A 144,179-nucleotide genomic window follows, 5' to 3' on the forward strand; every position below is an offset into this window, starting at 1 on the left:
GTCAAACTCAATATGGATTCAAACAAAACAAGTCTACTGCTACAGGTCTGTCAGCACCAATTGTCATAAAAATAGGAGTACTCCTGCATTTCAGCCCCAAGATTCATACAAATCAGGTCGACACCTGTACTTCAGCTCCAAGTTACGTACCTATGAAGTCTGCACCTGTGCTTGAACCCAATTAGTCAACAAAGCCAGGTCTTAATGTGTCAAAGCCTGAATACTCATAAACTGTATACCAGGTCTATCCCTGCACCTCACCTCCAGTACTCTACACCTTTGACTGAGTCCCAATACTAATATAAACCAGATCTACATCTGCATATCTCAGCCCAAATACTAAAACGAACCAGGTTTACACCTTTGACTGAGTCTCAATACTAATATAAACCAGATCTACATCTGCATATCTCATCCCAAATACTAAAACGAACCAGGTTTACACCTTTGACTGAGTCTCAATACTAATATAAACCAGATCTACATCTGCATATCTCAGCCCAAATACTAAAACGAACCAGGTTTACACCTTTGACTGAGTCTCAATACTAATATAAACCAGATCTACATCTGCATATCTCAGCCCAAATACTAAAACGAACCAGGTTTACACCTTTGACTGAGTCTCAATACTAATATAAACCAGATCTACATCTGCATATCTCAGCCCAAATACTAAAACGAACCAGGTTTACACCTTTGACTGAGTCTCAATACTAATATAAACCAGATCTACATCTGCATATCTCAGCCCAAATACTAAAACTAACCAGGTTTACACCTTTGACTGAGTCTCAATACTAATATAAACCAGATTTACATCTGCATATCTCAGCCCAAATACTAAAACGAACCAGGTTTACACCTTTGACTGAGTCTCAATACTAATATAAACCAGATCTACATCTGCATATCTCAGCCCAAATACTAAAACGAACCAGGTTTACACCTGCGCTTATGTCCAAATTCTCTGAAAAACCAAGTCTACCCGAGTGACTATTCAGCAACTCACATAAACCAGTTATACCATTGTGTAAGAGACACTAAACAAACTTTTTGACATTCAATATTTGTTAAGTTATTACACTAATTCATGGCCAATTCTCCCCTTGAAATAACAAAATTACATTTTACAATACCTCTGTTTTTAAATATATTTAAAGGCTAATGGATAATGGTAAAATCATCTGAAAGATCGTCTTGAATCAAGTATATCCATATCCCGACTAAACTTCAATCTACTGAAAAAATAAATAATCTGCTATGATTAAATATACTGTATACAATAAATTAGACTCACTGCATTTTACATTTACATTTAAGTCATTTAGCAGACGCTCTTATCCAGAGCGACTTCCCATCGGTCACAAATGTGACCACTAAGATATTTTCAAATACTACAACAGGCCTCATGGATTCATTGTATTGAAAATGAAGGCACATATATAAACTAGACCCTTTAAACATTATATTTACAAAGAAAATATTTCAACATTTCAACAATTTGTTTTTTAAGTTGTTGAATACTGGTGTCAAATCGTCTGTAAAAAGTACACCTTGGAGATGTATGCTTGTGGTCTTGACCATTTTGAGAAATCATATGAAACTTGCCTGAATCAGACACCTTAATAACAATGCAGAATATGGGACTTATTCGTTAATTATGTACAACTTTAACTTCTGTAGAGGCTGTAAAGTACAAACATTTTTCTTCTTCACTGTTGTGACCGCTGGGATGAAACAGGTTATTAATGGACTCTTTTAACTACTTTCATCAAAGGTAACATGGGTAGCTTGAATGGAACCCTTCACCATGGCAGCGAGCAGCTGGAGGGTTGGGTGGAACTGAACTGCCACATAGTTTAATGTCTCCACTCAACCATGTGCTCTACGATGGAATGTGAAAAGCAAGTATCAGCACTATCGGCTCTAGGGAAAAAAAGGCCCAAACAAAACAGTAGGCATCTCTACCCCTCAGGCTGTTCCTGGCTGGCCAATGACCTCCTGCCCCGCTAGGTTGTTGCCAGCCTTGAGAGTGAAAGGTTTAATCAGCTGAATTACTGGAAGTTATCGGTCTCAATCAATTAGGTCTTACAGGGAGAGCCGTGTGACCTCCTCCCACTGCAGCTCTGACCAATCCCAACAGCAGTAGGGAGGGAGGGGATTCCTATAAGTCACAGAGCACAGAACCTGCTCCCCTGCCTTACAGGGTAGAAGCAGTCAGGCAAACACATAGGCTATGGCCTCAGACTCTGTCAAACAGATACAACCCACTCACTCCTACTCCCACTAACACAAACAGTGCTGTGTACATACTGTAACTGGCTGCACAAACAGACTGATTGACGGGGGGGATGTACAAACACACAGGCTCCTATGACCTACACACACAGACTGATTGACGGGGGGGGTTGTACAAACATACAGGCTCCTATGACCTACACACACACACAGACTGATTGACGGGGGATGTACAAACACACAGGCTCCTATGACCTACACACACACAGAGACTGATTGACAGGGGGATGTACAAACACACAGGCTCCTACGACCTACACACACACACAGACTGATTGACGGGGGGGGATGTACAAACACACAGGCTCCTATGACCTACACACACACAGACTGATTGACGGGGGGATGTACAAACACACAGGCTCCTATGACCTACACACACACACAGACTGATTGACAGGGGGATGTACAAACACACAGGCTCCTATGACCTACACACACACACAGACTGATTGACGGGGGGGGGTGTACAAACACACAGGCTCCTATGACCTACACACACACATAGACTGATAGACGGAGGGGGGTGTACAAACACACAGGCTCCTATGACCTACACACACAGACTGATTGACGGGGGGATGTACAAACACACAGGCTCCTATGACCTACACACACACAGAGACTGATTGACGGGGGGGATGTACAAACACACAGGCTCCTATGACCTACACACACACAGACTGATTGACGGGGGGATGTACAAACACACAGGCTCCTATGACCTACACACACACACAGACTGATTGACAGGGGGATGTACAAACACACAGGCTCCTATGACCTACACACACAGACTGATTGACGGGGGGGGGTGTACAAACACACAGGCTCCTATGACCTACACACACACATAGACTGATAGACGGGGGGGGGTGTACAAACACACAGGCTCCTATGACCTACACACACACACAGACTGATTGACGGGGGGATGTACAAACACACAGGCTCCTATGACCTACACACACACAGAGACTGATTGACGGGGGGGGATGTACAAACACACAGGCTCCTATGACCTACACACACACAGAGACTGATTGGGGGGGGTGTACAAACACACAGGCTCCTATGGCCTACACACACACACAGACTGATTGACGGGGGGGGGGGTGTACAAACACACAGGCTCCTATGACCTACACACACAAACAGACTGAAAGCAAGACACGTGCCCAAGAACAACGTGCAAAAAAGAATATCCTCTGAAAATGCATATTTTCAATGCATGGGGACTGTATATTTTCAGTACATTCAGATTCTCCCTAACAGTATTGCAGACAAGTGCTATAAAATGATAGCTACGGACTTTCACCACAGATCGGAGAAGTTGGTTAAAAACACATTGACAGAGCTCATGTGGAGAAGGTCTCTGTTTGTGGCAGGGGAGAGAGAAAGGGAGAGGTTATAGATAAGGGTGTGCCCTCCCTTCTCATTCCACAGAAGTGTGTGAGGCCTTTATCAATCTGCCCTATCAGCCCCACTGTTGTCATGCAGGAAAGACACTCCGCTGAGTTGAATGTCTAGCCTCTTCAACCTTTGAAACATGCTGGCCCGTCTTTACCTCCCTCTCCGATCAAGGTGTGTGATTAATGGATCTAGCCGGGGGGAAATCTGAAGAATGTTCAGCAATTTCACGGAAGTTTGACTTGCAAAAATGCATCTATTACTATCAAGACCAACGATTGGTCACATTTCTAGTGTTTCCTACCCCACTGTACTGTACATGACCAGGTCACATGTGTTGTTGTTCTGTTTGGCCAAGTGCTTAACATGGGTTGGTTATGTAAACGCTGGAACAGAACAGAGTAAGAGGTGCATTTGTTAACTGGTGAGAATGAAGGAAAACAGCCCTACAGATTAGATTAACAGTGGACTATGACTGACACTCACACAGCAGAGCTATAGCCCCCCCCGCCTTGTGTTGTTCCTCACATGACTATCTCTCCTCTGCACACTGTACTAGCCCTCTGTCCTTGTGTTGTTCCTCACATGACTATCTCTCCTCTGCACACTGTACTAGCCCTCTGTCCTTGTGTTGTATCTCTTCCCTGCACTCTGTTTGGGCAGTCAGCATGGTGACGTACTGTGTGTGCAGGGCTGGGTGTCTCTGGGTGGCTAATTAGGCCACAAATTATCTATTTAGTCCGCCCAAAACTAAGAAGTGAGGGATTCTGAGTCGGCTTGTGAACAAAGCTGCCATACAGTGCCTACTGAAGGGCCGTCCCCTTGCTGTGTTTGACATGCGGATGTGACAGAGGCTGTGACGTTCCTTATCACATTTAATGAACTTTTTCCAGGCTCTTTAGATAAAACAGGATGGCACGTCCTCTAATTGTGTATAAGCATGACTAACTTGTGTATGTAAATCATTATGGCATTTCTTTGCTTATATACTGTTAGAGTGGACGCTTTTATGACTAAGATTGCCTTATGATATATGATCTACAGTATTGTTGTTTAACTGGCTGAACTAATGATTTTGATAATGAGTTTGACTTACTCTCATAGACATACCACTCATGAAGACTAATATAGACATAATGTACACTCCTATATACATACTGTACACTCATATATACATACTGTACACTCATATATACACACTGTATACTCATGTATACATACTGTATACTCATATAGACATACTGTACACTCATGTATACATACTGTACACTCATATAGATTTATAAAGACTCAAAGACGAGACGAAGTGTGACAATGATGCAGTCTAGTTATTCAGGCGCTACAGATCCCTCCAAAGTCATGTGTCTGGTGAGAGGTTAGGCAAGGCTGTGTGTCACATTGTCACCTGACCCAAACTCTTCTGTTTTGCTGAATGAATTACAGAACAAGATTTGTGCAGAGATGTCCAAATTTCTCTGAACTGGCTACCACGTGTGTTTCTGTTAGCAAAAAGCTAGTATGTTTGTGTGGGTGAGTGTAAAGTACGGTATAATCCACTTGTGACTATGTGCCTGTAATCAGCTGTGTGTGTGTGTGTGTATTTCATTGTGCATGTGTATTTGTGTGTGTGTCTGTTATTGCGCATGTGTTTATGTGTGTGTGTGTGTGTGTGTGTGTGTGTGTGTGTGTGTGTGTGTGTGTGTGTGTGTGTGTGTGTGTGTGTGTGTGTGTGTGTGTGTGTGTGTGTGTGTGTGTGTGTGTGTGTGTGTGTGTGTGTGTGTGGGTGTCAGTGAGCGCTCTGAGTGTTGGGGGAAGGGTAGCTAGCTAAGTGAGTGAAAATTCGGAACAGTGCTAGCTATTATGCATTTGCATGTGTAGATAGATACAGTAGGGGGTGGTTAACATAGAAGTACACGAGAATTAAACCGATAACCATGTCTTTTATAAGCCATGGAGGGATGAGAGACTGGCGCAGCCGGGTGGTACATGTTTCTCTTACACAATCCCCGAAATTTCCATTGAGTGAAGAGTGCCGTAATCAGCGCATGGAGTTCCTCCTGGGGGTCACCAGCCCCCAGAGAACAGTGTTTCTCCATCTGCAGTAACGTAACCCTTTATACACATGCCTACATAATCATAGAACTGCGGTGTATTCACCAATGGAATTAGGATAACTATGTGGTCAATTCGCCATGTAACGAGATAATGGTTGACAATGCACCCGACAGACAGGGCCAAATAAATAGTTAGGTCTCCATCCAGTTGGCGACAGATTTTCACGCGGATATTCTAAAATCTGTACCCCAGACTTCTGAACCCATCAAAACGGACTTGTTGAGGATAACATGCTGTGCGTGATGACATAGTGTACATAACTAACACATAAATAACACTGAAGTTTCCATGTACCGAATAAATAGCAGAAGTTCATTGGGTTGGGATAAATAGCAAACTTTGTCAGTCTGGTTTTGGTGCGTGCTGTCTAAACAACAGTTCGCTGATCAAGTGGACAGGGTAGGTTATACGATGAGATATGACACCCTCAATATTTATTGGAAATTTGCGTCAAACTCATCACCGTCCATCACTTAACCACCATGAAGGCCATCATAAATTATTATTTAATCGGGCCTATAAACTCTCGAAGCTTTCCAAGGTCGTAGTGGTAGTACAATTTAGCATGTCATTGAGTTTCCACCGCAATTGTGGCATAATTCATTTGTTTCCATCACACTTGTCGGGATTTTTGTTTTTATACTCGCATTAAAACTGTGGATGGAAACATAGTTAATGTCATAGAAAAATCTGTATTGTAGAGCTGGTGAAACATAGAGAGACATACTGTAGATACAGTGACATAATCCAGCAGGAAGGAATCCCACAACACTGTGGATTTCCGTGAGCACCGGCTTGTCACACTGCAGGCTTCTGAGAGAGAGGGAGAGAAGGGGAGAGGGAGAGAGAGAGACTCACATGGCCGAAAGTAAGTCACATGGGCTCACATGTGCAGCTGCTCTGTGTTGGGTGGACTGGGTCAGCTGCACTGGAGCTCAGCCTCTGGGCACCACACAACAATCCCCTGTTTGTGTCTCTCTCTCTCTCTCTCTCTCTCTCTCTCTCTCTCTCTCTCTCTCTCTCTCTCTCTCTCTCTCTCTCTCTCTCTCTCTCTCTCTCTCTCCCTCTCTGTGCCTGAGTGAGAGCCTTTGTGCTTGTGTCGTTGAATGTGTGCATGCCTGTGTGTGTCTGTGTGAGTGTGTCGTTGTGTCTGTACTTGTGTTTGCCTGTGTCTCTCTGTGCATCTGTTTATGTTCCTGTGCACCCACCAGGACCTGAGAGACTGTAGGGAGAGGGAGAGAGCAATAAAGAGACAGCGGGAAAGAGAGAGGCGGTAGGATGGGGGATGGAGACAAGGTTCAGCATCAGTGACCGTCTAATTCCTGAGCACTGCATGCTGGCTCTCCCCGTTGCTCTCGAGTGTCTGGGTACCTAATGGAGTCTGAAGAAAACAAAACCACTGGAGCACCATAAACAACAGCTGTTCCTACGGCCACACGGACAGCTCTGTGAAGGTACGCCACACAGACCGACACACTGCTGTCCCCATAGTTCTGTGAGGTATGCCACACAGACCGACACACTGCTGTCCCCATAGTTCTGTGAAGGTATGCCACACAGACCGACACACTGCTGTCCCCATAGTTCTGTGAAGGTATGCCACACAGACCGACACACTGCTGTCCCCATAGTTCTGTGAAGGCACAGACCACACTGCTGTCCCCATAGCTCAGACCAGACACACTGCTGTCCCCATAGTTCTGTGAAGGTATGCCACACAGACCGACACACTGCTGTCCCCATAGTTCTGTGAAGGTATGCCACACAGACCGACACACTGCTGTCCCCATAGTTCTGTGAAGGTACGCAGCACAGACCGACACACTGCTGTCCCCATAGCTCTGTGAAGGTATGCCACACAGACCGACACACTGCTGTCCCCATAGTTCTGTGAAGGTATGCCACACAGACCGACACACTGCTGTCCCCATAGTTCTGTGACGGTATGCCACACAGACCGACACACTGCTGTCCCCATAGTTCTGTGAAGTTATGCCTCATAGACTGACACACTGCTGTCCCCATAGTTCTGTGAAGGTACGCAGCACAGACCGACACACTGCTGTCCCCATAGCTCTGTGAAGATATGCCACACAGACCGACACACTGCTGTCCCCATAGCTCTGTGAGGTATGCCACACAGACCGACACACTGCTGTCCCCATAGCTCTGTGAGGTATGCCACACAGACAGACACACTGCTGTCCCCATAATTCTGTGAGGTATGCCACACAGACCGACACACTGCTGTCCCCATAGTTCTGTGAAGGTATGCCACACAGACCGACACACTGCTGTCCCCATAGTTCTGTGAGGTATGCCACACAGACCGACACACTGCAGTCCCCATAGTTCTGTGAAGGTACGCAGCACAGACCGACACACTGCTGTCCCCATAGTTCTGTGAGGTATGCCACACAGACCGACACACTGCTGTCCCCATAGTTCTGTGAAGGTACGCCACATGGATAGAGTGGCATGAAGGTAGACCACCCCAGCAAAGCCACCCCTATATCCCTAGCTAAACATGACACACTTACCTTCTAAACAGACAACTACCCTACAGAGGTGGAGGAGGAGGGGGGGGGGGTGTTAGAGGAGGAGGATGAGGGGTCAGTTGGGCGACAGTAGGATTAGCTAGGTACGGCATTCGATGACAAGGAGCAGGTCATGGCTTAACCTTGAGATCCTTGTTGTCTCCGCGATAACGGTAACTGGAGACCAGCCAGGTCTCCTCTCTCTCTCTCCAGTCACACAGGGCTGAGGTCACTCAGCGCCGTTGTATGGCCAGTTCTGAGTAAAGTAAAGGGAGAAATGTGTTCAAAACAAAACATTGCTGTCCTATATTTTAACAGGGTTAAGTTGGTATTGTTCTTTAGAATCCAAACATCCTATTATTCATTGTGATCATGGCAGCTACAGATGTAGGATCTTCTTTTGGATCTTAATTTGATCATTCTTTTGTTGCTGAGAATTTTTCTGCACGGCAGGAAATGCAAACGTGTAGTGTATTTGAGGTTTAAAAAGGCTTCTAAAGTTTGTAATTTCCACTTGAAAATGTCAGACTTGATTTGCCCTAATGAAAAATGTATCAACCCCTACAAAAATATTCCATTAATTATAATCCACATAATTCACATTTCCTGTTGCTGCAGGATTATTTAACTGCTGTAGCAAACCTTCTCAAATTAAGATCCTACATCTGTTGCTACTATTGTGGGGAGTAAACTGACACTGGCCTGGATATGGAGTGGGGGCTCATCAAAATCCAGCCAGCTTCAAACAGGAGCCTGGGGTGGAGGGAAGGAGGGTATGATGTGGGTATGGAAAAGTGGGGCATGATGATGCGGGGGAAATGGAGGGGTTGGATGAGTTCAGATATGGGGCATACAAGGGTTGATGTGGGCATTTGATTTGGGTAGGGTAGTGAAAGTAGTGAGAGTGAGATGGAGGGGGGGGGGTCCACTGAGGAATGTGGTAGTGTGTAGGGGGACATGGAGGCCGGGAAGGGGGCACAGAGGGATTGTGGTAGTGTGTAGGGGGACATGGAGGCCGGGAAGGGAGCACAGAGGGATGGTGTAGTGTGTGGGGGTACATGGAGGGTGGAAAGGGGGCACAGAGGGGTTGTGGTAGTGTGTAGGGGGACATGGAGGCCGGGAAGCGGGCACAGAGAGATGGTGTAGTGTGTGGGGGGAAAATGGAGGGGTTGGCATTGAAATGGGATAGGTTATGTGGTGTGTTGCAAGAGGTGCGAGGGCCCTGGCGATAACGCAGGGCAGGCTGGGCAGTGGATGGTGGAGGTGCTGGAGCACCCATTAATGGGGCTGTGCTGCCTCTCCAGCCTCTGTATGGAGCTCATTGTTCCTAATCCGGTCATGAGAGAAGCCAGATCACATGCAACAGCTACACACCCACAGATACCAACCAACACAGATCAACCGTCGCACAGATCCACAGGGTTGTTGGTTGTCACACACACACACACACACACACACACACACACACACACACACACACACACACACACACACACACACACACACACACACACACACACACACACACACACACACACACACACACACACACACACACACACACGCACACACACACACACACACACACACACACACGCACACACGCACGCACGCACGCACGCACGCACGCACACACACACACACACACACACACACACACACACACACACACACACACACACACACACACACACACACGTGGCAACACAAACAAATACATTGAGTATACCAAACATTAGGAACACCTTCCTAATATTGAGTTACACCCCACCCCTTTTGCCCTCAGAACAGCCTCAATTCGTCAGGGTATGGACTTTCCAAGGTGTCAAGCGTCCCACAGGGATGCTGGCCCATGTTGACCCCAATGCTTCCCACAGTTGTGTCAAGTTGGCTGGATGTCCTTTGAGTAGTGGACCCTTTTTGATACACACGGGAAACGGTTGAGCGTGAAAAACCCAGCAGCTAAGCAGCTCTTCAAATCAAATCAAATTGGTCACCTGCGCCGAACAGTGAAATACAGTGAAATGCTTGCTTACAAGCCCTTAACCAACAATGCAGTTTTAAGAAAATACCCCTCAAAAAGTATGAGTTAATAAGAGAGCAGCAATAAATAACAATAGCGGGGTTATATACTGGGGGTGCCGGTACAGAGTCAATGTGCGGGGCACCGATGGCGAGGTAATTCAGGTAATATGTACATGTAGGTAGAGTTATTAAAGTGACTATACATAGATAATAACAGAGAGTGGCAGCAGCGAAGAAGAGGGGGGGGGTTAATGCAAATAGTCTGGGTATCCATTTGATTAGGTGTTCAGGAGTCTTATGGCTTGGGGGTAGAAGCTGTTTAGAAGCCTTTTGGACCTCGATTTGGCGTTCCGGTACCGCTTCCCGTGTGGTAGCAAAGAGAACAGTCTATGACTAGGGTGGCTGGAGTCTTTGACAATTTTTAGGCCCTTCCTCTGACACCGCCCGGTATAGAGGTCCTGGATGGCAGGAAGCTTGGCCCTGGTGATGTACTGGGCTGTACGCACTACCCTCTGTAGTGCCTTGCAGTCGGAGGCCGAGCAGTTGCCACACCAGGCGGTGATGCAACCGGACAAGATGCTCTCGATGGTGCAGCTGTAGAACCTTTTGAGGATCTGGGGACCATTGCCAAATCTTTTCAGTCTCCTGAGGGGGAAAAGGTTTTGTCGTGTCCTCTTCACAACTGGCTTGATATGTTTGGACATGATAGTTCGGTGGTGATGTGGACAGCAAGGAACTTGAAAATCTCGACCTGCTCCACTACAGCCCCGTCGATGTGAATGGGGGACTGTTCGGCCCGCCTTTTCCTGTAGTCCATGATCAGCTCCTTAGCTTTGCTCACCTTTGTTTTGATCACGTTGAGGGAGAGATTGTTGTTCTTGCACCACACGGTCAGGTCTCTGACCTCCTCCCTATAGGCTGTCTCATCGTTGTTGATGATCAGGCCTACCACTGTTGTGTCATCGGCAAACTTAATGATGGCGTTGGAGTCATGCCTGGCTGTGCAGTCACGAGTGAACGGGAGGGGACTGAGCACACACCCCTGAGGGGCCCGAGCACACAACCCTGAGGGGCCCCAGTGTTGATGATCAGCATGGCAGATGTGTTGTTACCTACCCTTACCACCTGGGGGCGGCCCGTCAGGAAGTCCAGAATCCAGTTGCAGAGGGAGGTGTTTAGTCCTAGGGTCCTTAGCTTAGTGATGAGCTTTGAGAGTACCATGGTGTTGAACGCTGAGCTGTAGTTAATGAATAGCATTCTTACATAGGAGTTCCTTTTGTCCAGGTGTGAAAAGGCAGTGTGGAGTGCAATAGAGATTGCATCATCTGCGGATCTGTTGGGGCGGTATGCAAATTGGAGTGGGTCTAGGGTTTCTGGGATAATGGTGTTGATGGGAGCCATGACCAGCCTTTCAAAGCATTTAATGGCTACAGATGTGAGTGCTACGGGTCTGTAGTTATTAGTTAGGCAGGTTACCTTAGTGTTCTTGGGCACAGGGACTATGGTGGTCTGCTTGAAACATGTTGGTATTACAGACTCAGACAGGGAGAGGTTGAAAATGTCAGTGAAAACACTTGCCAGTTGGTCAGCGCATGCTCGGAGTACACGTCCTGGTAATCCGTCTGGCCCTGCGGCCTTGTGAACGTTGGTTGACCTGTTTAAAGGAACAGCTGATGCTCTCATGCATGTTTCATTATTACTTGCCTCGAAGCGAGCATAGAAGTAATAGTTGGCTCTTGTCACTGGGCAGCTCTTGACTGTACTTCCCTTTGTAGTCTGTAATAGTTTGCAAGAAAAATACAGGTGAAAACAATCTAGGTAGTTAGTGTGGTCTACAGCTTATCATGAGAAACTCTACCTCAGGCGAGCAAAACCTTGAGACTTCCTTAGATATCGTGCACCAGCTGTTGTTTACAAATATGCATAGGCCCCCGCCCCGTGTCTTACCAGAGGCTGCTGTTCTGTCCTGCCGATAGAGTTTATAACCCGCAAGCTGTATGTTCTTAATGTCGTAGTTCAGCCATGACTCGGTGAAACGTAAGACATTACAGTTTTTAATGTCCCGTTGGTAGGATATACATGCTTTCAGTTCATCCCATTTATTTTCTAGCGATTGAACATTAGCTAGCAGTACGGATGGCAAAGGCAGATTAGCCACTTGTCGTCTGATCCTCACAAGGCACCCCGATCGACGGGGATGAGGGCCTGTTCGGGAGCTTGGAGTATATCCTTCCCATATGAATCATTAAAGAAAAATTATTTGTCCATTTCAAGGTGAGTATTCGATGTCCAGAAGCTCTTTCCGGTCATAAGAGTCGATAGCAGCAACACTGTACACAAAATAAGTTAAACACTGTGAAAAAACGAACAAAACAGCAAGGTTGGTTAAGAGCCCATTAAATTGCAGCCATCACCTCCAGCGCCAGTTTTTTCTTAACACACTTAACTTTGACTGTTCTCATAGGAAAACCCTTTTTGGGTCCAGCTAGAAGCCTTTTTGGTTCCAGGTAGACCTCTTTTGAGGTTCATGTAGAACTCTCTGTGTAAAGGGTTCTACTTGGAGCTGAAAGGGTTCTATCTGGAACCAAAAAGGGTTCTTCAAAGTGTTTTCCTATGGGGACAGCCAAAGAACTAATTTAGGTTCTAGATAGCACCTTTTTTTCTAAGTGTACCACCATACCCTGTTCAAAGGCACTAAAATATTTTGTCTGCCCACTCACCCTCCATGTCTCAATTGTCTCAAGGCTTAAAAATCCTTATTTAACCTGTTTTTATTCTCTTTTCACCTGGATTCCCCTGGTCAGTCTGTCATTAGGTGTTCCTAATGTTTGTATACTCGGGGTATACTGTAATCACACACACTGACCAATGCGTGTGAATAAAATAGAAAGTATTCATACTTTCCTATCTAATCTTTTTTATATCCCAGTTTTTAACCTAGATTCTCTACTTGAGTACTCTTACCTTGTAAATGACTATAAAGACTCTCTCCACTCCTCCCCCACCGCCAGATGTGACCTATCACAAGCTCCATCTGTCTAACGCATCTCAGAGCACCAGCAGTGCCATTTCTATGACAGGGTCCAGGATACCTCTGACACACACACACACACACACACACACACACACACACACACACACACACACACACACACACACACACACACACACACACACACACACACACACACACACACACACACACACACACACACACACACACACACACACACACACACACACACACACACACACACACACACACACACACACACACACACAAACGGACCCACTTAAACACACTGTCACGACAAATGGATGCTGTAGGCTCTAAAGGAACTAGAGTGCTTGGCAACCATTTTAGACTATCCACTGCATGAGATGCATAGGATTTATATCATATGCTTTTTCTCCATCTCGAACGTGTCTGTGTTGCAGTCTGTCGGGTGATTTTGGGGAGCTGTTTTTGAGCCTAAATGTCGATCACTCATTGTAATACTAAAGAATCCAGTAATCATTCATCTGATTAAACCACACATATATTCTGGCATGTTGTAGAGACTAATGTTTGGTGCCTTCATGTAGATAACCCACTCACCTCGCCTTGCAAGCTGTGTTCCCAATCCTTTCCACAGCACAATATGGTGTCCCTCACTCCCACTAGCGCATGGAGATGCCTGTCTTCCCTCTGTATGAATGTGCTCTACATTGCTTCTACCCCACAGCCTTCACGTGTAGGCTGCAATGCAATCATCGCTGTTGCCATGGAGAGGGAGTACAGGCACCATTGGCGGTGGCGGTGCCTTTTGGGTATACATGGACACACGCTTGCATGACCTCGTGAGGAATAGCTTGGCGAAGGAGCAGCACACTGCCTGAGTATGATTCTGAAATGAGTCACCATGAGAAGCCGTGCACAGAACACTGCACTGCTACGCTGCTCCATCACGTTGTCATGGTAATTAGTGTTTTCTTCGTCACCCACAGAGCCATAATGCATTGTTTATGTGGCACGGCAAGGGACAGCAAGAGAGGACTCTGGGTATAGGGACGGACAGTTTTGAGCGCTTCAGTGGCATCAGTGATTTCTCTATCCGTAAATCAGCTTTACAGAGGGAACTGCACTGTAGCCTATATGCACTCAGCTAAATCTGCTGCATGTCAGGCAGCACACCACACCACAGAACCCTGCTTGCATTCAACTTTCATTTTAAGTCTGACCTTGTGCTGATGCATTGACTGAGAGAGAAAAGAAGGGAAAAAAGCTTTTTGACTGTCAGCTGAATCCAGCCCTGGGAAAAAGCCAGACTTCTTCCTGTATGGGTAATTCAGTTCTGGGCTTGATACACTACACCGGCAGGCCACGGCACCTGAAACAAAATGGCCCCGTTGTTGAGAGTGACTGTGCAGTTTCTTCTCAACAGTGTGGTCTATGAGGCGTTGCCCTGAAACCGGGCCCGTGAGGTTAACAGTGGTCAGGGTGTGAGACAGGAGCCCCACTCCATGCCAGGACAGAGGACTGGTCTGTGCCGGGCTAAGCAGCTCTGTCCAGCCTGGTCTCATACACTAAACGTAACATCCGGGACACTCAAATAGTAGTATAAAAAATAGTATAATATGTTATGTTTGGTATAGTTACATAAGACAGAAGGTTACTTCAGGCAATAATGAAATTAGGGTGCTTGGTCGAGGTTAAAGGGTGGGCGGGCTTGCGTATAACTTGAACATCTAGAAACCCAAAGGTTGTGTGTTTGAATTTCATCACGGACAACTTTAGCATTTTAGCTCATTTGCAACTACTTACAAATGATTTTCTACTTTGCAACTACTTAGCATGTTAGCTAACACTTTAACCTAATTCCTAACCCTAACCTTAACCCTAACCTTAACCCCTAGCGTAGCTAATGTTATCCACCTAGCTAACGTTAACATTAGCCACCTAACGTTTGCCACAACAAATTGGGTCATTACGTATCGTACGAATTGTAATTCATAACATATCACTCAAAATGAATGATGGACAAATTAATACATACCACACGAAATGTAACATATCATATCAATTACCTTTTATTATGTTATGTCTACCCCGGAGTCCAGGTTGCTCGGTCGGGGGCTGGAGGAGCTACTGGAACCCTTTTCAGGACAGAGCTGGAGGGTAAACATCCCCAGCTCAAGTAGCCCTTAACCTCCTCTCTACTTCTAGAAAGAGTAGAGTAACAGACTAAAGGAAAGAGAAAGAACCTGAGCATGGCACTCTATGACACACAAAATATATTTCCGGACGATAAATGACACCTGAGTGTGAGATGGGAACCTGGACCTGAATGTAACAAAGTTAATCGTTAAGAGGCTGAGGCTAGGTAACACCGTCACCACCGATAAATCCATGATAATTGAGAATTTCAATAAGCATTTCTCTACGGCTGCCCATGCTATCCTCCTGGCTACCCCAACACCGGCCAACAGTTCCGCAGCTACTTGCCCAAGCCTCCCCAGCTTCTCCTTCACCCAAATCCAGATAGCAGATGTTCTGAAAGAGCTGCAAAACCTGGACCCGTACAAATCAGCTGGGCTAGACAATCTGGACCCTCTCTTTCTTAAATGATCCGAAGCCATTTTTGCAACCCCTATTACTATTCAACCTCTCTTTCGTATTGTCCGAGATCCCTAAAGATTGGAAAGCTGCAGCGGTCATCCCCGCATCCAAAGGGGGTGACACTGTAGACCAAAACTGTTACAGACCTACATCCATCCTACCCTGCCTTTCTAAAGTCTTCGAAAGGCAAGTCAATAAACAGATCACTGACCAATTCTAATCCCACCGTACCTTCTCCGCTGTGCAATCTGGTTTCCGAGCTGGTCACGGGTGTACTTCAGCCACGCTCAAGGTACTAAACGATATCATAACCGCCATCAATAAAATACAGTACTGTACAGCCGTCTTCATCGACCTGGCCAAAGCTTTCGACTCTTTCAGTCACCGCATTCTTATCGGCAGACTCAATAGCCTTGGTTTCTCAAATGACTGCCTCGACTGGTTCACCAACTACTTCTCAGACAGACTTCAGTGTGTCAAATCGGAGGGCCTGTTGTCCGGACCTCTGGAAGTCTCTATGGGGATACCACAGGGTTCAATTCTCGGGCCGACTCTTTTCTCTGTATCTATAAACGATGTTGCTCTTGCTGCGGGTGATTCCCTGATCCACCTTTACACAGACAATACGATTCTGTATACATCTGGCCCTTCCTTGGATACTGTGTTAACAAACCTCCAAACGAGCTTCAATGCCATACAACACTCCACTCCTTGGCCTCCGACTGTTCTCAAACGCTATTAAAACTAAATGCATGCTTTTCAACCGTTTGCTGCCTGCACCCGCCCGCCCATCTAGCATCATTACTCTGGATGGTTCCGACTTAGAATAAGTGGATAACTACAAATACCTAGGTGTCTGGCTAGACTGTAAAGTTTCCTTCCAGAGTCATATTAAGCATCTCCAATCCAAAATTACATCTAGAATCGGCTTCCTATTTCACAACAAAGCCTTCCTTAACTCACGCCGTCAAACAAAGCCTTGTAAAACTGACTATCCTACAGATCCTAGACTTCAGCGATGTCATCTACAAAATAGTCTCCAACACTCTACTCTGCACACTGGATGCAGTCTATCACAGTGCCATCCGTTTTGTCACCAAAGCACCATACACCACCCACCACCATGACCTGTATGCTCTAGTTGGCTGGCCCTCGCTACATATTCTTCGCCAGACCCACTGACTCCAGGTCATCTATAAGACTTTGCTAGGTAAAGCCCCGCCTTATCTCAGCTCACTGGTCATGATAACAACACCCACCCGTAAAGCGCGCTCCAGCAGGTATATATCACTGGTCATCCCCAAAGCCAACACCTCCTTTGGCCACCTTTCCTTCCAGTTCTCTGCTGCCAATGACTGGAACAAATTGCAAAAATCGCTGAAACTGGAGACTTATATTTACCTCACTAACTTTAAACATCAGCTATCTGAGCAGCTAACTGATCGATGCAGCTGTACATAGCCCATCTGTAAATAGCCAATCCAATCTACCTACCTCATCCCCATATTGTTTTTATTTACTTTTCTGCTCTTTTCCACACCAGTATTTCTACTCTCACATCATCATCTGCACATCTATCACTCCAGTGTTAATTTGATAAATTGTAATTAAATCGCTATTATGGCCTATTTTTTGCTTACCTCCATTTGCACACACTGTATATAGACTTTCTTTTTTTCTATTGTGTTATTGACTGTACGTTTGTTTATTCCATGTGTAACTCTGTGTTGTTGTTTGTGTCGCACTGCTTTGCTTTATCTTGGCCAGGTCGCAGTTGTAAATGAGAACTTGTTCTCAACTAGCTTATCTGGTTAAATAAAGGTGAAAAGAAAATGAAAGATGGGAGTGCATTGGGTCTTGTGTTATCACCAGGGCTATGACACGTTCCTGTTGGGTGGCTGTCTGGGGCTGCTTGCTGTGGATGATTCAGGTAGAGTGGGTATCCCACCCCCACTGAGACGAGGGGTGCAGCGGCGACCGAAGTGGAGCGGAACGACGGGGTCACCGCATCTTGGGGTGCCATGGCACCCCCTACCCATAAAAGATCGGTGGCATTCAGGCAAGGGAGAAGGCTGTCTTTATAATGATGATTCCTGGCGCCAATTACAGCATCTGAATCAGACTCCTTATCTGTATCAGCTATATGGGGCGGCAGGTAACCTAGTGGCTAGAGCGTTGGGCCAGTAACCGAAAGGTTGCTAGATTGAATTCCCCAGCTGACAGAGTAAAAATCTATTGTTCTGCCCCTGAACAAGGCAGTTAACCCACTGTTCCTAGGCTGTCATTGTAAATTAGAATTTGTTCTTAACTGACTTGCCTAGTTAAATTTAAAATATATATAAATAAATATATAGTCTGGTAAATCTTAAAGAGTAAACTGAAAAAAAGAGCAAGCAGCTAACAGAGGAGTTTTCTTGTCTCTACTCCTCCTCCTCAATGCCAGTGCTGCTGAGCCAAAGAGCAGACTAGCTTTGTGATTTAATTGCACACTAGAGCAACCTCAGAGAATCCTGTAGGGTGCACTTGCCAAAACAGTTTGTGTTCTTTCTTTTTCTGCATTTGGAAAAAAAAACGTAGCTGCTCTAGAAGCGGTAGTGGTGCTTGTTCAAGGCTGAGTAGACCCGCTATGCACCAGTCCTTTTCACCCTGCTCTGGTCTGACCTTTGTGCTCTTAAACCCTTTGGCAGACCTATCCCGGGGGTGGGGGAGTATGAGGGAGGGGGGGGGGAGGCAAGTTACTAATGTGGAAGAGTAACTCCTCTCACAAGGCATGGGATGAACTAACTGGAAATCCTTGACAGAGAAACCATTGGGCCTTCAAACACCAACTTGAGCTGCAACTGTATCGTAAAATACCCTGATTGCTTATTCCGTGTCAGTCTGACTGATTTAAAAATACCGGACCATGCCATGCATTTCAATGTATTGTGGTGGTGCTGCTGGAAAGGAGAGTGGGACACTTGGAGGTGTTTAAAAAGTAGTCTTTATGTCTGTGCCGTCAGCGTGTATTGTACTGTAGGAGGAGGGGGCTGGTGGACAGAGTGTACTTTAGGAGAAGGGGGCTGGTGGACAGAGTGTACTGTAGGAGGATGGGGCTGGTAGACAGAGTGTACTGTAGGAGGAGGGGGCTGGTGGACAGAGTGTACTGTAGGAGGAGGGCTGTTGGACAGGGTGTACTATAGGAGGAGGGGGCTGGTGGACAGAGTGTACTGTAGGAGGAGGGGGCTGGTGGACAGAGTGTACTGTAGGAGGATGGGGCTGGTGGACAGAGTGCACTGTAGGAGGAGGTGGCTGGTGGACAGAGTGTACTGTAGGAGGAGGGGGCTGGTGGACATGGTGTACTGTAGGAGGAGGGGGCAGGGATTGGGAGTGTGTGTTTGTGCAGGGCCCGTTCAGCCAGGCAGGCAGCGATGTGATGTTATTTTTTTAAACGTTTATTTAACTAGGCAAGTCAGTTAAGAACAAAATCTTATTTACAATGAGAGCCTACCGGGGAACAATGAGTTAACTGCCATGTTCAGGGGCAGAACAACAGATTTTTACCTTGTCAGCTCGGGGATTCAATCCAGCAACCTTTCAGTTACTGACCAAAAGCTCTAACCACTAGGCTACCTGCCACCCCAATGTGATGTCCTAGCTGTTACATTATCCCCACTGGCAGAGTGCCTCCTGCCTCCTCGCTTCTGTGGGCAGCTGAACAAATGACCTTCCAGCAGGAATTTGATTTCAGTGCATTTGCCGGGCATTCGCTCCATGAGATAAAAAAACAACAACACTGCTCTCGACTGGTCTATAACAACTCAACCTATGGGGACAGGGACAACGACAGCTTGCGTAGCATCATCCTCCACTGCAAGTGATCCAGTACTATGCATTTTTGCTTGGAATGCAGTCTTTTTATCATACGTAAAACAACACGTTTTAACAATTCATTCTTATGTAATTGCTCTGTAATATAGTGCCCAAAGACAATACATGTATTCCCTGTACCAAGTAGGACTTTCGTCCAATACCATGCAATCCATCCTTTGCAATCCACATAAAGTGGAAATGTTTTACAGCAGCAATATAGGTACCTCTCATTTACATAAAAAGACATACATAAAAGTTGCGCCTGGGAGATGACTTACTCGTGCCATCTAGACTAGCATGCCTCTGGTATACAACGTCTATGTCTGTGTCTGTGTAGTATATGAGCTGATATCCCCTATCAAGTCAAGGTTAATTGGTCACGTGCACATACAATACAGCTTTGTCTCAGGGTGTGCTGCTGCGCTGGCCTTGCACAAGATAGCCCGGAGGAGCGCCTGGTGTGACAGTGATGTGTGCTGTCGTCCACACCTTTCAATGCTCACACACTGCAAGATGCAACACACTCGGGCTCAGCTGTTGCCATGAGCACAAGGACAGAGGACCCCTTCTCAATGCCTGGCTGAATCGAAATCAGGTAACGGAAAAATAAATACTATGCTTAACCAGGATTCCTTAGAAAATGTCTTACCTTTTCCATAAAATTATGTTTTCTTAGATTTGCTCTTAATTGTTTAAGCGATAAAATACAGTACCATAACAGATATTTATGGGGAAAAAGCTAAATAATACAAGACAAAGATTGGTCCATTCCAGAGATTGTCATCATTCAATGGACAAACGCTAATGTTTGTGTTGTTGCAATGTTTGTGGGACGGTTGTTCGATAATGTCTGTGAGTTACTGTGAAGGTTAGAGCCTGAAAGTGCTATACATTGCATAGCAATTGTTTATGTGTCAATAAAGATTTATAGACAGCGAATGGCAGAAATCAATCTAATCAGCTCCCATGTTGGCCTGTAGCAGAATGGCCTGCCAGTGACCCAGCCAGACCTGGCGAGTGGAAGCTGAAAGAACATGTTTCCCAAAAAACTGTGCCACATCCCTTCACCCCCTCCCCCAAACAGCTCTCCCATCCCCAAAAAAGGAGGAGCTCAATGAATGCAGATGAAAGAGAAGTTCAATGGAGGGTAGTAATTGATCATAGCTAGCTACACAGGTTTACACTGAATTCATAAAGGTTTAGAATGGTCTCAAAGTATTGATGACCGGTAAACGTGTGCATGTATGTCTATGGCTTCCAAGGTTAGAGGCACACATAAATAGATGCATCAAACTCATCCAAAATAGAGCAGATATATAAACCAAGACCTCGAAGCCTTTTCTCTCACACAAGTACCTATTCGCTCCATTCCTTTCCTCCAACATCATCATGTTGCGCCGTGGCGTCTCTAAGAGGACAGACAGTATGGGAGTCGATACATGCAGGGATGTCCTGTACGTAGTGTTTCTGTGAAGGTAACTGGTAATGGGAGACTAGCAGGGTGTGTTGTCCCAGGCAGGCAGCACAGGGCTGGGTCTGTCATGCGAGCCTTGGAGGGGGGTGGAGTGGTGGTGTAAATGTTTTGTGGGATTGCAGATTGCTGGTCTGATATGTTGCATCATGCCATCTGTCCCCTGCCTAGGCCTGCGTTCTGAACGGAGAGATGGAGAAAAAGAGAAAGACAAGCAGAAAGATGTAGTCATCGTCGTTCCCTTTCCCTGCCCATGAAACCGTAATATCAAGAGGTTATTAGAGTGCGTCATAAGTGATGATCAAAGGATATGCTAAATGGTTTCCTCATGGATTTTGTATGATATTGATCCCGCATGGTGGTGCAGTGTATAGGTGGGGCCGGGGACAGCTCTTTTTCATGCACAGTGCACACTGCAGGGCCTCTCCTTTGGTTCCATCGTTGTTACCTAGGCAGCAGTCCCGTTGTGCTGGGAGGCCGGGAGCATCCCAGGCAGGGCTGGGAGGAGAGTCAGAGAGAGAGAGAGATTTAAACTGATTAATAATCTATGTGTTATACTTCAATCAATGGGACCAACTATCAATCCGCCAGGTTGTGAACTCTGCAAACTGAGGTCAATAAAACATAACAGTGCCTCGGGGGCCCTGAGGGGAAATCAATCTCTTTACTAAAGCCCAGCCTCACTCTGGTCCTGATTAAAAGGTCAACAGTCCTCTTCACATCATAAAAACACTGTGGTGCTAATCATAATGTTCCCAGGAAACAGAAAATAAAACTGAACTATGACTCGAGGATCAATGCCCTTCCATTTGTATTAACTCTGTCTTCAATTATTTATTCTGTAAGCACCGGCACCCACTTTGGAATGTTGGATTGAACCATACATTAAAGCTACAGTAAACGTATGATCATGTATGACCTGGAAGGCTGAAACCCATCCTGGACTAGGTACAGATACAGTTTACCTCATGCATAGCCAAGCCAGTTGCCCAGACCCAAGTAGGCTACTGTATACTGAAAGCAGTGAAGAAAAGAATGGGGCTATGCCAAGCCCCAGGGAATCCATCTTAGTTCTCTTTTGTCTGGTGCTAAAACACAGGACGTTTATGGGGACACCAAGAAACGAACATCTGGAGCAGTAATTTCAGACAGAAGAATATGAGCTCTGGAAAGAGAGCGAGAGAGGGAGTCAAAAACATAAGTATCTTCCCTCCTCAAGGCTTTCAAGATTTGATGATGATGATGGTGTCAAGCACTCCTGGGACAAGTAGATAACAGTTTAGTGACTGGCGCAACTTTAGATTCTGTTGAAAAAGACTCAGGTTCTTTCACATGGGAAGCCACTGTATCACGAGTGGCTGACACATAGACATTACATTGTCCATGGGCTGACAGGGCATCAACTGATGAGGTTCATCTTGAAACTCCACCCGTCAGCTGAGTAGAGGTGGAACCATAAACTGTAAGCTATGTCCCCTCAAATACAGCATGGCGGAGGACTTTACATTATTGATGAGGCCCCACTATGCATCTCTGCCGGGGTGAAGGATGGCTCAGGTCGGTTCTTACTCAGCACTTCTGCTTCCAAAGCTCCATTATTTAGGCCGCGTCAGCATTACGTGAGAGAGAAGAGAGAGATACATGTAGGTGGAGAGAGGGGAGTGAGGTGAGAGAGAGGGGTGAGAGGAAAGAGAGGTCGTTCTAGGTGGATTGGTAGTGTGAGTGAGATGATGCCAAGGTAGCCATTTTGATCATTCTCCCTCGCTGTAAGCTATGTCACTAGCTCTGGCCACTGTCAGATGTTCCCTGTCAACAGGCCAAGCTCATCAACAGTGGAGAACTGCCCCAAAAGGAAAGTGGACCCAGTGCTGGTAGAGGGAGGATCTCAATTGTTACACACACACACACAGCTGGTCCATTGTAATTTATTCCTTACAGTACCCAAAGGACTAATGAAATCAGTAAGACCTTTCTGACATCCACCATCCAACATTCCTCCCTCAAACACTGATATATTCCACTGGCCAGACCTTTTTGGCTTAATTAGTATTTCATCCCTGGGGAAAAATGCACTAGGACAAAGACGCAGACAACAATATGAAAAACCCCTGGCCTGCTGTACTGGAACATAGTCCATGACTATATTCCATTCCTTTCAAACAAACTACGGCGATAAGGAATGGATTCGGTGTCAAATATAAGGAGGCAGTGTAGAAATATAGTGGAACATGCTAGTGTAAATTTAGGTTGGGCGTCTGGCACTTACATAGCAGTGGTGTTAAGCACATGTTGCTGAAAAAAACACCATGTTTATAGTATATACACGACACGTCAAACATAAATGATGCCTTTGTTGATCCTCCTGCCTTGCCCTCATGGGGACAGATGACTGCTGTGAACACAAGGCCAGGCACCCAGTAGCTTTCCCAGATTGTTTTGTTTGGTGTATGTACACGGCTTGAATATTTTATGTGGCGCAATACAATGGTATTACGCAACATAATGTGGCTTTGTTACAGTCTATTATCAGCCCTCTAGGAGAAATCGCACCATAATTATGCCTTAGGTAGGGGTGATTAATATTTTAATGGATTCAATGTTTTATTCATAGCCTCCGCGGCACTATTGCGATATATATACATGGGAAAAAACAGACACAAAACATGGCTGGATCTGCGATTGGTTTACATGCTATGGTGGACAAACAAATGCACATCCTGATAGGAAATACATTAGGTTACATAGTTTAAAAGCTATTATCATCCGCCAAGCTGCTCTCTCTTATAAATATGGATGGTATTTTCCTGGGTTGCATGAGAAGGAAGATGAGTGGGGGGGGGGGGGGTGTCTCTCTCTGAACAAGGCCAGTAGACCAGTTCTTCTATTCTTCTGTATTCTATTTGCCTACACTTCAACAGCTTCACCCCACTGTGCGAGAAAGATATGTACAGTATATCAAATGGTCCCTTCCTCTGGCTCTTCCCACTATTGTCAAGGTGAATGATAAAATATCCCGAGGACCATGTTTGCTGAATTGGAGAGAAAATGGGAAAACAACGGGTATAGGACAGAGAGCTATGGAGGTGTCTACTGTCTACATCAGAGTTTCCCAAACTCGGTCCTCAGGACCGCAAGGGGTGCCTGTTTTGATTTTTGCCCCAGCACCACACAGCTGATTCAAATAATCAACTAATCATCAAGCTTTGATAGACCAAAACGTGCACCCCTTGGAGTCCCGAGGACCAAGTTTAGGAAACACTGGTCTACATTAACTGACACTATGTAATTATTACTGTGTAAGCATTAGGCTGCTATCTGTCTCGGAACTGGAAAAACTATGGGCCATAAATGAGCATTTACTCAGTGTAAAAAAAGCTGCTCTGCCACAGTTCTGAGAACAGCAGCATCCATGGAAACAGAGTGGTTCCCTTTTACTCCTTTACAGAAATCCTGAAATGTTGGCTGAAGTGAATGAACCCCATTTAAAGGGACATGACAAATGTAATGTCATGGCAGAACGATTTGATCTTGAGCTGTTAAAAGAGATGTTCCCGAAGATTGAAAACAACCTCAGTATTTTTAACGACCTCCCGTTTTGGACTCGACGTATAAATGTATGGCTCGTACATGAAAAATGAACGATCTACAGTCTTTTTCCCAGTGGAAACAGGCCATCCTTACATTCTAACCTGCCGTCAAGACACACCGTGCTTGTTCCTGCCATGTAGTGAACGCACACTCTGAAGCAAATTTTCAAGTGGCTGCATGGCTTACCATTAGCTGTTTTGATAGCAGCAGAAATAAATTGAATAAATTTGTTATGCAGGTGAGTGAGGACCCAAAAGCGACTTAACAGAAACTGAGTTTATTAAAGTCCAAACAGAGATAACATAATCCTCAATCCTTTACAGGAAATGTCCAAACGGGGAAAACATAAATCCTCTAGTTGTTGAGGGGAATTGCAGGATAAGCGGCAACAGACTGCAGGTCCCTTCGGGTAGGCGCGGGCCGTAGCGGACAGAGACACCTGCTCACACGCAGCATCTGATGATAAGGCAAAACACGACAGGACGGAACAAGGACACAGCAAACAGCAAACAGCAAACAAGAATCCGACAAGGACAGAGGCAGAAACCGAGAGAGAAATAGAGACCTAATCAGAGGGCAAAATAGGGGACAGGTGTGAGAGAGTAAACGAGGTCGTTAGGAGAATGAGGAACAGCTGGGAGCAGGAACGGAACGATAGAGAGAGAGAGGGATAGATAGAGGGAAAGAAACCTAATAAGACCAGCAGGGGGAAACGAATAGAAGAGAAAGCACATGGACAAGACATGACAATATATGACAATACATGACAGTACCCCCCCACTCACCGAGCGCCTCCTGGCGCACTCGAGGAGGAAACCTGGCGGCAACGGAGGAAATCATCGATCAGCGAACGGTCCAGCACGTCCCGAGATGGAACCCAACTCCTCTCCTCAGGACCGTACCCCTCCCAATCCACTAAGTACTGGTGACCACGTCCCCGAGAACGCATGTCCATAATCTTCCGGACCCTGTAGATAGGTGCGCCATCGACAAGGACGGGGGGGGGGGAGACGAACGGGGGCGCGAAGAAAAGGCTTGACACAGGAGACATGGAAGACTGGGTGGACGCGACGAAGATGTCGCGGAAGAAGAAGTCGCACTGCGACAGGATTAACGACCTGAGAAATACGGAAGGGACCAATGAACCGCGGGGTCAATTTGCGAGAAGCTGTCGTAAGGGGAAGGTTACGAGTGGAGAGCCATACTCTCTGACCGCGACAATACCTAGGACTCTTAGTCCTCCGCTTATTAGCGGCTCTCACAGTCTGCGCCCTATAACGGCAAAGTGCAGACCTGACCCTCTTCCAGGTGCGCTCACAACGTTGGACAAAAGCCTGAGCGGAGGGAATGCTGGACTCGGCGAGCTGGGACGAGAACAGAGGGGGGCTGGTACCCAAGGCTACTCTGAAAAGGAGATAGCCCGGTCGCAGACGAAGGAAGCGAGTTGTGAGCGTATTCTGCCCAGGGGAGCTGTTCTGCCCAAGACGCAGGGTTTCGAAAGGAAAGACTGCGTAAGATGCGACCAATAGTCTGATTGGCCCGTTCTGCTTGACCGTTAGACTGGGGATGAAAACCGGAAGAGAGACTGACGGAAGCCCCAATCAAACGACAAAACTCCCTCCAAAACTGAGACGTGAATTGCGGACCTCTGTCCGAAACGGCGTCTGACGGAAGGCCATGAATTCTGAACACATTCTCAATGATGATTTGTGCCGTCTCTTTTGCGGAAGGAAGCTTAGCGAGGGGAATAAAATGAGCCGCCTTAGAGAACCTATCGACAACCGTTAGAATAACAGTCTTCCCCGCTGACGAAGGCAGACCGGTAATAAAGTCTAAGGCGATGTGAGGCCATGGTCGAGAGGGAATGGAAAGCGGTCTGAGACGACCGGCAGGAGGAGAGTTACCTGACTTAGTCTGCGCGCAGTCCGAACAAGCAGCCACGAAACGGCGCGTGTCACGCTCCTGAGTAGGCCACCAAAACCGCTGGCGAATAGAAGCAAGCGTACCCCGAACGCCGGGGTGGCCAGCTAACTTGGCAGAGTGAGCCCACTGAAGAACGGCCAGATGAGTAGAAACGGGAACGAAAAGAAGGTTACTAGGACAAGCAAGCGGCGACGGAGTGTGAGTGAGTGCTTGCTTTACCTGTCTCTCAATTCCCCAGACAGTCAACCCGACAACACGCCCCTCAGGGAGAATCCCCTCGGGGTCGGTAGAGGCTACAGAAGAACTGAAGAGACGGGATAAAGCATCAGGCTTGGTGTTCTTAGTGCCCAGACGATAAGAAATCACGAACTCGAAACGAGCGAAAAACAACGCCCAACGAGCCTGATGCGCATTGAGTCGTTTGGCAGAAGGGATGTACTCAAGGTTCTTATGGTCAGTCCAAATGACAAAAGGAACGGTCGCCCCCTCCAACCACTGTCGCCATTCGCCTAGGGCTAAGCGGATGGCGAGCAGTTCGCGGTTTCCCACATCATAGTTACGTTCCGACGGCGACAGGCGATGAGAAAAATACGCGCAAGGGTGGACCTTATCGTCAGAATGGGAGCGCTGGGACAGAATGGCTCCCACGCCCACCTCTGACGCGTCAACCTCGACAATGAATTGTTTAGTGACGTCAGGAATAACAAGGATAGGAGCGGATGTAAAACGCTTCTTGAGGAGATCAAAAGCTCCCTGGGCGGAAACGGACCACTTAAAGCACGTCTTGACAGAAGTAAGGGCTGTGAGAGGGGCTGCCACTTGACCGAAATTACGAATGAAACGCCGATAGAAATTTGCGAAACCGAGAAAGCGCTGCAACTCGACACGTGACTTAGGGACGGGCCAATCGCTGACAGCATGGACCTTAGCGGGATCCATCTGAATGCCTTCAGCGGAAATAACAGAACCGAGAAATGTGACGGAGGAGACATGAAAAGCGCACTTCTCAGCCTTCACATAAAGACAATTCTCTAAAAGGCGCTGGAGAACACGTCGAACGTGCTGAACATGAATCTGGAGTGACGGTGAAAAAATCAGGATATCGTCAAGGTAAACGAAAACAAATATGTTCAGCATGTCTCTCAGTACATCATTCACTAATGCCTGAAAGACAGCTGGAGCATTAGCGAGACCGAACGGCAGAACCCGGTATTCAAAATGCCCTAACGGAGTGTTAAACGCCGTTTTCCACTCGTCCCCCTCCCTGATGCGCACGAGATGGTAAGCGTTACGAAGGTCCAACTTAGTAAAGAACCTGGCTCCCTGCAGAATCTCGAAGGCTGACGACATAAGGGGAAGCGGATAACGATTCTTAACCGTTATGTCATTCAGCCCTCAATAATCCACGCAGGGGCGCAGGGTACCGTCCTTTTTCTTAACAAAAAAAAACCCCGCTCCGGCGGGAGAGGAAGAAGGCACTACGGTACAGGCGTCGAGAGCAACAGACAGATAATCTTCGAGAGCCTTACGTTCGGGAGCCGACAGAGAGTATAGTCTACCCCGGGGGGGAGTGGTCCCCGGAAGGAGATCAATACTACAATCATACGACCGGTGAGGAGGAAGGGAGGTGGCCCTGGACCGACTGAAGACCGTGCGCAGATCATGATATTCCTCCGGCACCCCTGTCAAATCACCAGGCTCCTCCTGTGAAGAGGGGGCAGAAGAAACAGGAGGGATAGCAGACATTAAACATTTCACATGACAAGAAACGTTCCAGGATAGGATAGAATTACTAGCCCAATTAATAGAAGGATTATGACACACTAGCCAGGGATGACCCAAAACAACAGGTGTAAAAGGTGAACGAAAAATCAAAAAAGAAATGGTTTCACTATGGTTACCAGAAACTGTGAGGGTTAAAAGTAGTGTTTCACATAATATACTGGGGAGAGGACTACCATCCAAGGCGAACATGGCCGTGGGCTCCCCTAACTGTCTGAGAGGAATGTCATGTTCCCGAGCCCATGCTTCGTCCATAAAACAGCCCTCAGCCCCAGAGTCTATCAAGGCACTGCAGGAAGCTGCCGAACCGGTCCAGCGTAGATGGACTGACAAGGTAGTACAGGATCTTGACGGAAAGACCTGAGTAGTAGCGCTCACCAGTAGCCCTCCGCTTACTGATGAGCTCTGGCTTTTACTGGACATGAAATGACAAAATGTCCAGCGGAACCGCAATAGAGACAGAGGCGGTTGGTGATTCTCCGTTCCCTCTCCTTAGTCGAGATGCGAATACCCCCCAGCTGCATGGGCTCAACACCTGAGCCAGTGGGGGGAGATGGTAGTGATGCGGAGAGGGGGGACACTGTTAACGCGAGCTCTCTTCCACGAGCTCGGTGACGAAGATCTACCCGTCGTTCTATGCGGATGGCGAGTTCAATCAAAGAATCCACGCTGGAAGGAACCTCCCGGGAGAGAATCTCATCCTTAACCTCAGCGTGGAGACCCTCCAGAAAACGAGCGAGCAACGCCGGCTCGTTCCAGTCACTGGAGGCAGCAAGAGTACGAAACTCTATAGAGTAATCCATTATGGATCGATCACCTTGACATAGGGAAGCCAGGGCCCTGGAAGCCTCCTTCCCAAAAACTGAACGATCAAAAACCCGTATCATCTCCTCTTTAAAGTTCTGATACTCGTTAGTACACTCAGCCCTTGCCTCCCAGATTGCCGTGCCCCACTCACGAGCCCGTCCAGTAAGGAGAGATATGACGTAGGCGATACGAGCTCTACCCCTTGAGCATGTGTTGGGCTGGAGAGAGAACACAATATCACACTGGGTGAGAAACGAGCGGTTATTAATTCTGGGTTCCAGAGACTCGGAAGCCCAGGAAGTAGCTGGTGGATCGAGACAGAGATTGTGAAACTGTCTTGAGAGGTCGGAGACCTGAGCGGCCAGGGTCTCAACGGCATGCCGAGCAGCAGACAATTCCTGCTCGTGTCTGCCGAGCATCGCTCCCTGGATCTCGACGGCTGAGTTGCGAGGATCCGTAGTCGCTGGGTCCATTCTTGGTCGGATTCTTCTGTTATGCAGGTGAGTGAGGACCCAAAAGCGACTTAACAGAAACTGAGTTTATTAAAGTCCAAACAGAGATAACATAATCCTCAATCCTTTACAGGAAATGTCCAAACGGGGAAAACATAAATCCTCTAGTTGTTGAGGGGAATTGCAGGATAAGCGGCAACAGACTGCAGGTCCCTTCAGGTAGGCGCGGGCCGTAGCGGACAGAGACACCTGCTCACACGCAGCATCTGATGATGTTTCCGCTTCCGGTTTGGAGCGAGTGGTCGCATCGGCGCTTCGCTCCCGCAGGTAGTATAACTTTTTACATTTCATTATATTTCATTATAGCACAACGGTTTGATTTGTCTAATCTTAGCAATTTCTTCTCAGCTAGCTACATAGCCGTCTTTGTATCAAAGATAATTGCGTAATTATCGTATTTCGCCGTCCTAACGTAGTCTTCACTAGCCAGCTAGCTAACGTCCACTGATTAGCTGCACTGGGAAAACTATTACACTCAACTGAACGACTTGATTAATGTAGTGTTAGCTAGCTACATAGCTGTCTTTGCTGTCTTCGTATCTTCGTTCCAAGATAATTGTGTTGTTTAGGTTTAGAGTGTGTAGTCTTAGAGTGATTATCTTAATTTACCGAGGTTAGCTAGCCAGCTATTTGTCGTCCTTAACGTAGGAGACTCTGCTAGCTAGCCAACAGCTAGCCAACGCTAGCCAACGTCTTCTGAATAGAACTCAACAACCCGGTCGCATTCACAGGTAGTATCACATTTTCATTTCATTTCATCACAGTACAACGGTTTGATTTGTTTGATCGTAGCTAGCTACATAGCTAGCTACATAGCCGTCTTTGTATCAAAGATAATTGTGTAGTCTAGAGCGATTTTCTAGGTTAGCTAGCCAGCTATTGTTGTTCTTTTAACGCAACGTAACGTAAACAACACTACTAGCTAGCCAGCTAGCCCCCGAATAGCAGCACTGTAGAAACTATTACACTCAACGGAACGACTTGATTAGTGTAGTGTCAACAACGCACCCACTGCCAGCTAGCCTACTTCAGCAGTACTGTATCATTTTAATCATTTTAGTCAATAAGATTCTTGCTACGTAGCTTAACTTTCTGAACATTCGAGACGTGTAGTCCACTTGTCATTCCAATCTCCTTTGCATTAGCGTAGCCTCTTCTGTAGCCTGTTAACTATGTGTCTGTTTATCCCTGTTCTCTCCTCTCTGCACAGACCATACAAACGCTCCACACCGCGTGGCCGCGGCCACCCTAATCTGGTGGTCCCAGCGCGCACGACCCATGTGGAGTTCCAGGTCTCCGGTAGCCTCTGGAATTGCCGATCTGCGGTCAACAAGGCAGAGTTCATCTCAGCCTATGCCTCCCTCCAGTCCCTCGACTTCTTGGCACTAACGGAAACATGGATCACCACAGACAACACTGCTACTCCTACTGCTCTCTCTTCGTCTGCCCACGTGTTCTCGCACACCCGAGAGCTTCTGGTCAGCGGGGTGGTGGCACCGGGATCCTCATCTCTCCCAAGTGGTCATTCTCTCTTTCTCCCCTTACCCATCTGTCTATCGCCTCCTTTGAATTCCATGCGGTCACAGTTACCAGCCCTTTCAAGCTTAACATCCTTATCATTTATCGCCCTCCAGGTTCCCTCGGAGAGTTCATCAATGAGCTTGATGCCTTGATAAGCTCCTTTCCTGAGGACGGCTCACCTCTCACAGTTCTGGGCGACTTTAACCTCCCCCGTCTACCTTTGACTCATTCCTCTCTGCCTCCTTCTTTCCACTCCTCTCCTCTTTTGACCTCACCCTCTCACCTTCCCCCTACTCACAAGGCAGGCAATACGCTCGACCTCATCTTTACTAGATGCTGTTCTTCCACTAACCTCATTGCAACTCCCCTCCAAGTCTCCGACCACTACCTTGTATCCTTTTCCCTCTCGCTCTCATCCAACACCTCCCACACTGCCCCTACTCGGATGGTATCGCGCCGTCCCAACCTTCGCTCTCTCTCCCCCGCTACTCTCTCCTCTTCCATCCTGTCATCTCTTCCCTCCGCTCAAACCTTCTCCAACCTATCTCCTGATTCTGCCTCCTCAACCCTCCTCTCCTCCCTCTCTGCATCCTTTGACTCTCTATGTCCCCTATCCTCCAGGCCGGCTCGGTCCTCCCCTCCCGCTCCGTGGCTCGATGACTCATTGCGAGCTCACAGAACAGGGCTCCGGGCAGCCGAGCGGAAATGGAGGAAAACTCGCCTCCCTGCGGACCTGGCATCCTTTCACTCCCTCCTCTCTACATTCTCCTCCTCTGTCTCTGCTGCTAAAGCCCCTTTCTACCACGCTAAATTCCAAGCATCTGCCTCTAACCCTAGGAAGCTCTTTGCCACCTTCTCCTCCCTCCTGAATCCTCCTCCCCCTCCCCCCCCCTCCTCCCTCTCTGCAGACGACTTCGTCAACCATTTTGAAAAGAAGGTCGACGACATCCGATCCTCGTTTGCTAAGTCAAACGACACCGCTGGTTCTGCTCACACTGCCCTACCCTGTGCTCTGACCTCTTTCTCCCCTCTCTCTCCAGATGAAATCTCGCGTCTTGTGACGGCCGGCCGCCCAACAACCTGCCCGCTTGACCCTATCCCCTCCCCTCTTCTCCAGACCATTTCCGGAGACCTTCTCCCTTACCTCACCTCGCTCATCAACTCATCACTGACCGCTGGCTACGTCCCTTCCGTCTTCAAGAGAGCGAGAGTTGCACCCCTTCTGAAAAAACCTACACTTGATCCCTCCGATGTCAACAATTACAGACCAGTATCCCTTCTTTCTTTTCTCTCCAAAACTCTTGAACGTGCCGTCCTTGGCCAGCTCTCCTGCTATCTCTCTCTGAATGACCTTCTTGATCCAAATCAGTCAGGTTTCAAGACTAGTCATTCAACTGAGACTGCTCTCCTCTGTATCACGGAGGCGCTCCGCACTGCTAAAGCTAACTCTCTCTCCTCTGCTCTCATCCTTCTAGATCTATCGGCTGCCTTCGATACTGTGAACCATCAGATCCTCCTCTCCACCCTCTCCGAGTTGGGCATCTCCGGCGCGGCCCACGCTTGGATTGCGTCCTACCTGACAGGTCGCTCCTACCAGGTGGCGTGGCGAGAATCTGTCTCCTCACCACGCGCTCTCACCACTGGTGTCCCCCAGGGCTCTGTTCTAGGCCCTCTCCTATTCTCGCTATACACCAAGTCACTTGACTCTGTCATAACCTCACATGGTCTCTCCTATCATTGCTATGCAGACGACACACAACTAATCTTCTCCTTTCCCCCTTCTGATGACCAGGTGGCGAATCGCATCTCTGCATGTCTGGCAGACATATCAGTGTGGATGACGGATCACCACCTCAAGCTGAACCTCGGCAAGACGGAGCTGCTCTTCCTCCCGGGAAGGACTGCCCGTTCCATGATCTCGCCATCACGGTTGACAACTCCATTGTGTCCTCCTCCCAGAGCGCTAAGAACCTTGGTGTGATCCTGGACAACACCCTGTCGTTCTCAACCAACATCAAGGCGGTGGCCCGTTCCTGTAGGTTCATGCTCTACAACATCCGCAGAGTACGACCCTGCCTCACACAGCAAGCGGCGCAGGTCCTAATCCAGGCACTTGTCATCTCCCGTCTGGATTACTGCAACTCGCTGTTGGCTGGGCTCCCTGCCTGTGCCATTAAACCCCTTCAACTCATCCAGAACGCCGCAGCCCGTCTGGTGTTCAACCTTCCCAAGTTCTCTCACGTCACCCCGCTCTTCCGTTCTCTCCACTGGCTTCCAGTTGAAGCTCGCATCCGCTACAAGACCATGGAGCTTGCCTACGGAGCTGTGAGGGGAACGGCACCTCAGTACCTCCAGGCTCTGATCAGGCCCTACACCCAAACAAGGGCACTGTGTTCATCCACCTCTGGCCTGCTCGCCTCCCTACCATTGAGGAAGTACAGCTCCCGCTCAGCCCAGTCAAAACTGTTCGCTGCTCTGGCCCCCCCAATGGTGGAACAAACTCCCTCACAACGCCAGGACAGCGGAGTCAATCACCACCTTCCGGAGACACCTGAAACCCCACCTCTTTAAGGAATACCTAGGATAGGATAAGTATTCCCTCCCCCCCCCCCCCTTTAAGATTTAGATGCACTATTGTAAAGTGACTGTTCCACTGGATGTCATAAGGTGAATGCACCAATTTGTAAGTCGCTCTGGACAAGAGCGTCTGCTAAATGACTTAAATGTAAATGTAAATGTATAAGGCAAAACACGACAGGACGGAACAAGGACACAGCAAACAGCAAACAGCAAACAAGAATCCGACAAGGACAGAGGCAGAAACCGAGAGAGAAATAGAGACCTAATCAGAGGGCAAAATAGGGGACAGGTGTGAGAGAGTAAACGAGGTCGTTAGGAGAATGAGGAACAGCTGGGAGCAGGAACGGAACGATAGAGAGAGAGAGGGATAGAGAGAGGGAAAGAAACCTAATAAGACCAGCAGGGGGAAACGAATAGAAGAGAAAGCACAGGGACAAGACATGACAATATATGACAATACATGACAAAATTGATCAAATCCATGCATCATAAGCTACAAAAAACATCAGAAATTAGAAGTTTGATCTATTAGACCTCAGTATTATTTTGATGCTAATTGGCTTATTGTAACATTTGTGCTTTTAGAAAACCTCAACATTGTGCTATTTATTTTGTGTACGTGTGGTATGTTGTTGTTGGGGACAGTATTATTGAAAATATAAAATAATTGAAAGAACAACCTTGTGGTAGTTTCATTTCCCTGTCAATGCATTGCTCTGCAAACCAGAAAATTCCTGGTGTGGCATCACTGCCTGGTACAGCAACTTCTCGGCCTCCGACCGCAAGGCACTGCAGAGGGTAGTGCGTACGGCCCAGTACATCACTGGGGCTAAGCTGCCTGCCATCCAGGACCTCTACACCAGGCGGTGTCAGAGGAAGGTCCTAAAAATGGTCAAAGACCCCAGCCACCCCAGTCATAGACTGTTCTCTCTACTACCGCATGGCAAGCGATACCGGAGTGCCAAGTTTAGGACAAAAAGGCTTCTCGACAGTTTTTACCCCCAAGCCATAAGACTCCTGAACAGGTAATCAAATGGCTACCTGGACTATTTGCATTGTGTGCCCCCCCCCCAACCTCTCTTTTACGCTGCTGCTACTCTCTGTTTTCATACATGCATAGTCACTTTAACTATACATTCATGTACATACTACCTCAATTAGCCAGGGCAAACCATTGCTCCCGCACATTGGCTAACCGGGCTATCTGCATTGTGTCCCACCCACTACCCGCCACCCACCACCCGCCAACCCCTCTTTTACACTACTGCTACTCTCTGTTTATCATATATACACAGTCACTTTAACCATATCTACATGTACATACTACCTCAATCAGCCCGACTAACCGGTGCCTGTGTATAGCCTCACTACTGTATAAAGCCTCGCTACTGTTATTTTTCACTGTCTTTTTACTGTTGTTTTTATTTCTTTACTTACCTATTGTTCCCCTAATTCCTTTTAGACATTTCACAGTTGGTTAGAGCTTGTAAGTGAGCATTTCACTGTAAGGTCTACACCTGTTGTATTCGGCGCACGTGACAAATAAACTTTGATTTGATTTCAGACACTATCAGCCTAGCTTTATTTTGTGTCAACCAGGCATCAAAATGAACTAATTCCATGTAATCCACCTATTGTGTTTCTAAACTTTCACACACAAATTCCACGTTATGGGGTAATCCCATGTGGGCACCACCGCAGCTGTTGATTGATTCGGCTGTCAACCGAACTTGATGTACAATGTTGATTGGCAGGTGGAAGGATGTCCAAAGAGGTTACAAGATTAAAGTGGGATCAGATCAGCAAAGTATTGTCCAATGAGGGTGCGGGGTGAGCCCAACATACACACCCCACATAGGTTGTCTTTTTGGGGGCCACATGCTATAGAGCACATATGTCAGAGTCAAGGCCCGCGGGCCACATCTGGCCCGCGAGAAGGTTTTTTACGGCCCCTGGGATGATCTTGATTTATTATTAGAACCGGCCCGCAGACCGCAGCAAGCCGGCAGCCCGCAGATCTTTTACACGCACCAATACTACATTTCCCACAATGCAACGGTGACGCACCGAGCAGTAGGCTGCTTCATTTCAATATTTATTGGCACAGCAGTTGTCAGCATCACAGTAAAATTAACTTTCAGATACCCATCAAAAATGGCAAAACGGAAGGTGGACACTGAGAACCGGGGGTTTCAAACAAGGTGGGAGTCGGAGTATTTGTTCACGGAGGTAGCTGGAAAACCTGTGTGTCTTCTGTGTGGAGAAAGTGTGGCGGTACTGAAAGAGTATAATCTGAGACGACATTATGAAACGAAACACGCGGACAAAAACAAGAATATGGACATGGAACAAAGGCTACAAAAGGCAGAGGAATTAAAACGAGGCCTCAAATCTCGACAGGCTCTGTTCAAAAAAGCCAAATCACAAGGCCAGGCTGCTGTCAAGGCCAGTTTTATTTTGGCAGAAGAGATCGCTAAATCAGCCCGGCCATTTACGGAGGGGGATTTCATCAAAAACTGCATGATTAAAGTTTGTGACGAAGTTTGCCCAGAAAAAAGGCAACTCTTTTCTGAGTCTGAGCAGAAACACCATTGCCGAGAGAGTAGACCAGTTGTCCATCAATCTAAAAGAGCAGCTTGTGAAAAAGGGAAAAGATTTCATTGCATATTCCTTGGCTGTGGATGAGAGCACCGACATTTCTGACATTGCCCAGTTGTCAATTTTCATCCGCGGAGTGGACTCCAGCCTAAGCGTGACAGAGGAGTTTTTGGCTTTACGTCCTATGCATGGCACAACTACGGGGCATGATTTGTATGAAGAGGTGTCAAGATGTGTAAATGAGATGGAGCTGCCTTGGGAAAAACTCGTGGGTTTGACAACCGACGGAGCACCTGCGATGTGTGGACACAGGAGCGGACTGGTGGCAAAGATAGGAAAAGATGCAAGAGGAAAACGCGACAGGTGAGCTGACAGCTTATCATTGTATCATACACCAGGAAGCGTTGTGCGGTAAAGCCTTGAAAATGGAGCATGTAATGAGCATCATCACGCGCACAGTTAACTTTATCAGAGCCAAAGGTTTGAATCACCGCCAGTTCAAGGCATTTCTGACGGAGTTAGAAACGGAGCATGGTGATTTGCCTTATCACACAGAGGTGCGATGGCTAAGCCAGGGAAAGGTGCTTCAAAGATGTTTCGAGCTTCGTGAGGAGATTTGTCTGTTCTTGGACAGCAAAGGGAAAGACACAACACAACTCCGAGACGAAATGTTTCTGTGTGAAATGGCTTTTCTGTGTGACATTACGAGTCATCTGAATGCAATGAACTTGCAGCTGCAGGGTCGGGATCGTGTCATCTCTGATATGTACAGTACAGTGAAGGCATTTAAAACCAAACTGACTCTGTGGGAGACGCAGATGCGGAAAGAAAATTTGAGCCACTTTCCCAGCTGCCAGACCATGAAAGAGAAGCTCTCTACCAGTGCGTTCCCGAGCGCACAGTTGGCTGATAAAATAGGTATGCTTGCCGCTGACTTTCGACGCCGATTTGCTGACTTTGAAGCACAAAAAGCAGGTTGGAACTGCTCGGTAACCCATTTGCTGTTGACGTGGAAAGCTCACCACCAAACCTCCAAATGGAGTTGATTGACCTCCAATGCAATGATGCACTGAGGGCAAAATATGCGGCAGTGGGTGCTGCGGAGTTCGCCCGTTTCCTCCCCGACACAATGCCCCAGCTGCGCATCCAGGCTGCTCAAACGTTGTCTATGTTTGGCAGCACATACCTGTGTGAACAACTGTTTTCTTTGATGAACTTGAACAAAACATCACACAGAAGTCGACTTACTGCTGAACACCTCCACTCAATTCTGAGGATTTCCTCAGCTCAGAGCCTTACCCCGAACATTGATGAACTTGTGGAAAAGATGGGACACCACCAAGTATCACCCTCAACCTCAAACAAGTGAACATTACTGTGCAATCACATATTTAGAGTTTTTACTCAGTTCAAGTTTAAAAGTTAAAGTTTAATATTTGTTTTCACTGCATGTTACTTCTCCTTAAACAAAGTGTTGTTTTTGATTAATAGATTTTTGCACTTTATTTTATTGTATTTCAATCCAATTATATTTTAAAAATATTTCAGTTGAGTGGATGATAGAAAATTGCTATTATTGTTTTTTTCTTTGAAGTAAATTTAGCCCACTTTTGCTAAAATAGAAAATATAGGCTACTGATGGTGCCTTGAATACCGGTTTCTTTCATTTAATGTTCATGTTATGGGGATTTTTATATAAAGGAAATTTGTCTTTTGTGTCTGTTGAAAATTAAAGATTACTGACAGAGCCATAAGAAAATATTGCTTTATTTATCTGATCATATTGGAATATATTTGTTAGGTTTTCAGTAGGTTCAATTAGGTTCACTAGACTATATGCGTCATTTAAAATTTTTTCAATGAACATTCGAACAGTCCGGCCCTCGGCTTGTAGCTAAATTTTTTATTTGGCCCTCCGTCCATTTGACTTTGACACCCCTGCTATAGAGGATAAAGAACAACGACGTTGTACACAATTTTCAGGGACCCGTTTTGGCTCGTGAGCGTTACATTCAAAACTACTGGCTGCAATTATACAAAGCCTTTATAACACATCTTTAAATGGCGCCTGACGCTGCATTACAAGGCGGAGTATTGGAATCCATTGCAAACAAACGCCTCATTGTATTTGAATTGCGTTGGCTTGTCAAACACAACAATGGCAGCACAGGCAGATAATAACACACACATTTGAATTCAATTCAGTCAAAGCTGTTATCAACAGGTGAAGAGACATGTCTCACTGAGTGAAGTATGAGGTTAAATAGAAATGAGACGGAACATTCTAAAATGGGCTCTCATGCTCTAGTAGCCATGGCCACCACCAGCATGCGGTGAAATCACTCTGTAGAACCCCCAGTACACCACAATCACACTTTAAAAAAATAAAATGGGACATTTATTTTTTATTTGTTTCATGAAAAGGAAAATTAGAGAATTTCAGTAAGTTGTGACCCGAGCAGCCCAGGAAAATCATCAGGCAGGAAGAGCTTGATTAGTGGGTGAGAGAATAGAAGACTAGGTAGCAGCTTGGTTTAATTAGATCTCTGTCTGTGACACAGCTGTTCAGAGTGGAGGCTCTCTCTCGGTGCTCCCTGACCCATCATTTCACAGCCCACTGGTAATGAGATTGATCCTGCATGCCCAAAAATGGAGAGGAGAGCAAGCAGGTGCCACCACCACTGCCACAGACAGCAGGCCTTTCCCTCGCTGTCACAATCTGCCCCATCACCACCAACTTGCCTTTCAAAACCACAGAGATAGGAAGAATTTCAGGAAGTTGAAGAAGATATTTGCATCCCAAGCTTCCATGCCTATGGCCTGCAGTTCAAGGGCTGCATGCTCATTTAAGGCACATCACATGATCCTGGTTGTCTGTGAGTGTTTGATGGTGAATATATCTAAGATCAGAAGAGCATGCTCTCTTTTCCATGTTGAATATTGCCCTCAGAAAAGCCTCAATTCGTCAGGGCATTGCCTTTTCTGGGTCAAGATCACTTTCCCAGTCAAAATTCAAGCCGATATCTACCGCTCAGATGTTTGTTTTTTTACACATCTTAAATGTAACAGCTCTGCAGGAATGAGTTTTGTGCTGTAGGCCTAATACATTATCACAACACATTGGCTATATGCCTGGCCTGCCAATATCGTTCTTCTCAGACCATATCTATATGTCAAAACTTGAGCTTTGATAACATAATAGATCAGTTTTTGTAGCATTTGCAAGGCACAGCTCAGGATACATTGAAATAGTTTGATAACAATTAGCTTTTTTTGTTGGTCATGGTGCTTTCAAGACAACTGGGGACTCGGGGGGGGGGGGAAACATGACATCAGTGATCTTCAGGTTGGAGATCTAGGGTGTGTTCATAAATTCAATCTGGAGTGCCATAGTGCACTCGTAAATTCAGAGCGTTTCGCTCTGGAAGCGTTCGGAGCTACTTCCAGACACATATGAGAGAACACCTCACTCTGACAATTTTACTCGCCCTAGCAGAGCTGGTTAGGCTGTTTTATTGTTATGCAGAGCGTTGGTGACTAACTGTACTACTGGCAACAATTTAATTACTATTTTTTTGACGACGTTTACTGACACCGGCCATATTCAAAGGGTGTTGAGAGTTCATAAACTCCTAAGTTATTCTGCGTTCTGACACACAGACGACAGTGCTCTAAAATCGGAGTAGATCGCTGAATTGAATTTACTAACGCACCCCTAGAAGGATGCCAGAGTTTCCGACTTGGAATTCCGAGTTGGATGACCGTTCAAAAAGATTTTTCCCAGGCAGATCTTATTTTTTCCCAGAGTTCCCAGTTGTTTTGAACACGACATTTGTCTCAGAGGGAGGGAGAGAGCAGCAGAGGGTCAGCCTCTCATGGTCCCTGCTCTCTCTTTCCTTTCTTCTGCTAAGACTGACCAGAGACCTGATGGCGAAACTCTAGTTGCACAAGCATCATGCACAAATGAATTTTGTTCCTATGACCAGAGAAAGTGAAATATTCTTCGATATTCATTCACTCATTCATTCCAACTGCAACGTGTGTGGACATAGAGAGACACGCTTTTTATATTTTGTAATAGTGATGAATAAAACAGTGTTGACAGTGTTGGATAAAAACCTAAACAACCTAAACATAAAGTAACTGATAACAGCAGCTCTTTGCTGTATTCTTTGACAGTCCCACTCTGGTCATGATTTAAAAACGATGAAATCTCAAGTAGGCTAGTATCAAACTTTGCTGTGGCAGGGGTCGTAGAAGCTGTAGGCACGGTGTTTTAAGCTGTCTGATTGGCACAGTAGGCACACTCAATTTGGCCACAGATCTCCCGGTCAGCCAGGTAGGCAGAGTTAGTCTTTTCAGACAAATTAAATGGCCCCAAAATAGGAACAATTTGCATACCCAGTGTACAGGGCTTTATCATTGGCTTTTCTACAGAAAAATGTGATGATCTATTGGGGATGCCTCCAATGCTTCCCACAGTTGTGTCAAGATGTCTGGATGTCCTTTGGGTGGTGGACCATTCTTGATACACACGGGAACCTGCTGAGCATGAAAAACCCAGCAGCGCTGCAGTTCTTGACAATCAAACCAGTGTGCCTGGCACCTACTACCATACCCTGTTCAAAAGCACTTAACTATTTTCTCTCTGAATGGCACACAGACACAATCCATGTCTCAAGGCTTCTTTAACCTGTCTCCTCCCATTCATCTACACTGATTGAAGTGGATTTAACTGTTGACATCAATAAGGGATCATCACTTTCACCTGGTCAGTGTCATGGAAAGGGCAGGTGTTCCTAATGTTTTGTACCCTGTGTATATGTATCTACCAGTAAGGTAGGACTGTCACTATATCATCATAACTACAGCCTGGTCAATGCTTTGATTCTGCTCAGGATCCATACCATTCACCTTTTTCAATCTTTCTGTAGGAGGCTCATGACATGGTTGCATAAGATACCGTGCATGGAATGCAATTTCAGCTGGATCTCATCTCTCACGATTCAACCCTACAAGGTGGAGACTTGGCGTGAAGAGAATATGCATATCACGTTTAAAGACCTTAAAAGGCGGACACATCTTTCGCATGTGCGCCTTATTTGGAAAAAATGGGTGAGGCTACTTTTTGTATGACCAATTACACGACGCTGTCTCACGAGGTGTGGGTGGTGTCAGGAATTGACGCGAGGCTCTCAGCCATTCGCGGGAGGGCTTTAAGGAGGGGGCAGAGCTCTAACCGGAAGTGTCTTGCGGATGAGAACCTTGTCATTTGGCCACGGTCGGTTCTGAGGAGAGGTAGAGCTACGGCGAAGAAACGCAGAACAAGTCAGTTGACTAGAGGGACATTTGAAATAATTTTAACAATGAAACCGACCGAATAAGCCACTACACTTAACTAGTATTGAATTAGTTGTATATATTTAATTCAATGACGTAATTATTTTTTATACAGTCAAGGTTAGCGCTCTCCAGAGAGGGTTGTGTCATTGATCAGGCAGGACACGTCAGGAGAGAGAGAGAAAAGCTGTTTAGCCATAGCTACTGTATGAGCGAAAGGCATAGAAGAACCATATCGCTTGAGTCATAAACTTTCTTTTCGTTATTTCATCAGACACATCGAGGTTGCAGGTTAACTACAGGACGGATCGAGTCATCGCTTGGATCAAAGGTAGCGCCCAAAAGGTGAAAAATGTATTTTATGATCGATGTTTGTAGCGTCGCTTTAGCCAGATTATTCAGAAGTTAGCTAGCTAGCATCTACCACTATTGACTTGATAATAACCGTTTCATATTTTGCCTAAAACAACCAGAAACTATATAAATGAAGAGATTGCTAACGCGTTAGCTAGCTACGTCACAAGTTTTATGTAATTAATAAAGGGTCTAGTCCAAATTAGCACCCACACAGGGAATAGGCTTTGACAGCTGTCACGCAAGGTCGCTTGTCTGTCATGTTTTCGTTCTAAATTTACCTAGCTAGATACATTTTCCAAATACTCTTGAATAATTCTATTGCAACTAGAAAGCTAATTGCGCCTGTTATCGACAAATGCTAGCTATTATTAACTTAGTTGGCCTTATAAATGTTGGATCAACTGTCGACTGTCCGAAATAGCAGGCTAACGTTTACTAGCTAGGTAGGCTAGCTATCCGAGTTGCTAGCAAATTGGCTAGCTGCTAGCGCGTAGCATATGCTGTCTGTGGCAACGTCATGAGCCTTTAGTTAAATATGTTGCTAGCTAGCTAAACAGCTAGCATGCAAACAAAATAGTTAACTACAGGGAACTGATGTGGCAGAGAAACATGTCTCGTTAGTAAGGTTGTTATATTGACAGCTATTCTCGACAGACGTTAGCTTGACAAGCAATAAGGGATCATCACATTAGCAGTAGAAAATGAGAACTAGAGTGCTATCAATGTCCTGTCTGATTTCTCTATCAGCCTGATTCTCATTTACAAACATTGAAATACTAACGGGTGTATTTTGTCACCCCCCCCTCCCTCTCTTTAGGACCTGAAGATCAAGGGATAGCAGATATTGTGTGTGGGAAAACAAATGGGGGATTACGGGTTTGGAGTCTTAGTGCAAAATAACACTGGCAACAAGTCTGCTTTCCCAGTTAGAATTCATCCACATCTGCAACCTCCACACCATCATCAGAATGCATCTCAAAGCCCTGGTGCTTTTATAAACAGTACCACAGCTGGCAATGGCAGTAACAATGGGTCACCTTGGCTGTTTTCAGCAACAGCTGCCCACAGCAGCATGCAAGATGAAATTCTTGGGTCAGAAAAGCCCAAAGCCCAGCAACAGGAAATGCAAGAAACGCAAGAAAAACAGCTACTATCCCCTGGCCACCCGGAGTCTGGAATCGTATCGGAGTTAGAGAAGGCGAGGTCAGAGGAGAACAAGGTGGAGGGCGGCCTCTCTGAGGGTAGCAATGGAAAAGAGAAGCTGCGCCTCGAGTCCCCAGTACTGACAGGCTTCGACTACCAAGAGACATCAGGTCTTGGGACTCCGTGCCAGTCCAGTACCTCCTCGTCCCTGACTGGCTTCAACAACTGGTCAGCTGCTATTTCCCAGACCCCCTCCACCATCATCAACGAGGATGTCAGCTTCTTTAACCCAGCTGCCTCTGCTAACAACGGGCCCCTCCTGTTCCAGAATTTCTCCCACCACGTCAGCCCAGGCTTCGGGGGAAACTTCTCTCCCCAGATTGGACCCATCTCCCAGCACCATCCCCCACACCCTCACTTTCAGCATCCCCACAACCAGCACCAACAGCACCGAAGGTCCCCGGCCAGCCCCCACCCTCCTCCCTTCCCCCATAGGAATGCTGCCTTTAGCCAGTTGCCGCATTTGTCCAATAACCTGAATAAGCCCCCGTCACCTTGGGGTAGCTACCAAAGCCCTTCTCCCTCCCCCTCCTCCACCTCCTGGAGCCCCGGTGGGGGCTATGGTGGGTGGGGAGGCTCCCAGGGGCGTGAGTACCGTCGAGGCCTCAACGGAGGCATGACTCCCCTGAACTCAATCTCCCCGCTGAAGAAGACCTTCCCCAACAACCACGTGCCGTCGCAGAAGTACTCCCGCACCAGCCCTGGCTTCAACCCCAAGTCCTGGATGGACGAGAGTGTGAGCAGGAGTGAGAACATCTTCCCCTTCCAGGTCAGTGAATAATTCCCACCGCTTTTATACCTCTTAATTTTGTGATCATACTTAGAGCCACTCAGTGAGTAGTAATTGTATTTTATGTACCCAAAGGCCCTACTCTCCATTATATGATGAATTTGTCACGATATTAATGTTAGTCCTATGCTTTAATTGCCAGAGGCCCCTTATGACTAACATAGCTTTGCCACTGCAGTGATGGGTGCCACGTATATGCGAGAGAGAAGCTATGATATAGTTTTCTTCATCCATAGAACATGCAGTAGAGAAATGGATGGAGCATCAATTACCCATCTTCCTGTGAAATAGTGATTTTAAGATTACAGGGCTAATAATAACCCAAGACTACCGGTCTACGCCGTCTTTATAATGCAGTCTCATTTTTAATGCAATTTGATAGCGCACAATTAAGATGACTTCGACAACAGTGTTATGTGCAGAGAACACTGATAGGATTGATGGAAAGGGCATGGAGGTTATTTTATTGATCAAGCACAGGGGTGTCTGTGGGGTGAAGGTGATTGTGGGGGTTGGGCTGATATAAATGTGCTGGAAGGCCTGATTGAAGGCTTTGAGGATCCCCCCCCCAGAAGTGCTTCATCAGCCATGATGCCATACCGACCATGTTACATATTGCTAATAGCTTCGCTACTATGTTACTATATCACACAGCAGTGCCGTGCCCTTGTTGGTTTAGAATCACCGTGTTGCTCAGGCTAGCTCGATTATGACACTGCCTTCTAAATGCATTGGGGGTAGAGGGTTAGATTGGGGGTTTTAGCTTCCTGACGCAGGCTGTGAATACTTAAATTTGTCTTTTCAAGAGGATGAATATTCTCACATGTTAGGTTGGCCTGATCGGCAGTTCAGAATGCAGAGCGTTGAATAGAGACTGTCAGAATGAAGTTGTGGTCTTAAAATCCATTGGAAATGAAGTTGAACCCTCTGCAACGGTCTCTATATTCAACGGTTGAGTAGAGAAAGGACAGGCTACTTTTGTGTGACTGGACTGAGGGATCTGTTTTGAATGTAAATGCAGTATAGTAGGCTAAGGTTAGCTGTTTGGAAGTGCTGTTGATTTATTCCATTTCTACTGTGCAATCATGTTTAGTCACACTAGGCTAACTCATGGTTTTGTTCTATTTTGAGTGTTTCCCCTAGGATTTTTTTCAGCAGTGGTGGCAAGGTTGGTGGGGGTGAATGCAATGCTACTAGCGTTAGCGCAATGACATGCTAGCTGTTCCCATAGACTTCCAATTATTGAGCCAACGACTATCCAATTAAAAGCGCATCTCGGTCACCGCCACTAAATTAATTTAGGGGAAACACAGATTTTTGTATTAAGGACATTACTACATAATAACTAGGTTTCCTGTTTGTCTCTGTCCCTGACCAAGCAATGTTTTCAGCTTAAAGTGGACAGCGATGGTGAACACAAGTCCATTTCCATGGATCACATGCCTTTCTCTTGTGACTGCCAGGCATTTCCAAATGGCTCCACATAGTTTCCATTTTATCACAGAGGCAACATGTGGGTGATTGCGGTGTCCTTTTGCAGTTATTTTGTCCCCTGTTTGTTCACTCCCTATTAATTTTTAACCACTTGCCTGTTTTAAAATAATAGATTGCAGCAGCATATAGGCTGTCACCAATTTCCCTTTTTAGCGTAACCTACAGCCATCAAGCTTACACCACATTTAGGCTACATTGCTCAAGTAATATTGTGTAAAAATACCTTGGTACCGTACTGTAGCAGCACATTTTCATAGAAACCCTTGGTTATGTTAATCAACACTGGATGTCTATTTGTAGCCTTAATTGTTCAGGTGTATGCCTTAGGGACTTAAAAATAGTTGCATTGATACAAGTGATGTGATGCCCATCTCTTAGTCAAAGCTTAATGGCGCTGTAGGTTTCCATATGCCTCCTGTGTCTCCACCACCTAGAATATCTCACGTTTGGTGTGAAGGCAGAGGCTGTCTGGTGGGGTAGGAGAGCACGGGTTCCATGCAAGCTGACACAGGTGAGGCGTTCATGATTAGGCTAACGAGCATCTTAGGGAGAAAATAAGAGAAGGGAGATGCTGCTCCCACTCGGGAGAACAAAAACGGCCAACAAAAGGTTTGTCAAGAGACAATGGTGCTAAAAACAAAAGGCCCCTCCTTTTTATTTAGATGTGACGTGCATCCTGTGATGGCCTTGGGTTGTGCTGCTGATCACAGATCAGTTCTGTACTGGGAGACCTAGACTACTGTGGGAAGGCTGTTTGTTTTGCTGGCGAGGCCACTGTACTCTGTTTGTTTCTGTATTAGAGTAGCTTTTGTTATTGGGTGCAAGTGCCCATGACAAATAGTCATCTGTTGCCTAGGTCCAGTGTCATCTTTCAGGGATCAGTGACTGTGCCTCCCAGAGAGGGATGTCATGATAATATTATACAACGTGGATGAACACATACACACCAGTATCATCTCAAGATATTATTTCAAAGATTGTACATAGGAGACAGTTTGTGTGAAGGGCCCTGGTCCCTACTATACTGCCTTTGGGTGTGGTACTAGAGCTGTGTTGTTAGGCCTCTCTGCACTGAGGCAAAGCAGGTTTTTCACTTTCTAAAACCCAAACTTCCTCTTAGCCTTGTGTAAGCTGCTCTACAGCCTTCCGTGACTGGGAGGAACAGGGCCTGCTGCCCCGGTAACATGCCTTTTGGATTTGGGACTGGGCAGGCACCCAAAGGGCCACATTAGCAATTTACGTGGGAAGTTGTTAGTAGAGGTAGGTTATGGTATTCTGGTTAGCTAGTTTAAATGAAGGACATACATTTGCTTGAATATATAACCGCTCCAAATCAGAATTGAGTTTATCATATACATTTTTTTATTTTATTGAACCATGCAATATACATTGATGCCCTAATATAATTATGGGGACATTGGGCTGTGCACAAGGACCTTATTGAATGGGAATTGCATTGTCCTTGTATACAAGACTGAACGTTTTGAATCTTGAATGAATTGAATATTTTCTCATTTTAAAGAGATTCATAAATCCTGATTGAATAGGTATGACTGAAATACCCGTAAGTCATTAGTTTATAGTAGACCTTGCTGCTTTGTGTTTTTACAATGTATAAGGCATTACGAACATTCAAATTAGTCTGCTGTCCATTGGGTCACAATGTGGCAGGATGTCTTGTTGTTCACATCACTGTTGTATCAGTTAAGTGTACTAATGGGAATATGTTTTTGATCGTGTGGACTGTGTGACTGACTGCTGTTCTGAGGTCAGTTCCAGTTTGAATCTTTTGTTCTACTGATGTAGTAACGAGCCTCATTCATTAATTGTCATTCAACACCTCGTTTATGGCCAGAACACTTCCAGCTATTAACATTTTGAGGACATCAGACAATTATGGAATGATCCTATGGTGTTAAATTCTGCACATATCCCTGGAATAATGAAATAACCATCAGTGAGTAGCGCATAATTGTGTTGTGTACTATTCGCCCTTCTCCTACCCTTGAATGTCGTTTTGAAACAGGAAGCATCTTGTATGTTGTAATGAGAGAGATAAAAGAAATGAGAGCGATAGAGAAAATAAATGTCAGAAGTGTCACAGGCATTTAACACCCCTTCTCTGATTAGGCTCTGTTGCTGTTCATTAATTACTTTATCACCAAAGTAGATCTGGGTCCCCCGTGGGACCAGTCTGCACCCCCTGCCTCCCTAACCAGGCTCTGAGGCTGGATTAATGGGCTTGAGGGTGTTTTAATGTGCAAGGCTTTGAAATACTCTGACCAGCAACACAAAAATCAAGTTTCAAAGCTGGGCCCCTTATACCTACCTACCTCCCTCCCTCCCCCCGTTCCATTCCCTTTTTCATTAGTATAGCTGTGACATTGTAGATTAATGTTGTAGCAGAAACACCCTTAGCATGCCATACTTAATCATTCCGCTCAGGGTGTATCATCAAGGCCTATTTTAGCAGTGTTCTTCACGTTGGATAGTTTGGCCCTAGCTTCAAGCTCCCAGACACAGGCTCTCTGCCTGGAGAGAGATATTATAATACAAATGGGTTACACTGTGTTTGGTCTCCTTCACAGTTTCCTTTGTTGTACCGGTTTGGTCTCTCCCTCACTGTTTCCCTAGATTCTTTAGTTTCTGTAAGGTGCAACTTTTTTTCCTCATAGTTGGGGTCGGGGGAATTCTTTGATTTACTTTCCTGTATATGTGCAACTCGCCTATTATGTGGACTAAAGGCGGCGTCATGCTTCAGTTTGGCTGGCGGCAAGCCGAAGTTCGTTAGGCAAACTGAAAGTGTGTGCTGGCATACTCCCTTTAAGACCTTCTTTTGGAAAAAATGGCAATAGTACTGTTTGGTTATTTTGAGATGCCGTTGCCAGTACACACTACCTCAAAATAGTCTGAATTAATCTAATCTGTCATTCATTTAAAGTTTTTGCAGAGGGGATCTTAGAATGTAAAACGGCTCGTTTTCTAAGACGTTTGCTGCAGTATTTCTCAATGAAAAAATGTGCATGAATACGAGTCGTCTCTCGTTGAATGATAACAAAAACTTTGGTCAACTGTAGGGATTGTTCAATAATCACAGACGAAGGGGTGTGGACTTCGGCTCCCGAACTTCTGCTGGCTTCGGGGAGACCATTTTGTTTGCCCAAACGGCAGAAAGAACAAACAAAAATGTCAATGTCTCCATTATATATAAAAACTCTCCTGAAACTGTTTCGCCTGGGAAGCATGCGGACGCCTGAAGCCTGCCTTTTTTATTTTATACAATTTTGTTTTCTTCTCAAGGTTATTGTTGAGCTTTTTAAGGAAGTGCCTTATCTGACCCGCGCACCTTTCTATCTGTGTACCTTGGATATTAACCAAACATCTGAGGCTGTGAGATAGACACTGAGGACCAGGCAGGTTCCACTGGCCCATGCCATGTGTGCTCTTAAGGGCTGTTTGTGTGCACCTAAGTACGTAGCCTGGGCCCTCTAAGCTTCCAGGGATGAGTGTTGCTGCCTGTTCATCAGATGGGAGGAGGTGCGTGAGAAAGGAGGGCAGAACAGATAGTTAATCACTACGGTTGCCAATCCATTCAGATGCTTAGCAACAACAGCAGCCATGTTTGTGCGTCGTGGTGGCGGAAGGGTTTTACCGGATCTTGCACAATGTCACACCTTTATGGCATCTCGTTACTTAGTACTGTACTAGAACCTAGATTTTGTGGAGAATTTCATTTGTAATGAGTATTTTTGTATTAATCTCTGGTAAACCACGGTCTACTGGAGCACCAGCCTGCTGGTAATAGTTTGGTTGTCCTTGTCAAGGCCATGGTTGTTAATGTTATCACTTTAAATGGTGGCCATGGAGCATTCAAACGTCTGCTTCAATTCCCACCACCTAGCATGATGATAGGCTGTCGCGTACGTTTTATTCAAAGCATGGATTATTTCAGTAAACGGTATTGAGATTCCTAAAATGGGGCCTGTGTAGAAATCCTGGTATATGACTCCATAACATGTGAGACGTGACCATGTCCCGAAACCACATGAGCCTTCATGCTAGTGCTTCTCCTGTCATATGACAGCCAGATCTTGTCTGGCCTGGGTTGAAGGATACTGTGAATCATTTCCAGCTCTTGCGCAACAAGCCTCACATTATCATCAGGTAGGACTTGTCTTGTGTTATTCCTGGCTGGCCTCTGGTATGCCGTTCAGTAAAGGGGTTTAACCTGCTTGCTGCTCAAGTAATTCTTAGAAATGAGTTGCGACTACCATTGTCATGGGGAAGTGTCCATTGAAAACCTTCAAGTCAAGGACAGCGAGTGAAAGGCTGCCTTGTTTTAGTAGTAGACCTCCATATTGTTTTTGTATACAAGTTGAACTGCTGGCTTAAGAGCGTCTTTGGTTTAGGTTATGAGCGCTCTATCGCACTGCCACGTCGTGCCCGACTGACTAAAAGAATTGAACATTTCCAGTTTGGTCGCGGCGTCAGCCCTTTTTCATGGTCTTGTGTTTAAAGTTCATCTCAATCATTGCTTGCCTGAGCTTCCTCTGCGTGCACAGTGAGCGTGTTTTGAGCCGACGACCTGCATTCTGTACTGAATAATACTGGCAATGAAAATGTGTAGATACAGATTTACTTCTGTAAGAGAAAGCTATAAAATTATAACTCTGCAGCAAAAAATAAACTGGCACGATTGCATTTACTTTATTCATAGTATTCTGTATTCCATGCATGAAGTGTGTGTGTGTGTGATGAAAGCATAATGGAAATTTCATGGCGTCGGACTCCGAATATAGGCCAACAAATGTAACATTTAACCAGCGGCGGCTCCATCCCTCTAAAGCAGAACTCTCATCTATCTTTTACAGGAGCGCACCAGATCCTTTGATGGCTTCAACATGCACTCCCTGGAGAACTCTCTCATTGACATCATGAGGGCCGAGCAAGATACCCTGAAAGGTAAGATGACAATCTCGCAACACCAGGATCGCATGTCCGGTCACAAAATTGCTGTTAATCTGCTGCAAGGTCATCGAGGACAGTCATGTCAAACAACTGATTTTGAGTTTTCCTTTCAGTGGCCCGAGAGTAGACTAGGAAGTAAGGTGTGGAGGCTTATGTAGGCTATTCTACTGAGATTGCAAATGGACTTATGATTGTGCAGTAGGGGTGTAATGGTACACATTCGTGTACGGGGACCTCGGTCCGGTAAGTACATAATAATTATATAAATAAATAAAACCCCTAGGCCTATAAGCTATGCCGGGTTGTATGCCATTGCCACTTGAGTAAATCTGAGCTGAAAAAACCCAACATTGTAGTCTATTCCATTTAAGCTACACCTGACCAGATTCACATAGAAATTTGAGTTGGATCTTTCATTCCTGTTGAAAGCAAGTCGAAGAAGTGTGCTATTTCTGTGCTTCCTTTTGGTTTTGTACACCAGTTTCAAACAGCTGAATATACATTATTTTGGTTTATGGAAAATATATTTCACACTGGTTTAGATGGTACAATGATTCTCTACAGAATGACTGCTTGTTTTATCACAAACTGAAATTAGGCAACCTATTAAAATATGAGCAACCAGGAAATGGTGGTGCGATTTCTGCGTCTTTAATACAACTAGAGCCAATGCGCACTTCAAAATTCTAGGCTATTCTACAGAGGGTGCAAATTAAAGTCTATTCCTGATCTGTCACTTTCAGCATTCAAATGTTTTTAAAATGGCTTTTGCAATATTAGGCTTTATTCATTGAGTGAGAGCCACTACAATTTGCTAGGTTATTTTTTATCAAATGCGCTGTTGAAAATGTTTTACTGGAATGAAAGTAGCCTAAGCTACCACCGGAGACAGACACTACTCTCATCTGGCTACAGCCCAACTTCCTCCCGTGTGACGCAGCGGTCTTAAGGCACTGCATCTCAGTGCTAGAGGCGTCACTACAGACCCTGGTTCGATTCCAGCCTGTATCACAACCGGCCGTGATTGGGAGTCCCATAGGGCGGCACACAATTGTCCCAGTGTCGTCAGGGTTTGGCCGGGGAAGGTCGTCAATTGTAAATAAGAATTTGTTCTTAACTGACTTGCCTAGTTAGATAAAAAAATAAACCTAATCGGGGCTTATTTTATTTTAATTGTCCAGGTTCACCATGAGTAATAGATTTGGTATTTTAACTTGAAACAATTAGTATGGTCATTTTTAGATAGTGTAAAATTGATACTTTATTAACGGGGACAGCAGTCACTTTTGCTATAGGAAGAGGAGCTCACTCCGAGAAGCTCTCATCACATCTGACAACTTCCAAACGATCCCCAAATTAATAAAAATGTAACCCCCCCCGAGCTGATAGTGGGGGTGGTTGTTTCTCTCACGGCTCAGCTCAGGTGCCTACTTACCCATACACATTCACACACCACACACAGATCCAGGTCAAAGAGGCTCATAAGCTCGTAAGCTCCATCAGCAGCAGATGCTAATTTACAATGGAAAACAAACGTGTTTGCATCGATTCCTTCCTCTAATTAAACCGTTATGTTGCAATGCCACGGTCCCCACGAGACCTCTCAACTTTGCATTGTATAAGGTACGAAAGTCCCATAATTTCAGGTGTGAAGTCAAATGGAACAGACATGCAGAGATAATCACTGACGACTAGGTTTTCCTTCCCAACTCTTCCTTCATAGTTGCCTGTAGTTCCCCATTTGAGGTCGTTGCAGATGGATTTTGAGCAGCTCCCCAACTTAGGTCCATTCGAGCTGTGCGGCTGCACACGTACAATGCCGTGGCGCAGCAGACTGGTGTTAGCAGCAGCTACACTGACCCATAAATGCCAGCACCTCTGGAGTGGACCTCCGCAGGTGCCTCTTTCCCTGGCCCAGCCATGGAGCACTTGTGCTGGGTGTGCTGACAGGCCCTCTCCATGATGCAAGGCTTCCTCAGGATTAGTCAGGCTGATCCAGGATGTGGAGATGTTGTGACGTGGAGGAAAGGGACTCCACCATTAATAAAACTGTCTGGATTTTGAATCGGTTTATAATGGATTTTGAATCGGTTTATAATGATGTAAAGTGAGGTGTTTTAGAGGTCGTGTTTGAGGTTAGGTGCTGGTTGTGTGGGAGGTATTTTCATAGCTGCAGCTAGTGAAGGTTTTGTTGATTTTCGCAGTTAAAAGAAAAAATATATATATTTTTATGGGGCATGTAAATTAAACGCTTGCGACGGTCTCTATAGTCTGCCCGTCTGGTTTGTGACGCAAACATTGCAAACCGGAACGTTCCTGTTGTCAGTCGGTGAGGACGATCTACTTTACACCTCGGCTACTCTTTGTTTTGTTTGGGGAAAGGACAGACTGGGTCACGGTTGGTTAGAGGGAGTAGCTTAGGCATGGGTTTCTAATGTTTATCTCTTCCGTAGCGTGTATTCATTTCTACACCTCTGTATTGAGCTGTTAAACCACACAGTGAAAGTCAACTTTGTGTCACACACAACAGCTCATCACTTCAGGCTCTTTGCCTCTCAATGTTCTCCAATCTAGTTTGTGCCTTTGCTGATTATTGGAATGACGCTCCCAGTGCTGCGTGCCAGCTACAGAAGGCAGAGAAAAACATCATTATGATGCATCATTCGCCTTGTGAGCAGCAGCAGTTCCTTGCCACTGTCTCCAGGGCAATGTGTTTCTACATTAGAAAGATCCACACAGATGCAGGCCCTACTCCGGCTGTGTCCTGACCTTACTGGGTTGCTTTGGGTGTGCTCCAAGGGTACCAAAGCAGCGCCCCGGCCCGCCTATCCTTAATTGAAAAGAATGATCTGACCGTCAAACGTGGACCTCTGTAGAACAAATTAAAAGGAAAGTGGGGAAAAAATGGACTGTAGAAGTGGCTTTGAATCGATTCCAGCATTGTCCACTGCGACTAAAAAGAGCACTCTGTTCTCTGAGAAGTTACAAAATGGTGTGTTGGCTCTGTGTCACCATTGACTGCTGAGCCTGTCCACCAGCCTGTTCTCTCTCTTTGATTGAATAGGTGGAGGGAGGGGAGGTGCTTAGAGAATTTGTGTGACGAACGGATTTCACCAATCACGGCACTCTCATCTGGTCCACACAGGAGCCATGTATACAGAGTTGGTCAAACAAACAAAGTGAAATATTGTTCCAATTCTAGACATTAAATATTCCCCATGTAATGCTTATGGGGCGTTGACATGGCTGCCATGGAATGTTGAGTGTCATGTAGATGCATCAACGCTGAAACCTCAATGGCCCAACTCTCTCTAAATACATGGCTCCGGTCCACACCAGTCACAATGGGTTTACTATTACGAGTTTTTTCCCCTCTCATTATCCCCTTCACCAAGGCATCCCAGCATGGCACAGTTCAACACTCAAGTACTTATTTGGCAGGAGGTCATGGGAGGAACAGGGTGTGCGCAAATGGCTCAGTGTAAATTGTATGAGGTGCCAGCGAGCAGGCGGCTGGGCGACGGACTACGTGGGCTAATGTGGGCTAATGTAACGGCTCAGTTTGTGTATTGCAGCGTATGCTTGTAACTGAATCTCTTAATGATTTATACTCTGTTTCCTCTCACTAGGTCGCCTAGGATTCACACATCCACGGGGAGATAGTCCTTTGCCCATAAATGATATGTAAATGCTTTTATAGCACTAGTGATCTGATGGCTTTACCCATGCTGATGGAGGGATGGATGGATGGATGAAGGGTGAAACAAGCCATATGTTAACATAGTCAGTAGTCACGTTTGTGCTTGGCGTGCTCTTGAGGCACCAGTGTGGGTTTGCTGCTCTGTGGACGATTCTTATGCCATTAGTTCTTTAAATGATTGATGTGGATTTTTTGAATAGTAATCTCTTGTGGACAGATACACGTAGAATTACTGGTGTTGTAGCATCTGTCAACAGACTATGGATTGCAACCAGGTGCGTAGATTTTTTTTAGCACTGGTAATTACAACAAATCACAATTTTGCCTATGTAAGCATTTCAATTTTGGATGGGATGGGGACATTTGGCCCATAGACTTGCCTGTAACTTCCAAAAAAAGAGGGGGTGGAGCTCCTCGTTCCCCTACCGCTCCTCATTCTAGTATCTTTTCTAACACGTCTCCCCCAGAACTGAATCTATTTTATTATTTTTTTGCTCTGGATGTCAGATTCATTGAATAGTGAATAATTTACCAAATCTACTGCAATCTTGGATCTTTTTGGTAATTAACAGATCATTTATTGTAACTTAAGTAATATTTACGAGAATAACTTAATTAAAAAATAAAAAAAAATCATAAGCCTCCTGAGTGGTGCATCAGTCTAAGGCACTGCATCGCAGTGCTTGAGGCGTCACAACAGATCCGGGTTCTATCCGCAGCCACCCGGCCTGACCTGGAGAACCATAAGGTGGCACACAATTTCCTCTCCCGAGTCCGTAACGGGAGTTGCAGCGATTGGACAAGACTGTAACTACCAATTGATATCACGAAATTGGGGCAAAAAAGAGGTAGTACAACAACAAAAATGTCATAGTATTCATTTTTTATATTCTACCACATTGTCCATGAGTTTCTAGTAGATAGATCATATGATTCAAGAGAATAGCCTAATCAATGAAATGGCATCTAATCAACAATGGCATTATTTTCTATGAACTCTGCAACTCTTCCAGCTATTGACTCTTTTTCACAACTGCCACAAGTTTTGCGCCAACACATTTACAACAAAGACATATTGACTTAGTAAAATAATAAGGGTGTTATTAAACATTAGTGATAAAGGACATTTCATGCTGAGTCCCTCATATTAAACAGCAGTGAAATTCACTAAGTTGATGGTTTATATTTAGGATAATGTTTTACAGCTTTGTCATTCTAATTTCTGCTTTTAAATCATGTTCTGAGACTCGGAGAGACTCCATGGTGGATCCCCGGGCTGTCAGTTGCACTTCGGCTTATGCATATCAAAATACAGTTGAGGAAGCTGTATGTTATATTTTTGAAATTAACATGTCACCATCCCTAGGCAAAGAACACAAATGGGGAGCTTAGTTCTTTCATTGCATAGGCAAGATATTATTTTATATATTTTACATGTGATAAGGCCACTGAGGGCCAGAGGCTATGCTATTTGCATTCAGCCAGACCTCTAATTTGCCTAGCTATGCAATGAAAGTACTAAGCTCCCCATTTGTGTTCTTACTTGAGAATGAAACCCTATTGCCTGAAGATAGTGACATGTTCATTAAAAAAATATAACATACAGCTTCCTCAACTGCATTTTGATATGCATAAGCCGACGTGCAACAGAGCCCAGTGATCCACCATGGAGTCTCTCCCTGAGTCTCATAGTGTTAGCCTATATCGCTCGGTCATATGGTCAGACAGTGATCAAACTGTACAGATGGTGGTCCTGCATAGATTCCATTTGGAGAGTACTAGTCTTAGAGGCGTTCACACCAGCTGGTAGTTACTCTGTGGAATGCACACGCGTGTATCAGAGAGCGTGTAAAACCACCCTCCACTGACTTCCTGAAGAGCTGCTCGCCATCTGACCCATGGAAGAGAGCGGGTCCTCATGACACAAGGGCATCCTCTGGCTCTGTCTGCCATGTACTGCTGGGCACTGAGGCAATACAGCACTAATTACATGTAGGATTTGACTACAAAGGAGAAGGGCATGTGTTGTGACTGAAAGAATGAGCATTTCAATGAAACTGTTGATGTTCTATGCATCCCTTTGTTCACCTGTCTCGTTTTTACATGCAGCAAGGAATTATGGGAGGAGACGAGGTAAATGAATTATTTTGGGTAATTCAAGTGGATTTATGTTTGTTTGGTTTTACCTTCAAAACTGGCATAGAAAGACCCTGTCTTTTGCATCCATGTCCAGTGTTTCTGAAGGGGTGCAGTATGTGTTTGCATGTAGATGTTGTGCGTCATTGTTGGTCTGTGGTGCTGTGGTTATCAGCATTACATTTGTTTGTGTACAGAGCGAGAAACACAGATACACACGTCAAGCAGTGACCACTAGCCGGCCCCCGCCCAGTAGCGTGCCCTGTACTTGAGTCACTGTCACTAGACTGCTACCACCCAGTTACTCTACCATGCACCTTAGAGGCTGCTGCCCTATGGAACACTGGTCACTTAAATACTGTTTACATACTGTTTTTTACATACTGTTTTACCCACTTCATATGTGTATTCTAGTCAAGGCCTATCCTATTTAACTGTTGCTTCACGTGCACATGTATTCAGGTATACTACATATTCTATCCATATAGTGTCCATATTGTCTATACAGTACCAGTCAAGTTTGGACAAACCTACTCATTCAAGGGTTTTTATTAGTGTTTTTTTTTACATTGTAGAATAATAGTGGAGACATCCAAACTATGAAATGACACCTATGGAATCTTGTAGTAACCAAAAAGAGTGTTCAAAGTAGCCACCCGTTGCCTTGACAGCTTGAACACTCTTGGCATTCTCTCAACCAGCTTCACCTGGTTGCAGCACTCCCTCACTTTCCTTGGTCAAATAGCCCTTATGCAACCTGGAGGTGTGTTGGGTCATTGTCCTGTTGAAAAACAGATGATAGTCCCACTAAGCGCAAAGCGGACGGGATGGAGTATCGCTGCAGAATGCTGTGGTAGCCAATGCTGGTTAAGTGTGCCTTGAATTCTAAATTAAACACTGAAAGTGTCATCAGCAAAGCACCCCCACGCCATCACACCTCCATGCTTCACGGTGGGAACCACACATGCAGAGATCATCCATTCACCTACTCTGCGTCTCACAAAGACACGGTTGGAACCAAAAATCTCAAATTTGGACTCATTAGACCAAAAGACCAATTTCCACTAGTCTATTGTCCATTGCTCATGTTTCTTGGCCCAAGCAAGTCTCTTCTTCTTATTGGTGTCCTTTAGTAGTGGTTTCTTTGCAGTAATTTGACCATGAAGGCCTGATTCATGCAGTCTCCTCTGAACAGTTGATGTTGAGATGTGTCTGGAACTTGAACTCTGAAGTGTTTATTTAGGCTGTATTTCTGAGGCTGGTAATGAACATGTCTAATGAACATGTCCTCTGCAGCAGAGGTAACTCTGGATCTTCCTTTCCTGTGGCAGTCCTCATGAGAGCCAGTTTCATAGCACTTGATGGTTTTTTGCAACTGCACTTGAATAAACTTTCAAAGTTCTTGAAATGTTCAGCATTGACTGACCGTCATGTCTTAAAGTAAGGATGGATTGTTTCTCTTTGCTTATTTGAGCTGTTCTTGCCATATGTACTTTTACCCTATTTGGTAAAAGTCCATCTTCTGTATACCACCCCTACCTTGTCACAACACAACTGATTGGCTCAAATGCATTAAGAAGGAATTTAACTTTTAACAAGGCACAACTGTTAATTGACATGCATTCCAGGTGACTACCTCACGAAGCCGGTTGAGAGTGCCAAGAATGTGCATTTCTGGTTACTGCATGAGCCCATATGTTATTTCATAGTTTTGATGTCTTCACTATTCTACAATGTAGAAAGTAGTTAAAATAAAGAAACTCTTGAATGAGTAAGTGTATCTGAACTTTGTATTTTTATATTACATTATTTTACTTTGTTGTGTGAATTGTTTGATACTACTTCACTGTCAGCGCTAGGAACACAAGCATTTCGCTACACCCGCAATAACATCTGCTAAATATGTGTATGTGACCAATAAAATTTGATTCGATTTTGACACAATACACACGGTGTACAGACTCTGGGCTAACTCTCTCACGTAAAGCTGCTCAGCTCTGGTTTCCGTCACTTGGTTAGGAATAAGGCTGGGGTGCCTCCAGGACACCCGGCCGGAACGATATTTTAGGCTTGCCCGGCCCCTGCTGCTGCCATGGGCTTGGCTGCAGGCGCTCATGTGAGTGTGTGGACTGTGTGTTTTGAGCTGAAATGGGGGAGGGGTGGCTGGTGTAGTTCTGTGCTGGGGACGGATGTGGAGAGCGGGAGATTGATTAGTATCCCTGCCTCAGTCCCTGTTAACGCAGATCAGCAGGGCCTTACTGTAGCATTGTTTCTGGCATTCAATGATTCATGTCAGATGAACTACTGTAAAATGGGCACGTTGTTGTAGCTAAAATTGCTAGACCATACCTAGCCATGCATTGATACCCCCTCCACTCAACTCAGGTTGATGATACACCTAGGAAATAAACCCAATGACTATTGATCTTTTTGTTGTTGTATCAGTTGTGTTTAGTCATGCCATCCTCTGTTATTGGCTGACTGCGTTGTCTGTGATCCTCTCCTCAGTCCATTCTTCCCTGTTCCCCATGGAGGATGGTTTCCCTGACGACGAGCGTGGCGAGCAGAGCCTGCCTGGCCTAGGCTCACCCCACTGCTTCCCCCACCAGAACGGGGAGCGAGTGGAGCGCTACTCACGCAAGGTCTTCGTTGGCGGTCTCCCCCCTGATATTGATGAAGGTAACCTTAAATTTGATTTTAAATTTTATAATTTCAAAAAATATAGAAACTGCTTCACTGAATACTGCTGACGAAGGTTACGTAGGTGGAGGCAATGAACTGTGAACACAAGGATGATACTGGACTGGACACCTGGTGGATGGGGTGGAGGTCTAGAATGTGCATGTCTTCATGGGCTGTAGTCTAGGGTTACACGACGGATGTTGACAATGTCTCCCTTTGTGACCAATTTCTGCCGTAAGAGCAGAGCAGCGCTGCGTAGTGAAAGCCTCTTGTCATTTTTCTCTCTGCATAACACAACATCTTGTGTTATTTTGTTCAGTTTCTGCCCGGTTCTTATTGCTTCCTGAGGGTTTTGGCTCTTAAGTAGGCACAGTTGTAGTACATTATCTGTGTATTTATTTTAGAATGAGGAGTGGAGGACATCTCATGTCAGATTGGTGTTGCTGGCACGGGACTAGAGAACAGCTGAGGCCCTGCTTGTTTTCTTGACGCTACCATCTGCTCTGCTTTATTCTCCTTGTTTACCGTTACAATCTACACCCGACGTAATAGGGACTCACATATATCCCTGTAGTCTACACCACTAAGAACAGGCATCTGATATTACACACATGCACCATATCACAGTATAACCACTGTGAAGCAATAGTTGAATGTTTTTTTCTTTTTCCCCTTTTAGATGAGATAACGGCTAGTTTCCGTCGCTTTGGACACCTCTTTGTGGACTGGCCTCACAAGGCAGAGAGCAAATCTTACTTTCCCCCGAAAGGTGAGTCGCGTTTTAAGTCAACCTACTGCTACTGCCCTTCTCGTCGGCCACATACAGCATTGCCATCAAAATGTACTATCAGAATTGACTATTGAGGCCTAAATAGTCCGAAATATTAAAACAAACTCGTGAGCAGAGCGGTCTTACCATTTGACGGTCATTTCCTGCAGCAGACTGAGAATGAAACGGTAGAAGTCCTCTAGTAATCTCTGTGACATTGTTCCGTGCAGGTGGTTTGAGTGACCTTGTCCTCTGTTTGCTCTAGGTTATGCCTTCCTGCTGTTCCAGGATGAGAGCTCTGTGCAGGCCCTGATTGAGGCCTGTATTGAAGAGGACGGCAAGCTCTACCTGTGTGTGTCCAGCCCCACCATCAAAGACAAGCCGGTGAGCGGATTGCCCCATCACCCATCTGCTATTATCTTCTCTCCCCTTCTCTCATGCTATTGTGAAAGCTATCAAGATGCGCCACGGCAGCGTTTTACTGCTTCATTTATTATTTAGTGAGCCCATTCGATTAGTGGCTGACCAAGTGAATAACCAAGCAGCCACCCTTTGTGAAATTGGCGTAACATGGTAGACATGACAAACGTTAAGACGTAACATGCTGTGATACATACGTCTCCCTGTGTATGTGTGCAACAGGTCCAGATCCGCCCCTGGAACCTGAACGACAGTGACTTTGTGATGGACGGCTCCCAGCCTCTGGACCCCAGGAAGACCATATTTGTGGGTGGGGTGCCACGCCCTCTCCGTGCAGGTAAACCTATTGACCCTAGTCCACACTCCCATTGGCACTTTAGTCCTGGGCTGTGTCCCAAATGGCACCATATAGTGCACTACTTATGAATAGGGGGCCCATAGGGTATTTGGGATGCTCCTCTATGGTATATTAAAAACCGGTTAGATGAGCATTTCATTTCATCACATCAGCATGTGTGTAATGGGGGGACTTTCATACAGCTATTTGGAATATTATGGCCAAGTTCGGAATGTCACATTGAATCTGAGGCTAGATCCTGGAACTGCTGCATTTGAACCCTTTCGTAACCCGTGTTTCCCTCCTTTCACAGTGGAGCTAGCAATGATCATGGACAGGCTGTATGGAGGGGTGTGCTACGCCGGTATCGACACAGACCCCGAGCTCAAGTACCCCAAGGGAGCAGGGCGGGTCGCCTTCTCTAATCAGCAGAGCTACATTGCTGCTATCAGCGCTCGTTTTGTCCAACTGCAGCATGGAGAAATCGATAAACGGGTTGGTGTATTATATGAAGTCTTTTTATCTTCTCTCTCAGGAAAATGCAGCATTACACACACAAGTATGCGGAAGGACAGAAATGATGTACAAAACAGATAATAGGCTCTGTCTCCTGTCTTTTAAAAGGACAAATTGTTCTTTATTGTTCTGGTTTTAAAAGATTAAAGCAAAATATTTGTTGGCATTTTGACTGGGGCGTACGAGGACAGAAAACAAATGCCTTGTACCTTTAACCAGCTGCCACCTGCAGAAGAATTTGGCTATTTCACTCGGTCACACTGGAATAATTGTTCACACATTAGTATGTGCCAAGCCAACATGTCTCTATTTCTGTAGTGACTTGAGAATTTTTGTAGATAAAACGTTTTTGTAAAAAGGATGACGTGCGTAATTGTCAGTACAAATCTTTGTGTTAAATCTTTGAAGATTCACTATATAGCAATATACAAACATATGTGGACACCCTTCAAATGAGTGGATTCGGCAATTTCAGCCACAGCCATTGCTGACAGGTGTATTAAATCGGTCTCCGTAGACAAACATTGTCAGTAGAATGGCCTTACTGAAGACCTCGGTGACTTTCAACTTTGGACTCTGGAGCAGTGGAAATGCGTTCTCTGGAGTGATGAATCACGCTTCACCATCTGGCAGTCCCAACGGACGAATCTGGATTTGGCGGATGCCAGGGGAACGCTACCTGCTCGTATGCATTGTGCCAACTGTAATGTTTGGGGAGGAGGAATAATTGTCTGGGGCTAGGCCCCTTAGTTCCAGTGAAGGGAATCTTAACGTCACTGCATACAATTTACATTCTAGTCGATTCTGTGCTACCAACTTTGGGGACAGTAAGGGGATGTCCATACAGAAATGGGTTGTGGATGAGTTGGAACTGAGAGCCAGGCCTAATCGCCCAACATCAGTGCCTGACCTCACTAATGGGTGATGTAGTGTACATTAATGTAAATGAATCCTAACTTTATTCTCTAGTGGGTGTCTGACCGATAGTTCTCTCCTCTCGATCTCTCTCTACAGGTGGAAGTGAAGCCATACGTCCTGGACGACCAGCTGTGTGATGAGTGTCAGGGAACCCGGTGTGGGGGCAAGTTTGCCCCCTTCTTCTGCGCCAATGTCACCTGTCTTCAGTATTACTGTGAATACTGCTGGGCGGCCATTCACTCACGCGCCGGCCGAGAGTTCCACAAGCCACTGGTAAAGGAAGGAGGGGACCGGCCTAGGCACATCTCCTTCCGCTGGAACTGACTGACACACAGAGTAAGAGGCAGAGGCAGAGGGGGGAGTCGGAGTCGCAAATCATTGTACAAATAAATGCACTTTTCAGTTGCTGGTTACTTTTTTAGCTCTAATTTGAAAAAAATGTTTAATTTTAAATTCATATTTATTTTAAAGATGAGAAACTGGAATTATATCCCGATATGTCAAGGAAGGAAAAGAAAATGTTTAAATCCCATTCTTTTCTTTACTTCAGTTGATTTTATATTTTATTAGTGCATATAGACATTTGAAAAAACAAAGGGCTTTCAATTGTCACTCTGCTATCCAATTTGGCGTGTCATTGACCATGAATTTTAAAGCAGTATGTTCAGTTGTAGTTCAGAGCAAATGTGAATATAAAAGGTGTCGCTAAAGAAGAGTGCACTTATTTATTTACTTTAGAGTGCAGATGATTCAGTATAAAATCCCAGTAGTTTAACCAAAGCTTAATCTCAATTGGTTGGAAAAAGAAACGACTACAGATCAAATGTTTGAAATAATGTTTAAGACCATGCTAATATTTGATGTTACTTGACAAGATCGATTTCACAACAGGCGTTTGAGTTTGATCTCCATTTTGACATGCAAAAACTAATACCTCAAGCTTAGCTGCTAATGTGCCGAATAAGTTAAAGAAAAGAAGCCGGTCTCCACCTTTCCCTTAGGACAACAATCAAAGGGAAACGGCACACTTTTCTAGACACTGCTTTGTCACTTCCTTATTTTTGTAATCCAACCAGGGTTGTAGTAAGAATGAACAGAGCATCTTATTGAGGAATGTATGGTGTTGGAGGTACCAGAGGCCCTGAGTGCTGGCCGGTGTCGGTATAATAAGTGAACCCCCCCTCTCTGTGTCTGTGGTCTTGCTAGCTTGGAGAGGAGGAGGAGGAAGGGTCTAGTTCTCATCAGGGCTGCATGTGAGCAGAAAGCCCTGTTTTTTTTCCCATTTTATTTTCTTCATTTATTATTATTAATGCAAGTGTGCAAATGTCCCAAGCCTTTATCCACAATCCTATTTTGTTTTTACCCGCCTTAAAAAGAAAAGAGAAATTAATTAGAAAAGTTGGGTTGTCACCAACACACATTTACCCCTGGAGGCATTGATATAGCTAGAACAGCAGACCTCTTTTCCTGTGCCAGCCGAGCTAACTCAGCCAGTGTTTTAAGCATAAATGAAGATACTCCATGTAATGTGCTCTACTATGTGCGTCCCACATGCAGTTCTTTCACTCAAGACTGCAATAAAGAGTTTATACCTAGACTCTTTAGGGAAGCAAAGACGGCTGTGCAATAGTGAGTAATACTAGCTCATTCTTTCTTTTTCTTTTTTTAAAGAGTTTTCATTCTCGTCTTTATATAATTTCTACCCTTTCCTTAAGAAGACCAGATGGACACCAGTAAACCAAAGATTGGCCTTTAATAGATAACAGTGCAGTCAAAATCCAGGAAAACATTAGTGAAAACAACTGGATTTATTGAGCTTACAAGCACCCAGGCCTTTTCACCAGTCAATCCGCTCATTTCCAAAGGTCAAAATGGAGAAGCTTCTTGGTAGGCAGTTGTGTAACTTGGATAGATCTGCAAAAGGTTTGGAAATGTAACACAAAAAGCTAAACAAAGACTCACAGTTGGTCTGGTTAATATAGTCATACAGTATCTGAATCTACTAGCGTTAAATATGTCAGGGAGTAAGTGCTAAAATATAACTTAATACACTAGTGAAATACGTATCCTTGTGTTGGCTTGATGGTGTGCTAATGCACCAGTTCTGCACCATGAATTTAGCTTGGGTGTGGTGGGTGAACATTTTAGAAGTTAAAAACCCTTTTTGAAGAATTTGCTGTTAATGAGAAAAAGATTATTTTATACATGGCCTGCTGATTTTTGGTACAGTGTTTTCTAGCTAAATTATTTTGTCATGCACATATAAACATTTATTATGCACTACTTTTCTAAACATTTTTTTCAACAGTCATTTTAGGCACATTTTTTCACAAATGGGAAAAGTCCTTTTTGCAATACCTCAATTTTTCACATTGTGAAAGGTAGCTTTTGTACTTTTGTTACTGAGATCTGCATATATGGAAATTTTAATTTAAAGAAAAAATTTGAGTGATTTCAATATATTATTTTCAATTATGCTTTTTATTATACATTTCAGTGCTGAGGAATCTTTACAACGAAGTGCACACTTGTGTTGATGCGACTTCAAAACTGCAGAGGAATGATGAAAGTGTATTGCTTAAGGTATTAGATCTCATACACTAAATGTTTCACAAAAATCTGATCTTAACAGCATGGTGAGAAAACGTTGTCATTTAAAATGAATGTTTAAAAAAATGGCTACCCTAGTTGGAAAATGGTAACTTCTATTGTTTTTGGTTTCCTCTCTCCATAGCTGGAATGTAACAATTATAAGGAGAATGCAAATGATGGTTCATAATTAGGCTGAATCTCGTATCACAAGAATGGATGTTTGGTGTTTAGATATTTTAACATTGGAAAATGTATATTCTTGAACTTGCCAACTAGCTCCTATTATAATCCTTAGCATGCATGATAAAAAAAGAAGTACATGAATTAGCTATTGAAATTAATTGTTGTAGTGCACCAGATGTTTCACAACTTTTAATTTATTAAGGACACCCCCACACCTCACTCCCCTCCCATGTGTTCATCTCTTTGCCTTCCCCATACTCAGACCTCTGCAGGATGCACAGAAAAATATACAAGAAAATAAGAAAAAAACTAACAAATATATTTTAGCAGTGCAAGACTTGAGCATCTTTTAGGACACTGTTGAAAAGACTTGATAACTCATCTCCACTGTCTGTTGAGGCAAATCAACCTAGTTGGAGGAAGGGGAACATTAAGACTTGAATGTGGTAAATGTTGCAAGTTAACTTCGAGTTGTTATGTGCAATACTTTTTTTGAACTTTTTTCCAGAATAAGACTTTGCAATGTAATTCTTTAATGCCGTTTTTAATTGCAGACATTTAAAGATGTTAATATGTTTTTCAGTCATTTTCTACTGTTATTGTAATCCTTTTCATGCTGGTGTTTGTAAAAAAGAAAAGAAAAAGAAATCAAACTATTTGTACTAATATAAATAATTGAAGTTATTTTTTAAAACATTTAAAGGTTTTGTGCTCATTTGCTTAATTTGTTTATTTCAAGCTACTGTGATTGGTTGCATTGTAATTATTAGGTCAATAATGTATTTAGCTGTTTATTGGTATATTTTTAATTGGAATGTATAATTTTTTATAATTTTGATCAGATTTTTGTTATATTTTTGAGGTGAAGCTTTTAATATGTTAGTGTCTAGTTTTTACTAATTGCTATATTGTGCTCCACAATATATGGTTCACATTTTCTGAAGGAAATAAATATTTAAATATTGGTCTGTTAATGATGTTACTTAATGGCAAAATGTCAATAGTTTTTAACTGTGTATGGGAAGGTTGTATTTATTAATATTTTTTTTTTACTTAAGATATCACCATAATTTTTATTGTCATTTCACTTTATAAGTTACTATTTTTGTATTTTCCTTTCAAATTAAGTTATGTAATACAAAATGTCCATATTTCTAGGAGTTGGTCTGTAAAAGTGCTAGTGAAATGAAAAAGAGATCTAATGTTATTTAATTGTTTGCAGCCAACTATTTATAACAGTATGCATAACTTTTAAATATTTGTAATGTGAAATGTTGAATGAATAAAACTTAACTGTGACAATAAGGCCCATTGTGTTTTTCTTTGTGTGGACAGTTAAGTGTATTGCGTTTTCTGTAGATGTTCATTGGTTGCTTGCTTTCATAAAGCTAGGCAGCAGCCATTGCTGGGCCCTGGCTGATAAAACCTCTGAATAAATTCAGATATCTTTACTGCATACAAGAAAATAAGGTCGCAACGAGTTATGAACGTTATGCTGTGTGTGAGCGAGAGCGGGGGTTAAAATGGCGACGACGGGCAGCTTTTGCAAATGTCAGTATCAGATGAACCATTCATATTTTATGAGCAGTTATTTTGCAACCATTATTTCCTTTTCCAGGCTAAGAAGTCAGTGTGTTTTGTATGCCAGTCGTTACTGGATCCTTTCAAAGAATGTCACTATAATGCTACTCGTTCCACGGAGGGCCGGGTGTCTGCAGGTTTTTGTTCCTCCCTTGTACTCGATTGAAGAATTCAGGTCATTGATTAGTAAGGAACGGTCCTTACCTGGTTGTCTAGGTCATAATTGACAGGAAAAAATTAAAACCAGCAGACATGAGGCCCTCCATGGAATGAGTTTGACACCCCTGCTTTATACAAACCGTAGCTGATGAAACCAGTCATTCGAAATAGATGAATCATCACACATGCCAGGGTATTGATAATCCTGCAGAAATGTCCTGAGATAAAGAATGTGATTAATGTCAGTCCACAAACATACTGTAAGTGATCATATTCATCAGACTCAGCAGCTCCACCTGCCTGCTGACTGGTACATTACCAATATAAAGCACCACTCAGAATTCACTCTAATGTACTGCAGTCTTCTAATGTGTCAAACCTGAAAGAAAACCATTAGCTCACTAACTTTGGGACCTTATGTACCGTAGGTAGCAGCACTCACATTGCCTGAGTAAGTGTAAAGCCATACAATTTTCCTTCAATGTAGGCAAAACCATGAATTACCTTGCTATCATCAAAATAGGTAATGCAAGATAAAAATTGTAGGTCCCTGGGGCTGTGTGGTGCATTTGGGAAAACCTTTCCTCATGAGGCAGCATCAAAAACAGTAGTTGGGCTCCAGTCAATATGGACCCCAACCCTGTTCTCGGATGGCATTGCATGGATATACCGCTGCAGGAAGTGTACATATACTGAACAAAAATATAAACACAACATGTAAAGTGTTGGTCACATGTTTCACGAGCTAAAATAAAAGATCCCAGAAATGTTCCATATGCACAATAAGCTTATTTCTCTCAAATTTTGGGCACACATTTGTTTATGTCCCTGCAAGCGAGCATTTCTCCTTTGCCAAAATAATCCATCCACCTGACATGTGTGGCATATCAAGAATCTGATTAAACAGCATGATCATTAACCAGGTGCACCTTGTGCTAGGAACAATAGAAGGCCAATCTGAAATGTGCAGTTTTGTCACACAACACAATGCCACAGATGTCTCAAGTTTTGTGGGAATGTGCAATTGGCATGCTGACTGCAGGACTGTACACCAGAGCTGTTGCCAGAGAATTGAATGTAATTTCTCTACCATAAGCCGCCTCCAACATCAATTTAGAGAATTTGTCAGTACGTCCAACCGGCCTCACAACCACAGACCACGGCTTCTTCACTTGCGGGATAGTCTTAGAGCAGCCACCTGGACAGCTGACAAAACTGAGAACTATTTATGTCTGTAATAAAGCCCTTTTGTGAGGAAAAACTCATTTTGATTGGCTGGGCCTGGCTCCCAAGTGGGAGGGCCTATGCCCTCCCAGGCCCACCCAAGGTTGCACCCGTGCCCAGTCGTGAAATCCATAGATTAGGGCCTAATTTTTTTTTCAATTGACTGATTTCATTATATTAACTGTTGCTCAGTCAAATCTTTGAAATTGTTGCATGTTGCATTTATATTTTTGTTCAGTATAGAATAATAGTGACAAAAAACTTGGATGTAAGATCCAGATGACATCACGCCTGTCTCTCTGACAGTGGAGACAAAGGTTCTGCTGAGCCAATCCATTCTGCGACCGGGTGCCTGCCTCTCTCTCTTTCTCTCTCTGTCTCCGTAGCAGCCAGCAACCAGGTCACAGAGACATGGACCCCTCATTAAGCAGAGCTAAGCCGTGGTGTCTGGTAAGACTCATAGCAAGGAAAAGTCTCTGCCCTGGACATATTGTCCCTTAGGTAGTACATTTATAAGAATGAGTACTCTAGGACAAGAATATGAAATCTCCTTCGATTATTGTTATTGAACACTGTTTTGGTGTGCCTTTTGGTCCTATGTGCCCTGGTCAAAAGTAGTGCACTGAACCCTTGAAACAAAGAATGTAACGTTGTGACTTTGTTTCATGAAGGAGGGAAACGAGGTACATCATACTATAGGGAGTCGCACTCTCGCGACTTCGGTTGAAGGATCCTAAATCACGCCCGACAAAGCCAATGAAATCTGTGCCTCGATGGAAGAACCGCCTTCCACAGGTGATAAGCGCGAGGCTTGGATTCATTCCTTCAATTGAATAATGCTCTTCACCAAGCCCAGGAACGGGCGGTGCGGGGCCAAACAGGTGTTGTATCCCCTTTCCCTCCTTCAGGGAACAGTAGTTATAGTCAGAACATTACGTTCCCTTTAAGTCAGTCAACTTCGGTAAAGCGTACTATGGGGAAATATAATCAGGCCCCAATGGCCCATGGCAGACAACCCAGACCTGACACCACCAGATGTGAAAGTCTGGGTATTGAGCACACGGTGGGCTGCCTAAGTGACTTTCACCTGTCCTTACCGTAAGCAAAAGTGTGTGGTGATGGCCGACTCACCGCAGCACAAATATCTCCTATAGTCAACCCTTTAAACAACACCCAAGATGCCGGTGGAGTGGGCGCTTACTCGTCTAGGTAACCCCTGCTCCTTGCTGCTATATGCCATGGGAAATATGCCACAATCATATCAAATCAAATCATATCAAAATCAAATCAAATTGTATTTGTCACATGCACCGAATACAACAGGTATTTCACCTTACAGTGAAGTGCTTACGTACCAGCCCTTAATCAACAATGCAGTTTTAAGAAAATACCTAAAAAAAGTCACAAATAAAAGTAACAAATAATTAAAGAGCAGCATTAAAATAACAATAGCGAGGCTATATACAGGGAGTACCGGTACAGAGTCAATGTGCGGGGGCACCGGTTAGTCGAGGTAATTGAGGTAATATGTAAATGTAGGTAGAGTTATTAAAGTGACTATGCATAGATAATAGAGAGTAGCAGCAGCATAAAAGAGGGGAGTGGGGCAATGCAAATAGTCTGGGTAGCCATTTGATTAGAATTTCAGGAGTTTTATGGCTTGGGGTAGAAGCTGTTTAGAAGCCTCTTGGACCTATACTTGGCACTCCGGTACTGCTTGCGGTAGCAGAGAGAACAGTCTATGACTAGGGTGGCTGGAGTCTTTGACAATTTTTAAGGCCTTCCTCTGACACTGCCTGGTATAGAGGTCCTGGATGGCAGGAAGCTTGGCCCCTGTGGTGTACTGGGCAGTACGCACTACCCTCTGTAGTGCCTTGCGGTCAGAGGCCGAGCAGTTGCCATACCAGGTAGTGATGCAACCCGTCAGTGAGAGAGACAATGCTTAGAGAACACCATGCACTGCCCGAAGTGAGAGTAAATGTGCTCTGCTCCACAGCAACAGGAAGCCAAGGTGAGGAGGGGGAGGAACCGAGTTCCCCCTGCCTGTTGATGTATGCCACCGTTGTCATGTTGTCGGATCTGATCTGGCATATCATGGCCTGGCAAACGCGGGACTAGGCGCCTAAATGCTAAGTACACAGTCAAAAGTTCCAGGTAATTCATATGCCAGGCACTCTGTGACACTGTCCATACTGCCCAAATTGAGTAACCATCGCACAGCGCGCCCCACCATTGGGGTGACGCATCTGTCATGACCACCTTGCGAGACAACACCTGGCCCATAGGAGCCCCTTGTGACAGCAGCCGGGGATCCCTCCACTGGGCCAGTACCCAAAGGAATGTCGGGGACACCGGAATCGTCCAGTTTAGTTTAGTTTAGTTTTTTTTTTTTTTTTACAGGGACAGTGCACATTAATCAACGTTTCAGTAAAAGTGCCGGTTTTAGCCAGCCGGCTAATTTTCAACAGCAGTCCCTGGGCAGGTTATTAAAAACAATTACAATATAGACAATAGCACCATAGACATAGCAACATAGCAACATCGGACAAGCAAGACATAGCATACAGACAGAGCAACATAGGACAAGCAAGACGTAGCATACAGACAGAGCAACATAGAACAAAAAGCAGCAAGACAAAATTCATAAAAGCAACAAAGTGTTTCCACACATCACAAGCTACAGACAACAGACAACATGGAGAGCGGCAACACACAGCTAGGGACCATGTTCACAAATCTGATTGACCTTTAGCCATGTCTTCAAGCATTTTGTGAAAGTGTGATATGTGGTGCAGTTATGTGTGTCTGATGGCAGTGTATTCCAGACATGGGAAGCTTTCACAGAGAATGCAGATTTACTAAAGGGGCTTTTCCTTAGGGGAACTATACAGTCACCTCTCATGGCAGACCTTGTGGATCTGCTGCCATATGTCTGGGTTTTCTGTTTAACAAAAATATTGAGTGGAGGGGGAGCCAGGCCATTAAGGATCTTGAATACAAGACATGCGTCGGTGTATTGCACAAGATTTTCCCAACTCAAGAGCTCATGTTTTCTAAGGATGTGACAATGATGATGGCTATTGGGCTTCCTATCAAGCACTTTGAGAGCCTGTTTGTAGACAGACTGAATAGGTTTTAATGTTGTACAGCAAGCTTGGGCCCAACTAGTCAAGCAGTATGTTAAGTGGGGGAGTATCATAGATTTGAAGTACAGTTTTGTTACCTCTGTAGTCAAACAATTTCGTATAAATCGGAAATTAGCTAGATTTAATTTAGTTATTTGAATTACCTTTTTCACATGCTTTTTAAAAGAGAGGTTTAGGTGGCAAGATGCATCCGACTCTCACCTCGGTCCGACTCTCACCGCCACAGTAATTGCCATGCTTTCCCCAAGCGCCAGAACGGTGCACCGGGCGGCCATAACGCGGCGGATCTCCATGAGCTCTGTGTGGGGCTCTCCTGTGGCCAAAGCCATGCCGAGCTCCTACAGCAACTCGGTCTGGTAGACCTGACGTCCACCTAAACGTCCAGCAGGTGAGCAGGCTATAACACTATGCAACAGTTTAAACAGTCTCATTTTCCAATTGTTTGTTTTAGTAGTGTGAATCGTTCCTGTTCCCCCCGAGCTGAAGAGAGGAATAATTGAAGGAATTAAACCGAGCCTCATGCTTATCACCTGTGGAAGGCAGGTTCCCAGCGTGGCATAGATTTTATTGTCCTTGTCAAGCTTGATTGCAGAACCTTCAAGCGGACTCGCGAGAGTGCTACTCCCCATAGTATGTTGTGTCGAAGTTGACTGACTGAAAGGGAACCATGCATGTGCGTTTAAAGAGAACCGTGCATGTGTGTTTAAAGGGAACCGTGCATGTGCGTTTAAAGGGAACCGTGCGTGTGTCTTTAAAGGGAACCGTGCGTGTGTGTTTAAAGGGAACCGTGCGTGTGTCTTTAAAGGGAACCGTGCGTGTGTGTTTAAAGGGAACCGTGCGTGTGTGTTTAAAGGGAACCGTGCGTGTGTGTTTAAAGGGAACCGTGCGTGTGTGTTTAAAGGGAACCGTGCGTATCCTGTTAGAGACACCCGTTCCCATTTGGGAACGCGCCCCCACCCCCCCCAGCTGGAATGTGGCGCAGGGAATGCAATAAATATTCCTAAAAATATTTAACCTCCACACATTAACAAGTAAAATAGCTCAAATGAAAGATAAACAAGTTGTTTATCTAGCCAGCAAGTCAGATTTCTAAAATGTTTTACGGCGAAAACATAGCACATATTTATGTCAAACCACCACCGCAGACATAGCTCATTAGCATAGCCAAGTAGGAAAAAATATGCAATCAACAAACGCAGGATTTAAAAAAAAATCCTTTCACTAACATTTACATTACATTTACATTTAAGTCATTTAGCAGACGCTCTTATCCAGAGCGACTTAACCTTTTGAAATCTTCATCAGATGACAGTAATATAACATGTTACACAGTACATTCATTTTTTTTTCAATAATATGCTATATATATCCATAAATCTCTGTTTACAATTATGCATCGTTCAAAAAATGCTACTAAAATGTCCTGAGAAATGAAATAGCTCCGGCAGATAACGTCAGCTAACAAGGAATACACATCATAAACTTTGACTAAATATGCATGTTTTACATATGTATAGCAAGATACACTTCTTCTAAATGCAATTGCTGTGTTACATTTAATTTTAACGTTACATTTTGCGTTCACTAGGCTATAATAGGGAGTCGGCGCTCCCACATTAGCATAATGACTCCTCTATCTTGGAGTCGACAGAAACCCAAAATTAATACATAAATATTCCCTTACCTTTGTTGTTCTTCCATCAAACGACCTGGAAGGGATTATACTTACCAAACCAGCGTTTAGTTTTCAAGTCTGCGTCTTTCGGTTCTCAAAATACCCACATTTCGGTTTAAATGTACGCAAAATTGAAGTGGGTGCGCACCAAAACGTTGAAATTATATATTATATGTCGAGTTAACTTGTCAAACTAACTTCATAATCAAGCTTTAACATGTTATAAAGGTGTACAGCAATTTTGAGAACAAACAGAAACACAGGCACCGTTCAATCGATCTTGGAAGAAAGAGAGGACTTACCACTGCACACAGAAAAGTGACAGGTGTTTTTGAGTGACTGGGAGCTTACCGCGTGCTCAAACTCTCGTGAGCGGGCGATTCTCACAATGAGAAGCCCCATTGAAAGCTGAGATCACGCTGAACACGTGGAGACTGTTCCGGGAGCTGTAACTGTTTGGGGAGGGTGTTTGCGATGACGTCAAAGGTGGCCCAACTTTTCAGATGAGAAGAGATAGTTTGGGAGAATGCATATTTTGAGAGTTCTGCTTTACATAGAGACAAAATTTAAACGGGTTTAAAAGCTTTAGAGTGTTTTCTATTCAATAATATTTTTTATTTGCATATATTCGCAACTTTTGACAAAAAATAATTATGTTTACTATGGGCACGCAATTACTCCAGCGGGGGCAGTAGACAGCACTATCCCTAAAAGGTTAAAGGGAACCGTGCGTGTGTGTTTAAAGGGAACCGTGCGTGTGTGTTTAAAGGGAACCGTGCGTGTGCGTTTAAAGGGAACCGTGCGTGTGCGTTTAAAGGGAACCGTGCGTGTGCGTTTAAAGGGAACCGTGCGTGTGCGTTTAAAGGGAACCGTGCGTGTGCGTTTAAAGGGAACCGTGCGTGTGCGTTTAAAGGGAACCGTGCGTGTGCGTTTAAAGGGAACCGTGCGTGTGCGTTTAAAGGGAACCGTGCGTGTGCGTTTAAAGGGAACCGTGCGTGTGCGTTTAAAGGGAACCGTGCGTGTGCGTTTAAAGGGAACCGTGCGTGTGCGTTTAAAGGGAACCGTGCTTGTGCGTTTATAGGGAACCGTGCATGTGCGTTTAAAGGGAAACGTGCAATGTGCGTTTAAAGGGAACCGTGCATGTGAGTTTAAAGGGAACCGTGCATGTGCGTTTAAAGGGAACCGTGCATGTGCGTTTAAAGGGAACCGTGCATGTGCGTTTATAGGGAACCGTGCATGTGCGTTTAAAGGGAAACGTGCAATGTGCGTTGAAAGGGAACCGTGCATGTGTATTTAAAGGGAACAGTGCATGTGCGTTTAAAGGGAACTGTGCATGTGCGTTTAAAGGGAACCGTGCATGTGTGTTTAAAGGGAACCGTGCATGTGCGTTTAAAGGGACCTGTGCATGTGCGTTTAAAGGGAACCGTGCATGTGCGTTTAAAGGGAACCGTGCATGTGCGTTTAAAGGGAACCGTGCATGTGCGTTTAAAGGGAACCGTGCGTGTGCGTTTAAAGGGAACCGTGCGTGTGCGTTTAAAGGGAACCGTGCGTGTGCGTTTAAAGGGAACCGTGCGTGTGCGTTTAAAGGGAACCGTGCGTGTGCGTTTAAAGGGAACCGTGCGTGTGTGTTGTTTAAAGGGAACCGTGCGTGTGCGTTTAAAGGGAACCGTGCGTGTGCGTTTAAAGGGAACCGTGCGTGTGCGTTTAAAGGGAACCGTGCGTGTGCGTTTAAAGGGAACCGTGCGTGTGCGTTTAAAGGGAACCGTGCGTGTGCGTTTAAAGGGAACCGTGCGTGTGCGTTTAAAGGGAACCGTGCATGTGCGTTTAAAGGGAACCGTGCTTGTGCGTTTAAAGGGAACCGTGCATGTGCGTTTAAAGGGAACCGTGCATGTGCGTTTAAAGGGAACCATGCATGTGCGTTTAGAAAAATTAAGACATTGTCCCCCCCCCAAAAAAATGTTTTGTTTGGGGGGGGATTTGTACACCACATCAAGTGTCATTATTAAAAGAAATCTCTCTTTCAATTCTACTTCTTTTCAAATCAAATCAAATTTTATTTGTCACATACACATGGTTAGTAGATGTTAATGCGAGTGTAGCGAAATGCTTGTGCTTCTAGTTCCGACAATGCAGTAATAACCAACAAGTAATCTAACTAACAATTCCAAAACTACTGTCTTATACACACAAGTGTAGGGGTGTCATGTTTTGTCTTATATTGTCTTGTCATTTTGCTTTCCCTTCTGTTCGTTTCCCCCTGCTGGTCTTATTAGGTTCGTTCCCTTTTTCTATCCCTCTCTCTCCCCCTCCCTCTCTCTCCTCTCTCTATCGTTCCGTTCCTGCTCCCAGCTGTTCCTATTCCCCTACTCAATCATCTAATCTTTTCACACCTGTTCCGTATCTTGCCCTCTGATTAGAGTCCCTATTTCTCCCCTTGTCTTCCGTTTCTGTCCTGTCGGATCCTTGTATATTGTTCGCCGTGCTGTGTCTTGTTTCCCTCAGATGCTGCGTGTGAGCAGGTATCTGAGTCTGCTACGGTCGGTGCCTTCCCGAGGCAACCTACAGTTTATGGTCGAGTCTCCAGTCTGTCCTCGTCACTACGAGTGGAATTAGTTTTTATGTTTTGTTTTCTGCTCTGATTTGTCTAGGAGTATTGCCTTTTTCCTTTTTCCTTTGCTGGAATAAAGACTGTTTTCGCCAAGTCGCTTTTGGGTCCTCATTCACCTGCATAACAGAAGGATCAGAAGGATCCGACCAAGAATGGACCCAGCGACTATGGATTCTCTCTACTCTACTCTCGAGTTCCAGGGAGCGATGCTCGGCAGACACGAGCAGGAATTGTCTGCTGCTCGGCATGCCGTTGAGACCCTGGCCGCTCAGGTCTCCGACCTCTCAGGACAGTATCAGAGTCTTCGTCTCGTGCCACCAGCTACTTCCGGGTCTTCCGAGCCTCCGGAACCTAGGGTTAATAACCCACCATGTTATTCTGGGCAGCCCACTGAGTGCCGCTCCTTTCTCACCCAGTGTGATATAGTGTTCTCTCTCCAACCCAACACATAGTCAAGAGAGAGAGCTCGGATTGCCTACGTCATATCACTCCTTACTGGTCGGGCTCGGCAGTGGGGCACAGCTATCTGGGAGGCAAGCGCTGAGTGTACTAACAATTATCTGAACTTTAAAGAGGAGATGATAAGGGTTTTTGATCGTTCAGTTTTTGGGAAAGAAGCTTCCTGGTCCCTGTCTTCCCTATGTCAAGGTAATCGATCCATAACGGATTACTCTATAGAGTTTCGCACTCTTGCTGCCTCCAGTAACTGGAACGAGCAGGCGTTGCTCGCTCGTTTTCTGGAGGGACTCCACGCTAAGGTTAAGGATGAGATTCTCTCTCGGGAGGTTCCATCCAGCGTGGATTCTTTGATTGAACTCGCTATTCGCATTGAACGACGGGTAGATCTTCGTCACCGAGCTCATAGAAGAGAGCTCGCGTTAACTGTGTCTCCCCTCTCTCCGACACTACCATCTTTCCCCACTGACTCAGGTGTTGAGCCCATGCAGCTGGGGGGTATTCGCATTTCGACTAAGGAGAGGGAACGGAGAATCACCAACCGCCTCTGTCTCTATTGCGGTTCCGCTGGTCATTTTGTCATTTCATGTCCAGTTAAAGGCCAGAGCTCATCAGTAAGCGGAGGGCGACTGATAAGCGCTACTAGACGGTCCTGTCCGTCAAGTACCTGTACTACCTTACCGGTCCATCTATGCTGGACCGGATCGGCAGCTTCCTGCAGTGCATTAATAGACTCTGGGGCGGAGGGCTGTTTTATGGACGAAGCCTGGGCTCGGGAACATGACATTCCTCTCAGACAGTTAGGGGAGCCCACGGTCATGTTTGCCTTGGATGGTAGTCCTCTCCCCAGTATATTATGTGAAACACTACCTTTAACCCTCACTGTATCTGGTAACCATAGTGAGACCATTTCTTTTTGATTTTTTGTTCACCTTTTACACCTGTTGTTTTGGGTCATCCCTGGCTTGTGTGTCATAATCCTTCTTTTGATTGGTCTAGTAATTCTATCCTTTCCTGGAACGTTTCTTGTCATGTGAAGTGTTTAATGTCTGCTATTTCTCCTGTTTGTTCTGCTCCCTCTTCACAGGAGGAACCTGGTGATTTGACAGGAGTGCCGGAGGAATATCATGGTCTGCGCACGGTCTTCAGTCGGTCCAGAACCAACTCCCTTCCTCCTCACCGGTCGTATGATTGTTGTTCTGATCTCCTCAAGAAGCGTTTTGCATCCGCTCCTATCCTTGTTGCACCTGACGTCACTAAACAGTTTATTGTCGAGGTTGACGCGTCGGGGTGGGCGTGGGAGCCATTCTGTCCCAGCGCTCCGATACTGACGATGGGGTCCACCCTTGCGCGTATTTTTCTCATCGCCTGTCACCGTCGGAACGTAACTATGATGTGGCTAACCGTGAACTGCTCGCCATCCGTTTAGCCCTAGGCAAATGGCGACAGTGGTTGGAGGGGCGACCGTTCCTTTTGTCGTTTGGACTGACCAAAGGAACCTTGAGTACATCCGTTCTGCCAAACGACTGAATGCGCGTCATGCTCGTTGGGCGTTGTTTTTCGCTTCGTTTCGAGTTCGTTATTTCTTATTGCCCGGGTACTAAGAACACCAAGCCTCATGCTTTATCCCGTCTCTTTAGTTCTTCTGTGGCTTCTACTGTTCCCGAGGGGATCCTTCCTGTGGCGTGTTGTCGGGTTGACTGTCTGGGGAATTGAGAGACAGGTTAAGCAAGCACTCACGCACACTGCGTCGCCGCGCGCTTGTCCTAGTAACCTTCTTTTCGTTCCTGTTTCTACTCGTCTGGCTGTTCTTCAGTGGGCTCACTCTGCCAAGTTAGCTGGCCATCCCGGCGTTCGAGGTACTCTTGCTTCTATTCGCCAGCGCTTTTGGTGGCCTACTCAGGAGCGTGACACGCGCCGTTTCGTGGCTGCGTGTTCGGACTGCGCGCAGAATAAGTCTGGTAATTTTTTCTGCTTCTGCTCCTGGTCTTGCTGGGTCTCAGTCTGTTCCCTGCCACCGCATCTCTCCTGTTCTTGTTCCTGCCCTTGCTGTGTCTCAGTCTGTCCCTAGTTGTTACTCTCTTGGCCTGTTTGGTCCTGTTTGCTCTAAAGCTTTCAGTTCTCTACCCGTGTCTCATTTTTTTTTAGAGTAGTACCCTAGTTTCCTTTTTTTTCGTTTTCCGTTACGGTCCTGAGGAGAGGAGTTGGGTTCTTTTTCGGGACGTGCTGGACCGTTTTGTGATCTATGATTTCCTCCGTTGCCGCCAGTGTTCCTCCTCGAGAGCGCCAGGAGGCGCTCGGTGAGTGGGGGGGTACTGTCATGTTTTGTCTTATATTGTCTTGTCATTTTGCTTTCCCTTCTGTTCGTTTCCCCCTGCTGGTCTTATTAGGTTCGTTCCCTTTTTCTATCCCTTCTCTCTCCCCCTCCCTCTCTCTCCTCTCTCTATCGTTCCGTTCCTGCTCCCAGCTGTTCCTATTCCCCTACTCAATCATCTAATCTTTTCACACCTGTTCCGTATCTTGCCCTCTGATTAGAGTCCCTATTTCTCCCCTTGTCTTCCGTTTCTGTCCTGTCGGATCCTTGTATATTGTTCGCCGTGCTGTGTCTTGTTTCCCTCAGATGCTGCGTGTGAGCAGGTATCTGAGTCTGCTACGGTCGGTGCCTTCCCGAGGCAACCTACAGTTTATGGTCGAGTCTCCAGTCTGTCCTCGTCACTACGAGTGGAATTAGTTTTTATGTTTTGTTTTCTGCTCTGATTTGTCTAGGAGTATTGCCTTTTTCCTTTGCTGGAATAAAGACTCTGTTTTCGCCAAGTCGCTTTTGGGTTCTCATTCACCTGCATAACAAGGGGGATAAAGAATATGTACATAAAGATATATGAATGAGTGATGGTACAGAGCGGCATAGGCAAGATACAATAGATGGTATCGAGTACAGTATATACATATGAGATGAGTATGTAAACAAAGTGGCATAGTTAAAGTGGCTAGTGATACATGTATTACCTAAGGATGCAGTAGATCAAATCAAATCAAATCAAATGTATTTATATAGCCCTTCGTACATCAGCTGATATCTCAAATTGCTGTACAGAAACCCAGCGTAAAACCCCAAACAGCAAGCAATGCAGGTGTAGAAGCACGGTGGCTAGGAAAAACTCCCTAGAAAGGCCAAAACCTAGGAAGAAACCTAGAGAGGAACCAGGCTATGTGGGGTGGCCAGTCCTCTTCTGGCTGTGCCGGGTGGAGATTATAACAGAACATGGCCAAGATGTTCAAATGTTCATAAATGACCAGCACGGTCGAATAATAACAAGGCAGAACAGTTGAAACTGGAGCAGCAGCACAGTCAGGTGGACTGGGGACAGCAAGGAGTCATCATGTCAGGTCGTCCTGGGGCACGGTCCTTGGGCTCAGGTCCTCAGAGAGAGAGAAAGAAAGAGAGAATTAGAGAGAGCATATGTGGGGTGGCCAGTCCTCTTCTGGCTGTGCCGGGTGGAGATTATAACAGAACATGGCCAAGATGTTCAAATGTTCATAAATGACCAGCATGGTCAAATAATAGTAAGGCAGAACAGTTGAAACTGGAGCAGCAGCATGGCCAGGTGGACTGGGGACAGCAAGGAGTCATCATGTCAGGTAGTCCTGGGGCATGGTCCTAGGGCTCAGGTCAGATGAAACTGGAGCAGCAGCATGGCCAGGTGGACTGGGGACAGCAAGGAGTCATCATGTCAGGTAGTCCTGGGGCATGGTCCTAGGGCTCAGGTCCTCCGAGAGAGAGAAAGAAAGAAGGAGAGAATTAGAGAACGCACACTTAGATTCACACAGGACACCGAATAGGACAGGAGAAGTACTCCAGATATAACAAACTGACCCTAGCCCCCCGACACAAACTACTGCAGCATAAATACTGGAGGCTGAGACAGGAGGGGTCAGGAGACACTGTGGCCCCATCCGAGGACACCCCCGGACAGGGCCAAACAGGAAGGATATATAGTAAATAGTAGATGATATAGAGTACAGTATATACGTATACATATGAGATGAATAATGTAGGGTATGTAAACATTATATTAGGTAGCATTGTTTAAAGTGGCTAGTGATATATTTTACATCATTTGCCATCAATTCCCATTATTAAAGTGGCTGGAGTTGAGTCAGTGTGTTGGCAGCAGCCACTCAATGTTAGTGGTGGCTGTTTAACAGTCTGATTGTACTTTACTTATATTTTCTATACTTTTTATAATGATTCGTGAAGTCTATTTGATTATTTTCAAAAGGCACATTTATGGTTCTTGGATGCATCCACTATTCTCCACTATTTTTATCTACAGTACAACAAGTACACTGAGTGTACAAAACATTGAGAACACCTGCTCTTTCCATGACATAAACTGACTAGATTAATCCAGATGAAAGCTATAATCCCTTATTGATGTCACTTGAAAAATCCACTTCAATCAGAGCAGATGAAGGGGAGGAGACAGGTCAAATAAGGCTTTTTAAGCCTTGAGACAATTGAGACATGGATTGTGTATGTGTGCCATTCAGAGGGTGAACGGGAAAGTCAAAAGATTTATATAAGTGCCTTTGAACGGGGTATGGTAGTAGGAGCCAGGTGTACCGGTTTGTGTCAAGAACTGCAACGCTGCTGGGTTTTTCACGCTCTACAGTTTCCTGAATGTATCACGAATGGTCCACCACCCAAAGAACATCCAGGCAACTTCACACAACTGTGGGAAGTATTGGAGTCAACATGGGCCAGCGTCCTGTGGAATGCTTTGGACACCTTGTGGAGTCCATGCCCTGACGAATTGATGCTATTCTGAGGGCAGAAGTTTGTTTCTCGAGGTAAGGGACAAATGGAGCTAGGGTTAGGGTTGTTTGAGGTTAGCGTTAAAGCTGTAATAATAACAGCAAGCCCGAACCCCAAAAGGGTATTGCAATGGCCCTACAGCTGTAATGCTAAGCACAAACCTAACACTAACCCTAACTCTAACCCTAACCCGCCCATATGCCCCCCCCCAGCTCCCAATTCCACATGCTTTACTTGTTCATACAGTAGATTGATGGGATGGATGCATGTTTTCATGTATATTTGCGCCCTCTTGTGGTTTTTAGTGAAACAGATTTTGGTATTGATGGCCAGATTAAACAGCTGGACAATACAGCCCTTTACTATAACGTACATACAGACAGATACAACATAGGCTAACACTTTCAATGCACTAGATTTATATTTGATGATGGACAGATCATTGCCTTTCTCATCTGATTATCTTGTCCATTAATTGTGGCATAGGGGCTGGATATACAAAACAGATGGCTTGGGATGTGGACCTTTCTTGACATTAAATCACTTTTGATGTCTCAAAACATCTGTCAAATTTGAACTTTGAAGTGCAATAATGCCCCTTTTTACGGTCTTGCACTTTAGTCCTTCTTTACCAAGCCTATATAGCCTCCAGTAGATTATTATGCAGAGGGAGATATACAGACACGGCACAGTTCTAACTTTGTCTCTAGGTGGCGATAAAGACTAAAAAAACCACAACTAAATGCGGGTTGTGGTCTTTTTCAAGTCAGGCATAACAAATGTGCGATTTCATTCAAAAATCCCCCTAGCGGCGCCAGATGCAAGCATAAAGTGAGGAGGCAGTGTTTGGAATTGGGTTCTGGGTTGCCTACGGAGCCCGCTAGTCTCTGCAGCGATCGGGCTGTCTAGTTCCCTGCATCAGCATCGCTGAGCTTCGATTGCAACTCCGCCCGGTCTGCCTGCATGCATCTGCTCCTTGCATCCTTGTCTTTGATATAACAAAATAGTAGACGAAGAAACGAAAAGGACTTATACAAGTGCGTCTATCGTAAGTAGATGTTTTAGTTTGAGCTCTTTTGTTTTTGGACGAAAAGAATGGCGAAGTAGTCTAGGCTAGGCTACTGCAGGTGCATCCCTATGCAGTTAGCCTATGAACGGATATAGGATTTATTTTGACGCCTGCTCTATGGCGCTGGAAAATAGGATTTTTTTTTACCACCAATATTTAATTTATCCAATATTTAGAAAATTAAAACGAGCGTTTTATTAGACTGTAAAAAAAAGTATAATTATAAAGTTAAAGTTCAAATCCGATGTATGTAATTTAATGTTCAAAGAAAAAACATTGATTTGCGTGCTCAGTAGATGTTTATTGTTTGATAAATTAGACATGTACAATTAACTAACAGTGTCTGTCATATTTACAGCATCTGCTTGAGAAGTGCACTATCTTTCTATTGGTAAAGATGGTTAAACTGGGGAGTAATCTACAAGACAAAGGCGCTAAACCGGTCAGTGTGGAGGATGGCTTCCAAAACGTGCCGCTCATCACCCCTCTGGATGTCGGTAATCTCCAGTATGGAGCCCCAGACAAGGTAAAATGGACTGTCTGTCTGCTGAGATTTCCTCTGATTCACACACACTCCTTGATTTATGGCCAAAGCCATTACATAATAAAACAGCAAACCCATCTCTTTGTCATCTCAATTGCCCTGTTGCCTCCTTTGTTTAAAGCGCAGATTAAAGAAGCTCTTTTTGTTTATAACAGGGATGCACATCATCCATTCTAGGAAACCAGCAAACATGTCATCCCTAATTTACTTTGACAAGGGGTTTTATTTTTGAACCAGACTGCTGCATCTTATTACACAGGATGATTCATGAATTGACTCAAGCCATATAACAGTTTCGATTATTTCATTTCCAGTGCTGCCTCACTGAACTGAATATGTTAATATGATGGATATGAGTGATGATATTTCTAATTGTTTAATAATGCACAAAATTTAAGTTTTACTTTGAAGTGATTTTCAATCAAAACAGCTCCATATGATCAAAGTAGTTGAGAATGATTATTTTTTTCCATAGGAGTGAAGGACAAATCCTTTGTTGTGTTATCACAAGGCCTACAGTACCTGCTGAAGTCATTTCATGCATGTTTGACTTCAGGAGTGAATGCTGATATGCTGAAATGATGCTCCTCTGTCATTTATTTGTCAGCTCCCAGCTTATCATAAGGCTTGTGTCTGGCTTATTTGATCAGCAGCACAGAAGAACCCATGGCCCCATGCAGGCTGAACCCTCTGTAGTAAACATTAGGGGAAGAGCCCTGGCACCTTTGCAGAGTGGTGCTTCAGCCCTCGTCTTGGATTCTGCTGTCTTAACCATGCCCGCCCGAGGAGGAATTGGAGCACCATTCAGGATTTTCAATGGGTTGATAAATGCCTCTAAATGTTTGTTTTTTTAAAGATTTACCATGCAGAGGGTCTGCTAAGTACATATTTTGTGGTTTGGACATGGAGTTGTTGAAGTGGACTAGGTGCCATGCCAGTAGATTTCCCCAAGGTGGTTGGAGAAAGAAAACATGTAAAGACTATTGGGCATACAGCCTTGGAAAATATCAAAGATTGAGTTTTTTATGCGGAATTATTGACATTTGAAACAGTAGAGTTAAGGCTCATTTCATGACGTGTTTACAGTGGTCCTGTGTTTGCTGAACAGGGCAAATTACATGGCTCAAGAAACACACGGAAATCAGATGGTTTCAATAGGCTACTTGGTTTGTGGTCTTTGAATATATGAAGAGTAGAACTCACTAGCTCCTTTTCAACCCGGTTCTAACATGCAACCTTTGTCCTGATCTCGTCCACATTCTGATTGTGCCCACATTTTTAGACAAGTGTAGACAATCAAAAGATACATTGTGATCTGATTGTGATCAGATCTTCCTGCCCACCTCCGGAGGTAGTCAGGCAGGCATTGTGTCTGGATATTTTACAAGTGTAGATGGATCTGGACAGTAAAAACATTTTAATCATCGTTATTCCACCCTCTAAAATCATTGACTTATGGCATCAATATGTGTCAAAATAAATATTACGAAAGAATGTCAAATAACTTGCATATAGGGAGGGATGCGGACACAGTGGAGCAGATAAGAAAATGTGGCCACAATCATAATGTGAACAAGATCAGGGCACATTAGAACCGGGTCTAAATGAGGCTACAGTCTCCAGATTCCACTCAAAGAACGGTCATTCTTGTATCCAGTTCATCCCTGTCAGAGATTGAGAGGTGGTCCATGCAGGTTCTCAGAGCTCTGGGGGCAGTGGTGTGAGTAGAGTGGGCACAGGGTGGGTTCGTTGGGCTATACACATAAGCCACAGCAGTGGGAACAGTTCACATTCTGCTTTACGCAGATTCTATTTTCACCCTCATGTGAAAAGCCTCCCAAGCCTGAGGTGATGCTACAGTACCATGTTTTCTCAGAGTTTCTTGGCTGTGTGAAAATAATGTCCCTGTTATTACCTTTAAACGTTTCTCAGATGGATGTATAAAAAACATGATGTTTGAAATAGACGAAAAGGAAAGTCAACCATTACTCCCCCTCCGAATAATATACACATTGTACCTTCAAAAAGAACACTGTGGGTTTAAGTCCATTCTGTCATCCTGTGTGGGAGGAGTTGTCAGTGAGCTACAGATGTTTTTATCGTTCTAACCACTGCTGGCTGTGGGACCAGGGCTCCACAGGGCTACTGGGCAGCAGTGAGACAAACGTGCCTGTTAAACACAATCCTCAGTAGGCCAGTGCTGAGGGAATGGGGAGGAATTAGCCTTGATCCCATCTGGACGGCCGGGGATGCGCCTAAAGGGGAACCAATGTCTTGATTGGATGGACAGTGATTTCAGGGAAACTAGCAGAGCTTGACTAGAAATGGTTGACCTGCGGAGTGTAGTGGAGAGTGGTACATGCAGCACTTTGAATAAATCATTTTCTTAAGAATTGAGGCTCCAGGCCGGGCCTTTTTATTGCACTTCTTTCAAGAACAAGCTGCTGTTTGCCAAAGTGAACTGGATGACTTATCACTTGGCCCAGAGATCTGAGAGCCTGTTGGATGAGGGATGCCATGTTGTTACTCTGTACAGTAGAAATGAGTCAATATATAACTGCAGTGCTTTTTAGTAAAGTGAACACATCAAAACATCAAAAAGAATATAGCATATGTAAAGAGCATATTTGGGTGCTTTGTATCTTGGTATTCTTCCTTTGGAGTTTCCGTTTCACCTGATTACTCCTGGTAGCAGTGATGTAGTGATTCATGTGCATTATTCAGACAGGAAGTCATAGGATACATCCCAAATGGCAGCCTATTCCTTATTTGGTGCACTACTTTTGACCAAGCCCTATCCCTAAAAGTATTGCACCATTGAGAGCATCTTGACTGGCTGCATCACCGCCTGGTACGGCAACTGCTTGGCATCTGACAGAGGGTAGTGCATACGGCCCAGTACATCACTAGGGCCGAGCTCCCTGCCATCCAGAACCTCTATACCAGGCGTTATCAGGGGATGACCCAGCCACCCAAGTCATAGACTGTTCTCTCTGCTACTGCATGGCAAGCGGTACCGTTGCACCAGGTCTGGAACCAACAGGTCCCTGAACAGCTTCCACCCCCAAGCCATAAGACTGCTAAATAGTTTGTTACATAGTCCGGGCAGCTATTGGTTAACTATCTGCATTGACCTTTTTTTCACTAACGTTTTTGACTCATCATCTCAATGGGTTGATACACGCCTCTAAATGTAAAAAAAAAGATATACCATGTAGAGGGTCAGATGAGTACATATTTTGTGGTTGTTTGGAGATGGAGTTGTAACAGTGGACTAGGTGCCATGCCAGTAGATTTCCCCAAGGTGGTTGGATAAATAGAAAAAAATCTTATCAAAAATCAAATTTATTTGTCACATATACATGGTTAGCAGATGTTAATGCGAGTGTAGCCAAATGCTTGTGCTTCTAGTTCCGACCATGCAGTAATATCTAACAAGTAATATAACCTAACAATTTCACAACAACTAACTTATACACACAAGTGTAAAGGAATGAATACAAATATGTACAGTGGGGAGAACAAGTATTTGATAACCTGCAAAATTGGCAGTGTTTCCTACTTACAAAGCATGTAGAGGTCTGTAATTTTTATCATAGGTACACTTCAACGGTGAGAGACGGAATCTAAAACAAAATTCCAGAAAATCACATTGTATGATTTTTAAGTAATTAATTAGCATTTTATTGCATGACATAAGTATTTGATACATCAGAAAAACAGAACTTAATATTTGGTACAGAAACCTTTGTTTGCAATTACAGAGATCATACATTTCCTGTAGTTCTTGACCAGGTTTGCACACACTGCAGCAGGGATTTCAACCCACTCCTCCATACAGGCCTTCTCCAGATCCTTCAGGTTTCGGGGCTGTCACTGGGCAATACGGACTTTCAGCACACTCCAAAGATTTTCTATTGAGTTCAGGTCTAGAGACTGGCTAGGCCCCTCCAGGACCCTGAGATGCTTCTTACGGAGCCACTCCTTAGTTGCCCTGGCTGTGTGTTTCGGGTCGTTGTCATGCTGGAAGACCCAGCCACGACCCATCTTCAATGCTCTTACTGAGAGAAGGAGGTTGTTGGCCAAGATCTTGCGATACATGGCCCAATCCATCCTCCCCTCAATACGGTGCAGTCGTCCTGTCCCCTTTGCAGAAAAGCATCCCCAAAGAATGATGTTTCCACCTCCATGCTTCACGGTTGGGATGGTGTTCTTGGGGTTGTACTCATCCTTCTTCTTCCTCCAAACACGGCAAGTGGAGTTTAGACCAAAAAGCTCTATTTTTGTCTCATCAGACCACATGACCTTCTCTCATTTCTCCTCTGGATCATCCAGATGGTCATTGGCAAACTTCAGACGGGCCTGGACATGCGCTGGCTTGAGCAGGGGGACCTTGCGTGCGCTGCAGGATTTTAATCCTTGACGGCGTAGTGTGTTACTAATGGTTTTCTTTGAGACTGTGGTCCCAGCTCTCTTCAGGTCATTGACCCGGTCCTGCCGTGTAGTTCTGGGCTGATCTCTCACCTTCCTCATGATCATTGATGCCCCACGAGGTGAGTTCTTGCATGGAGCCCCAGACCGAGGGTGATTGACCGTCATCTTGAATTCTTCCATTTTCTAATAATTGCGCCAACAGTTGTTGCCTTCTCACCAAGCTGCTTGCCTATTGTCCTGTAGCCCATCCCAGCCTTGTGCAGGTCTACAATTTTATCCCTGATGTCCTTACACAGCTCTTTGGTCTTGGCCATTGTGGAGAGGTTGGAGTCTGTTTGATTGAGTGTGTGGACAGGTGTCTTTTATACAGGTAACAAGTTCAAACAGGTGCAGTTAATACAGGTAATGAGTGGAGAACATGAGGAATTGAGAGCCGGAATTCTTACTGGTTGGTAGATGATCAAATATTTATGTCATGCAATAAAATGCAAATTAATTACTTAAAAATCATACAATGTGATTTTCTGGATTTTTGTTTAAATTCTGTCTCTCACAGTTGAAGTGTACCTATGATAAAAATCACAGACCTCTACATGCTTTGTAAGTAGGAAAACCTGCAAAATCGACAGTGTATCAAATACTTGTTCTCCCCACTGTACATACAAATATATGAATGAGTGATGCCCGAACGGCATAGGCAAGATGCAGTAGATGGTACAGAGTACAGTATATACATATGAGAAGAGTAATGTAGGGTATGATAAAGACTATTGGGCATACAGCCTTGGAAAATACCAAAGATTTTGTTTTTTAATGCGGAATTATTGACATTTGAAACAGTAGAGTTAAGGCTCATTTCATGACGTGTTTACAGTGGTCCTGTGTTTGCTGAACATAGCAAATTACATGGCTCAAGAAACACAAGGAAATAAGATGGTTTGAATAGGCTACTTGGTTTGTCGTCTTTGAATATCTGAAGAGTAGAACTCACTAGCTACTTTTAAACCGGATTCTAACATGCAACCTTTGTCCTGATCTTGTCCACATTCTGATTGTGCCAACATTTTTAGACAAGTGTAGACAATCAAAAGATTCATTGTGATCTGATTGTGATCAGATCTTCCTGCCCACATCCGGAGGTAGTCAGGCAGGCATTGTGCCTGGATATCACAGGGGCCAAGCTCCCTGCCATCCAGGACCTCTATACCAGGCGGTATCAGAGGATGACCCAGCCACCCAAGTCATAGACTATTCTCTCTGCTACCGCATGGCAAGCGGTACCGTTGCACCAAGTCTGGAACCAATTGGACCCTGAACAGCTTCTACCCCCAAGCCATAAGACTTCTAAATAGTTTGTTACATAGTCCGGGCAGCTATTGGTTAACTATCTGCATTGACCTTTTTTGCACTAACTTTTTTGACACGTCACATACGCATCTGCTACTGTTTATTATCTATCCCGTTACTTAGTCACTTTATCCCTACCTACAGTGTCTTCTGGAAGTAATCAAACCCCTTGACGTTTTCCACATTTTGCTAGGTTACAGCCTTATTCTAAAATTGATTAAGTTGTTTCCCCCCCCCCCCCATCAATCTACACACAATATCCCATTATGGCAAAGCAAAAATAGTTTTTTAAGACATTTTTTCTAATGTATTAAAAATTTAAAAAACAGAAAATAAATGTACTTAAGTATTCAGACCCTTTATTCAGTTCTTTGTTGAAGCACTTTTGGCATCGATTACAGCCTCGAGTCCTCTTGGGTATGACGCCACTGTACAAGCTTGGCACACCTGCATTTCTAATGTGTCCTGAACTTGTCCACATTATGATTGTAGCCACATTTTCAGACATGCGTCTTCTCCACAGATCCTCTCAAGCTCTGTCAGGTTGGATGGGGAACATTGCTGCACAGCTATTTTCTGGTCTCTCCAGAGATGTTCGATCGGGTTCAAGTCCGGGGTCTGGCTGGGCCACTCAAGGACATTCAGAGACTTGACCCGAAGCCACTCCTGTGTTCTCTTGGCTGTGTGCTTTGGGTCGTTGTCCTGTTGGAAAGTGAACCTTCACCCCAGTCTGAGGTCCTGAGCGCTCTGAAGCAGGTTTTCATCAAGGATCTCTCTGTGCTTCGCTCTGTTAGTCTTTGCCTCGATCCTGACTAATCTACCAGTCCCTCCATCTGAAAAACATCCACACAGCATGATGCTGCCATCACCATGCTTCACCGTAGGGATGGTGCCAGGTTTTGCCATAACGTGAATCTTGGAATTCAGGCCAAAGAGTTCAATCATGGTTTCTCATGGTCTGAGAGTCTTTAGGTGCCTTTTGGCAAACTCCAAGCGGGCTGTCATGTGCCTTTTACTGAGGAGTGGCTTCTGTCTGGCCACTCTACCATAAAGGCCTGATTGGTGGCACCATAGATAAAGGACAATTATGTGGATATATTGAAGCAACATCTCAAAACATCAGTCAGGAAGTTAAAGCTTGGTCGCAAATGGGTCTTCCAAATTGACAATGACCCCAAGCATACTTCCAAAGTTGTGGCAAAATTGGCTTAAGGACAACAAAATCAAGGTATTGGAGTGGCCATCACAAAGCCATGACCTCAATCCTATAGACAATTTGTGGGCAGAACTGAAAAAGTGTGTGTGAGCAAGGAGGCCTGAAAGAAATGAAAGAAATAAAAGCTGAAATAAATCATTCTCTCTACTATTATTCTGACATTTCACATTCTTAAAATAAAGTGGTGATCCTAATTGATCTACGACAGGGATTTTTTTACCAGGATTAAATGTCAGGAATTGTGAAAAAACTGAGTTTAAATGAGGTGTATGTCAACTTCTGACTTCAACTGTATATACTTGTTTTACATTGTTTGCAAACTGATATGTGACATACATTAATGCCAAAATAACATGCAAAACAGGCCCCCCCCAAAAAATATTTATACCCTACTGGTCAAAAGTTTTAGGACACCTACTCACACAGGGGTTTTTCTTTATTTTTACTATTTTATACATTGTACAATAGCATCAGCATCAACTTCCGGTAGACAGGCGAAGTGCTAGTACGCTCAACTGAAAGGGATACCGTTCGTTTACAGTATGCTAAAATGAACTAATAGTATATAGAAGGTAGTATATATTCATTATGTATGTAGTATACAATTTGTTAGTCTGGGTATTCGAACACAGCTCTTGTCTTTTTATGGGGCCCACGTCATAAGAACTATATTCAAAAGTTTGTTGTTTTATTGTGTGTAGCAATGTCACATAACATTTTATTTAATTGAGACAATAAAGCCTTTTCATTGTTAAAATAGGTCTATGATTTTTTTCTCTTCAAATAATGAATACTCTCGCAATTATTCAAATACTAACGTACATTTGGATATTTGAATAACCGTGCCCATCCTTTATTGTTAGCCATTTTGATCCATGTAAATCATAATGCAAATACAGTCCCTTTTGGATTCTATGACTCAGGAGAAGCTCCTAGTACTTCCATTGACTAGAATTACCTACCTGGGAAACTGCAGGTCCTCACCCAAGGGTAGCCTAACCATTGCTTTTATCTATGAATGAGAAATGAAATGACAGTGGTAATGATAACAGGGTCTCTCAAATAATAAAGGGGAGCATGGAGAGAAAAATGGGTGCAGACAGCCTGGTAATTTGGGGGGGAAAATTAAATGTCAAAGTGATCGGGAGGGAGTCGGAGAGGCTGTAATTGCAGTAGCCGAGTCTCCTCTTGGAGACTTCAGGATAATATAATGCCATTCATTCCAGATTGTGAGTTGGAGAGTGGAGGTACCAGGGGTTTGTGGAAGGCATAATTATTTTGGAAATATATTCCTTGATCCATCATTACTGGAAGTGCTTTTGTCAAGTTAGAGAGGTTCAGGTGAATAGTGTCTAATAGCTGAGAGAAACAGTACAGTGGCCTGTAGAAGTGATAAGGAACCAGCAGTACAAACTGCTGAATTCATCAGTCATTTACTGCATAGTACTTTCTGCCGACACCTCAGGTGTAACATTCATACAAGCAGCCAAATGAGGCTCACACTTACACATTTGTATCTCTCTCTCTCCCCCTCTGTATTTTGACTGCAATTCTGAGCCAATTTCAGTGAAGAATAGCAGAGTGACATTACTAGGACAGACCCCTGCTTACCCATTCTCTGTTCTTCTACATCATGTTAAAAGAGAGTTGATTGGTTCCGATTGGCGGGCATCATACGGGACAGTGCCTAAAATAGCCACCCCCTGACAGTTGCTTGGCAGAGGTTTTCGTTTTTCTCTCTGCCTTTGCCCTTTTGTAGATATAACACAGGGATGACGTAACAGTAAAGACTTTGTGGTATGATGGCTTATGGCTGTGTCTAACTGAAGTCCAGCCAACCCATTAGTGATAATGTGCTGTGTCACTGTAACCGACTGACTGTGTATTGTTTTCCTCTCCCTGCAGGTGGTGGTGAAGACACGGACTGAGTACCAAACGGACCAGAAGAAAACCAAGCTGAAGGTGCCCAGGGTGGAGGAGTTCACCATCAGCTTCACTGATGGAGTATCAGAGAGAATCAAGGTACTAGGAAAGTTTATTTCTTCATTCACTGAGACGTACCAACTATTCCCTCGGTGCTAAGATGTGCTAAACAGCTACGTTGCTGCCGGAGGAAGCTGGTGGGAGGAGCTATAGGAGGATGGGCTCACTGTAATGTCTGGGATGGAATTCATGGAACGGCATCCAACACAACAACCATATGGAAACCACGTTTGACTCAGTTCCATGAATTCCATTCCAGCCATTACAATGAGCCCATCCTCCTATAGCTCCTCCCACCAGCCCCCCCTGGCTGCGGCTGGCGTTTTCAGTATTATAATTCTGGTCCTAAGCACATAACCATTGTTCCTGATGAGGAGTTATCTTTGGGAAAGCATCAACTTCATTGGATCCGGATGGCAGTTTAATTTCTTAGGTGCTCTATGGGAAACAAAATGGTAATTTGGTTGTCATGGTAGCCAGGAGTCATGCATAAACTCATGAGAGTCTCTAATACTTGAGCTAGCAAGCTTGTACTGAATGCCTGTATGAATATTACAGTGTGCGATCCACAGTACCTGAGTAAATTCTGTCTGTATCATCTGAATTTATCACATTATTTACATACAAATTAGATTTCCAGGATGATATTCAAACCAAGATGCACTACTATCTTACCCAGAGCAGCTCTGTCTCGAACAGTGAGTGGAGACCCAGAGCACAGAGTGAAATGGATTGACCTCATCCATAATTAACACACCCTCTGCTTGATGAATGTCAATAGCAGTGGTCATTGTTCCCCTCCACACCTCAAATCAAAGAGCTACAATTCCTTATACAGTCGATGAGAGTGAGGCTATAACCATTTGGTACTGTTATATTCTGATGGAAGAGAGAGTTCTGCAGAGTGTTTGACTATAATTAATGTGAGATGGAGAAAGGAGAGCAGAGAGAGGGGAAGTTTGGCTTTGCCGTTAAGGTCATTTGAGGAGCCAGCAGAGAAGAAAGAGATTTAGATATTCAACACAAACAGAGGCTGTGAAGCTTGTCTGAGTGGGGTGGTGACTGACTGAGAGGCGGATATCTTCTGCCTTGCTCCCTCCGTGGCAGAGTGGAGAGGCTTGATCGACCATGCCTGGCCTTCCCTCCCACACTGGAGGATGAAACGGAGACATATGACCCGGAAACAAGGAGGGCCCTCCCTTGCAGACTGCAAGGCGCAGTGAGCTATCGACTTCTGTTGGGTGGAAGGGAATTCAAATGAGACTTTTTTTTACTCAGCCTGATTTGTGTGCTGTAGGGACTTTTGGGGTGGGCTGCCTGCCTTGCGTGACTGATGAACCTGGCCCAGCGCTGACTGAGGAGAGAGAGACGGATCTGTGCCGAGAGCTCGCACATCCCCTCTCCAAAGCTGTGCAGATTGTGTTGATGGATGAAGTTCTCCGCGCGATTGCTCCCTGATGAGCGCAGCCAAATTCCCCCTAGTTACTTTATCCGGGAAACAGGGGAGGAACGTTCTCCCTCATTAAACACACAAAACAAAAGAAGACGGAGGTCTCTTGGTATCTGATGCAGCAAAGCGGAACATATTAACATATCATGTCGAAATAAAAGGGGGAATTAGAAGGACTCAATTAAAGTGGGGAGGCGGATTGAGGGATGGATGGATGAGTGGGTGGATGGATAGGTGGACGGGGTTTAAGCAGGCGGCTGGGGCTCGGAGTGCAGGTTATTGCTCTCTCTTTTCTTTCCAGGCAGGGAGGCAGGATGTTTGACACACACGACCTGCCAAGTAGAGCACACAGCAGCAGCCACGTCCAGAGTCCTGCCCACACCACACAACCAGAGAGACTCATCCAAAGCAATTATCCTAGAATTATCTTCTGAGGAAATCTAAATCTGAAGATAAAAAGGCCTGTCGCAAGTAATGCTCCACTCCACCGAAGTGTTCGTGTTCTAACAGGTTGGAGGTCACGGATGTTCTACAAACAGCATGTGACCTACACAGTCGTTTCAGTTGGATGAGTAATGCTGCCATACAGAATGTTCCGTGTGTGATTATTTTGTCATTTTTCGTTAGGCACGCACACATGCGCGCACACAGGACAATTGGTTCATCTGCAACACTAGCTAGGCTCTCCCCATGTGCACATGAGGAGAGAGAAAATGACGTGAAAGTGCAGAGATCTGAGCTGAGATGCCTCTCTCTCTCTGTCAAGGGACTCGTCCTCTAGAGAAGCCGGCAGGCTGCAGAATGAGAATGAAGGACAGGCGCTGGCTGGGTGTCTCGGCTTGCAGAGAAATTTCCACATATTCAACAATACTGGTAGTTTAGACCCCGATGCTGTTTTGTCTGCCATTTTATCAGTGGACACCGAGAGAGATGGAGTAGAGAGTCGGGATACAATGCGAAGCAGCACAATTTATAAAAACTTTTTGTGCAGGTGTGGGTGTTCTCTTTATTAAGAGACAACGTACACTCACCGGTCAGTTTATTGGGTACACTCATCTAGTACCGGCTCGTACACTCCTTTGCCTCCAGAACAGCCTGAATTCTTTGGCACGTGTTCTACAAGGGGTTGGAAACGTTCGTTGCTCAATTGGTATCAAGGGACCTAATGTGTGCCAGGAAAACATTCCCCACACCATTACACCACCAGCCTGTACCGTTTTGACACCAGGCAGGATGGGTCCATGGACTCATGATGGACATGCCAAATCCTGACTCTCCCATCAGCATGACGCAACAGGAACCGGCATTCGTCGGACCGGGCAATGTTTTTCCACTCCTCAATTGTCCAGTGTTGGTGATCGCATGTCCACTGGAGCTGCTTCTTCTTGTTTTTGGTTGATAGGAGTGGAACCCGGTGTGGTCGTCTGCTGCAATAACCCAATCATGAAGAGGATTGGCGAGTTGTGCGTTCCCGAGATGCCGTTCTGCACACCACTGTTGTACTGCTCTGTTATTTGTCTGTTTGTGGGCCGCCTGTTAGCTTGCACTATTCTTCTCCATTCTCCTTCGACCTCTCTCATCAACAAGTTGTTTCCGCCCACAGGACTGCTGCTGACTGGATGTTTCTTGTTTGTCGCACCATTCTTGGTAAACCCTAGACACTGATGTGTGTGAAAAACCCTGAGTCACTGGACCCGGCACGCCTGACACTGACGATCATACCACGCTCAAGGTCGCTTAGGTCACTTGTTTTGCTAATTCTAACGTTCAATCGAACAGTAACTGAATGCCTTGATGCTTGTCTGCCTGCTTTATATAGCAAGTCACGGCCACCGTAACTCAACGTGGTGGTGGACCTAATTAACTGACCAGTGAGTGTATGTTTTGGATTGCGAGGCATCACATTGATTTACATGGATTCTCTGTGGAACTCTAAATATGTTACAAAGAAACATATCATTTCCATGTATAGAGGCTGTTACGTTCCCCCCTCTAAGAGGCGTACGTAACACCCTGCTACAACTCAACTCCCTGGGGAGTGAAAAAAAGTATGTGATTGTAGGTGTGGGTAAGGATGACAGAGAATATTACAGTTTACAGGGAATTTATTCTTCCTTCACACGGTAAGGTGGGGAAAAGGGGCTGGATGGAACCAAAGAAGTAAAAAATAAAGTTCCTCTCCTACCTACCCACTGGTTACCTATTCTTAGCACAACCTGGCATGCTAACCAAAATACAGGGGGTGGTCCACCCAGGTCTTACCTAGTGTGCATAGACATAGTAAATACTACAGGTATATGTATGCTAGCAGTCCTCTTGCCTGAACACTCCCAAGGTGCCTTCCCCGAGAATAAATGTAACAAAATAATTCACCAAACTTAGTGAACAATTTGAATAAACCAAAAACACTATGGTATACCTCTACAGGAGCGGCTACAAAACACAGGACATACAAAAGAAGCTCTCTCTCGAAACAAAGGAACACTCGCTTTTCAAGCTGCGGAAGGAGTCAGTAATTGCAGACAGCTGTATCCCCTGACGAGAGGGTGGGGTCAGAGCTCCAATTAGTGATGGGCCGACCAATCAGCTGCTTTGGAATCCAGGAAGCCATTTCCTGAAATACGCACACATATACATATACACAAACTCACAACAACACAGACACTGGGGAACGTAACAGAGGCTATTCTCCCTGTATTCAGACAGCCCTTCAGACTGACAATAAGTAATGCACTAGCTCACAGCGTCCCCAACGTGCATATTTGACTAACATGCTTTCCTCAGCTCTGCCACACAACTGAGGCATGTCAATGGCCAGTGTGAATCAGCCTTTGATACAGTCAGTCCTCCAGTCAGTAGCTATGTTATGGCCTCTGGCCAGCAGCAACCACCAGTCCTCTACAATTTTGTCAGTCTGTCACTCGCGCCGTAGGAGTGCTGCAGACCAGCGAGTAAATACAAACACTCACCCTCTGACCCACTCACCCTGGAGCCATGGAAACACTGCCAGGTCCTAGTGGTAGCCAATTAGAGACACCTTCATGGTGAATGCTGGCCATTGATTGGATCAACATGGCATTGCATGGGGAGGTTAAACTTTTAATGGTTATGGCATGAGTAGATAGGAGGCATTGTTTGATAGCTAAGATTGAGCATGTGGAGAAAGTGTTACAATGAATTGCTTTCCCCATTATTGCCACTCACGCATATACAAACAGGCTACAGATGGGAAATACGATATGCTAATTTATGACTCCTATTCACTGTTCCATTGGACCAAAAATAACAACAAAAGACGGTTAGTAGTGTGTGCGCCAAAGGGGCAATTTCTTTTTGTGATTTGTCATTTCAAAAAGGACAGCGTATTTGAGGTGCCATGGGGGACAAGGGCTTTTGTGTGAACAATGCCTGAGATGATTTATAGAGCCAGATGGCTTTTTCTCTGTTCTAACGCTGATTAATCCCACCTCTCAGCTGCCTCCAACACCTCACAATCATTACATCTGAATATAGAGCTAATATTAAATCCAATGAACTTTGTCCCTAATGATTACACATTCTGTATAAAGTTTCAGGACGAGTTCAATTTTCCGTCAACTCTACCAGGTTGACATTCTGTCATCTGTTTTTCACTCCCTGCAGAAGTGATTGGAACATTTGATCTACCATGATGTGGGAATAGAACGATGCTCACATTGAGGAGGTAGCATATAGGTATCTTATTTGTGATCCAAGCAGTCCATGTCAGGGATGCTGTGGTTTGTTTCTGGTTAGTGTGACACTTTCCATAAGCACTGTGCATGTTGTGAGACCATGACGAAAACAGTGGGACTCTCATTGACTGCTGTGCTCTGTCAGAGCTCTCTCCTCCATCAGACTACGGCATTTGGGGCCCCGGGGCACCTACCTTCAGGGGGCCTCCGTTCCTGGCCTGGCAAGGTGAGCTTGGGGATCAATTAGTGGCTCCAGATACAGAACAGGTTTTGTTTTTCTCTCTCTCTCGCCTCCCCAATTCTCTCTGTGTGTTATTACAGTATGATACTCGCTGGGCTCTCTATCTCTCTAGATTTATATCTGTTCGTCTTTCTCCTCTACTCTCTATCTCTTCTCTTTCTCTCTGTACTGTACATCATTACATTTCGGCCAACTGGTCTGGGGATCCCTTCGCACCGTGGCGGGGGAGCCACTGCCCAGGAGCACCAGCCTTGTTGTTGTGCCGCCGATGATGCTCTCAGACAGTGACTCAGTGGAGTAGGCATTAGGTACAATTAACTAAGCACTTGGTAGCACACAGCCAGGCAGGCAGGGTCCACATAGGGCCATGTGGAACTCACTTCATCTCCTCATCAAGCTGCTCCTCCTTTCCCTACATCTCGCACATACGGGGTGTGTGTGTGTGTGTGAGACGCTGGAGACTGAGTGTGACCCGGAGATATTCATGTCTAAGGGATGTTAAAAGAGGAGGTTTGAGGACTGTTTAGTTGTTCTTTACCAAGCCTATGGGGTGTTGTCGGGTAGATTTCCCGAGCCACGAACACATCAGCATCAATATCTCCTCTTTCTCCTCAGCAACGTTATGTCTCTGACATGCTTGCTTATTAGCAAATCAAATTCGTTTTGTTTGCATACCTTCTGAACCTCGTTAGTGGTGTGTTTACTCAGAACAGGTAGATGGCCAGGATTCCACTCATTTAATCGCAACAAAGAAAATAAGAAAAAATGCCATCACTCACTTTGAATGAGTGCCATGCTGCCAGGAAGAAGATGAGGCTCAGCTCCGGTCTCTGAGGTTTACTCCACGTCCTCTTCTCTGTGCATGCGTATATTCATAGAACGCCACCACAGTAAGTCTTCCGAGTGTTATTCCTAATAAAAATCGAGATCGTGTCCCTAAGTTCATAATCTTGAGCCAGGGACTGTCCTTATTAGACATGGCAGTGTGTTCTTTCACACCCGTGAAGTTCTATCTCCTGAGAGACCTGTCCTAATTGGGAAACATTAACATAATGAGAAGTTAACTCATACTGAACATGCCACTACTTCCCTTCTCTAATGGATAAGTGCCATTCTATTGTCGTTTGTGTGTACGTGTAATTGTGTGTTGATCATTATACACATACAGTGAGGTCCATAATTATTGGCACCCTTGATAAAGATGACCAAAAAAGACTGTAATAAAATAAATAACACAAAATACTGAGCTATATTGTATGCTAGGAAAATTGGGAAATTATATGATTTTATATCTTAGAATATAGAGAACGAGATTTAGTTTAACAAGTAATACAAAAAAAATCAAAAAAAGATTGGGGACAATGTTATTGTCACCCGTTTTCAATACTCTAGCATCCTCCCCTAAGCGAGGATAACGACACTGAGCCTTTTTCTAAGAATGTTTTATGACATTGGAGAACAGGACCTGTAGATGCAAGTCATGAGGTACTTTTCTGTATATTCTTCTCTTTTTCAATACCAAACCCACCACTGGTGTGCATTTTCATCTGATCAATGCACAGTACACTGTGGCCTGAGCCAGTCATCACTTTGTTTTCTATTCTTTTTAAAAACGTTTTTTGCCTTTGGATTGGAAGTGGTGCTGTGGTCAGATGACATGACCTTGTTAAGGTCAATGGCATCATGAACTTTACCAAGTACTCGAGCATTTTAGCCCAAAACCTGGTTGCCTCTGCCAGGAGGCGAACACTTGACCGCAAGTGGATCTTCCAGCAAGACAATAACCGCAAGCACTAATCCAATCTACAAAATTATTATTTTGCAATGACCATCTCAGTCTCCGGAGTTGAACCCCATAGAAAACCTCTGGTTTGAATTGAAGAGGGCAGTCTATAAGAGCAGATGAAGTATATCGAGGATCTGGAAAGTTTCTGTATGGAGCAATGGTCTAAGATCCCTCCCAATGTGTTCTCCAACTCATAAAACAATTTAGAAAAGGCTCAGTGTCGTTATCCTCGCAAGGGGTGCTACAGTATTTAGATTTGTTTACTTGTTAAACAAAATCTCTTTCTCTGAGCAATTAGTATAAAATAATAATTTCCACATTTCTTGGAGCATACATTGTAGCTCAGTGTTTGTATATTTTTTTGTATACAGCCTTTTTTGCTCATCTTTATCAAGGGTGCCAATAATTATGGACCTGACTGTCGGTATCATAATTGTCATACAGATTGTACTGTACAGAAATCTGATTTTGTTGCATTGAAGATGTACGCGTTGCTGTTTGGAGCTGACCCGAGAGGCAGATGACATCTCAACAAGAGAGAATATGTTTGTACTTTGTGGTTGTTCTAGACATTGTTACCTCCACAGGATAATCAACCCGCATGGGACATCCATTCTCCCCTGGCACGTCTCCTGTGCGACACTCCTCCTCTTCCCTTCCTCAGCTACTAACAGTACCATGCCCTAGTGGGCATTCCCCTGCAGGTTGCCATGTTGCTCACTCCTCTGAAACCATTTCATAAGAGCATTGGCAGGAAATCTAAGATGATTACATCCAAGAAAAAAGAAAAAAAGACAGTTGTAAAGTTGCCTCAGTCTTACAAAGCTCCCTCCATTTTACGAAGTCTTAAGACTCGGAGATGCAGTTATCTGGTCACTGTCGTGAAAATGGCAGACGAAGATGATTTTCTTCGTGTTATTTATCTTACAATAGAAGAACATGGTTTATTTTCTGTGCCTGGCTCATAATAAGAGTATGACGCACAGACAATGGGCCTTTATTCCTCAATCAGGGACCTATTGATTTACTTAGGACTTATCTTATCTTCCCATTGTTCTGTCAGCACCAACCTGGTGCTAGAGGAAGAAGAACAGATTCTCTCTAGCTTTCTCTCTGCCTCTCACTATCCCCCCCCCCCCCCTGGAGCGACTGTAAGAGTTTTCGCTCTAACATATGGCTGGGAAAGTGGTCTTGCTGTGAGGGTGGCATTCTAACAGCATACGGGATGGAGACTGGAATTACAAGGCTGGGCGAGCGTTAGGAAGGAAAGGGTAGATAAAACTGACACTTGTATAGCAAAACCATATGTCTGACGGTGACAGAAATGGTGCTGAAGAAACATAACAGACATATGCTGACATTTCCCCCCCTGCATTCGGAACCTACAATAAATCAAGATTTGAACAGCAACCTATTACACAAAGAGCCACAGGTGATTCAGTGAACTGCTGAACAACATGCGGGGGAGAGGAGATTAGGGGTGATCGACAGAAGGGAGTGAGAAAATTAAAACAAGCAGTTGTTGTGGGCGGTTAACGGGAGTCATTGAGATGTCCAGCCATCCACAGTATGGACATCTGCAGTGGGGCTCAGCTCAGGGAGAGCGACACAATCTGTTTGGATTGTCTTTTGTTTCCTCAACGTGGCCAGTTGAAGAACACACCCTCTCTGTACTGTACCACTCTGACAGTATTGTTACTGTAGCACCGTACCACATTCACCCTGCTGCACTCCAGGGATGTTTAGCCAGTGAATAAATCCCACTGCTGCTGGGGGATTATGAGCCTCCGTCTATATGGATTATACTGACGTCAGATGATGACGCCGACAACAACAACAGCAGTAGAAACATCAACCTTGAGCCTCAGCAGCAGGGCAGAGTAATAAACTAACATCCAGGAGGAGAAACAGTGCTGGCATAGGAGAGGCGAGCAGATGGTCTAGTGTCTCGCCTATGTCTGTCTGCACTAACTAGACTAGAGCTGCAATGTTCGGGGCAAATTTGACCTCATTTGATGACGTCCCTCCCTGAGCTCATTGAAGAGTTAAGTGCTAAGGGAATGTTCATGTAGGCCCACAATTGGCACAAGGACAAATACACTTTGGCATTGCCACTAGCCGGAAAAGGCTTTCGAAAATGAAACCGTGTTTATTTAATCAAAATACAAATCAAAACAAACGGTGTCATGGCGGTACAGATACCAGACCCCTGACTATCCCAGTGAAATAATACCAGCACTTCAAATGGGCCAATTTGATGGCACAGGGTCATCTGTCACTGCACACCAATGTAATCCCCATTACAGTCCAAGCAAGTCCAGGCAAAATAGAGGTCATCCTATTCTCAACTAACCCAGTGTCAGCGTGGAGCACACATCTGCCAATAACCACACGAAAAAATACTACAGTTTACTGAAGAATACTACAGTACTTCCTACAGAATTCTGTAGAATAATTAAGTGATAATGCCCGAGAAGCTGGTGTTTGGAGGATATATTGGCACGGGTGTTGTTAGGCCCGAGACCAAGTCAACCTTTTTATACAACAGGTTACCAACATATTCAAATAATGATTGACATATTTTCATATTTCATATTAATTTATTCATACTTTTTCGTCCTTCCACAAGATATAGTCCTGACACAAATCTAGGGTTGCTACCCAACCCGGCTGGTCGTTCGTTATACCGGTTCGGTTGCCAGAGAAGCGACCCAGTCGTTCAGTATTGTTCTGTATCTAGGGATGCGGCCCAGTCTTTCGTTCTAAATGTTCCAGTGCCATACTGGCTGGCAACGTTCTTATCCCTTGCTTGCTAGCTAGCCAACTACGGCTAATTTACAGTCACATCAAACATTGCAGCCAGATTAACAGCAAAGTAGCTGCATTTGCGTTTGTTTAATCCATCCATAACAATGAGCTAATGATGTGGGATTTCGCCTGGCGCAGAAAATGTGCTCATTTGTCAGGACACTGTTGTTCAGAGGAGCTAACCAACAACACAGCTAACACAATCACTTCAAACTGAAGCTGGACACTGTTGTTCAGAGGAGCTAACAACAACACAGCTAACACAATCACTTCAAACTGAAGCTGGACACTGTTGTTCAGAGGAGCTAACAACAACACAGCTAACACAATCACTTCAAACTGAAGCTGGACACTGTTGTTCAGAGGAGATAGCCAACAACACAGCTAACACAATCACTTCATACTGAAGCTGGACACTGTTGTTCAGAGGAGCCAGCCAACAACACAGCTAACACAATCACTTCAAACTGAAGCTGGACACTGTTGTTCAGAGGAGCCAGCCAACAACACAGCTAACACAATCACTTCAAACTGAAGCTGGAAAGACTTCAAACTAGCTGCACTTTGTTTCGTTTACATGTTTTCTATTGATAGTTCTTTGTATATATCCATAAAAATGATGCTGATTCATAATTTTGACTGGCTGAGAAAAGCTGCTTGCTTATCGGTCTCATACCAACTCCTGACTCCTGACACATTCGTTACTATGGGACAGCTGGTGATCGAATTTGAATATTGAAACAATGTTGCAAATTTCGGAGAGACATACAGCAAGGTTTATACAAATCTCCACTGTTGAAAACTAAATGTTAGTCTAAAAGAAATGTGAGATAATGTAAAGATATTTTTTTTATAGTTCATAAATTGCCTGGCTGGGCTGATGAGACAGTGGATTGCGCAGTCAGATGGAACATAGTAAATAAGCATTTCGGCTAAATCTATGACGTTGGTGCTAATTTTTGGAAAACAAACTGACTGGAATGCGGTTTTAACCCATCAGCATTCAGGATTAGACCCTCCCCTTGTATAGTATACTACACACTGTAGTATCCCTTGATCATGTGTAGTACTTACTATAGAATGTTGTAGTGTACTCTAGAACAGTGATTCTCAACTGGGGGGTCAGTGATTTGAAGGGGTCGCAAGACTTGTGCAAGAATATATATATATATAAAACATTTATTTTATTTTGAACGGTAACCGCCGCACCTCAACATTTATTTTGAAAGGATACCGCCGTACAGCTTATTGTTGCTGACTTTACAGAACGTTACAGCGCTGTGTGCGCTGTACGGCTTATTGTTGCTGACTTTGCACGTGCAGAGCGTCCACAGTGATGAAATGGCTAGCTGCGTTCTAACTCAGAGGGTTTGCGCGTTGCACATACTCACTGACCAAAACAATAACGTTCTCGCCCCACACATACCCACTTCAAGCGGAGATTGTTATGTTTCTTTCGGAAAACATGTCACCTCGGGCTGAACATTTCAATTGAGAAGAGTAGTTCACGAAGGTTGACTACCTGGCAGATTTTTTTAATAATCTGAATTCGCTCAATGTGTCAAAGCAAGGGACGGGGGCACAGTCCATTTGAACAGAGGGACAACGTGGATGCCTTCAAGATTAAGTTTACCATTTCTAACGGGAGAATTGACATGTTTCCCCAATGCTGATTTCAAGATTGAGAATCTGATCAACAAAGTGCACAGAGGCACACTGAAAACAACTGTTAAACAGCATCTTGTCAAGCTGAAGGGAAAGTTTTGTGAATACTTCCCGGATGAGAACAGAAGACGACTGTATACAGGACCCCTTACGAGTGGAGATGGGAATCATCACGTTGCCAAGCAAGACGATCAGCTGGTGGAGCTGTCATTTGAACGTGGACTGAGCATGCGCTTCCCGGAAATGACACTGCAATCAGAATCATGTTACCGTTTAGCACTACCTATCTCTGAAAGTAGCTTCTCTGCTATGGCCGTGCTGAAAACGAAAAGCAGAAACAAACTGGACAGCCAGCATGACCTCCGAGTTGCCCTGTCAACCATCACCCCAGACATCAATAAACTTATCAAACTGAAGAAACACCCCCAGGATTCCCACTGATAGGCCACACACACACACAATAACTAAACAGATACATTAGTTATTGTTCAGTATGTTAATTGTTATTGTTAATTAATTCTGACATTCATATTACATTTTATTGAACTAGTTAAAAATATACACCTTTTCAAGGTTGTGAAGCTATTCATATGGTAATTATGATGACCAAATCCTAATGATTGTTTTTCTTTCTTAAACACTGGTATGTGTTACTGTTCATTAACATTATTGGACTGGTATCGATGTCATGTTCTGAATCTGATCATTAATTACACCCACTCCTGAACTGGTCGCCTAATTAAATGGCTTATTCTCCTGAATTGATAATAAATGTTTTCTCTGTTAATATGGCTGTGTAATGACTTTCTTTATAATACCATAATAGTAGCCCATTGACATGCTGACCACACCACTCGATTCGCAAAACATATTTAAACATGTACGTTACTCAATTATTGCACCCACACTGCTCGCGAGCGTCTGCGTTGCCACGGGCTAAAATAGAAGTCGGTTCTATTTGTGATGCTGATTGCGGTGCAAATTCTGCCTCTCCCATCTCCTCATTGGTTTATAGAAGCAGGTACCCATGTGCCATCTCCTCATTGGTTATACCCACGTGGGTGATTGGAAGATGAACTGAGTTTGGTCGGTCGTCATGGTAACTTGAGATGACAATCGCCATATAAAGTGCAAAGAAGAAAAAGCCCGGAAGGAGGAGTGATAACTAGAAACGATTCGGTTGACCGTTTTATAGGTGGATTAATTGTCGGCGTAGAGGACCTTGTGCATTTCAGATAAAATAGCAACTCAATTTTTATATCCTAGGACAAATTAATTAGGAACTGCAAGCTAGCTAGCTAAAATGCCATAAATGTTTAATGCTTTTTGACCTGTCCCCAAATTAATATAATTGGTTCAGAGTTTGTTTTGAAATTTAACCTGCGTGTCTTGAATGCGTTTTGTGTGGGGGGACAAAATAAATTTGCGCACAATGGCACACGCACACCGCTGGTTTGGGTACGTTGTGGGACAGAGTCTGCGGTCCAGAAGATGGCGCCGAAGAGCATGGCAGATGTTTTACATTCTCCCAACCAATTGTGCTGTTTTGTTCGTTTTTTGGGGTTTTGTGTAACTTATTTCTTTACTTATTGTGTACACTTCTGGACATCATAACAGTGATTACTTACCGCGGACTGGAAGAAACTTTTTCCTTTAACGAGTCCGTCAAGAAGGATATCCTGCTTTCACCGGAACAGGCCCAGATTCCCACCTTTTGCGTGAAGAAAAAAACGAACATCTTATGTTATACCGAGACATAGCTGAATGAAGATACGGACAATATAGAGCTAGCAGAATTTTCCATGCACTGGCAGAACAGAGTGTGTTTATTTGTCAACAGCTGTTGCTCAATGTCTAATATTAAAGAAGTCTCGTGGTATTGCTTGCCTGAGGTAGAGTACCTTATGATAAACTGTAGACTACACTATCTACCAAGAGAGTTCTCATTTATATAGTTCCTAGCTGTCAATTTAACACCACAGAATGAAGTTGGCACTAAAACTTCTCTCAACCAACTCTATTTAAATATATATATTTCACCTTTATTTAACCAGGTAGGATCGTTGAGAACAAGTTCTAATTTACAACTGCAACCCGGCCAAGATAAAGAAAAGCAGTTTGACACATACAACAACACAGAGTTACACATGGAATAAACAAACATACAGTCAATAATACAGTAGGGAAAAAAAGTCTATGTCATGCAGGTGAAAGAGGACCCAAAAGCGACTTAACAGAAACAGAGTTTATTCAAGTCCAAACAGGGAATAACAGAAATCCTCTAGTCTGTAGAGGGGAATAACAGGAGAAGCGGCCACAGACTGCAGGTCGCTTCGGGTAGGCGCAGGCCGTAGTTGACAGGGACACCTGCTCACACGCAGCATCTGATGAAGGCAAAAAACACGACAGGACAGGGCGATACACAATCACAGCAAAAACACGACAGGACAGGGCGATACACAATCACAGCACGGTGAATTCTAAACAAGGAACCGACGGGACAGGAACGGAACACAAAGGAATAAATAGGGACTCCAATCAGGGGAAAGGATCGGGAACAGGTGTGGGAAGACTAAATGATGATTAGGGGAATAGGAACAGCTGGGAGCAGGAACGGAACGATAGAGAGAAGAGAGAGCGAGAGAGTGAGAGAGGGAGGGGGAGAGAGAGGGATAGAAAGAGGGAAAGAACCTAATAAGACCAGCAGAGGGAAACGAATAGAATGGGGAGCACAGGGACGAGACATGATAATAAATGACAAACATGACAGTACCCCCACTCACCGAGCGCCTCCTGGCGCACTCGAGGAGGAATCCTGGCGGCAACGGAGGAAATCATCGATGAGTGAACGGTCCAGCACGTCCCGAGACGGAACCCAACTCCTCTCCTCAGGACCGTAACCCTCCCAATCCACTAAGTATTGGTGACCCCGTCCCCGAGAACGCATGTCCATGATCTTATGTACCTTGTAAATAGGTGCGCTCTCGACAAGGACGGGAGGGGGGAGGGAAGACGAACGGGGGTGCGAAGAAAGGGCTTAACACAGGAGACATGGAAGACAGGATGGACGCGACGAAGATGTCGCGGAAGGTAGTCGCACAGCGACAGGATTGACGACCTGGGAGACACGGAACGGACCAATGAACCGCGGAGTCAACTTACGAGAAGCTGTCGTAAGAGGAAGGTTGCGAGTGGAAAGCCACACTCTCTGGCCGCAACAATACCTTGGACTCTTAATCCTGCGTTTATTGGCGGCTCTCACAGTCTTCCCCGCAGACAAAGGCAGACCGGTAATGAAGCCTAAGGCGATGTGAGACCATGGTCGAGAAGGAATGGGGAGCGGTCTGAGACGACCGGCAGGAGGAGAGTTACCCGACTTAGTCTGCGCGCAGTCCGAACAAGCAGCCACGAAACGGCGCGTGTCACGCTCCTGAGTCGGCCACCAAAAGCGCTGGCGAATAGACGCAAGAGTGCCTCGAACACCGGGATGACCAGCTAACTTGGCAGAGTGAGCCCACTGAAGAACAGCCAGACGAGTGGAAACAGGAACGAAAAGGAGGTTACTAGGACAAGCGCGCGGCGACGCAGTGTGCGTGAGTGCTTGCTTAACCTGTCTTTCAATTCCCCAGACTGTTAACCCGACAACACGCCCATAAGGAAGAATCCCCTCGGGATCAGTAGAAGCCACAGAAGAACTAAACAGACGGGATAAGGCATCAGGCTTGGTGTTCTTGCTACCCGGACGGTAAGAAATCACAAACTCGAAACGAGCGAAAAACAACGCCCAACGAGCTTGACGGGCATTAAGTCGTTTGGCAGAACGGATGTACTCAAGGTTCTTATGGTCTGTCCAAACGACAAAAGGAACGGTCGCCCCTCCAACCACTGTCGCCATTCGCCTAGGGCTAAGCGGATGGCGAGCAGTTCACGGTTACCCACATCATAGTTGCGCTCAGATGGCGACAGGCGATGAGAAAAATAAGCGCAAGGATGAACCTTATCGTCAGACTGGAAGCGCTGGGATAGAATGGCTCCCACGCCTACCTCTGAAGCGTCAACCTCGACAATGAATTGTCTAGTGACGTCAGGAGTAACGAGGATAGGAGCGGACGTAAAACGTTCTTTAAGAAGATCAAAAGCTCCCTGGGCGGAACCGGACCACTTAAAACACGTCTTGACAGAAGTAAGAGCTGTGAGAGGGGCAGCAACTTGACCGAAATTACGAATGAAACGCCGATAGAAATTAGCGAAACCTAAAAAGCGCTGCAACTCGACACGTGACCTTGGAACGGGCCAATCACTGACAGCTTGGACCTTAGCGGAATCCATCTGAATGCCTTCAGCGGAAATAACGGAACCGAGAAAAGTAACGGAGGAGACATGAAAAGAGCACTTCTCAGCCTTTACGTAGAGACAATTCTCTAAAAGGCGCTGTAGAACACGTCGAACGTGCTGAACATGAATCTCGAGTGACGGAGAAAAAATCAGGATATCGTCAAGATAGACAAAAACAAAGATGTTCAGCATGTCTCTCAGAACATCATTAACTAATGCCTGAAAAACAGCTGGCGCATTGGCGAGACCGAACGGCAGAACCCGGTACTCAAAATGCCCTAACGGAGTGTTAAACGCCGTTTTCCACTCGTCCCCCTCTCTGATGCGCACGAGATGGTAAGCGTTACGAAGGTCCAACTTAGTAAAGCACCTGGCTCCCTGCAGAATCTCGAAGGCTGATGACATAAGGGGAAGCGGATAACGATTCTTAACCGTTATGTCATTCAGCCTCGATAATCCACGCAGGGGCGCAGAGTACCGTCCTTCTTCTTAACAAAAAAGAACCCCGCCCGGCCGGAGAAGAAGAAGGCACTATGGTACCGGCGTCAAGAGACACAGACAAATAATCCTCGAGAGCCTTACGTTCGGGAGCCGACAGAGAGTATAGTCTACCTCGAGGAGGAGTGGTCCCCGGAAGGAGATCAATACTACAATCATACGACCGGTGAGGAGGAAGGGAGTTGGCTCGGGACCGACTGAAGACCGTGCGCAGATCATGATATTCCTCCGGCACTCCTGTCAAATCGCCAGGTTCCTCCTGAGAAGTAGGGACAGAAGAAACGGGAGGGATGGCAGACATTAAACACTTCACATGACAAGAAACGTTCCAGGATAGGATAGAATTACTAGACCAATTAATAGAAGGATTATGACATACTAGCCAGGGATGACCCAAAACAACAGGTGTAAACGGTGAACGGAAAATCAAAAAGAAATAGTCTCACTGTGGTTACCAGATACTGTGAGAGTTAAAGGTAGTGTCTCAAATTTGATACTGGGAAGATGACTACCATCTAAGGCAAACATGGGCGTAGGCTTGTCTAACGGTCTGAAAGGAATGTTATGTTTCCGAACCCATGCTTCGTCCATGAAACAACCCTCAGCCCCAGAGTCAATCAAGGCACTGCATGTAGTGTCCAGCGTAGATGGACCGACATATAGTACAAGATCTAGATGAAGGGACCTGAGTAGTAGCGCTCACCAGTAGCCCTCCGCTTACTGATGGGCTCTGGCCTCTTACTGGACATGAATTAACAAAATGTCCAGCAACTCCGCAATAGAGGCACAGGCGGTTGGTGATCCTCCGTTCCCTCTCCTTAGTCGAGATGCGAATCCCTCCCAGCTGCATGGGCTCAGTCTCAAAGCCAGAGGAGGGAGATGGTTGCGATGCGGAGCAGGGAAACACCGTTGATGCGAGCTCTCTTCCACGAGCCCGGTGACGAAGATCTACCCGTCGTTCTATGCGGATGGCGAGAGCAATCAAAGAGTCCACATCTGATGGAACCTCCCGGGAGAGAATCTCATCCTTAACCACTGCGTGGAGTCCCTCCAGAAAACGAGCGAGCAGCGCCGGCTCGTTCCACTCACTAGAGGCAGCAAGAGTGCGAAACTCAATAGAATAATCCGTTATGGACCGTTCACCTTGGCATAAGGAAGCCAGGGCCCTAGAAGCCTCCCTACCAAAAACTGAACGGTCAAAAACCCGAATCATCTCCTCTTTAAAGTTCTGGAACTTGTTAGAGCAATCAGCCCTTGCCTCCCAGATAGCTGTGCCCCATTCTCGAGCCCGGCCAGTAAGGAGTGAAATGACGTAAGCAACCCGAGCTCTCTCTCTAGAGTATGTGTTGGGTTGGAGAGAGAACACAATCTCACACTGCGTGAGAAAGGAGCGGCACTCAGTGGGCTGCCCGGAGTAGCAAGGTGGGTTATTAACCCTAGGTTCTGGAGGCTCGGCAGGCCAGGAAGTAACAGGTGGCACGAGACGTAGACTCTGGAACTGTCCAGAGAGGTCGGAAACCTGAGCGGCCAGGTTCTCCACGGCATGGCGAGCAGCAGACAATTCCTGCTCGTGTCTGCCGAGCATGGCTCCTTGGATCTCGACGGCAGTGTAACGAGCGTCTGAAGTCGCTGGGTCCATTCCTTGGTCGGTTCCTTCTGTCATGCAGGTGAAAGAGGACCCAAAAGCGACTTAACAGAAACAGAGTTTATTCAAGTCCAAACAGGGAATAACAGAAATCCTCTAGTCTGTAGAGGGGAATAACAGGAGAAGCGGCCACAGACTGCAGGTCGCCGGGTAGGCGCAGGCCGTAGTTGACAGGGACACCTGCTCACACGCAGCATCTGATGAAGGCAAAAAACACGACAGGACAGGGCGATACACAATCACAGCAAAAACACGACAGGACAGGGCGATACACAATCACAGCACGGTGAATTCTAAACAAGGAACCGACGGGACAGGAACGGAACACAAAGGAATAAATAGGGACTCCAATCAGGGGAAAGGATCGGGAACAGGTGTGGGAAGACTAAATGATGATTAGGGGAATAGGAACAGCTGGGAGCAGGAACGGAACGATAGAGAGAAGAGAGAGCGAGAGAGTGAGAGAGGGAGGGGGAGAGAGAGGGATAGAAAGAGGGAAAGAACCTAATAAGACCAGCAGAGGGAAACGAATAGAATGGGGAGCACAGGGACGAGACATGATAATAAATGACAAACATGACAGTCTATAGACAGTGTGTGCAAATGAGGTAAGATAAGGGAGGTAAGGCAATAAATAGGGCATGGTGGCGAAGTAATTACAGTATAGCAATTAAACACTGGAATGGTAGATGTGCAGAAGATGAATGTGCAAGTAGAGATACTGGGGTGCAATGGAGCAAGATAAATAAATACAGTATGGGGATGAGGTAGTTGGATGGGCTATTTATAGATGGGCTATGCACAGGTGCAGTGATCTGTGAGCTGCTCTGACAGCTGGTGCTTAAAGCTAGTGAGGGAGATATGAGTCTCCACCTTCAGTGATTATTCAAGTTTGTTCCAATCATTGGCAGCAGAGAACTGGAAGGAAAGGCGGTCAAAGGAGGATTTGCTTTGGGGGTGACCAATGAGATATACCTGCTGGAGCGAGTGCAACGGGTGGGTGCTGCTATGGTGACCAGTGAGCTGAGATAAGGCGGGGCTTTACCTAGCAAAGACTTGTAGAGGACCTGGAGCCAGTGGATTTGGCGACGAGTATGAAGCAAGGGCCAGCCAACGAGAGCGTACAGGTGGGTAGTATATGGGGCTTTGGTGACAAAACGGATGGCACTGTGATAGACTGCATCCAATTTGTTGAGTAGAGTGTTGGAGGCTATTTTGTAAATTAATTCGCCGAAGTCGAGGATCGGTAGGATGGTCAGTTATATGAGGGTATGTTTGGCAGCATGAGTGAAAGATGCTTTGTTGCGAAATAGGAAGCCGATTCTAGATTTAATTGTGGATTAGAGATGCTTAATGTGAGTCTGGAAGGAGAGTTTACAGTCTAGCCAGACACCTAGGTATCTGTAGTTGTCCACATATTCTAAGTCAGAACCGTCCAGAGTAGTGATGCTGGACGGGTGGTAGGTGCGGGCAGCAATCGGTTGAAGAGCAGTTGGAGGCCACAGAAGGAGAGTTGTGTGGCATTGAAGCTTGTCTGGAGGTTAGTTAGCCTGTTTGGGATAGGGGGCAGCATTTTCACGTTTGGATGAAAAGCGTGCCCAGAGTAAACTGCCTGCTACTCTGTCCCAGATGCTATATATGCATATTATTTGTAGTATTCGATATAAAACACTCTGAAGTTTCTAAAACTGTTTGAATTATGTCTGTGTGTATAACAGAACTCATATTGCAGGTGAAAACCTGAGACAAATCCAACCAGGAAGTGGGAAATCTGAGGTTTGTAGTTTCATTTAGGTGATTGCCTATCCAATATGCAGTGTCTATGGGGCCATGTTTCTACAAACTGTAATGCAACTCTTTTGACTTTTTGTCTGGATTTTGCGCTTGCGCATTGTGCCTTTGAAATAGTGAACTAAACGAGCGAACAAAACGGAGGTATTTGGACATAAATATGGACGTAATCGAACAAAACAAACATTTCTTGTGGGAGTCCTGGGAGTGCATTCCGACGAAGATCAGCAAAGGTAAGTGAAGATTTATAATGCTATTTATGACTTTTGTTGACTCCAGAACTTGGCGGGTAACTGTATGGCTTGCTTTTGTGGCTGAACGCTGTTCTCAGATGATTGAATATTGTGCTTTTGCCGTAAAGCTTTTTTGAAATCTGACACAGCGGTTGCATTAAGAAGAAGTTTATCTTTAATTCTATGTAAAACATGTATCTTTCATCAAAGTTTATGATGAATATTTATGTTATTTGATGTGGCTCTCTGCAATTTCTCCAGATGTTTTTGGAGGCATTTCTGAACATGGCACCAATGTAAACTGAGGTTTTTGGATATAAATATGAACCTGATCGAACAAGTCCACAGATGATCCTATCTCTATTACACTCCACACTGCCCTTTCACACATGGACAAAATGAACACTTATGTAAGAATGCTGTTCATTGACTACAGCTCAGCGTTCAACACCATAGTGCCCTCAAAGCTCATCACTAACCTAAGGACCCTGGTACTAAACACTTCCCTCTGCAACTGGCTCCTGGACTTCCTGAAGGGCCGCCCCCAAGTGGTAAGAATAGGCAACAACATGTCTGCCAATCTGACCCTTAACACTGGGGCCCTTCAGGGGGTGTGTACTTAGTCCCCTCCTGTACTCCCTGTTCACCCACAACTGCATGGCCAAGCACGACTCCAACACCATCATTAAGTTTGCTGACGACACAACAGTGGTAGGCCTGATCACTGACAACGATGAGACGGCCTATAGGGAGGAGGTCAGAGAACTGGCAGTGTTGTGCCCGGACAACATCCTCTCCCTCAATGTGAGCAAAGCTAAGGAGCTGATCATGGACTAAAGGAAAAGGCGGGCCGAACAGTCCCCCATTCACATCGACGGGGCTGTAGTGGAGCAGGTCGAGATTTTCAAGTTCCTTGCTGTCCACATCACCACCGAACTATCATGTCCAAACATATCAAGCCAGTCGTGAAGAGGAAACGACAAAACCTTTTCCCCCTCAGGAGACTGAAAAGATTTGGCAATGGTCCCCAGATCCTCAAAAGGTTCTACAGCTGCATCATCGAGAGCATCCTGTCCGGTTGCATCACCGCCTGGTGTGGCAACTGCTCGGCATCTGACCGCAAGGCACTACAAAGGGTAGTGCGAAAGGCCCAGTACATCACTGGGGCCAAGCTTCCTGCCATCCAGGACCTATATAATAGGCGGTGTCAGAGGAAAGCCCATAAAATTGTCAGAGACTCCAGTCACCCAAGTTATAGACTGTTTTCTCTGCTACCGCACGGCAAGAGGTACCGGAGCACCATGTCTAGGACCAAGAGGCTTCTCAACAGTTTCTACCCCCAAGCCATAAGACTGCTGAACAATTAATAGAATCGCCACCAGACAATTTACATTGACCCCCCCTCCTTTTTGTACACTGCTGCTACTCGCTGTTTATTATCTATACATAGTCACTTCACCCCCACCTACCTGTACAAATTATATCAACTAACCTGTACCCCCGCACTCTGACTTGGTACCGGTGCCCCCTGTATATAACCTCATTATTGTTATTCTTATTGTGTTACTTTTTTATTTTAGTCTACTTGGTAAATATTTTTTAAACTCTTCTTGAACTGCACAGTTGGTTAAGGGCTTGTAAGTAAGCATTTCACGGTAAAGTCTACACTTGTTGTATTCGGCGCATGTGACAAATAAAGTTTGATTTGATTTGAAACGCTTAAAAGACACACCCTCGTCCACTTACCCTCGCCTTATGCCCTTGGAAGAATAACCGTCGCCATCTTGGAGGGTGGTCCAAATGATTAGACAAGCAAGGGAAGATTGCAACGTAAGGCCCCTCAGCCCTCGTTGTTAGTCGGCTTTGCGAGTGTACAATTATATTCACTCCGGGCCTGAAACTCCCCATTAACTCAATTCGCGACATTTGTACATCCGCTGAGAAATGTCTGAGACCTTAAAAACAACATCATTGCAGAAGTCAACATACACGTGTAAGTAAAAACAAATGCAAATAAGTTGTGCTACTTATGCACATGACGGCACAAGCATGTCCCATAAAAAGTACATTTTTTTGATTGGTTATCTTTTGGAAATTGTAGAAAGAACATTTTCCTTCAAAAGTTCCAGCTAGGCAGGCTAACATTAGTTCGCTAATTAATATGCTAGCTATCACACAGTAGGCGTATATTCGTATTTATATATTTAATATAAGTAGACATGCAGTCATAATTGACTGAAGCGCATATAAAGCAACCACAAGCTACCGGTGGCTGAAAACACAATCATCGCGGAATGAACAAGTGATGAATTTATGGCCAAGGGTGGTCCATTTGAAATGAATTCCTTCCTCCCTCGCCCCTTGCCCTGCAAGTGTATACTCGTCAGACATCATGTTACGTCATCAGAGTGTCCACTGAATTTGAGGGCTGAGGGGATAGCATGCATCTTTTAAGTGTTTGGACAGCAGACACGGTCTATTTAGCAATTGAAGCCTGCCCAAGAAGGCAGCTGCAATGCAACATTACAATATATATAGGTGCAATACAACAGTCCATAATATTGGGTCGCGACTCAATTGTCATTATCACTTTTAGGTCCCCAGGCAAAACCCGTTGCTCTGGAATACTATAGTAAATACTACAATATTATCCACAAGAAAACTAGTAGATCGTACAATAATGTCTACAAAAACACAACAGTCTGCAAAAACACCAAATGTTTTACCTGTAGTAAATACTACAGTATTTAATTTGCATATACCCTGTCCATAAACCCTACCCTGCATATATCCTCCATTTTTTATTTTTTTACCTTTATTTAACTAAGCAAGTCAGTTAAGAACAAATTCTTATTTTCAATGACGGCCTAGGAACAGTGGGTTAACTGCCTGTTCAGGGGCAGAAAGACAGATTTGTACCTTGTCAGCTCAGGGGTTTGAACTTGCAACCTTCCAGTTACTAGTCCAACGCTCTAACCACTAGGCTACCCTGCCGCCCCAATGTGTGCCACCCATAAGTAAGAAGCTTATATGCAAAGTATAGATCAAATATTGTCTTCCCTACAGGTTACAGAAAAGATCTGAACTATCAATTCAGACCACAGTCCTACATACATACAGGTTATGGAACTGTAATTACTATAGTATATAGTATAGTATAGTATATAGTATATAATTTTACTACAGTATTTATACAGGGGTATGTGGGTGGTGTTGTATTACTGTAGGACATTTGATGTGGTGGAAATTAGCCAACGTATCCTCACCTAGAGGAGGAATATATTAGATTGTGTGATTCAGACTTCCCTGTTCAATAGTAGGGTTCCATTCCCTCAATATACTGTAGTGTTCTGACTAGAAGGACACAGTGACAAAGCCAAACCATTGTATTGGCGATACCTGACGAGGGAGACAAACTAAATAGAAATGGATTCTAGCTGTGAGATGAGTCTTATACAGGCTTAACAAATGCTGGCCACCGGTAATGGAAATATTATGATATACAATACCAGTCAAAGGTTTGGACACACCTACTCATTCAAGGTTTTTTATTTATTTCACTATTTTCTGCATTGTAGAATAATAGTGAAGACATATGGAATCATGTAGTAACCAAAAAAGTTATATTTCATACATTTATTTCATATTTAGGATTCTTCAAAGTAGCCACTCTTTGCCTTCATGACAGCTTTGCACACTCTTGGCATTCTCTCAACCAGCTTCACCTGGAATGCTTTTCCAACAGTCTAGAAGGAGTTCCCACATATGCTGAGTACTTGTTGGCTGCTTTTCCTTCAGTCTGTGGTCCAACTCATCTCAAACCATTTCAATTGGGTTGAGATCGGGTGATTGTGGAGGCCAGGTCATCTGATGCAGCACTCCATCACTTTCCTTCTTGGTCAAATAGCCCTAACACCGCTTGGAGGTGTGTTGGGTCATTGTCCTGTTGAAAGACAAATGATAGTCCCACAAAGCGCAACCAGATGGGATGGCGTATCGCTACAGATGGCCGCTGTAGCCATGCTTGTTAAGTGTGCCTTGAATTCTAAATAAATCAAACACTGTCACCAGCAAAGCATTCCCACACCATCACACCTCCATGCTTCATGGTGGGAACCACACATGCAGAGATCATCATATGTTCACCTACTCTGCGTCTCACAAAGACGGTGGTTGGAACCAAAAATCTCAAATTTGGACTCATCAGACTAAAGGACTGATTTCCACCAGTCTTGTGTTTCTTAGCCCAAGCAAGTCTCTTCTTGTTGGTGTCCTTTAGGAGTGGTTTCTTTGCAGCAATTCGACCATGAAGGCCTGATTCATGCAGTCTCCTCTGAACAGTTGATGTTGAGATGTGTCTGTAACTTGAACTCTGTGAAGCGTCTATTTAGGCTGTATTTCTGAGGCTGGTAATTCTAATGAATGTGTCCTCTGCAGAAGAGGTAACTCTGGATCTTCCTTTCCTGTGGCGGTCCTCATGAGAGCCAGTTTCATCATGATGGTTTTTGTGACTGCACATGAAGAAACTTTCAAAGTTCTTGACATTTTCCGGATTGACTGACATTCATGTCTTAAAGTAATGATGGACTGTTGTTTCTCTTTGCTTATTTGAGCTGTTCTTGCCATAATATGGACTTGTTTTTTTACCAAATAGGGCTATATCTTCTGTATACCACCGTTACCTTGTCACAACACAACTGATTGGCTCAAACGCATTAAGAAGGAAAGACATTCCACAAATGAACTTTTAACAAAGCCCTCATGTTAATTGACATGCATTCCAGGTGACTACCTCATTAAGCTGGATGAGAGAATGCCAAGATTGTGCAAAGCTGTCATCAAGGCAAAGGATGGCTACTTTGAAGAATCTATAATCTAAAATATATTTTGATTTGTTTAACACATTTTTTGGTTACTACATGATTCCGTATATGTTATTTCATTCATTTTGATGTCTTCACTATTTTTCTGCAATGTAAAGAATAAAGAAAAACCCTTGAATGAGTAGGTGTGTCCAAACTTTTGACTGGTACTGTAGATATGGACATATAGATAGATAAAGAAAATCCAATATCTACGCATGTCAAATTAGTGTTATGGCATTAAACCAAATCCTGTGAGGTTTAGGGTTCATTGAGTTTATGAATAATGTAAAAAGTTCATCATTAATATTAATAGACCACACGCTTCTGTCAATATTATCAATACACTACAAATCTAGGTTAAAAGCTATCAATTGAATGCTTAAACACTCCCGTACTGGAATAATGTGTTTATACGTCATAAAGCCCTAATACGCTTTAAGCAGCCATTTCACATTTTCTGTGTGTGTAGTAAGCAAATGTAATTTAATGAACATTCTGACAGAACCAAACATGTGTCCTCACATTAACACCTAAGTCAATAGTCATTTAGCCTCTGTGCTCCCCTTTTTACAAATCACTCTGATCTCTGCTGATAAACACGCTACCTACATGTAAATCCCCGAGCCTAGCATCCTGCCGAGGTTGCGTGATGGGCGATATGGAGGGAGGCCATTGGAAACGGGGAAATGGTTTTATGGTGCATTATGATTCATTGTGGAAGTGAGGATGAAAATAGCCATTCGGTCCCTTGATTTGACACTGTACTAAACCAGAGTTTAACTGCACTACCACCACATATTATGGTAGAGCCTTGCCGTGTGTACACGTTCTTGCACTCCTCTCTAAAGTAATCAGATTGCAAAACCATTCTAACATCTCTCAGCTATCATTTGACCCACATTTGCATAATGTTAATTAACCAATCATAGATTCAGGAGGAACAAGGGAGAAAATCGGTCCTGTTATATGTTAATCTCCCACTATAAAATCATCTTGTCTACCAGGGAAATACACATTTGAAGCACCAAATGTCTACAACAAGTAGTTCTATAGATGTACTTATTTGGATCACTCTATTGAAAGTAATGTATTCTGACATATTGGATTGTCTTTTTTAGGAATGTGGTTATGGAGCTATTTTTTCCCAGCGTCTGTCTGCTTCAACTGCATTTTGTGACCAATTTGGCTGCTGGGTTGTGAAAAATGTAATTAGTGAAGGTGTTTATTGAATCTGTTTGTCTACACTGGGCTTAATATAGCAGGCAATGAACACGTTCTACCTCTACTCAGATGGCATTTCTGGAGACAAGTGATGATGAGTTATATCCTGCAAATTGCCTTTTTTCCTTTTACCTTGTCACCAGACAAATGATGGTAGTAGTTGTTTGTGTGCTCTTTTGAACATATACCGATATTATAGTGTCAAACTCCATCGAATCTATTAAATAACAGAACCTTGCTTTAAGATGTTTTAGATCTTCCGCCTTGACAGGAAACCTGACTTCGCCGGCAGCTATTAAATTGAATGGTGTGTAATCTCTCATTCGCAGGTCACTATCCTCATAGTCCTGGCCTTGGCCTTCCTGGCCTGCATAGTGTTCCTGGTGGTGTACAAGGCGTTTACCTACGACCACAGCTGCCCAGACGGATTCATATACAAGGTGAGTGGGCCCAAATGGCACCCTATTCCCTATATAGTGTATTCCTTTTGACTAGAGCCATATATACCCTGGTCAAAAGTAGTGCACTGCATAGGGAATAGGGTGCTATTTGGGACAGAGCGTTACAACGACACTGGTTAATTGTCTGTACAGTCGCCTTTGGAGGTTTTTGCTGTGGACTACAGGCATGGTAGCTGAAGTAGATCTAATTTAGACACAGCCACTGCACTCACCAGAGGAAAAAAATAACTCTTCACCAGAAAAAGCCCTTAGTGCTGTGCAACAGTGTGTAAATGAGGAGAGTATGATATTGAACCCTCCCCACTCTCTCCCTCTCTCCCCCCTGCAGCATAAGCGGTGCATCCCTGCATCTCTGGAGGCCTACTACACTGCTCAGGATGCCAACTCCCGAGGGCGCTTCTATACGGTGATCAGCCACTACAGCATGGCCAAGCAGACCACCTCTCGCTCCGTCTCTCCCTGGCTCCCTGCTGGCGCTGCCCCGCACGACGCCAAGCCGCCCAACACAGACGGGCACTGAGTCTGCCTGCACAACCCTCCCACCAACCCCACCTCGTCTGCCCGTCTCCATTCCAAGCTTTTAACAGGGGCTGTCTGTCTCCCCAGTGTCTTGCTCGGCTCAGAGTACTCTCACACCCGCCTTCCTGCCCGTATCTGAATCTCCCATCTCTCCCGGCTGTCTCTGTTCTCATCCCTCTATGTATTTATTATTTATCATCACTATTTTTTAAAAACTTGTTATTGCTGTTTTGTATTTGATATCAAACAACTGTTTGTACAAAGGCACGAGTCAATGTTGAAATCCACTCAGAGTCAGTTTTTCTGAGCTGCTACTAACAAGAGTCAAACTTCATTTTTCAGATGTGTGCGCCTGTTATCTGCTAGGCCTCCTGTAGTGTCATGACTGTGTGTAGTGGAAGGCATGTAATGATAAACACTAGGAACATGTTTCTGATTCAAGTCCAGGCTTATGTCACTCTGTGCATAATCATACTGGAATACATTCTTATAAAAAGGTTTTCCCAAGTGAGTATCGATTTGTACGTCTATGGAAGTTGAACATGAACACCAGTATACAATAGATTTCCTGAATTATCTGATCAAAGCTAGCTAAGTATTCTCTATCATGACGGTTTGATAACTGAACACTTTTCAAGGTACTGTACTGTATGTCATAGTTCCGTCATTGAGGCAAGCTGTATAAAGCCCAATGCATTCATGCTAGTTTCTGTGTGTGCATTGTTGTAGCTAGGTTTCATGACATTTAAATAAAATAATTCAACGGGAGAGAAAAAAAATGGCCTTATTGCCAGTTATGTTTTGCTTTAGAAAACAGTCCAGATACTGTACACAACCTGAATATGTGGACCTAGCTAGGGATAAATACCCAAGACGTGGAGATTATGGGGAACAGTGTGCATATTACTGTCTTTGCTAAAACTCTTGGTTCTGCAATGTTTAGATACATTTTTAGATAAGCTTCTCTGTGTAGTTTTGTTCTGTTATTTTTTTTTTTTTTATGTCGTCAAAAAACGCTTTTTGAACTATTGTGATTTTGGTAGATAATATGTAGCAATGCCTGGAGTAGTTTCTCAGTGTGCATCCCATAGGTTTGAGATGAAAAATAAAGCAAGCTGTGACCTGTACAAAAAGTATTTGTCCTGTTGTTTTCAATGTTCCCGGACTTCAAATCTCTTCATTATCCTGGTCCACATCTGTACAGTAGTGGTTGGATTCAATCTGTAGCGCCGAAGATCAGCGTTGTAGTGTGATTCAATTGAAGTCAATGTTTCACTTTTTTCCCCCTCATCAATCTACACACAATACCTCATAATGACAGCAAAAACTGTTTCTTTTTACGCATTTTTGCAAATATATAAAAAACTGAAATACCACATTTGAATAAGTATTCAGACCCTTTGCTATGAGGTGCATCCTGTTTCCATTGATCATCCTTGAGATGTTTCTACAACTTGATTGGAGTCCACCTGTGGTAAATTCAATTGATTGGAAATGATTTGGAAAGGCACATACCTGTCAATATAAGGTCCCACAGTTGACAGAGCATGTCAGAGCAAAAACCAAGCCATGAGGTCGAAGGAATAGTCCATAGAACTCAGAGACAGGATTGTGGCGAGCCATAGATCTGGGGAAGGGTATCAAAAAAGGTCCCCAAGAACACAGTGGCCTCCATCATTTTGAAATGGAAGAAGTTTGGAACCACCAAGACTCTTCCTAGAACTGGCCTCCCGGCCAAACTGAGAAATTGGGGGAGAAGGGCCTTGGTCAGGGAGGTGACCAAGAACCCTATGGTCACTGAGTTTTTAAAATCATAGCCCAAAAGTGGTTTATTAAATTCTTCCAACTTTTCATGACTTTGTCAATCAACTTGCTCTTAATAAATCCGAATAATTGTGTTGTGTTTCTGTATCGATATGGACTTCAGTTCTTTAACCCATGGTAATGTTGGAAGATTAGTGCACATAGATACATGTACAATTATAATAGGGAGAATAGGGTGTCAATTGCCTGCACTAACCATGGAACTGTGTGATGACACAGCCCAGTATGGCACCATGTGTCGTGTTTAAACTGTTACGGCTTGGTCTGCGCTCCACTCCATAACAATTTCATTAGCCTACATGTCTTTTTTTATATTATCAACTGTTGCTAATGATCCTCAGCAACAACCACAAGGTCGTGACGGTGTTAAAGAGGAAGCAAATTAAGCTAAACGAAACAATGGAATTAAACGGAATGATCATGTAGGCTATACCAACTGAAAGTAACTAACAGTAAATTGGCATTTGAATCTGTGTTGTTATTAGGCCCACTGACAGTCGATACTGACAGTGGTTCATATTTAACAAGTTAGAAATAGGATACAGAGAATGTCGGGTAGCCTATAATTAAGACATTAAGAGAGTGCCCATCCCAAGGCCGTTGATATGTTAATATGCTTCAGTTTGCTGCCATATGTCTGGTTTCACATCTGTCTCCAGGGATTATAAGGTTACATATATCTAAAGCAAATGTCATTTATATTTACAATTCCCTCATCCAAATGGATTATTCATTTACGTAGCTCGTATCAAAAGCTTTCATCAAGTTGTAAATTACAGTGCATGGAGAATGGTGTTATTTATATCTGAAAAAATGTAGTAGATGCTTTTTCCACTTGGAACCGATAGGTTCTCTAGACCAGGGTTTCCCAAACTCGGTCCTGGGGCCCCACCCTGGGTCCACATTTTGGTGTTTGCCCTAGCACCACACAGCTGGTTCAAATAACCAACTCATCATCAAGCTTTGATTATTTGAATCAGTGGTGTAGTGCTAGGGCATAAACCAAAATGTGGACCCAGGGTGGGGCCCCAGGACCGAGTTTAGGAAACTCTGCGCTAGACCTTCTTCATGGTTTCCTCCCGCGTAAAGGCGGTGGTATTAAGTCAAGGTCAGAATACAACCTATTTGTAGACACACCTCCACCACACTTTCATTTAATTGCTTAAGTTCAAGGTCAGAATAGGCATAGAGAGAAAAGTGTAGAAAAGGGGAATTACGTTCCATTTATGTGCTCTTAACTCGGGCCAAAATTGGGCCCTAAGTGTACTTAGATTTACATTTACATTTAAGTCATTTAGCAGACGCTCTTATCCAGAGCGACTTACAAATTGGTGCATTCACCTTATGACATCCAGTGGAACAGTCACTTTACAATAGTGCATCTAAAACTTAAGGGGGGTGAGAGGGATTACTTATCCTATCCTAGGTATTCCTTAAAGAGGTGGGGTTTCAGGTGTCTCCGGAAGGTGGTGATTGACTCCGCTGTCCTGGCGTCGTGAGGGAGTTTGTTCCACCATTGGGGGCCAGCGCAGCGAACAGTTTTGACTGGGCTGAGCGGGAGCTGTACTTCCTCAGTGGTAGGGAGGCGAGCAGGCCAGAGGTGGATGAACGCAGTGCCCTTGTTTGGGTGTAGGGCCTGATCAGAGCCTGTACTGAGGTGGTCACAGCTGCAAGCACCATGGTCTTGTAGCGGATGCGAGCTTCAACTGGAAGCCACGGAGGAGCGGGGTGACGTGAGAGAACTTGGGAAGGTTGAACACCAGACGGGCTGCGGCGTTCTGGATGAGTTGAAGGGGTTTAATGGCACAGGCAGGGAGCCCAGCCAACAGCGAGTTGCAGTAATCCAGACGGGAGATGACAAGTGCCTGGATTAGGACCTGCGCCGCTTCCTGTGTGAGGCAGGGTCGTACTCTGCGGATGTTGTAGAGCATGAACCTACAGGAACGGGCCACCGCCTTGATGTTGGTTGAGAACGACAGGGTGTTGTCCAGGATCACGCCAAGGTTCTTGGCGCTCTGGGAGGAGGACACAATGGAGTTGTCAACCGTGATGGCGAGATCATGGAACGGGCAGTCCTTCCCCGGGAGGAAGAGCAGCTCCGTCTTGCCGAGGTTCAGCTTGAGGTGGTGATCCGTCATCCACACTGATATGTCTGCCAGACATGCAGAGATGCGATTCGCCACCTGGTCATCAGAAGGGGGAAAGGAGAAGATTAATGGTGTGTCGTCTGCATAGCAATGATAAGAGAGACCATGTGAGGTTATGACAGAGCCAAGTGACTTGGTGTATAGCGAGAATAGGAGAGGGCCAAGAACAGAGCCCTGGGGGACACCAGTGGTGAGAGCACGTGGTGAGGAGACAGATTCTCGCCACGCCACCTGGTAGGAGCGACCTGTCAGGTAGGACGCAATCCAAGCGTGGGCCGCGCCGGAGATGCCCAACTCGGAGAGGGTGGAGAGGAGGATCTGATGGTTCACAGTATCGAAGGCAGCCGATAGATCTAGAAGGATGAGAGCAGAGGAGAGAGAGTTAGCTTTAGCAGTGCGGAGCGCCTCCGTGATACAGAGGAGAGCAGTCTCAGTTGAATGACTAGTCTTGAAACCTGACTGATTTGGATCAAGAAGGTCATTCAGAGAGAGATAGCGGGAGAGCTGGCCAAGGACGGCACGTGGCAAAGAGCTTCCTAGGGTTAGAGGCAGATGCTTGGAATTTAGCGTGGTAGAAAGTGGCTTTAGCAGCAGAGACAGAGGAGGAAAATGTAGAGAGGAGGGAGTGAAAGGATGCCAGGTCCGCAGGGAGGCGAGTTTTCCTCCATTTCCGCTCGGCTGCCCGGAGCCCTGTTCTGTGAGCTCGCAATGAGTCATCGAGCCACGGAGCGGGAGGGGAGGACCGAGCCGGCCTGGAGAATAGGGGACATAGAGAGTCAAGGGATGCAGAGAGGGAGGAGAGGACGGTTGAGGAGGCAGAATCAGGAGATAGGTGGGAGAAGGTTTGAGCGGAGGGAAGAGATGATAGGATGGAAGAGGAGAGAGTAGCGGGGGAGAGAGAGCGAAGGTTGGGACGGCGCGATACCATCCGAGTAGGGGCAGTGTGGGAGGTGTTGGATGAGAGCGAGAGGGAAAAGGATACAAGGTAGTGGTCGGAGACTTGGAGGGGAGTTGCAATGAGGTTAGTGGAAGAACAGCATCTAGTAAAGATGAGGTCGAGCGTATTGCCTGCCTTGTGAGTAGGGGGGGAAGGTGAGAGGGTGAGGTCAAAAGAGGAGAGGAGTGGAAAGAAGGAGGCAGAGAGGAAAGAGTCAAAGGTAGACGTGGGGAGGTTAAAGTCGCCCAGAACTGTGAGAGGTGAGCCGTCCTCAAGAAAGGAGCTTATCAAGGCATCAAGCTCATTGATGAACTCTCCGAGGGAACCTGGAGGGTGATAAATGATAAGGATGTTAAGCTTGAAAGGGCTAGTAACTGTGACAGCATGGAATTCAAAGGAGGCGATAGACAGATGGGTAAGGGGAGAAAGAGAGAATGACCACTTGGGAGAGATGAGGATCCCGGTGCCACCACCCCGCTGACCAGACGCTCTCGGGGTGTGCGAGAACACGTGGGCGGACGAAGAGAGAGCAGTAGGAGTAGCAGTGTTGTCTGTGGTGATCCATGTTTCCGTCAGTGCCAAGAAGTCGAGGGACTTGAGGGAGGCATAGGCTGAGATGAACTCTGCCTTGTTGACCGCAGATTGGCAGTTCCAGAGGCTACCGGAGACCTGGAACTCCACGTGGGTCGTGCGCGCTGGGACCACCAGAGTAGGGTGGCCGCGGCTACGCGGTGTGGAGCGTTTGTATGGTCTGTGCAGAGAGGAGAGAACAGGGATAGACAGACACATAGTTGACAGGCTACAGAAGAGGCTACGCTAATGCAAAGGAGATTGGAATGACAAGTGGACTACAGGTCTCGAATGTTCAGAAAGTTAAGCTACGTAGCAAGAATCTTATTGACTAAAATGATAGATATTTTGTTTGCTATACCAACATTTTTTAAGTGACTTTGAGGATTTGGCCATGCTTGCTGAATCATTCTGCCATAGGTACTACTAATCCCATTGTGTCACTAGCGGCGACTGTGGGGTATGCTGACTGTGGGGTGAGTAAATAAAGAAAACTAAGCCATATGTTTGGTCATTGTTTCTCAGGATCAATGGATGAAACACTTTTTGTCAATAAAATTACTTATATTTCAATTTTTGGTGTACCGCCCCTTTAAATTGCAGTCATATTTACTTCAAAATTCTAAAAACTAAATAATAATACAATGAAATTATGGTAAATCAGCTTTTTAGTACTAATGTGGACTGCACAGTCGTGGCCAAAAGTTTTGAGAAGTCTGCTGCCTCAGTTCGTATGATGGCAATTTGCATATACTCCAGAATGTTATGAAGAGTGATCAGATGAATTGCAATTAATTGCAAAGTCCCTCTTTGCCATTCAGCCCTGCCACAAAAGGACCAGCTGACCAGCTGTTTTAGTTCGAATAACAGACTGGAAAATTCAAAAGGAGGGTGGTGCTTGGAATCATTGTTCTTCCTCTGTCAATCATGGTTACCTGCAAGGAAACACGTGCCGTCATCCTTGCTTTGCACAAAAAGGGCTTTACTAGCAAGGATACTGGTACCAGTAAGATTGCACCTAAATCAACCGTTTATCGGATCATCAAGAACTTCAAGTAGAGCGGTTCAATTGTTGTGAAGAAGGCTTCAGGGCGCCCATGAATGTCCAGCAAGCGCCAGGACTGTCTCCTAAAGTTGATTCAGCTGCGGGATAGGGGCACCAACAGTACAGAGCTTGCTCAGGAATGGCAGCAGGCAGGTTGTGAGTGCATCTGCACGCATGGTGAGGCAAAGACTTTTAGAGGATGGCCTGGTGTCAGGAAGGGCAGCAAAGAAGCCACTTCTCTCCAGGAAAAACATCAGGGACAGACTGATATTTTGCAAAAGATACAGGGATTGGACTGCTGAGGACTGGGGTAAAGTTATTTTCTCTGATGAATCCCCTTTCCGATTGTTTGGGGCATCCGGAAAAAAGCTTGTCTGGACAAGACAAGGTGAGCGCTACCATCAGTCCTGTGTCATGCCAACAGTAAAGCATGTGGCATCTGTCAGGATGTGGCCCTGAAGTTAATTGACAGCATGCCAGGGCAGATTGCAGAGGTCTTTAAAAAGAAGGGTCAACACTGCAAATATTGACTCTTTGCATCAACTTCATGTAATTGTCAATAAACGCCTTTGACACTTATAAAATGCTTGTAATTATACTTCAGTATTCCATAGTAACACCTGACAAAAATATCTAAAGACACTGAAGCAGCAAACTTTGTGGAAATTAATATTTGTGTCATTCTCAAAACTTTTGGCCACAACTGTACTTTGGAGAAAAAAAGCTGCACATTATGTATATTATGTATATTTTCCGAAAATGCAAATGAACTGTAATCGTACTAAAATAATATTATGTACACGTCTAATTATATTTTGATAGGAATTAAGTTGATATTTTGCAATGATTATTGCTTTTTCCAATAGTTTCTTCTTGGGTCAGTTTGTAACCCATGCACAGAATGTCACGACTTCCACCGAAGTTGGCTCCCCTGCCTGTTCGGGCGGTGCTCGGCGGTGACCCGGCCTACTAGCCGCCACCGATCCCTTTTTCGTTGTCTGTTTGTTTTGTCTTATTAGTTGCCCCTGTCAATTTGTGTGCTTGATTGGCTTCCTTATTTATAGTACGTTTACCCGCCCTTGTTTCATGCGGGATTACTCATATGCTACGTGTGTATGGTTTTTTGGTGTTCGTGCTCTGGACCTGGTACCTGTTGTGATGGGTTGGTCCACATTTACGTGCTGTTTTGTTGGGCATTATTTTCTGTGTAATATTAAAAGTGCACGTCTTCCTGTGGAACTATATGCTCTCTGCACCTGATTCTTCCCTCACGCACCAAGTTACCCGTGACACAGAATGTAAAATATGTTGGTAGTCTGAGGCTTAAAGTGCATACAGAGAGCTAGTCGTACATGTGCATCACAGGGTCATATAATCACATTCTACCTGGGAATACCTGAAACAGTTCAGACCAAAACAGAACAGATATCCAGAGATATACCATCAGTGGTGTAAAGTACGTTAGTAAAAATACTTTAAAGTACTACTTAAGTCGTTTTTGGGGGTATCTGTACTTTACTTTTTGACAACTTTTACTTTTTCTCCACTACTTTCCTAAAGAAAATAATGTACTTCCAACTCCACACATTTTCCCTGACACCCAAAAGTACATTTTAAATGCTTAGCAGGACAGGAAAATTGTCTAATTCACATTTAAAGAGAAAATCCCTGGTTATCCCTACTGCATCTGCATCTGATCTGTCAGACTCACTAAACACAAATGCTTTCCTTGTAAATTATGTCTGAGTGTTGGAGTGTGCCCCTGGCTATCCGTAAATTAAAAAACAACAAAATCGTGCCTTCTGGTTTGCTTAATATAAGGAATTTGAAATTATTTATACTTTTATGTTTGACACTTAACTCTATTTTTGCAGTTACATTTATTTTGATTCTTAAGTATATTTAAAACCAAATACTTTAAAACTTTTACTCAAGAAGGACATTACTGGTTGACTTTCACTTTTACTTGAGTCATTCTCTATTAAGATACCTTTACGATTACTCAAGTATGACAACTGGGTACTTTTTCCACCACTGTATACCATGCATATCACAGGGCTGTACTATAGGTACAGATATACAGTACAGTAATACCTTACCTGTTCTTTGTTATTGCTGCCTCACAGTGAGGCAGTGTGTTTTGTCTCTGCAGAGAGTCAGTGACTGACAGGGTTATTACATCTACTGTTCTAATTAGCACTTCTTCTCTGAGCTCTCTGCTCCCCATATGCTCACAATGGGAAACCTCAGACACATCTTGAATGTCAAGATTCAGATTTCAGATCAAAACGCAACCGGGAGCTGGGAAATCACATGCAATTAGATATTCATAGGGCAGAGGCAACGTGAAACAGGAGAGATTTGTTGCACAAACATTGAACAATATCAGTAAACAGGATGATTGATTAACTCCAGGGACAATACAAGCAAGATACAGCACATTCCTTTACATCTCTTCAGATAGTATTCATACCCCTTGACTTTATCCACATTTTGTTGTGTTACAGCCTGAATTTAAAATGGATTTAAAAAAAATTGTCACTGGCCTACACACAACACCCCATAATGTCGAAAAAGTTTACAAATGAATAAACAATGAAAAGCTGAAATGTCTTGAGTAAATACATACTCAATCATTTTGTTATGGCAAGCCTAAATAATTTCAGGAGAAACAAATTTTGCTTAACAAGTCACATTAAGTTGCGTGGACTCACTGTGTGCAATAATAGTGTTTAACGTGATTTTTGAATGAATACTTCCTCTCTCTACCCCACAGATATAATTATATGCAAGGTCTCTCAATCTCTCAGTGGATTTCAAACACAGATTCAACCACAAAGAACAGGGAGGTTTTCTAATGCCTCGCAAAGAAGGTAGATGGGTAAAAAAATAAAACAAGCAGACATTGAATATCCCTTTGAGCATGGTGAAGTTATGACACTTTGAATGGTACATCAATACACCAAGTCACTATAAAGATACAGGCGTCGTTCATAACTTGTAACTGCCAATGGTGGCTTTAAAACAGTTACAGAGTTGAATGGCTGTGATAGGAGAAAACAGGATGGATAAACAACATTGTAGTTACTCCACAATACTAACCTAATTGACAGATTGACAAGAAGGAAGCCTGTACAAAAGAAAAAATATTCCAAAACATGCATCCTGTTTGCAACAAGGCACGAAAGTAATACTGCAAAAAATGTGGCCAAGCAATTAACTTTATGTCTTGATTACAAAGTGTTATAATTGAGGCAAATCCAATACAACACATTTCTGAGTGCCACTCTCCATATTTTCAAGCATAGCGTTGGCTGCATCATGTTATAGATATGCTTGTATTCGATAAGGACTGGGGGGTTTTTCAGGATACAGAATGCACGGAATGGAGCTAAGCACAGGCAAACTCCTCAAGTAAAACCTGGTTCAGTCTGCTTCCCCCAGACACAGGGAGATGAATTCACCTTTCAGCAGGACAATAACCCAAAACACAAGGTCAAATCTACACTGGAGTTGCAGAGTTCACCTGAGTGTCCAAGTGACAGTTTCTTGAAAATCGATGGCAAGACTTGAAAATGGTTATCTAGCAATGATCAACGACCAATTTAGCAGTTCTTTAAGAATTTCAAAAGGAATAATGGCCAAATATTGTACAATCGAGGTGTGCAAAACTCTTAGAGACTTACCCAGAACAACACAGCTGTAATAATTGCTAAAGGTGATTCTAACATGTATTGACTCAGGGGTGTGAATTCTTATGTGAATGAGATATTTTTGTATTTCATTTGTTAATGTTACACACATATACACACATTACCCCATAATGACGAAGAAAAAACATGTTTTCAGCAATTTTCGTTAATTTATTAAGAGAGGGTTGATTGTTAATATTGAACCAATATTTAACTCAATCAAAGATTGATTCCTAAATGGGGATTTTCATAATTGAAAATAGCCTCAATTGTTAGGCTGTCCAGGTTTATCAAACCCAATAAACCCTGCACTAGTCAAGTCACTGTTAGAGACGTGCCTTTTTGTCTTTGTGGACAGTCTTTACTATCTGTGAAGAGAGCAGGACAGGAGATAATAGAGGGCTATGCAGCCTTAGCACTGACTGACGCCCTCGTGAATTACTGTTGACACGTGGAAATGAACAGACATTTATTTTCTCACCGAAACAGCCATGTTTAAAACACCAATTTTAATACTGACGCTTTGATTGGTTGTTTTCAATGCTAGCCGATAGTACTCCCACCTTCCTCTCCCTCCTTCTGTCTTTTATTTGCTTTATCTTTAATTGAACAGACTTCATTTTCAAAGACACTCTTTCCCCGTTGCAGGATTTCTTGGTGAGTTTTTAGAGCGCATAGAGCACCATTTCCAGATTTCAATATTTCAGGCTGAATATGAAAAGTGGGTGGCGTAATCTCAACAAGGTGTATTGCCAGACTGCTTGTTTGACAGAGTGGCTCCAGACTGACATGCCAATGATTCAGGTACATTGGATGCATTGCTAGAGGAGTGTTGTGTAGGACTTACCCACTGTACGCCATCTGTGGGGCTGTGTCCCAAATGGCACCCTATTCCCTATGTAGTGCACTACTTTTGACCAGTGGGAGCTGGTCAAAAGTCGCGCCCTACATAGGGAATAGGGTGCCATTTGAGATGCAAACTGTGTGTCTACACCTTCATCTCCTCCACCTGCTGTCGTGCTGTCAGAGAAAGGCTGCAGCTCAGCTGGACACCCAGGCAGGGGGACACAAGCACCAGGGGAGACATTAAGTAAACAAGGTCAAAACAGAACACATACACATAACACGCACACACTCACACACACAAAAACACAGACACACACACGCACAACACACACACAGAGACATGCGTACCCCCCCCACCCCAGACACAGCTAATGTTTTATTAAGTTTAGACACTTTTAACAGTCCTGACCTCTGTGAGGCAGTTAAAGTTGAAGCCTCATTTGTTGAGCTGACAAATGTGTGTAAAGGTCATCAGGGATCTGTTCACCACAGGATTCTATTCTGTTCTTATTTAAGGACTGATTTGTGACAAATAAATTCATTCCATCCACTGAAAAATAGAAAACAGGGAACAGGTCTCTGAAACTGTACGAATTGAATTACCCATAGCCCTGCTGCCTGACTCTTGTTTTAGTATTTTTTACATTTATTATTACTATTTTCAAGTTTCAAATTTTGTCACAGGCACAGGCTCCAACAGGTGTAAAACAGTACAGTGAAATTCTTACGTTGAAAGCTATTTCGAAACAATTCAGTAATAACAATAATACATGGTGGATAATAATAGAAAATATAATTTTAAAAAACACACAAGAAGTACGAGACAGGTTGAAGAAACAGGAGAGTGCAGGTAAATACAGGTCAATGCCAGTACCTCATTCAATTTGAAAAGCTCACCGGCTGAACACCTGGGACGTGAGGTGGTTGGAGTGGTTGGAGTCAACAAAACATCATAACAGAAATATGATGCCAAGTTATCAAACTACCGGTCGTTTCTTTGAAAAGATATATCAAGTGATCTGTGCATTTGAACAACAGCGTAAAAACACCTATCTCACTTTTGCATTTCAAAAACCGAATGACAACTCCTGCACATGCTGCCACTGTTTTGAACAGATTACTATTTAAGAATGAGCATCCAGCTCAAGAAAGAACGAGTGCACCAGGGAGAATGCAACAAGCATGCACATGCAATAAGTGAAAACACATGATCTAACTGGGGATAGCTATCTAACATAATGTCACAAAGCCTGATGCTCTAGTCAGTTAACGTTCATTCTGAAATAACTTCAAATGTATGACATTAGATATTAGCTTAGAAAGAGTTGAAATTGGCATGGGAGCTAACTAGCTAGCAAGTTACCAGCTAGCTATAGCTAACTAGCTGTTTATCAAAGGTAGAGAGCTAACTGATTAATTTGACCAAAAAAATCAACCAAGAATGTCTCAATGTTTCTCAGGATTACTGTAGCTGGCAAATTCATTTGGTCATGCTTTGGGATACAAATCAAATCAAATCAAATGTATTTATATAGCCCTTCGTACATCAGCTGATGTCTCAAAGTGCTGTACAGAAACCCAGCCTAGAGAGGAACCAGGCTATGTGGGGTGGCCAGTCCTCTTCTGGCTGTGCCGGGTGGAGATTATAACAGAACATGGCCAAGATGTTCAAATGTTCATAAATGACCAGCATGGTCCAATAATAATAAGGCAGAACAGTTGAAACTGGAGCAGCAGCACGGCCAGGTGGACTGGGGACAGCAAGGAGTCATCATGTCAGGTCATCCTTAGGCATGGTCCTAGGGCTCAGTTCCTCCGAGAAAGAGAAAGAAAGAGAGAAAGAGAGAATTAGAGAGAGCACACTTAAATTCACACAGGGCACCGAATAGGACAGGAGAAGTACTCCAGATATAACAAACTGACCCTAGCCCCCCAACACATAAACTACTGCAGCATAAATACTGGAGGCTGAGACAGGAGGGGTCAGGAGACCCTGTGGCCCCATCCGATGACCCCCCCGCACAGGGCCAAACAGGAAGGATATAACCCCACCCACTTTGCCAAAGCACAGCCCTCACACCACTAGAGGGATCTCTTCAAGCACCAACTTACCATTGTATAGCCTAGTATAGCCCACAAAGATCTCCACCACGGCACAACCCAAGGAGGGGGGGGGGGGGCAACCCAGACAGGAAGATCACATCAGTGACTCAACCCACTCAAGAGACGCACCCCTCCTAGGGACGGTATGAAAGAGCCCCAGTAAGCCAGTGATTCAGCCCCTGTAATAGGGTTAGAGGCAGAGAATCCCAGTCGAAAGAGGGGAACCGGCCAGACAGAGACAGCAAGGGCGGTTCGTTGCTCCAGAGCGTTTCCCTTCACCTTCCCACTCCTGGGCCAGACTACACTCAATCATATGACCCACTGAAGAGATGAGTCTTCAGTAAAGACTTAAAGGTTGAGACCGAGTTTGCGTCTCTTACATGGGTAGGCAGACCATTCCATAAAAATGGAGCTCTATAGGAGAAAGCCCTGCCTCCAGCTGTTTGCTTAGAAATTCTAGGGACAATTAGGAGGCCTGCGTCTACGTGTAAGTATGTACGGCAGGACCAAATCAGAGAGATAGGTAGGAGCAAGCCCAGTAAAATCTTGAAATCAGCCCTTGCCTTGACAGGAAGCCAGTGTAGGGAGGCTAGCACTGGAGTAATATGATCCAATTTTTTGGTTCTAGTCAGGATTCTAGCAGCCGTATTTAGCACTAACTGAAGTTTATTTAGTGCTTTATCCTGGAAGCCGTAAAGTAGAGTATTGCAGTAGTCTAACCTAGAAGTGACAAAAGCATGGATTAATACACTCGGTTGTATGCTGTTTTAGTCCACACAACATGTTGCCCTTTCACCTACAATAGAACCTTACAAACAACATTGGTGGGAAACAATACAATTGGCCATGCTTTTTGCCCAACCAGATCCACAATGAAAAGGTTCTAGCCAGTATATCCCTCTGTCCCTTGACTCTTGTTGGATGTAGTTATCTGGTTTATCAGGCACAGTTTTCCATGACTGTTATGAATATTTATTTACAAGTTAATTACTTTGATTTTGGCGTTAGCTCAATCTGTACCTGATAGAGCACATATTGTCCCACGTGAGGAAGTAAGTATTTACCATATTTTATGAGCATTTAAAACAATCCATGAATTATAATTATAAAATATATATAATAGAGATTTGAAATACATACAATAGCAGTCAAAAGTCTGGACACATCTGCTCATTCAAGGGTTTTTCTTTATTTGTTACTATTTTATACATTGTAGAATAATAGGAAGACATCAAAACTATGAAATAACACATATGGAATTATGTAGTAACCAAAAAAGTATTAAACAAATAAAAAAATTGAAATATATTTTATTTTTGAGATTGAGATTCTTCCAAGTAGTCACCCTTTGCCTTGATGACAGCTTTGCACACTCTTGTCATTCTCTCAACCAGCTTCATGAGGTAGTCACCTGGAATGCATTTAATTTAAAGTTAATTTGTGGAATTTCTTTCCTTCTTTCCAATCAGTTGTATTGTGACAACGGTAGCGGTGGTTTACAGAAGATATCCCTTTTTGGTAAAAGACCAAGTCCATATTATGGCAAGAACAGCTCAAATAAGCAAAGAGAAACGACAGCCCATCATTACTTTAAGACATGAAGGTCAGTTTCTTCAAGTGCAGTTGCAAAAATCATCAAGCGCTATGATGAAACTGGCTCTCATGAAGACCGCCACAGGAATGGAAGACCCAGAGTTACCTCTGCTGCAGAGGATAAGTGCATTAGAAATTGCAGCCCAAATAAATGCTTCACAGAGTTCAAGTAACAGACACATCTCAACGTCAACTGTTCAGAGGAGACTGCTTGAAATCATGCCTTCATGGCTGAATTGCTGCAAAGAAACCACTACTAAAGGACACCAATAAGAGGAAGATACTTGCTTGGGCCAAGAAACACGAGTAATGGACATTAGACTGGTGGAATCTGTCCTTTGGTCCGATAAGTCCAAATTTGAGATTTTTGGTTCCAACCGCCATGTCTTTGTGAGATGCATAATAGGTGAATGGATGATCTCTGCATGTGTGATTCCCACCGTGAATCATGGAGGAGGAGGTGTGATGGTGTGGGGTGCTTAGCTGGTGACAATGTTGGTGATTTATTTAGAATTCAAGGAACACTTAACAAGCATGGCTAACACAGCATTCTGCAGCGATACGCCATCCCATCTGGTTTGCACTATAGGACACCTCCAGGCTGTGTAAGGGCTATTTGACCAAGAAGGAGAGTGATGGATTTCTGCATCAGATGACCTGGCCTCCACAATCACCTGACCTCAACCCAATTGAGATGGTTTGAGATGAGTTGGAACACAGAGTGAAGAAAAAGCAGCCAACAAGTGCTCAGTATATGTGGGAACTCCTTCAAGACTGTTGGAAAAGCATTCCAGGTGAAGCTGGTTGAGAGAATACCAAGAGTGTGCAAAGCTGTCAAAGGGTGGCTCTTTGAAGAATCTAAAATAAATGTTTATTTGCTCAACACTTTTTTGGTTACTACATGATTTCATATGTGTTATTTCTTAGTTTTGATGTCTTCACTATTATTCTACAATGTAGAAAATAGTAAAAATATTGAATGAGTAGGTGTGTCCAAACTTTTGACTGGTACTGTAGGTGTTAATTCAGGTCTTTTGATTGGGGAAGCAGTGAACCTTCACTGTTGGGACAATGTCAGTGATGCATTTCCTCATTAAGCTGGTGACGAAGGTGGTTGCTCGTCGATGCTATTGCCAGAGTCCCGGAACAAATTCCAGTCAGGGCTAGCAAAACTGTTCTGGAGCATGTCACGGGTACTTCCTGTTTGAGCTTCTGTTCCCCCCTTGTGGCGAAGGAGATGTGTTGATAGTAGTTGGGTATCACGTGATGCGAAATTAAAATCACCGGCAACAATATATTTTTTTCTTTTTTGTACCTTTATTTAACTAGGCAAGTCAGTTAAGAACAAATTCTCTCCTCTAGCACTGAGATGCAGTGCCTTAGAATGCTGCGCCACTTGGGAGCCCTTAAAAAGCAGCCTCCAGATGCATGGTTTTCTGCTTGTTTATAGCCTCATCCAGTTTGTTAAATCCCAGCTTGTTGTTGGTGTCCTGAGGTGGAATATATACAGCAGTTTTGATAACAGATGAAAAATCTCTCGGTAGGGGAGAAGGGTCTGCATTTGACCGTCAGATATTCCAAGATAGGTGAACAATAGGTTGAGACTTCTACTGCACTACAGTCTGCACACCATTTGTTGTTGATGAAGAGACATATTCCTGCCCCTCTGGATTTCCCTGAATACAATATCCTTCGAGTTGGATAGCCATGGTGGGTATCTTTTCCAAAAGCCTGTTTCAGAAAAACAGGGAACATTGCAGTTAAGAGAGTCCCATTGATAGCAAATCCGCGATCAGAGGTCACCCATTTTATGATAAAGTGACTAACAGTTGCCCATAGAATGGAGGGTGGTGGGGCCAGTTTTCCCTTCGCCTTAGTCTCACCAGGATGCCCGCTAAAAATTCTTCCTCACGTCGGCCTCAAGATCAATATCATCCAGTCCTCTGGGACAGCGGGGGCTTTCATGCATGGCTTGATGTTATTTTTGTCGAATAGTGCATTAAATGCATTGAGTTCGTCTTTATCCCCTTACACTGTGTATAAGACAGTAGTTTTGGAATTGTTAGTTAGATTACTTGTTGGTTATTACTGCATTGTCGGAACTAGAAGCACAAGCATTTCGCTACACTCGCATTAACATCTGCTAACCATGTGTATGTGACAAATAAAATTTGATTTGATTTGATGATTTGATGTGATTTGATTTGTTGGAAAGATCTCGGCTCGGTCTTCCCTTTTAATCTGTAATAGACTGTTGCCCGTTTATCTTATTCTCTATGTGGCCCATAGAATGGAGGGAAGTGGGGCTAGTTTTCCCTTTGCCTTAGTCTCACCAGGATGCCCGCTCTCCTGAAAATGACTGAAGATGTCTGCCTTACTCATGTCATCCTCGAGAGCAAGATCACCCAGTTCTCTGGGGTGGCGGGGACTCTCAGGCATGGCTCGGTGCTCCTGCCTCTTTTATGCTCCTGCCTCTTTTTCGCTGGCATTTCCTTTTGGGTAGCTCAAAGATTGGGTCGGAGGTACACAAAGAGCCCAGGGCAGATGAGTAGAAGTCGAAGTTGAAGCTGGAATTGAGGTTAGTAACTGCCGAACTGATGTTCAAAGGTTCTTGCCGATCATAAGAAATGGTAGCGGATACATTCCGTGCCAATGAAGTAAAGATAAACGGCAAAAGTACAGTATGCCGCCATCTTTTAGACGGTTTAATGGTGTTAGAGTAGGATATCGAACAAGAGAATGATAGTCTGTTTGTCATTGTGGACACAGGCTTTTCTGACCTGTGAGTCCTCCTTCAGTCTTCTGGTCTCTCTTAATGGAGACTTGGCTGGGTCCCCTGAGGAAGCCTAAGGGTTGTGTGTAATTTAGGTTTGGCCTAGTTTATTTTGAGACATTTAAATCAGGCTTTGTACAGTTATTCACTGGTGTGCTTTGGGGACCCCCCTTCAGTTTGGTACATGCAATATTGAAAGCATGGAGAATCATTTAATTATTTAGAAAATGTGTCTGGCGAGGACATGTAAATCCCTGTCTCGACGGCTGAAACGTACTGTACCAAGTGCAGAGCCTGAGTGTAACACAAACCTGTAATGGTGATTCCATCCATTCCCTCTAGTGTCTGCCTGCCGGCCTGCCTGCTTGTGTCTGCCTGCCAACACTTTTTGCTTCTGTCAGAAACTAAATCTAAATCACACACCTCGGTTCATTATATAGGACCTTTCTTGTAATGTATTGTTAATTGGAAGCGAGTTTTATGCAAATTCTTGTTTTCAACAGAATTTAAAGGAGCAAATGTTTCAGATAGCTATTTTCCAGTTGGTAACTAAGGCTTAAGTAATTACCAGTAATAGTCTATATTCATAGTGGTAATTCATAATTTGATCATACTGAATTACTGGCTCATTCCCCAGCTTAATTCAATTTAGCGTATGCGCACATTCAGTTAAAACAACTTCAATGTATCTCATTGCAAACAGACAGAGTAGACTAAGTGCTAACAGTGAAACTGGGTCATGGGATAATCCCCTGGTCATGTCAATCATATTAAATAACTCCAAGTATGCTGACACACTGACTGCAGTCACTGATGACACATACTGCAACATACACTAAGTGTTGCCTTCTGAATAATGAGTATCCAACACAGGATAAATCATATACAATGCTATGCTAAGCCAATAAAACATTGCAGTGGATTAAGAAACTGCATTCTGATTAATTGTATTCTTATGACAGGACACGTCAGCCGTCACAGGATAGCCATAGAATTGATGGGTAATTCCAATGGTAACAGAGTGATGCTGAGACTCAGAGTTTTTACTTTAAAATGTACTGTATCTAAAACAAAACAAAAATGATTGAAAAGTTCAACTATACAACCCTATGCACAAGGACAACTTAAAGAAATGTACAAAACACAATTTACATGAAGAAGAACAGTGCATATGCAAAGTTTGGTAACATAATGATGGTTTGTGCTGTTGGTGCCATAATTCTGTTACCAAACTTTGCATCTGCACTGGGCTCGTGTGGTGGAGGAGATCTTCGTAGGCTATACTCCGCCTTGTCTCAGGGTAGTAAGTTGGTGGACTGTTGATATCCCTCTGGTGGTGTGGGGTCTGTGCTTTGGCATAGTGGGTGGGGTTATATCCTGCCTGACAGGGACACAGTGTCCCTCGACCCCCCGTGTCTCAGTCCCCAGTATCTATGCTGCAATAGTCTATGTGCCGGGGGGGCTAGGGCCAGTCTGTCCTATCTGGTGTAATTCTCCTGCTTTAGCTGGTGTACTGTGTGATCTTAAGTATGCTCCCTCTAATTCTCTCTCTCTCTCTCTCTCTCTCTCTCTCTCTCTCTCTCTCTCTCTCTCTCTCTCTCTCTCTCTCTCTCTCTCTCTCTCTCTCTCTCTCCCCTCCCGGAGGACCTGAGCCCTTGGACCATGCCTCAGGCATACCTGTCCTGGCGACTCCTGTCTGTCCCCATCTCCAGTCCACCTGGTGGTGCCGCTGATCCAGTTTCTGTTGTTCTGCCTGCGGCTATTGAACCCTGCCTCATTCACTGGACCTGCTACCGTATTCCCAGACCTGCTGTTTCGACCCCCCCCCTCTCTCACACACACCTGCTGTCTCAACCTCTGAATGCTCAACTATGAAAAGCCAACTGACATTTAATCCTGAGGTGCTGACTTGTTGCACTCTCTATAACCACTGTGATTGTTATTTTACCCTGCTGGTCATCTATGATTGTTTGAACATCTTGAAGAACAATCTGGTGGCCTTAATGGTCATGTACTCTTATAATCTCTATCAGCACAACCAGAAGAGGACTGGCCTCCCCTCAGAGCCTGGTTCCTCTCTAGGTTTCTTCATAGGTTCTTGCCTTTCTAGGGAGCTTTTCCTAGCCACTGTGCTTCTACATCTGCATTGCTTGCTCTTTGGGGTTTTAGGCTGGGTTTCTGTATAAGCACTTTGTGACATCTGCTGATGTTAAAAGGGCTTTATAAATAAATGTGACTGAAATTTGATTGATTCTTCAAGTAAATGTGTTTTTGTAAAATTTTCTGTGGAAATTGTTAAATGTCATCCTTTTGTCAAACATTTTGAAGTGAAACATCAGAGTCTGAGCATTTCTCTGCTACCATGGAATTGCCCTTATATCACCAAGTAACAGAGAGACTAAGCAAACAGTGAAAGTTAAGCTAGTCGTAAGATTTCTGTCCCTTATCAGGGAATCTTCTTTCCAATTCCCCACACTAATGAAGCTTTAATTGGGCCCTCATTCACTGGCCCATCAGCCAGATCATGCTACTGCCTGGCTATTAAACCTCATCTGGAGAGGCAACATTAACCAGGCGAATAGCTTTGTCCTCCTGACTGGCTGAACCAATAAGAAACAGAGGCTGTTCCACTATCTTCACAGGCCTGGCCCCTCTCAGATGAACAGTAGCCATCATTTTATTTTAAAATGTAACCTTTATTTAACTAGGCAATTTATCTCACCAAAGCAGGGGATATTTTACATTCTTAGTAGATGTTCTTATCCAGAGTGACTTACAGGAGCAATTAGGGTTAAGTGCCTTGCTCAAGGGCACGTTGACAGATTGTTCACCTCATCAGCTCAGGAATCTGAACCAGCAACCTTTCTATTACTGGCCCACCGCTCTTAGTAACTCCTAGGCTATCTGCCAGATGGCAATAATATAACTTTCTGGGAAGATTAAATGGGGAAAAAGGCTCCAGGTTTATTTGAATAGCAAGAAAACCCCTGAAAGAGAAGAAGTCCTCTGACAGCAAGTTCAACGTACTGTCTCATCTGCTGACTGGTTCCTTTGAGCCTCTAGCCTAAAGGGGAGAAAAACACTACTAAAGAGTATAGGAAGTGGACGAATCTCCCAAAGGACACTGTTATATGTTCTTGAGCAAAATATCCTGCATTACTTGAGTATCCATGTAAATGCATCATTTTTATGCCTCATAAGGTAAAGTAAAAAGCTGAACTGCATATGTAAACAGGATCTATGTTTGAGAGGTTGGTGCAATTCTACAGTATATGCACTTTCTGTATGATCCAACATGTCAGATGAGTGACTGACTGGGCTGCTTTGCTCATGGATTGAGATAGTCAAGGACGGGTGACTCTCTCCCTGCTCACCATCAATGGTCCATCTGTTTCCCACACACTGCTTGACTAGACTGCTTCATCAGCCACAGGACATATACTGACAGCCACAAATATGTAGGCTAGATAGAGATAGGTAGATAGGACACAGAAACACTCACATGCAGACACATAGACACGCGCACACACACACACACACACACACACACACACACACACACACACACACACACACACACACACACACACACACACACACACACACACACACACACACACACACACACACACACACACACACACACACACACACACACACACACACATAGACACACACGCTCACACACACACACACACACACACACACACACACACACACACACACACACACACACACACACACACACACACACACACACACACACACACACACACACACACACACACACACACACACACACACACACACACACACACACACACACACACACAGTGGGGACTGGGTTGTCTGGCGTTTCATCTTGAAGCTGCGATGACTGACAGTGCGTGAGGTGGACTGGTGCATCCAAGGGGAAAGTGGTCAGCAGATAATGTGCAGACACTGTTAACACGACACCAAATGCCCAGTCTCCTCCGAATGGGACCGTGGGACTAGACCACTGTAGCAGGAAGAAATCAATACCATAAGAATTGTAATTTTAAACTCATACAATGCAGAGATGCTAGTTGTGGGTCCCAATTAGGGTTGCAAAAGCTACCGGTAATTTACCAAAGTTACCGGAATCTTCTGTAATTTTGGTAATTAACAGGTAATCTATGGCACTGTATGGTAACTTTGGTAATTTATACTTGAATAAATTGCTTACTTGAATGAAATAATATAAAGTATACATATTTTGTATATACAGTACATGTCCATAATGTCCATGTGTTTTAGTGGATAGGCCATATGGTTCAAGAGAAAATAGCAGAATTAATGAAAAAAAAGCATCTAATCAACAATGGCATTATTTTCATTTAACTCTGCAACTCTTCCAGCTATTGACTTTTTCCACCAACAAAGACATATTGACATAGTAAAATAAATTAGTGAGTGCCTGTCTCACCAGGACACCAGCCCATCTATGCCTGCAGTTTTGGTAGCCCGTGAAATAAAGGAATAGGGTCCGGTGTCAATAAGGGAACAGCTGAGTCAGAGTTGGATTTGAAGTCGAGAGGTTAGTAACTGTCGATCTGATTTCAAAAAGTGGCGGTCATATGTGATAAAAGTATGAACTTTCTGTACAAAAAAAATGGACTTAAAACAAATGAAATTTTATTGGTCATATACACATATTTAGCAGATGTTATTGCGGGTGTAGAAAAATGCTTGTGTTCCTAGCTTCAACAGCACAGAATAATCTAACAATACAAACAAAACTAAAAGTAAAATAATAAAATGGGGAAATATATAAATACAGTGGCTTGCAAAAGTATTCAGCCCCCATTTACAGTCTCTTGGGTATGTCTCTATAGGCTTGGCACATCTAGCCACTGGGATTTTTGCCGATTCTTCAATGCAAAACTGCTCCAGTTCCTTCATGTTGGATGGGTTCCGCTGGTGTACAGCAATATTTAAGTCATACCATAGTTTCTCAATTGGATTAAGGTCTGGGCTTTGACTAGGCCATTCCAAGACATTTAAATGTTTCCCCTTAAACCACTCAGGTGTTGCTTTGGGAGTATGCTTAGGGTCATTGTCCTGCTGGAACGTGACTGAGTCAGACTCGGCCGGCGTCATGTGGTCTGAGTCTGGGCCGCCTTAGGCAGTATTACTTATGGCTAGGATGCGGGGATTGAGCTCGGGCCGATTCTGGTGTGAGTTATCTGGCCCAAATATGTTACTTGGGGCTCGGGCCGATTGGGGCTACTCTCTGCCAGATAATTACATGGGCTGCTTTATATAATTACCATTTAATTAATGATTTATTTCCCTGTATTTTCTCATTGTTTCTGTGATCACAAAATACAAAATACAAAATGGGATGTCCTTGTCCCATCTCGCTGTAGCGACTACTGTGGTGGGCCAGGCCATGCACGCTGACATGGTCATTAGGTGTATGGTGTTTCCTCCGACACCATTTTTTGGGGGTGGATGGGTATAATTTGTATGCATAAAATATCAGGCCCTTCTGGGGGGATTCTGGTAAGATGCCGGCAAAGTCGACTGAAATCCAGGTAGACGGAAACGACCTGATGTACTTGGGCCGATTCTTGGCAGTCATTCATTTTGATTCCGGGCTGAGTCCAACACCTGATTCACTCAGAAGTGAGTGATAAAGGGCAATAGTCATTTAGTTCAGTTACCTTTGCATTCTTGGGTAAAGGACAAATGGTGGACATCTTGAAGCAAGTGGGGACAGCAAACAGGATAGGGAGAGTATGTCCGTAAACACTCCAGCCAGCTGTTATGCCCATGCTCTGAGGATAGGGCTAGGAATGCTGTCTAGACCAGCAGCCCTGCGAGGGTTAACACGCTTAAATGTCTTACTCACGTCGGCCACGGTGGCACTGTGTTATCCTCAACGCAGGCAAAGATGGTGTTTAGCTTGTCCGGGTGCAAGACGTCGGTGTCCGCGATGTACTTTGTACCCCTTTGTACTGACGTTTTGCCTGTTTGATTGCCTTCTGGAGGGAATAACTACTCTGTTTAAAAAAAAGTGTTATTTGGATTATTATTTATTTTTTGATGGGTAGATCAGCTTTACAGTGCAGTTAGATTGTAGATTCCATAAATGTAATTATCTGCATCATTTCCAACCCCCCATACTGTTGAAGTCAGAAGTTTACATACACTTAGGTTGGAGTCATTTACACTCGTTTTTCAACGACTCCACACATTTCTTGTTAACAAACTATAGTTTTGGCAAGTTGGTTAGGACGTCTACTTTGTGCATGACACAAGTCATTTTTCCAACAATTGTTTACAGACAGATTATTTTACTTATAATTCACTGTATCACAATTCCAGTGGGTCAGAGGTTTACATACACTAAGTTGACTGTGCCTTTAAACAGCTTGGAAAATTCCATAAAATTATGTCATGGCTTTAGAAGCTTCTGATAGGTTAATTTACATAGTTTAAGTCAATTGGAGGTGTACCTGTGGATGGATTTAAAGGCCTACCTTCAAATTCAGTGCCTCTTTGCTTGACATCATGCGAAAATGAAAAGAAATCAGCCAAGATCTCAGAAAAAAACTTGTAGACCTCCAATTTTGGTTCATCCTTGGGAGCATATTCCAAACGCCTGAAGGTACCACGTTCTTCTGTACAAACAATAGTACGCAAGTATAAACACCATGGGACCATGCAGCCTTCATACAGCTCAGGAAGGAGCTAGAGATGAACGTACTTGGGTCCAAAAAGTGAAAATCAATCCCAGAACAACAGCAAAGGACCTTGTGAAGAGGAAACTGGTACAAAAGTATCTATATCCACAGTAAAACTAGTCCTATATCGACATAACCTGAAAGGCCGCTCAGCAAGGAAGAAACCACTGCTCCAAAACCGGCATAAAAAAAGACAGACTACGGTTTGCAACTGCACATGTGGACAAAGATAATACTTTTTAGAGAAATGTCCTCTGATCTGATGAAACAAAAATAGAACTGTTTGGCCATAATGACCATCATTATGTTTGGAGGGAAAGGGGGGAGGATTGCAAGCTGAAGAACACCATTCCAACCGTGAAGCACGGGGGTGGCAGCATCATGTTGTGGGGGTGCTTTGCTGCAGGAGGGACAGGTGCACTTCACAAAATAGATGGCATCATGAGGAAAGAAAATTATGTGGATATATTGAAGCAACATCTCAAGACATCAGTCAGGAAGTTAAAACTTGGTCCCAAGCATACTTCCAAAGTTGTGGCAAAATGACTTAAGGACAACAGAGTCAAGGTATTGGAGTGGCCATCACAAAGCCCTGACCTCAATCCTATAGAAAATGTGTGGGCAGAACTGAAAAAGTTCTCTGGAGGAATGGGCCAAAATTCACCAAACTTATTGTGGGAAGCTTGTGGCAGGCTACCCGAAACATTTGACCCAACTTTTTTTTACATTTAAAGGCAATGCTACCAATGACTAATTGAGTGTATGTACATTTCTGACCCACTGGGAATGTGATGAAATAAATAAAAGCTCAAGTAAGACAGGGAATGTTTACTAGGATTAAATGTATTTGGCTAAGGTGTATGTAAACTTCTGACTTCAACTGTATATTTTTTGTAAATATATACAGTACCAGTCAAAAGTTTGGACACACTTACTCATTCAAGGGTTTTTCTTTATTTTTGTACTATTTTCTATATTGTAGAATAATAGTGAAGACATCAAAACTATGAAACACATATGGAATGATGTAGTAACCAAAAAGGTGTTAAACGTATCAAAATATATTTTATATTTGAGATTCTTCAAAGTAACCTCCCGTTGCCTTGATGACAGCTTTTGCATTCTCTCTTGGCATTATCTCAACCAGCTTCACCTGGAATGCTTTTCCAACAGTCTTGAAGGAGTTCCCAGATATGCTGAGCTCTTGTTGGCTGCTTTTCCTTCACTCTGCAGTCCGACTCATTCCAAACTGTCTCAGTTGGGTTGAGGTTGGGTGATTGTGGAGGCCAGGTCATCTGATGCAGAACTCCATCACTCTCCTTCTTGGTCAAATAGCCATTACACAGCCTGGAGATGTGTGGGTCACTGTCTTGTTGAAAAATAAATGATAGTCCCACTAAGCCCAAACCAGATAGGATGAGTAG

The 144,179-nt window shown here is 44.4% G+C and overlaps 2 protein-coding genes across 5 annotated transcripts; both read left to right on the plus strand.

The window, feature by feature from the left end:
• The first annotated feature begins 41,864 nt into the window (after positions 1–41,864).
• On the plus strand, positions 41,865–66,333 carry LOC123998709 (cytoplasmic polyadenylation element-binding protein 4-like). Of its 3 annotated transcripts, XM_046303801.1 has the most exons (11): positions 41,865–41,949; positions 42,236–42,306; positions 43,136–44,290; positions 50,677–50,767; positions 56,583–56,606; positions 59,118–59,288; positions 59,971–60,060; positions 60,326–60,444; positions 60,703–60,817; positions 61,131–61,312; positions 62,348–66,333. In XM_046303801.1, the coding sequence occupies exons 3-11, from the start codon at positions 43,181–43,183 to the stop codon at positions 62,573–62,575; spliced, it is 2,130 nt and encodes a 709-aa protein (XP_046159757.1). In that variant the 5' UTR covers positions 41,865–41,949; positions 42,236–42,306; positions 43,136–43,180; the 3' UTR covers positions 62,576–66,333. The 3 variants fall into 3 exon arrangements, with proteins under 3 accessions (XP_046159757.1, XP_046159756.1, XP_046159759.1); XM_046303800.1 differs by having other exon boundaries at positions 41,891–42,292; XM_046303803.1 differs by lacking the exon at positions 56,583–56,606 and having other exon boundaries at positions 41,891–42,306.
• Positions 66,334–81,513: 15,180 nt separating this feature from the next.
• On the plus strand, positions 81,514–119,648 carry nsg2 (neuronal vesicle trafficking associated 2). 2 transcript variants are annotated; one of them, XM_046306150.1, is made up of 5 exons: positions 81,514–81,728; positions 82,119–82,286; positions 91,207–91,323; positions 117,865–117,975; positions 118,325–119,648. In XM_046306150.1, exons 2-5 carry the CDS (start codon positions 82,158–82,160, stop codon positions 118,514–118,516), a joined length of 549 nt encoding a protein of 182 aa, XP_046162106.1. In that variant the 5' UTR covers positions 81,514–81,728; positions 82,119–82,157; the 3' UTR covers positions 118,517–119,648. The 2 variants fall into 2 exon arrangements, with proteins under 2 accessions (XP_046162106.1, XP_046162105.1); XM_046306149.1 differs by having other exon boundaries at positions 81,516–81,739.
• Positions 119,649–144,179: the final 24,531 nt, after the last annotated feature.

Source organism: Oncorhynchus gorbuscha, linkage group LG16, assembly GCF_021184085.1.
Source record: "Oncorhynchus gorbuscha isolate QuinsamMale2020 ecotype Even-year linkage group LG16, OgorEven_v1.0, whole genome shotgun sequence".
In the NCBI taxonomy this organism is placed as follows: Eukaryota; Metazoa; Chordata; class Actinopteri; order Salmoniformes; family Salmonidae; genus Oncorhynchus; species Oncorhynchus gorbuscha.

Bases quoted from the DNA above. Each gene is read 5' to 3' on its own strand.
- LOC123998709 (XM_046303801.1), top strand. From the start codon at position 43,181: ATGGGGGATTACGGGTTTGGAGTCTTAGTGCAAAATAACACTGGCAAC. The intron at 44,291-50,676 runs GTCAGTGAATAA...TATCTTTTACAG, and splicing joins AGAACATCTTCCCCTTCCAG to GAGCGCACCAGATCCTTTGA. The intron at 56,607-59,117 runs GTAAATGAATTA...TCCTCTCCTCAG, and splicing joins GAATTATGGGAGGAGACGAG to TCCATTCTTCCCTGTTCCCC.
- nsg2 (XM_046306150.1), top strand. From the start codon at position 82,158: ATGGTTAAACTGGGGAGTAATCTACAAGACAAAGGCGCTAAACCGGTC. The intron at 82,287-91,206 runs GTAAAATGGACT...CTCTCCCTGCAG, and splicing joins AGTATGGAGCCCCAGACAAG to GTGGTGGTGAAGACACGGAC. The intron at 91,324-117,864 runs GTACTAGGAAAG...TCTCATTCGCAG, and splicing joins GAGTATCAGAGAGAATCAAG to GTCACTATCCTCATAGTCCT.